Raw genomic sequence first — 144,179 nt, forward strand, 5'->3', positions numbered from 1 at the left:
CTTGCTGGGGCCCTTGCAGGGTGCAATTAAAGGTGAATAACAAAAAAGGTACAGTACTTTACTCCACAGGAGAAGTCTACAGGCAACAAGCTACAAAGTGAACAAAGTGGAGTCGTCTAAATTTACTGTTTCAGAAGATTTTCCAATATGGTGTCGTTCGTTCAAAATGGCTTCTATAATTGTTGAACTTCTTCATCCTAATCTCCTAGTTATTGATTCATGGTAGTTGTTGAACAGTGCCACCTACTGGAAAACTGAAATAGCATAGAAAGCACTGTGAAAGGCAAGAAATTGTAAATATCATAACTTTCTTATTTTTGGTCTCAGCTAGGCCATGTGCCATTGATCAGAACAAATAATAATCAGAAGGGGCAATGTCTGGTGAATACAGCGGATGGGGTAGGACTTCCCATTTAAGCGTTTCCAAGTAGGTTTTCACTGGATGTGCAACATATGGCCGAGCGTTGTCATGTTGCAAAATCACTTTGTCATGTCTCTGCACGTTTAGCAGCCGTTTTTCTTTCAATGCTTGGCTTAAACACATCAACTGTAGTCAAGAGCAATCTCCCATGATGGTTTCATTCGGTTTGAGCAGCTCATAATAAACTACACCTAGCTGATCTCACCAAATGCAGAGTAGAAGCTTCAAACCGTGAACATTCAGCTTTGCCAACGATGTTGATGCATGGCCGGACTTACCCCACGATTTTCTATGCTTAGGGTTATTGCAGTGTATCCACTTTTCATCACCAGTCATGATATGATGCAGAAAACTTTTCCTTTTCTGCTGTTGAAGCAGCTGTTCACACTTGAAAAGACACTGTTTGACGTCTCTCGGCTTAAACTTGTACAGCACCCAATGTCCTTGCTTTTGAATCATTCCTAATCCTTTCAAACATTTCGAAACTGTTGTGTGATCAACTCCTAATGATTCTGCAAGTTCAGCTAGCATCTGACATGAGTCTTCATGAAGTAATGTCTCCAATTCCTCGTCTTCAAACTTTTTCAGTGCACCAGAGCATTCTTTATCTTCAACATCAAAATCATTATTTTTAAAGCATCTAAACCAGTGGTCCCCAACCCTATGCCCGCGGGCACCATAGCGCCCGCCGATCGTTTCACGTGTGCCCGCCGCTGTGCGACCACGATAAAAATAAAAATATTTCGGTTTTCAATAAAATGCTATGTAAAAGTTTTTTCGTTTTTAATGATTAACCACTCAAAAGTAGAAATGGCGTCCAACACAGATAAAACCACAAAGCGAAATGCGACCGATCTCTTTTTCCCCTCCGCCAAATCTTCACCAACCAATTTCCCATACCTGAAATGAAATAAACCGGTCCGTTCTGAATATCATAAAATCAAAGTACAGATCACGACTTACAGATGAACACCTTGACAATTGTTTACGAGCAGGAATATCATCATACTCTCCTAACTACGAAGCAATGGCCAATGAAATTCAATGCCAAAAATCACATTTACTTTCAGATTTATATTTTTTATAAAGAATTTTTATACTCTGTAGATTTTGTATGCATTGTTTAGTAATTACTTGTTTTGTAAAAATTATTGTTAATAGTCTTGTGTACGTTTTATTACATTTTTGGAATTAAATGTTTTCTGTACATTATATGTATGTATTATTAACTATGTCCAAGTATAAATTCACCTTGAAAAAATAAATGGTGCCCGCCGTCCGGCCGGTATTCTAGAATGTGCTCTTAGGTCTGTACAAAAAGGTTGGGGACCCCTGATCTAAACCAATCTCTGCATGTTGTTTCTGACAGAGCATGGTCACTGTAAGTTTCAACAAGAATTCTGTGTGCTTCAGCTGCAGATTTTTTTTTTGAATAAAATAGTGCAATAAAATTCCCCATAAATACTTTTTTTCTGGCATGAAACTCAGCATGTTTAACACTATGAAAAAAAAGGTTGTTTACCCTTTGGCTAAATGACATATACTGAATTTCAAGGTTGCTTATCATACTTCCTTACAAATGCATCACCATCTAAAAATACACGCGCACAGTTCTGGTAACACCATCTGTTGGAAAACAGCGAGAACTTATTCAATGTCCCAATATTATTCTTCTGTTAAAGATTTGAACAATCAGCCCATAGTCTTCTATATTATTAAAAGCTGTTCAAATTGTTTTTTATATAAAATATTATGAAGTTTTTGTGGTTATCTTCAAAACAAATAAAATCAACAAATTTTTAAAGTTAAACACTATTTATATTAATTATAATTTAAACATTTCAAAATCTATTAAATCTAATAACAGATGGCTTTTTTATAACCAAAAATTTCAATATATGTTCATTGAATTTTGTTAAAGTAGTAATTTCTTCAGCTTGCTCTAAGCAAATGTCACATCAAAAACCCACTTTGCAACCAACAATTTCAATTTGGTACTTTTCTGTTAACTGAGCACCAGTCATTTTTACTACTATTTTTAGCAAAATTGATGTTTTATTTCATAATTCACACATGTTTAATATTACAATGAATATGTTTATTCACACGTTTGTACATCATTGTTTATACACATGTTTGTAAAATAAGGTTTATCTGTAAAAAGTGTGAAATTAAACTTTGTTTTTTCTAAAACTGGATTGAAAATTGAATGTCGCCCAGTTAACGGAAAAGTACAAAACATTTTTTAACTGAATACACACAATTGTTTAAAAATTATATAGTATACATTTGTAATAAAGAAAATAAAACAAGATAGAACAATGGTATTGTAACTTACATAATCCAAAGAATGTTATACACATATAATCCAAAGCAAAATATGTGCTTAGTAATAACTCTTTTTTCAAAAAACAAACACTTAAATTATGCTTTAGTTTCTGAATAAATGCAATTATTATTTATTTTCATTATTTTAAACATATACATGATTTATAAGCCATTCCTTTAACGTATTCTTATGCAACTGAATTATATAAGGTTATTTTACCTATAATTATTCTTATGACTTCACAGTTTGATTATCTGTTAAATAATTTCAGTTATATTTTAAATTAAGCAAACATTTCATATTTTTATAAATAAACTTAAAATTTTGTTTTAAAACATGAATATAGTGATATGTAAACAGTGTATTGCATCATGATGTTATATCAAAGCCAAAATCATTGGACAGCCATAATATATTATAATTTAATTTAACTATTGATTATATTAACCATTAAGGTTGATATATTAAATTAAAGTAATTTGAAAACTTCTTACGCAACTAATTTTTTATCAATAGAATTAACAAGGAAATGAAAATCTTGAAGTTAAACGAGTTTTTCATCATCTCAACTGGCTCTTTCTAATACAATATTAACATTAACAAAATATGAACTAAAATTTGATTCCTTGATTAAAAATAATGCACATCAAATATTGCAAATGACAAAGAAACTTCCCTCTCTTGTAATTTCAGATACTACTCGGTACAAAAATGATCGACAAATAATGACAACCAACGTATTATTGGTCGATATTGCAATGTTTACATTTCGTTTACCAATCAGTGATCATTTTACAAAAATACTTATTACTCTAGTACGTAAGTATTAAAACAAATAACGAAAAATTTTATAATTTAAAGTTTTATATTATAAAATATTTGGATTAATATAAAAAGTAATTTTTTGTTATAAAAAATTATTTTTTATTAAAGATGATAATAATATATATATAATTTTTCAGACCGATCTACGGAGACGCTCCAAATTAACCTAATACGGGAATACGTTTGTTATTACAGATATTTTTATTGGTTAGCAATAGTTATCCTTTCTCGAACGACCAATCGGATTTCAGTTTAGATAATGACATTAATTTTGGTTAACATTCGTCTGGCGTGAAAGTTACGAATCGAATATGATGTTTTTGAAGTCTGCCGTGTTAATAATTTCATTTGCTATTTCTGTTAGTGAGGTTTGTGATTTAACTATTTTTAATACGTGTTTACGTATTTAAACATTATTAATAATGATTTCGAAGTATTCATTTCGTTACTTAAGTGTTATGGTGATACAGGAAGTAAGTTGTAAATTTAAAGTACTGAGAGATAAAAGTCATGTAATTAAAATCGAATATGAATCCAATCTTATGTTTATTCTCATTAAATTATCATGTAAATGTCTCATTTACATTAATTTAATTTCCCTTTTTTAACTGTTAGTAATGATATAATCACTCGAATGTATTTTCTCTATAGCAACAACATATCTTTTTGTTGATCACATCAGACAAGAATCCAATGAACTGATACAAATCTATAAATCATTTTTTGCATATATCTTCTGTTGACTCTATTAAAATAACTATTTGTAAACATAATCTATAATAATTTGTAATTCTACAATTATTTTGTAATAATTTTGTTTAAATATATCATTTTTCTGTATGTGAGCTTCCATCTCTTAAATTTAAAATGTAATTTTGAATTCTAAAAAAAAAAAAAACTATTTATATTTAAAATTTTCTATTAAATATGGAAAAAATAACATTCAATTGTGTTACTAAATATAAATTTGCAACATGTTCTATTAAATTAATTTTGAATAATAGAAATAATTTAAATAATACAGATGTTGCTGTTATATTCAGTGAAATAATTTTTGTATTTTTGAAAAGAATATAAACAAATGAATGATTATTGAGAAGGTATTCCATCTATTTTACATCTACCATATGTTTTTATCCTTATGACTAATTGGTCATGCTCTTATTTTCACTGAAAGTATGGAAATATTTAGAAATTGTTTATTTTTAACTGAAAAAAATATATATGTATATATATATATATATCTATGTTGTTTTTATAATTTTTTTAATTTAACTGGAAATAATGTAAAAGTAACATTACATAATAGAATATTTATACCCTATTATTAAAATAGGATATTTAAATGCTTCATAAAGATTTAATACATTTAAAATAAAATTCTTAATGAAAAGAAAATGTAGCCTATATTAATAATAGTGCTATATAATCATTAGGCTGTGACTTAAAGTTTAAATTATGTAATGATTATTTTTAGCTAATTACCTTTCTTAAAATTTTCAGGAAAGATATTTCTTAATCACATTCATCTACTTTTTTATTTATGACTGATTATAATCTTTTTGGTTATGTGTTTGGTTACAGCAAGGGCAGTAAAAATTTTAATTAGATTAATATATATTAGATAATTTAGAATATTCTAGAAGAAAAGAATTAGCCTGGAGTGGAATTTGAACCCACAACTACTGCTTACAGTAAAAAGCAGTAAAAATTTAATGTTTTTTCTGTGGGAAAATTCTTTTCCAAAAATTCTCAAAAACAGAAGTAGCTAAAATCAGTTTTTTCTTGTGTTAGAATCCTATTTAATTTGATACTTTTCAGTTAATGGGATGCCAGCTGAATCATTGACCTATTACTACCCCAGAATTGTTGACCTTTCGCATGATATTTGTCTCCCAAGGTCAATTTTTGACATGTATCAGTCTACTGCCTATTCTACATGCTTTGCAGGTAGACGTGTGCCTTGGTGGGGTGAGCCCCCATCCCCTGTAAAACTGTATAACATCAAGTACTACATGAACAGTCAAGTGGGCTACTCCAAGCTAGCACAGTCATGTGGGCTAAATTGTTAAATGCGATAGTCTTCTGGCATCCCATTAATCAAGAAGTACCAATTCTTCTATTAACATGTGGTTCAGAATTTTGAAAATTGGATTTGTTAATTTTGTACAAATTTTCTATGACATTTAAAATTCGTGGAAAATTAACCAATTCAATTTTTTCAAAATTCTAAACCATACATTAATAAAAAAAAAAATTAAATAGGATTCTAATGCAATGAAACTGTTTGATTCTACCTATTTCCATTTTTAAAAATTTTTAGAAAAAAATTTTCCCATAGAAAAAGCATGAAATTTTTAATGCCATTTGCTGGAGATCAAATGCATAACCAAAGAAATTACAAACAGCCTTAAACATCAAAATTAAGATACCTAATTTTTTTTTTTTAATTTTAGAGATTATTGCAGATAAGCAAGTTTTGACATTATATCCTGTTTCTGACATTTAAATGTTAATTTAGCAATTTAAATTATTTTAATAATTATTTTGTATAATTTGTGTTGCTAATATATATTCAATTATTACTATGATTTAAAATAGAAATATTAATTGCTTTTTACTTTTTCCAAGATTGTAATACCATGTTTATGCAGTTTTGAATGAATATTTTATATTTGTATCTAAAATATTTTTAAAATATTTCTACAAAAACGGAAATTTAAACGAAGAATACTAAAATTTAATTATAGAAAGAAAAGTGACCAGAAATTTTTGAACCAAAGAGTACACAAAGATGGAGAGACAAGGCAATATTGACAGAGGTTAAGTTGGTCTGAAACATATGACTCAGTTGTAGACAATTGAATTTTATTTTATGAATAAATGGTGCAATCAATGAATCTTATAAAGGTTCCACAACAATAATAAATATAAGATAACTTAGGAAATCTTGATAACTGCTACTCTGGAAGTCTTTAATGTAGTGATAAAGATTTAAATTAGTTAGCTTTTTGTGTGGTATACCTATCTTGCAGGAATAATTGTTAATACCTCGCTATATTAGTACTTTTTCCATGATATTGCCTTAATTCTGAAGAAATAAATTGAAATACATAAATAACATACAATTCTAGCTAGCAACAATGAGAACAATTTGAGGTTATGCTGAGGGGGGAAAGATATTGATTATATAAATTGCTAAAAAAGTATAATATTCTTCTTAATGACATATCTGGTCACCCTTTAGAATATAATGCACTTTAACCAATAGGCTTATTATACATCAAAAAATTATTTTAAGATTAATGCATGCCTTATAAAATAATATATTAATTAAATGTTTACCTTTGATTATTAATTAAAATTTCCTTCCCTGTGGACTTTAATTAATGACCCGTTTTATTACAAAATTATTGTTTTCAGAGTTCTATGAGGATATATATATACACTGCACAAAAATGAAGGACATAATAACAGAATTGAACCATATTGTTACAAGAGTGAAGCATGTAAAGTTCCACAGAAACTTAGTGTGGCAATTAGCTTGTAATCATGAATTCCAGAGAAATACTGTAATCTCACCATCATAAATGACAATAATAGGCATAAGAGAGTTAACTGCATGAAGATAATTTATAATAGTAGTATGAATACAATATCTATATTCTATACAAGGATTGTCCAATCTTTTTTCTTAATGGGCCAAATTAGAAATTTGGGTATATTCAGCAGGCCACAATGGTACTTTATAAAAATATATACTTCTAAAAAGTTCAAAATGTGAATATCAAATTTTAATAACAAATTTATATCATTACAAAAAATACTGTATTATTGACAGTAAAAAAATAAATTATACTATAACAGTAATGTACTGTACACATGCATAACAGTTTTCTAGATAAATTGACAATTTCATCAAATTCATTGAAAGAATGAACTTCTTTATAAAATTTAAGAAGGGAATGTTCTCTATGATAAGTTTTCAAAGATTCCCTGCTTTGAAGTTCAATGAATTGTAGCTGGTATTTGGCTAGTGCTTCTACATAATTAAAAGAAAATGGATCACTAAACAATTTTAATTCAGTTTGTATTTTTCTGAAGTCAGAAAATCAGCTTGTTAAATCTTTTAACAAAACTTCACAAAATTTACTATATCTTTCAAAATTCACAAAAAATTCTTCTTTTCTTTTTAGTAAACTCTGAAAGTGCACAATTTCACCAGCTTTCAATTGTGTTGTCAAAAGTTTTAACTTCTTAGTAAAACCTATTATTCGCTCAAACATTGTGCAACATAACTGGTCTTTTCCTTGTAAATGTAAATTAAGTTTAGACAACATTTCAGTGATATCTACTAAAAAGGCAAGATCATTCAACCATTCTTTGTTTTTTAAAAATCTACATTTTGCTTCTTGCTTTGCATAAACTCTTATTTCAGGTAACAATAATTGAAATCTTTACAAAGTTGCTGCTTTACTGAGCCATATGACTTTTGAGAAATAAATAATGTCTTCATATTCACTGCAAACTTCTTCCAAGTCTATCGTGAGTTCAAGTATGCTTTGAACTCACGATAGTTTAAGCCCAGAGATCTGATAAAGTTCACAACTTTTACAAGATCTGCCATCAACTGATCCATATTTAACTTTTGAGCAGATAATTGCTGTTGATGAATCAAGCAATGGTAGTTGAGTATATCATGATCAGCTGATTCTTTGAATAAAGTAATAAATCCATTATTTTTACCAATTAATGCAGGAGCATCATCGGCTGTAATCGAATAAATTTTATTTCTATCAATATTGAACTTTTCAAAAAAATCAATCTTTTAAAAAAGACTTCTTAAGATTAAAAAACTTCATGGGTTAATACAGAAGACAACCATCGTTTTTTACCTATAACCGCATTTAATCGGAGACAAAAAATTACTAAGGATTACAACCGTTAGCCTTTATTACATTACAATGCATTTCGGGTGCAAAATTTGTTTTACTTGCACCCCTCTTCAGGTAATACATAACTACAATAGGGAAACATACAGATATTACAAAAATTATTAAAATTACAGCATTCAAATGATTTATATTATAATGAAATAACCTCTTTTGCTAAAACATAGTGCTACACTATATCGATGTCCTATCCTCAAGGCATTGTTCTAATAGCTTTTTGTCTGTTTATGTGCTATTTGGCCCTTACCACTTCCACCCACACTTCATCTATCTCCATCCCATTATTTAAGTTAATGGTGTTGTGTGTACTTACAATCGTGAAATGTTCCTTGAACCTTCGTAAAAACTTATCTTTTTCTTTGTTTATTATATTATATTATTATCGATCACACACCTCATAACAAAGCCTCATCTGTTGTCCACTGATGAGGCTTTGTTAGCGAAATGCATTTGGAAGCTATGAATCTAATGAACAACAAGATTTTGGTTGAAGTGCAGTATCTTTTCGTTAATCATTTGCTTGCTAGTATAAATCACTCGAAATCAGTTATAAAAAGAGTAGTTTTACTCGTATTTTAATCTGAGAATAATTTTTATTTTTAGAATTTACAAAAATTTTTTAAATGACTTAATGTTTACATTCAAAATATAGTAACTATGACCCCATTTTAATAATAAATAAATCTGTAGATATGTGAAATATAGCAACTATAATATAAGTGCCTATATCTTATTTTTAGAGTATTTTTTTAAAGAAAATGCAAGTTTATAAAAAATAGCTTAACAATCAGTTTTTCATCATTGAAGAATTGAGATTTTATCAAATAATGTATCTTAGATTTTAAAATAATTTTACTATATTAAAATTATATATCTTTTAACTCCAAAATAAATAAATTTTCTTAACTTAATTAAAGAATATAGTCAGATTGCACTAACTAATATTTTCTGACATTCTGATTGATTGATTACTGTAATAAGAAAACATGCAATACAATCAGATTGTTATAAATAAAGCAGATATGGTTTCCTGTTATGTGTTAAGTGAGGAAGTAACATTAAATCTATTATGTATTAAAATATCCATGAGAAAAACTATTGATAGGAAAATATTCAGTTATATTTAAAATAAAAGGATAAGTATTTGAAAAAATTGTGGCAAAAATTTGTAATATATAATTAAATCAGGATGTAAAATATATTTTTTTTACATAAAAGACAATTTTGTGTAAATATATAAGTTATAGTTATGTAAAAGTAATTGTAAAGCTGATGGGGAGTGTGTTTTAATTATGGTAATTATAATGAAATGGACTTCTGCCTTGGCTAATGACTACTCTAAAACCATGGAACACTGGTAGTTGGTCGTGGGTCTGTGCCTTTCCAATAAGACCAAGTGGAGATTTCTGCATTTTCTTTGTTAGTATACCTACATAGTAGCCAGTTTCCAATAGAAAGACCTCCAAGGAGGCATCCCTCTTAGCAGATCACCCAGTGCTATATTGCAAACAAAAGTCAATGACTATTCAAGTGAGGCAATGACATAACTTCAAAAAAAATTAAGTATTTCTAGAACTTTTTCATTCCAGAGCTTTCTAGAGTAAATTCTGTGCTTGCTTTTGTGTTGTGCATTAGATTAATTAGTAAAGTCTAATTAATTTTGTTTAATGAACAGTGTTTCGTTTTCTTGCATATCAACTTCATATTAAATAAAAATAAAGTTTGCATATGCTAAAAGAATTGAAGCAGTCAGTTTTATTTTGGAATAAAATGTTTTTTGGGATTACATCATCCTCTCTTCAGATTCTACAAGTTTGGAATGAAACCAGAGTATTGGAAGTGTTCAAAGGCTGTTTGAACTTTTAACAGAAATTCAAACAAATTCATTCAGATTTCTGGGATATGGAAAAATGGAATGATGTATTCCAAAATATATAGCTTTGACTCAAATTCTTTTAGCATATGTGATCTTGTTTTTTTTTTTCTTTTTTTCGAGTCGTGTATTAATTATATTGTAACAGTAGTATAAATTTCTAAAGTTAGTTATTGCTTTGGAGTTAAATTGAGAATTTGTTAATTAGAATTTAAGATGATATTATTATATATATATTATATGTACTGTACAGTACAGTACATGTATATTATACTATATGTAATATATATATTAGTTAAAGCCAATTACAGGTATACCTCGAGTTACATCGTTCTCAATTATACGTCATTTGTCAAAAAAGTATATGGAAAAATAAAAATCAAGTTTAAGTCATTTTATTCAACTTTACATTCGTCCGCCACAAATATTGAAGTTGTAATATCACTAGAAAAGCATTAAAAGCAAATAAAATCATATTAAAATATGTACATTTACAGTAAATGTTAATATAATCATCATAAATCCTAGAGAACGAAACATGAAAACATCTGTGTTTCTTTGTTGTCGTTTTATTTAGTGGTCTTTAAGTGCTCATTATTGGCGTTTTCCACCGTAGTTTCGACTTACGTCGCCTCTCCTGGGACCAATTACGACATAAGGCGAGGTATACCTGTATTATTTAATTTTTTAAATTAATTCCTTTTAATCATGCTTGTTATGTTTATAGTTAACAGTTTATTGAAATACTACATTACACTGCAAAACACCGGGATGTGTAAAATACTGCACTCTTAGAACCTATAACCAGTGTGATATAAAAAACAAAGGATGCAGATCACCACAAATGTTTTCAAACTGCTGTTAGTTCTTCCTCAGGTGTGAGACTGAATAACTGATGGGAAAGAACAAACCGTTAAAGGAAAATTTGAGAAACAATTATAAGGTGTTACATGAGACATGTGTGTTCGTCTAGTTGACCTACCATGACCTTAAAGTTCGGAGTTCATCAACGCCAGCCATGCTGTCAACAGAACCAACTCATCCTTAAAATTGAAGCAGTTCTCATTGAGGAATGATTTGTAGATTTGAATGGCCTCAAGCCACTTCAGGTGTTCGTTGTGTGACATAGTGTGTACGAGTTTCACCTGGTGGAAGGCTGCCATCAGGCATAATAATATAAGTGAGCATGAAAACTCAGTTTTAAATTTGAATCAGTTGTTATGAAAATATTTAGAAACAAAGTGAATGTGTCTTGATTTCATTGAAATAGATTGCCAAAGATGATGACATCTGTTTATTTTCAAATGAAAAATTTAATCACTAGCCATTAAAGAGAATAATAGCTTAAGAGAATAGGGAATGTTAAATGAATTAATTGGTTGGATTGAAAGGCCATCTAATTTGTAATGAAGAGTGGCTTGTGGTAGGAGGTGGCACATTCGTAAATGGCGGCCTGAGCGCAGTTGATGTTGCTGAAGGCCACATCAGTTTCTGTGTTTTGATTGGGGGTGCTGACTGTTGGTTCGAGGAGACTACAAAGGTCAAGGCCAGTCATGAGGTCAATTAGAGGGCCAACCTTATCGTCATTCTTCAAGTTGATGTTGAAGTCTCTGACTATAAGCAAGGAGGTTGGCATGGGAATCAGGATGCAATGGTTGAGAGCATTGAAGAGGGTGCGTTGACTTGCCCGAGGGGATGCATATCGCAAAATGATGGTGATGCCACCCAGCGTGGAAACACACATTTCTATTAGATCTGCATTGTGAATGTGACCAGCTTGAGATTTGCCAAGAAATGCCTCTTGCACCGCAACAAGACTTCCCATGCCATTATAGCCACAAGCACTAGGGATGTGGATGAGTTCGTGGAAGCCAACTGTTGGAAGTTATAAATGGTGTCAGTGTGACCACATGTTTCCGCTAAAAGATGTGCATCAGCTACTCTGTAGATCTGGTTTGAAAACATTCCTCGAATTTCTTGGTCAGGTGCTCCACATTGTGGAAGATGAACTTTCCGAACTTCTGTGGACTCTTCTGGCCAGACTGGTAGTTGGAATTCGAAAGGCACTCCTCGAGAGTGATGAGATCTTTAAGTTGGGAAGGGATGGTGGGTAGTCGGTAGGTGGCAAGGCAGAGACAGGACAAGCTGCTGCTGTTGACATTTTTGTGACAAGTGGTGCATAGTTTGACAATGTTCAGCAATTCAGTTTGATAATTTTGCCAGTTGAATAGCTCCAGCAATTTTTGTGATATAGTGTGGTCTTGGTTGGTGGTTGATTTGACAGAGGACTTAAAAAAGAGGTTCCTGCAGCAGTTGCACACATGGGTTGGTCCCTCTTTGATGGATTGCTCGTATGTGTCGGAGAACCACAGGCAATTCAGCACCTCTCGTTCTCTTGGTCTTGTTTGTAGTGCTAGTATTCAGGGTCCTGGTGTACATTATGACAGGCTTCGTTGCCATTGTGGTTATAACAGGTTGCGTTCTCGCGGGCCTGTTCTTGGGTACAGTAAGCGGGATCACTTTGATGCTCAAAGTGGGTCTCATCATTCTCCAATCTTCTTTGGTCTCACTGGTTTTGAGCATGATCATTCAAACTTTGCCAGCCTCAGCCACACCCAGGAGGCATTTTCAACGAAATTAATGGGTCAAAGGGATCCAAATGAGGTGTCAGCAACACACAAGAAAATTGAAACGATGGGAGCAAAAGAATACATGCATAACATGTGTCACACGTTTGCCAAAATTCAATTTCACAAGTTGCAAAATGTGACGTTTTTTATATGATTGGTGACAACTGGAAATGCAACATTTGCATTTCAAACTTCCCAATGCATGAGTTCAGGTGCATGCCAATTGACACCTGTTCGCAAGTTCCATCTGAGGGCAATAGATGGTGCTACTAGTTCTAAATTGTATTTGCATTTGTTTATTGATTCAGTTTGTGAGCAATGCATGTGCAAATCTTGCACTCGTGTCTGTTGTAGAAACAGTCTCAACATTTTGTATTTTATTTTGACCCGGTTCTTGGGCCCCTGACTGCCTACAAGTCTGGTTTATTTTATGTGCATATGATTTGGGCACCAAATACAGTAGAGCGTCGTTTATCCGAATCAATTGGTGACCGGGGTTGTTCGGATAACTGATTTTTTCAGATAACCGATTATGTACAAAAAAATATATTAACCTATCCGACGTTGAAATTTTTCTCCTTTGCTTGTCACTTCTTGTTGAATTTTTGTCGATTTTAAGCCTATCGAAAATTTTTATAATAATAATCGAGGGTATTGTATTGTTAAAAATTATTTCTTTATTTTGTACAAACAAAATAAATATATTGAAAAATATAAAAACAAAAAAATTATATTTTAGAAGAATAATATTGTTACACTTCACGCCAATGTATGGTAATGAATGATTGACACATTGGTGTTGCGGCGTTACAAACGGTGATTTGTAATATTTCACATGTACTCGCAAGCACTTTCAACAACTTACAGTTGTCATCTTCAGGCGAAAATCGAATACTGTAATTTTCGAACAAATTAGCTTTTTAACGGACTATTTAAATTACGTAAAGCACGTGGATGAAATTCCTTAAACATATTAAAATCGTGATAACTATTATAGACGTAGAAACAAGCTGTGATAACATAATACCCCAAAATATATAAAATATAGATAGTGGTGCCATATTTGGCTGTGGTGTACCTGATAAAGACAATTTATAATTTAGATTGTTTAAATAATGATATCCATAATTGCGGGATTTCTAATGTTGGTGCATTGCACGGTGTTAAAGTGGATATGTAAAGGCTCTCCCATATGAATACCTCTCTTCGATCATCGCAACGTTTTAGCAATTTTGTATGTCCCCAAAGTGAAAGATAATCTTGATTTAGCACTTTTAGCTAACTCTGTTGTTGGTCTGTTGTTTCTGATATCTTCTTGGTGTTCGAGAATGTGGGAGTGTAGCATTCTTGTGGTTGCTCCTATGTAAATAATTTCTTCCCCTGATAATGTGTGCTTTAATGGGATTTCGTGAACTTCCAATTTCTCATTCAACGTGAGAGAATCTCTATTGTTGCACAACATGCATTTTAAAGTTGGTTATGAGACTATGGGCAACAGAAAACCCAACAGACCAACAACAGAGTTAGCTAAAAAAGTGCTAAATCAGGATTATCTTCCACTTTGGGGACATACAAAATTGCTAAAATGTTGCGATGATCGAAGAGAGGTATTCATATGGAAGAGCCTTTACATATCCACTTTAACACCGTGCAATGCACCAACATTAGAAATCCCGCAATTATGGATATCATTATTTAAACAATCTAAATTATAAATTGTCTTTATCAGGTACACCACAGCCAAATATGGCACCACTATCTATATTTTATATATTTTGGGGTATTATGTTATCACAGCATGTTTCTACGTCTATAATAGTTATCACGATTTTAATATGTTTAAGGAATTCCATCCACGTGCTTTACGTAATTTAAATAGTCCGTTAAAAAGCTAATTTGTTCGAAAATTACAGTATTCGATTTTCGCCTGAAGATGACAACTGTAAGTTGTTGAAAGTGCTTGCGAGTACATGTGAAATATTACAAATCACCGTTTGTAACGCCGCAACACCAATGTGTCAATCATTCATTACTTTAGAAGTTAATCTAGTATCAAAAACGTTCGATTCAGCATGACACAGTTCGACTGGAAAGCTTTCGGATAACCGGTTTTCGGATAAACAATGCGCTGCTGTACTCTGTATCAAATTGCATCTCCTGACATGTACTCCTTCATAGCTCTAAGGTGTCCAGCTGTTGACAGCAGTGTGATTTTAGAGATGAGACATAATTTTTTCAAATAAAAGAATTGAATAAACAAATATCTAGTAAATGAAAAAATATGTTTTTGTAATATTTCTTCCTTAATATTTCTCGCCACTGGATAATCATGGAGATGCTGATCTAAAACATCAACACCTCCCATTTTGTTGTTGTAGACGACAACAACCTGTGGCTTTATTACTATTTTATCAGCATAAGTTTCTTTACTTATCATACTAGGATTGTGGACTGTAGAGAGTAAAGTGACAGCTCTTTTATCTTACCATTTCATAATCATCACTTTACCCTTCTGCATTGCCACTGTTTCTTCCTTTTTCATTTTTTTTTTCAATTTTTTTTTTTTTTTATGAATCTCAGCTGGGACCTTTTTCTGTTTGTCCATACAGTTCCATAAAAATCTGTATGGCACGATACAAGATAATCTGTGGGGAAGAATAAAAATTATCTGTTGTTAGACAGTAACCTTGTCTGATAATGATAATACAATTTTAGATGTAACTGGCATTTATGTATACTTATCATTTAGAACGGTACTCTTCCCAGTGTAAATTATAAAACAATATAAATATCTGGAGTACAGATAGTTTATTGTCTAAAAACATTCAAGTTAATTTTTTATTTTTTGAAGTTATCTCAAATGCATCTGAATGTTGCTTGAATTGTCCTGACTTATTAGTCAAAAGATTTTTGTTATTGTCATCTTATTGATCCAATAAAACTTTGAATGCTCAATAATTCATTAACTTTAAAGTGTTCTTTCGAAAGTAAAGCCTGGACTCCACATTACCTGAAAACAGAAACTCAGAAACAGAACTGAAACATAGAGAGTTTTTGTTTCAGTTATGTTTTCGTTTTAACTTGATTCCACTAGCACAAAATGAACATTATATGGAAATGCACCATCTATTGATTAGTTCTGTAATTGTCATAGAGTTAGACATGGATGATGCTACGGATTTTGCCATACTTTCTCTGCATTTATTAACAGTTTCATTGTTAATAATCTTTGAATTATTTACATTTTTTGTTGTATAGACATCTGTACTTTCTAACTTCTTTGATGAATAATTCCAAATTTATTTGTTGCCTCATCCTTTTTGCTACACTTTCTGCCATTACGATGATCAAACTACACATGACTAATGCAGGTGCATCACAAATCCTTGCGTTTTTATTGGTTGCAGTACGACAGAAGCACGGAATGAAAACGGAAAAGTTAAATAATTTTTAATTCTGCTTTCAGTCTCACTTCGGTCCAACTGAACGTTCTAAAACTGAAAGTTTCGTCAGTTTGGCTTTTAGTTTTATGATTACATAGCAGATTTCAGTAATGTGGAGTCTAGGCTTAAACAAGCAATAACATTCATTTATGACAGCAGTAAAATATAATTAGTTATTGTTTGTAGTTATATTTATTTTCTGTATTAAAATTTGCATTTCGTATATGAAAAGAAAGTGAGAGACTAAAATACAATTTTTTTATTTTGATTGAAATTTCAGACATTGTTGCAGGAAATTTGAATGAATTTATCATTTTATTAACTTCATCTGTTTTTGAATAGGATGTGTTTTTATTAAATTAAATTATCAAATGTGTTATAAAAGCCATTCATATTGTTGGATAGCTAAAGCCTTTATTGCCTTGGTCATCTGTCCATCCAGTAGTACTACTACATTCATGAAAAAATTGAATTTTAAATCTTTGAAAATATATATATTTTCTATTACAGTATATTCTATACAATCTATATTTTCATTGACTTTGATAATATTTCAGATATGAAAATAGATACCAGGTGATCAAATAAAAAAGAAAAGGATTCTTTAAGAATTAGAATAACTTTGAGTTTGGAAACATGTGAATTTTCTGTACTTGTTATTGGTTCACTGTGTGTCATGAGAAATATTTAAACTTTAACATTATTTCTTTAGTTCACAACAAATAATCATTTGAAGTTCTTTTTTTTTTTATTAAGTACTGACCTTGTGGACCACCATTTATTAAATAATTTATAAACAAAACTTTGTTGGCATAAATGATCAGGGATATTTTCATTTAAAGTGTGTTATTTTAATTTATTGATTATTTTTATTTTTTATGTAACTTTCCATAATGAAAATTCTCTATTTTATAGAGTAAAGCATTACCAGTTATTGCAACACTTAATTTAAATGACAATATGAGCTAACTCTACATTTGAAAGTCAATAATACAAATAATGAGCCATTCAGACTGCTGACTTACAGCATTGCTAAACTCCTCTTTAATCACCTGGTATAACTTTCTTTTAAACTAACTTCAACAAGTGTCTCCTAAATGTTTACATTGAATTATCTTAAGGAAATGTTTAGGATAATTTTATTACATGTCTCAAATTTGTTTCAAGAGGCAAAATAATTATCATAAAAAAAAGCATGAAACATGAAAAAAAAAAAGAAATAGTATCATCAAAGTCAAGCAGATCAAAGAAGCAGATGTTCAAGTGTCTTTGTACAGCATAAAATTTTTTGAAGATATTAAATTTTTGGAGATTACAGGATTAAGATGCAATAAAAGAGCAACAGTATTTATAATTTATATATTAATAATAAAATTGTGTGTCTAAGACAAGATACAAAGAATTTAGTCTGTGGAAAGTATTTAACTTGTAATAAATTTTGTGAAATGTAATGAAAAAGTGACAGTTTTAAGACCTGTGTATTTTAATTTCTCTCTGAATTTTTTTTTTATATCTGCATATTATGATGTTTTTTATGTACTTATTAGTATTGTACTTTTATTATTATAATAATTTTGATTGGAAATAAACAATTTTGAGATGCGATTGCTCCATATAAATAAGTTGATTAATTAAACATTCAAGTTGTGAAGAAACTAGAAAATGTATTTTTTATTGAATGAAAGGTTAATGTTTTTGAAATGTTTGTAATTCCAGCATAAGATTATTTTAATTTAATGACTGTTTTAAATCATTTATTCTGTTTGAGTGTACAAAACACATGGTGTGTCTAGTAGGTTCAGGAACTAAATTTACAAAAATAAATTGACATAAATGATACAATTTAGTGTCAGTCTTCAAAATACACTACTCCATGATTTATACAAATTTTTGCATGCCCTAGTAATTACTTATGCCCACATGAAAGGAGCTTTTTGAAAGGAAAATCCCAAAAAGAATGCTATTTGTTGGTTTTAGCATAAAAACAATCTTTAAGAACAATGAAATTAAAAATGTAAAAATTGATTTCATTTTTTCCCCTTATCTGCCTTTTATCAAAGAGAGAGAACTTAAACCAAGGATATTTGGAACATAAAAGCAATTGTTTATTTTAAAAAAAAAACAAACTATGCATTTTGGGTGAATTTCCGAACGTGCTACAATGCGCAGTCGCTTCACAATAAAATCACTTGCATTACTTTATGAACACACCTTGTAAATATCTGCTAATTTTGGTCCAATCACTGTGCCCATACTTATTCCATTTTTCTGTTTATATATCTTTTCTCCCATGTAAAAATAGTTATTATTAAAACAAAACTTAATTAAATTTAACAACCATGAATGTACCGTATATCTCTGCGGATAAGACGAGGTATAAATTTTCGTCAAAGTTTTATGGTTTTAACATATATCTGTCCTATAAGACGACCGACCCCCAAACTATCAACTGCCTACGATACACTAGTTTACATCAGCGATCATCATCTGGATAACAACACTGTATAGTGTATATGGAATTATGTCCTATTTATAAATTTTCAAATAAATTTTATTTTTTTGCATCTGGCAGCACTGCCTTGCGATTGTTGCAAACATTCACACTGATTCGGGCATTCCGGTAATGACTGACTATTCACAAAAACATTCTATGGGCTATTCTATTTTGGGTACATACCCTACTCTCTTCTAGTAAATAATTACGGTTTATCTGTCTTTTTTTAATGGTTTTAATTTATATAAATTTCAATCTAATTTTTTTTTTTTTTTATTTGTATCTGTCGTATATGACGACCCCGGATTTTAGGGGCTATTTTTTATGATTCAATTATCGTCTTATTCGCCGAGATATACAGTAGTTTTTAAATCAATTAAACTGTTTTTCTATATTATTTCATTTTACAGATGGATACATGGATAACCAAATTGAGGCTCCTGTTAATTTTAAAATTAACAGGAACCTGAACAAATCTGGCAAGCCACAATTGATCACTTTCTAAATTAAAATTTGTTTTGAAAGGGAGACAATTTTAGTCATTTCAGAAATCCAGGAGGTTATATGAAGGAAACTAAATAGCATTTCAAGAAGATTCCTTGTAAGTTCAGAAGTAAATTACTAAAGGGCAAAGATTTGTATAGATCATGGAGTGGTGTATTTTGAAGATGGACACTAAATTGATTCATTTCTGCCAAAAACATTTATAAATATATAAATTCAGGGGCCCACCAGTGGCAAATGGTTCCATTCTCTGAACACTGATAGTTTGGTGTTAGGTTTGCACTTGGTCAGGATGGGTTGGCCACATGGAGTTTTCCAGTTTTTCTCCACATCTTTAATGCTGAATAGGGACCATTTACCATTAAAAGACTTCCCAGAGAGCATCCTCCTAGGCAGATTGCCCAAATGTTGTGTTGCCATAACTAACATAACAAACATACATACATAAATTCAGTTCTCAAACTTAGTAAACACACCTTGTATGTTTTGTATACTCAAACAGAATAACTAATTTAAAAAATTGATTCAAACATTCCAAAAACATTAAACTTATCTTTTTATATATATATATTTTTTTTCTAGTTTCTTCAGAACTTGAGTGTTTTACTAATCAACAGTAATTTATAATTTTATTTGAGAATATTTTATACATCATTAGTTCATATGATTCTGTATTCAGTTAGTACAATTGTATTTATTTGTAAACTCTTTCATACTAGTCAAATTATATGAATAATTTATACATAAAGAAGTTTATTATTGCTGAAAATATATACTTGTATTAAAATTTAGATTATAAGTACAGGTATCCCTTGTACAACATGGTTTCTCTGTAACACTGAAAATTGGAATATCCCCTGTATAACATGACTTTCAGTTCAGTTTCACTCTAACACAGTTTTGGAAATTTTCTGTGCAGAATTTCACAATTTTTAAATGTAAACTTGGTTATTCAATATTGTTTTTTTTTTTTTGTTGTTGTTGTTGTTGTTGTTCAAGTAAGAATGCATGTTGTCTCAAATTTTCCCATGGATTTTAGAATATTGAAATTTTCAAATTATTTTGTGCATTTTGTCCAATTTACTTTAATGAAAACTGACAGTGCATTTTTTTTTCTTCCTTGTCCTAACTTTTCTATCAACCAGGTGTTGTTGTGGTTGCTTTTAGATTATAGCCTTTAAGACTGTCACTGTGTTTTGTTTTTATAGATTAATCTTCTATTTAGTAAAGTTTATTTAAACATTTTTAGGTTAGTGTTGTTAAACTTTTTTTAACCATAGGTATTACTTATCTAAATAACTGTAAATATTTCATTCAGAAAAATGACATATGAAATATGGCAGTATGTACTTAAACAATTTGGTATTTGAACAAATTCTGGAAAAAGTCTCAGTACTCAACTGAACAAATGTGACCTGCTACAATAACTTTTGATCAACATATTTTTATTTCATCATCCATAAAAATTTTTTATGATAAAAATAAAAAATATGAAACTTCTGATCAAGATCAACAAAAAAGTTGACATGATGATGATATTTTGTATTAAAAAAAAATGATTGGTTTGACTAAAATTAATATTAACACATAATACAGTATGTTTAATTGTGATTGTTAATTAATTATTGATTACAGATAAATTGTGATTGCTTTAATAAACATATTTTTCTTAGTAATGAGAAAGAATAGTATACTTTTGCTAACTTCTGGAATGTAACACTACGTTTTGCATTAGTCCTTTGTTTTGTATAGCATGGATTCGCATAACATGGCACTTTTTCGAAATGTAATTACCATGTTATACGAAGGATACCTGTATATTAACATTTTGTTAATGTTTTGTTTTGTAAATACATTTTTCATTTTTGAATATATTTTAAATTATATTTGTATTTATTTTAGGTTACTGCTTATTACTGTAACCATAATTTGTAAGTATATTTAAATCTAAATTCTTTTAAGAGATTTTTTTTTTCTTACAAAAATTAAATATACTTAATTCTTTTGGTTTATTATTAGATGTGGAGATGAGCAGTATTGCTGCGGAGATAATCTTTGTTGTGATTATGTGTATTCCCTTTGGTACTTTTGGTTAGTATGTTTATTTTATATTTAAAATTATTAATTAAAGTAATGAATTTAGGGAAAAAAATTAATTGAATTCTAATAGATCTATTGAAATTTTTATTTTAAAATATCTACAATATTTGTGCATTTCTTTATATTAAATTATTTTTATAATTGAACTTAGTGTTAAAATAAAATGCTCATTAATGTTAAAAATACCCCATTTTGTTAATGTAAGAACAAAGTTTACTTAATATTAACTGTAACTCTATCTTAATGATTTTATTAACTATAGTTATATATTATCAGTATAAATCTCTAAAATCTGAATTAATGAATAGCATTGCCCTATATCAATGCATTATCAATTTAAATTAAAATGAAATTGATTAAAAAGCAAAATTTTATAAAATATCTAAAACAGATCCACATTGCTATCATTCACGAGCCATAAAATAATTCATTCAGCTTTATTGCAGGTTAAAATTCTTGTTGGTTTCTCAATAAAGAATTTGATTACACACTCATAAATCCTGCTTCTGCATGGTTCTGTGAGATGGCTATCATAATTAAAATTCTCTCATTCCTTGAACCACTGAAGGAAGGGTTTCTGTTGATTATCATTGATCTACCCAGTTCAGAAAAATTACAAAATTACCAATAAGACAACTTATTTTTACAAAAATTAAACAAAACTGACTGTTTTTGTAATTGAAAGAAATTATAATGGTTAATCAGGATAAACATTATAATACCCATATGTAAAAATAAAACTTGAATATCAGGTTGATTCAAAAGTTCCTGGATACAGACAAAATATACAAAACTCTATTGATACTAAAACACAGAGACATGGTCATTCCTCAAAATAAATTCCTCAATATTGTTAGCTATGCTCTTGACCCATCTTCCTGCAAGTTGGCAAATTCCTCAGTTATACTACTTAGCTAGTTTCAATGCCAAAAACTCACAAATTCCATAGTCAACGATCATGCATTGTATTGAAGGAATGTTTTCATGGAAAATATGTCAACTACCAGAAGAGTGAAAATCTGATGGAGTGAGGTCAAGGATGTATGCTGGATGTGGCAAAATTTTGATTCTCTTCAGTTCCTCTAAGTTTTCTTGAACCAATCTGGAATGGTTTGCCGGAGCATTATCGCATTGCAGCAGTGCATGCATTTTGATTAAAAAATGCTGGATAGTGAGTTTTCAGGACTTCAAACACCCATTCCAGTTGCTCATCATAGAGGTTGCCATCCATGGCTGTCATTAGGAACCAATTCCCAATGCAATGGACCATCCAAATTTTACCAAATGTGCAGCATAACTTTTCATTCAAGTTGTCCTTGTTGAACCTGTTGTGCTAGCATGTCATCTGATCAGAGCCACTAGTTTCCTCTATTAGGATTTCTGAAAAAGATCCATTTTTTGTTGCCTGTTACAATCCTGCACCAGAATTTGTTGTCTTTTGGCTTTTGGAACATAGGATTGTAAACAAGTATCTCCCTTGTGCCTGCTGCTCCATTAGTTCATGGGGTTCATCTTGAGTTCTGCCACAAAAGACAAGATGTTTCAAATGCTAAACAACAGCTCTATACAATGATAGTATGTGCTTTGAGAATGATGCAGATACCAACTTGTTTGCATTCACAGAAGTGTTGACAGTACTAGAGATCTTTTTTCACAAAAATGTTGCCAGTGTCCAGGAACTTGTAAATCACCCTGAAACACACATATTGTGTAATGCCTAATCAGTGTTACTTTTTTACATTCACAAAGAAAACACAGAATTTCTTTGTGATTAAATCATTTGTCTAGTAGTGGATCCAGACATATCCAAAGGAAAGATCTAACTTCCTTTGGGTGTGTCTTCTGAGTACAAAACTACTTGTTAATTAAATTTTAATTAACAAGTAGTTTTGTTTAATCTGATTAATTTTATTTTTTTATCTTAACTGGCATGTTGGTCTCACCTGGTTAAATGCAGCATGCTAATCAATCTGAAAAAATATGGTAAGAAAATTGAGGAAGATCATAGAGGCATTTTATGTGATATTTTGAACATTAGCATAATGCATTTTCATGACAATATCCAGACATATATGGTAGAAACAATCTGAAATTGTCTGTGGCAGTTTAAATGGCACAAATATTAATTGTGAACAATGACAACCTGTTTCCAATATTAAAAGATTGTCCATTTTCATATAGCTTAATTATGCAGTAATCATGTGCTGAAGCAGGGACAAGTGCAATGGCAGATCCAGGGAGAGATCCACAGGAACTTAAGCCCCCTCACTGACACAAAAACAAATTTAAATTTATTTATTCAAACTTTAAAGTATTTTTATCCGAGTACAATAAAAAAATAACATTGTAATTTGACCAACTTAAAATCAGGAAGAGAGTTTTCTTTTACAGGACAATAAAACAATTAATGGCTTATTGACATTAGTAGTAGTTATAGTAATTAGTCAGTGTGGGCTATATTGACAATCTACCCTGACCTTAAAAATAATATCATCCTCTCAAATTTTGTTAATTGGTGTAAGCTGAGGTAATTTACAGTAGGTTCATGTAATAAAAATGGTATCCAAGAATTTGTCTTTAAAGGTACTTAAGTCAAATTAAATAACAAAAATTTATTATACAGTATATAATACAGTATTATATATACGAGGGATTGGCAACCTTTTTGCTAAGGGCGAAATAAAAATTTTAAAAACCATCTAGGGCACATTGTGATAGTTTAAATTTTGGAAGAAAAAAAAAAAATGTTGTAATGAATAAGCAATGTACTTGTTTTAAAATATATACAAGGTTCCTACGCACCTGGAAAGTCAGGGAAAATTAGGAATTTTCATTAGTGTTCAGAAAAAGTCATACAAAGTCAGGGAATTTGTCTCCTTAGCTGCCTTGTTGATTTCATTTGCTGAATATGGTTGACCAAGTGTAACCATCTGCAGGTGACAAGAAGTAATGCTGCAATCTTTAATAAGAAAATATACCAGAATCCGTTTTTAAATGGCTTTTTTTCACCGTTCTGAAGCCATATAATTTTACAGTTGTGGGATAACAGGATAAACTACTTTTATGTAATAGTGTTTAATTTTTAATTTTACTAATTCAGCAATTATAAAAAGATGAAATTGTTGAAAAAAGATGCATTTATAAAAAGATGAAATCATAACAACAAACGTAAAAAGCTCATGCCAACCACTATGTGGTTGGCATGAGCTTTTTACATTTGTTGTTATGATTTTCCTTGAAAGCACTGTACTGCAAGTGTATTTTCCCTCTCTCTTCCATTAATTTCCGCAACTTCGATACATAGTTTAATAATTAGTTTAACAGAAATGACGTTGGGTAACAAATATCACTGATTTTGGCAAATTTAGGGCTTAAAAACTGGCAACATTGATCATGCCTGTAATAGATATAGTTTTGAAAATCAGCAGGTAATCCAATAGTTTAACCAATGTTAACTTGCTTATAATTAAAATTTAAAAAGCTGGTAAATTTTAAAAAATTAATTAAATTACTAAATTATTAAAATAAATTTGATTATCTTTTGTGCGGAACAACAACAAAACAATTTTTATAGTTATATTGCAAAAGAAAGAGATTTGTAGTTACCATTCTATGCGTTAAACTTATATATTTTATTAACGTATAATTGTTATTTCGTTTGATGTTTATTTCTGTATTTATTTTATTTTATTTAAATTCTATAAGTTTTAAGAATTCCAATTTTCATAATACCATGACATCATAGGAATACAAGTGTGAGGTTCTGGAATTGTCCTGGAACTCACTAAAATAGAAAAACATAAAATAATTTAATTATTAGAGAAAAAAGGAATAAACAAAAGTTTTTTTATAAAAACTTGAGAATTTGTCAAGACAGTGCAGCTTCCAAGATTGGATTGGAGTCGGATTTTCCATTGTTTGAAAAGACAATGATGACTTCTCCTGCAAACTCCAATTCTTTGATTGACGTAAGTAAATCAGAGAATCCATTAGATTATAAGGCGTAGGAAGGTACCTGTCAAGTACAAATGTGGGAAGGCTTTGTATTTGTGTTTTACTGGAGGTTCTACGTGATACAAACAGGATTGATGAGAAATATGCTGTCAAAGCAAAAGAACAGTATGATATACTCTGCAATAAAGTGTCCATAAAACCCTATTTTACAAAGTTTAACCTGTCCTGCATTGTTCCCAAAAATTTTCATGTTGACCTCATTGACCTGTATGGGTGATTCCCAATATTTTCGTGTCTGTATCGGAACGTTTTTGATACTAGATGTCGCTGTGTCACAATTTTTATATTAAAACGAACTTTTAAAATATAATTTTTTTTGCTTTTATATTTTTTAATATATTTATTTTGTTTTTGCAACATAAAAAAATAATTTTTAACGACACAGTAAACATGATTATTATTTTTAAAAAAAAGAAAAATTTGTTAGACTTAACATCAATGAAAATTCAACATGGTGTCACAGGCAACAGAGAAAAATTTCAACATTGAATAGGTTAAGGACTTCATATCTGAAAGGAGTGATGATGATGGTCTGGACACATTTTATTGTGAAATTATGAAGGATGATAGATCTTGAAGTTGCTTATTATCAAAATTTCTCTTTCTTTCTCACTTGGGAATGCAAGTGTTAAGAGTGGTTTCTTGGTTAACAAATCACTGTTGATTGAAAATCTTAAGGAAGAAAGTTTAGTTGCTCAATGCTTAGTTTATGGTGGGATCCATTTTGCAGGTGGTGTATTGATCAAATAAATATAGACCAGAAAATGTTAAGTCAGAGGATCTGGACAGTAATATATTGCATCTTTGCAACAGAAAAATGATATTCAAAAGCAGCAGGCATTGAGGGCTGAAGAAAAAGAAAACTTACACAATAACTTAAGGATTTAAAACAACACAAGAAAATGTTAAGAAAAGATCACGAAAAGGAAGAAAAAAGATTGAAATGAAAATAAATACACTTGAGTAGAAAAAGCTAGAACTACATTAATATAATAGTTCTTGTGTTTTGTGAATTGTAATTAATTTTTTATTTTCTAATTATCTGTATTTTGAAAAAAAGAGAATTAATACTAAGAAGTTTCTCTGTATTTTGATTGTCCATTTTGTAAAAAAATAAAAAGATTTTATAATAAATTAGATGCATTTGTTAGAGAAGCTATAGTAAAAACTTACACCTATCCCTCTTTATATAAAATCTATTTTTACGCAATTTTGAAATAATGTGGGTTGACAAAAGGAAACTTATTCTTTTTTTTTTTTTTACATGATCGATTTTTTTACGAGGGAAAAAATGCTTTATTTGAAAATTTTTAAATTTAACTTTTTGTTAAAATTATGTTGCAGTTTAAAAAAAGTTACTCTTTTTCTTGAAAGATTGGTTTTAAAATTACGTGTTTCTAAGTCAAGAGTTCAGTTTAATTAAGCACAGTACAGTACTATTTGTACATCAAAGAATACTGTTTGTTGATTTCATGCTACCTTGTATTTACTAGATTTACATACAAATAATAATGATAAATGATGATAAAATAAAAAGCTCATGTTTCATTTGTAAATTGCTTATTTTTTCATTACATTTAAGTTGTGGATTCTATCAAGCATTTTTCTACTGTATTTTTTTAATGTGGCAGTCTTTGAAACATAGGCCCTATCAACTGTGCAAAAAGAGGGATAGATGTACTCAATGTTCACAGTAAATAAAATGCTGGTTTATTATGTCGATATTCCACACTGTAAGAAATGTGAGGGTCAGGAAATTTGGACAAAGTTGGTCAGGAAAAATCAGGGAATTTAAAACAAGAATTTGAGTAGAAACCCTGTGTATGTATGTATATATACAAAATAAAGATTATACATGCATGTAATAACTAAAACATAAAATTAAAAGTACATACATAAAATAACACAAAATTAAATTAAATAAAATTATAAGTATATATATTTGTATTTGCATGACGACAGTTCTAGAGGGCAAATCTGAAAGGTGCCCACAGACACTGCATTGCCAACCTGTTATATACAATATTACATTGCATTTGTAGGCATTTTTAGCATGAAATACAGCTAAAAGAAAAGTAAAAAAGCCTTTATTTTGGGGATTGGGAACAGAATAATCTATTTTATATTGTTTCTTATGAGAAAATTTGTTTCAGTTTTAGAACAACTTTTTGGAACGAATTATGTTCGAAAACCAAGGTTTGACTGTATTTTCTTAAATTAATATAAAAATAACTATTGTGAACTATAAAATTATAGAATAAATATTGGAATATATTAATAATTAAAAAAATAGTGTTATCTCTGAAAACAAGTCTTAATTTAATGTAATTAATTGTCTTTTTAGGGTAGGAGTTGTTTTTCTAATTCTGATGTTGTCAGCATGTGGAGGCTTTTTTCGATATTGTTATGATAACAACCATTATGTTGTATTGCAAAATTTTGCTGTATTTCCTTCAGAAGAGAAAACGGATGATAATAGAGCAGGTAGCATAAGTGTAAGTATCAATAGGTTTTCTGAAAAAAATCTACATTATTATGTAGAATATTGAAAATAGATTATTTTTGATCTTTTAAATTTATCTATTTTACAATAAAATAATAATCATTACTGCTTGACACCTTAATAGTAACAAAACTTCATTTGTTGATAATATTGACAGTCAAATATTATCATCAAATGAAATTGTCATGAACTATTGATAGAAAATTCATCTACTTTATTTTTAAATATACAATATACTTTTTCTAGTTTTAAGTCTATATTAACCAGATTTATTCGTTTTTTCTGTTGAATATTTCAGACAAACAAAAATAAATCATAATTAATTGTAATACATTGATTGCCAACTACTAGTTAACTTGTGATGATAGTTTCTGTTAAGACACCTACTAAGAGTTATCTAGTGAAATGTGATCTGGCCTACAGCATGTGATACGAACATACGCATAAAAATATATATACAGTCAAACCTGTTTTTATGCGGGGGATAGGGACCGCATTAAAAAAAACGCATTAAAAAAAATCTCACGAAACTTCACGAATGGCTGTAAATAATAGTTTTCGCAACACAATTAAAAAAATAATTTTTTTATGCGGTCAACAGGGACCGCATAAAAAAAGTCTCACATAGAAAATAACTCAAAATCGTACGAAATAGAATTTATTGACAACAGATGTCAGCACTTGACTGCATCGTCTGGTCTATCGTCTGTTTTACATATTTTTGTCCAGGTGGTGTTTTGTTGATTTAAAAAGTAAATTATTTCATTTTTCGCATATTCATGCAATAATGTTACTATAATAAGTGCATTTATGCTATAATAAGTTTATTTAGCTATAATAAGTCAACGTGAGACATGACGAATCGCACGAGACTAGTCGCCAACTATACCGCACAAATAAAAAATCGCACAAAAAAAACCGCACAAATTAAAAATTCGCATTAAAAAAATCGCACAAATAAAAATCGCACATAAAAAGAGCGCATAAAAACAGGTTTGACTGTATATATTTTTTATGCATATGTGTATGTTCGTATATATATTTATTAAATAGTGTGTGTGTATATATGGGAAGAATTAGAAATAATCCTGGCTTTACAGAAAAGGTTAAATCACTTTGAAACAGTGCTGAGAAGTCAGAGTCACGGAGTTTTGGTGTTTGAGTGGAGTCAGGGTAGTCAAAAATCCACCAACTCAACTCCTTTTTACTTTCCCAACTTGTTATGTATATAAAACGGAAAAGTATTGGAACCGTGTCACATTTGACCCTCCGAGTTTTTTGCAAATCTACACATTTGGAGACCACCTGAACCCAAAATATGTCAAATAAAGGGGAAAATTTGTGTGTGTTGACATAAAATTTGTTTAATTTCTTTATTCTATGAACACCATTAATGTCAAAAGCATTAGTTTCATAGTGTATTAAATGCTATGTATGTTACTGGAATTAAAGGTTAAGTAATAGTGTTCATTGGTACTGGTAATTAAACTAGAAAATATCATTATATTAAACAATATTTTAGAATGGATCAAGTTTAAGAAACGAAATATTGGTATATTGGTACAGTTATAATATACAGACTATCAAAGAAAAGAAAGATTGGACATCGTTTGTAAGTTGAACTGATTTTTACATATTGGGAACATTCCAATATGCATTTGGTATCAGTTACATCTCTATTTAAAACATTAAATCTTTTAATTAATAATATTAAACCTAAAGACACAATACTCACAATTTGGTAGTGCTTTGATAAGACCTCAGTCTTATCAAATCACTACCCAATACTAAAATCCAAATTGTCAGCAGCATCTGAAACTTTTCTTTGATTTAGGAATAACATTTAACTCCAAACTCATCTTCAATTTACATACTGATAAATTAGTCAAAAAAATTTATATTTGCTGACAAATGATATTGCACAGTTTTAAAACTAGCTTTGGTGGAAAAAAACATTTCATGCAATATTCTTCACTAAAATTTGGCCTTTAAGCAAGTATGCCATACCTGTGTGGGCATCTGCTTCCATTTCTCTTTTGAAAAAACTCAATGCTGAAATCTGTAAAATATATTTATTACTAAATAAGTTATTTTATTTTCCTTTTATCAACTTGACTGATGTTGCTCATAATGTCTTTGGCTACCTGACCTTTCTAAATGAATAACTTATTTTTGATCAATTATACACATGTAAATCATGTAAATATTTTGATGGTTTGCTCTCTTCACATTAAATTTGTATAAGAATTCTGTCAATATGCATTAGAAAGTCTTCATGCCTCCATTGGTCCTTTTTATTATATTAATGCCATTTTTGGTGACCTCTCATAATTGCTGCAAGAAGTAGTCATAATGTCATGGATGTTTGTTGGCTGTGTATGGCATAATGACATGGCAGTCTGCATGCCACTATGATCTTGAATGCTTATCTCTGAAAGATAGCCAGGATGCTATGACCTTTAATAATTTAAATGTTTTCATAGCTTGATTTCTGGCTTGAAAAATATTTTTAAGAAAAAGTTTTTTTTGATCTTCTGAAAAACACCTCAGCTCTCCTGTCATTTATTTCCGCTGAACTTATTTCACATTAGACCACACTATCACAAAGTTTCAAGGGCTCCCAAAGGGAGTCTTTGTTCTGTAAACAAAATATCATAATCATACATTGTTTAGTTTGAGATAAAACTTAAGATGTGTAGAGAAGAAACATTACAGGATTTTCCAGAATTGTCAAATTTGAGGAATATAATTACATACAGCAGTGATTCTCAATCCATGGTCCGCGGAACATGCCTGCTCCGTGAAGCCACCTCAATTGTTCTGTGAAAAAACAAATATACAATTAAAAATTGTTTCAAAAGAAAAATCAATACAATGTAAAATAATTTTTGTATGGGAATGTAATTAGCAAATGCCAATGTCGTCATCTACTAGCCGAGTGCACTTGATTTCAAAAACGTTTGCCATCTCTACTTTAAAGCTGATGTATTGTAACTGCTCCACAGAAAAAAGTGTAAAAGTTTAGTGTTCCCCAACTTCAAAAAGATTGAGAACCATTGACATACAGTATAATTACACATGAAAAATCAGCACAGAATCACTGCCTTATGCATGTAATCTTGTAAAAGGAAAAAAAAAAAAAACATGTGATTGCAGATTAATGTATGGTTCAGAATTATGAAAATTTAATTCATTTATTTTCTACATAATTTTCTATGATTTTATATTAATAGACTAATTAAATATGATTCTAACACAAAAAACTGTTTGGTTCTATTTACTTTCATTTTTGAGAATTTTTGGAAAAGGATTTTTATCTTTATTTGCTGGAGATTTCATGCATAACCAAATAGGTTACAATCAGCCTTAATCATATTCCTTGCATACACAATGCTTCCCTGGATACACATGTGCTTGTAGGCTGCACTGTTTCTGATAGCCATTTTCCATGTGATGTATTTGGCTTTTAACTCGTCTACTCTTTTCAATTCTTCTTAAATTCTAGTACAAATGTCATGAGGCTTGCATTTGTGACACAAAGCTAGGTCTAAGTTTCAAAATTTCTTTCACTTATGGGGAATCTCTATTGTCCTAGTTTACTGTATAAACAGCATAGATCTCCATAGATGTTTATAAACAGCATAGATAAACAATGTATGTTTATAAACCTTTGTGAGTTTAGCTCCTTGCTTACACAGAATTCACTGTAATTTATTAATGTATTTTCTTCTCATTCTGTGAGCTACATTGTCCACTAAAGTTATAATCTTGGAGTTAATAATCTTGGGCATACATAGATCTTTGTGATACATCTGGTTCTCCAGTTTCACTGGCTTAGCCACTGAGCAAAATTTTTTTAGCTTAGTTAATCTGATAGATTTGTTTGAACACAATTTCTGTACTTTCTGTACCACTGAATTACATGGATGTGGAGACTAATCCCATGAACAGCTGCTATTTATTCACACATCACATAGGCAAGAGAGTGAAAAGAGATAAGAACACACTAATATTTTTGATCTAGTCCAAAATTCATCAGGATTTGATTTTAAAAACAAAAATAATTTAAATGTTACAAAAAATAAAAATTAAAAACATTTCAAAATGTCAAATCTTAAATGGTTACATGTTATCAACATAAATATGAATTAAATGACGCACAAAAAATAAATGTACAATTAAAACAGTTTCAAGTGATTCTGGAGAAAGGTCAATTTCCAATTTTTTTGTTACAGAAAGATCTAAAAGTTTTTATCTGTTAACTTATATTCATATGGACGCTTGATCACTAATCCAGTGGGCTTAGTTGAAGAGCTTGATGATATATATAACTCTAACAAATGATGGAACAGTTAGTTACTGGATTACAAAACATGTATCCCTCCATACACTTGCAACAGTGTTAAGGCATTGTTGGACTTTCTCCAACCTAAATGTTCCCATTGCTGATAAGTTTAGTAAATGAACTCTGATCTGAAGTTTAGTATCTGAGCTCACTGACCTGATATGCCACACTTTGTTCTCCTTTGATGGATGCACTTACAGACACCACAAAGAGGTGTTACAATGGATAGCCCAATAGCAGAAGCCATTTGCAAACTAGTGATAAAGAAACTGGAAGCAGCAGTTGTGTGTATCTTTGAAGCTAATCAGATGTTACATTGGAAGTATATTGGTGATGTCCTGATTACATGGAGAATGAGCAGAAACCTTTATAACTCATTACAGTCATCAACATGAACTATGATAGCTATTTCACTTACTTTGCATGATGGGTGTATACTAGTGTATACGTCAATACTTCCTTTTTTCTGTTGTATATACCAGCAATCTCGCATAATCTGTTAGGGTATAAGTTGTCAGCTTTCTGAGCACTTGAAAGGACATACACCCATTGCACAATAACCAAATATAGGGAAGCAGAACTAGCAAGTACCTCCAAGATGGTGTAAGCCATCTCAGAGATTTTTGCTTCCCAGAAGTGGTCTGTTTATCAAGTGCTGTCCAGGAAGTTGGTTCTCCTAAGAGGCTAAATAACCATATTATTCAACCTGTAACATTCATGTATGTGGCTAGGATGAGAGCAGTACAGGAAGAGTTAACAGCATTGCATAACATGAGATTAAATGTAATCCCACAATTTATTGTTAGTTATGAAATGATAAGGATGGGATCCTAGAAGAACACAAAACTGGTGTTTATATGGTACTACTGAGAAAAAAACAACCTAGAAGTGGATATAGACAATGTGGGTTACACAAAAAGGAATTTTGCACAGAGACTGTACAAATATATATATGATGTACAAATGAATAAGAATAACATGGCGCTAGCCTGTTTCTCAAGTGAGATGGATGCAGAAGTCTTGTGGAAACAAGAAATTAGAAATATCAGATTGTCTAAATATGCAGTATCTGTGGAAAGGATATAAGTATTCAAACAAAAGTTCAGGAGATTGTTTGTTCCTAAATGCAAAAGATGCAGAAAATCTCCTCATAGCACAAACATTCTTAATATCTAACACTATTTAGACAATGTATTAGGTTGGCAACTAAGTGATTGTGGATTTTAAATAAGAAGGAAAATTCAAAATTTTTACTTAAAAATATAACTTTATTCAATTAGGTATTGTCTATTTTTGTCGATGACCTTTTGCCATCTTTCAGACAGTGTCATAATTTCATGTTCATAAAACTTCTGATTTTTGCCAGCAAAAAACTGAATTAAATGTGATTTTACATCATTAGCGTCATTAAAAATTTTACCATTTAAGGAGTTCTGCATGGAACGAAATAAATGCTAACCTGAAGGCGCAAGGTCAGGGCTATATGGTGGATCTGACAACACATCACAACCTAGTTCCAATAATTTTTGGCAAGTGACCAAAGAGTGGGCTTTGCATTATCATACTGGAAAACAACACCCTTACGATTTGCCAATTCTGGCCGCTTTTCTTGAACTGCATTGCTCAGTTTGGCGAGTTGTTGAACGTACACATTTGAATTAATCGTTTGGTTTCTTGGTAAAAGTTCAAAGTACAGAATTCCTTTATAATCCCACCAAACTGACAGCATAATCTTTTCTTGATGAATCTCAGTTTTTGGTGTCGTCTGGGCTGGTTCATCTTGCATCACCCACGATCTTTTCCGATTAACTTTGTTATAAACTAGCCACTTTTCGTCCCCAGTAATCGGTCGTTTCAGAAATGGATCAGTTTTGTTGCATTTCAGAAGAGAATCGCAGATTCTAATGCATTGCGTCAAATGAATTTCCTTAAGCTGATGAGGGACCCATAAATCCTGTTTCTTGACATAGCCAAGCTGTTTTAATTTTTTTTGAATGCATGTATACGATACATTGAGCTTCTCTGCAATCTCACGTGTTGTGCTATGACGATCTGAATCGATAATGGCCTTGATATGGGTCTCATCAACTTCAACTGGACGGCCAGATCGTTGAGCATTTTTCAGTGAAAAATCACCAGAATGAAATTTGGCAAACCAATTTTGACACTGCCTTTCTTTCAAGGCTTCATTCCCATATACGGCACATAACTTCTTGTGTGCTTGTGATGCGTTCTTGCCTTTTCGGAAATAATACAATAAAATATGTCTGAAATGCAAGTCTTGTTCTTCCATTTTTAAATTGGGATAAAAACAAAACTAAATAACTAATCGATACTATTTTTTACTAAATTAAAAGGTGGAAGTCCAAACAACAAGAAAACAATATAGGTTAGGCGCTTTGAACACGATGACAAAGCAAAAAAATGTGCTAAGGCCACCTATTGACAAAATCCGCAATCACTTAGTTGCCAACCCAATAGATAACTCAAGATTGGGAACATTGAGGGGGAAAAACACACTGCTCTCATATACATGATATGTGAATAAATAGTAGTTGGAAATAGAGTTGTAATCTCTTCAAAGCTTGTAATTTAAATGTAATTTTTAGAATTTTTTTTATGAGTTAAGAATTTGGACATTTTAATTAATAGCATGAAATTCAGTCTGGGCAATTTAAATATTAATCAGTTCATAGAACTGAATTTTGATGATGATGACAATGAAAATTTAATAAAATTTTTATTTATAGTTATGGATGGATGCTAATATTCCAGCCCCGTATCCTGAAAATAATTTTCATAACAGTGGAATGGGTTCAGTTGCTCAAGGTCCTCCTCCTCCTTACACAGAATCCACACAGAACAGTGGAAAAGCAAAAGAGATGTCACGACCACTCTATCACTGACCTTAGACCGACGGTATTTTTGAAAGTACGCCGTAAAAAGAAATTGGTCAGACAAACCAATCGAATTCCTCTGTGAATTCATTGACTAATCATTTGTTAATAGGGTAATTCCCGTTGAAGTTTCAGAAGGAACAAAACAAGACTTTTCAAAGAAGAAAAAAATCTTAAGTAATCAAATTTTAATGTTTTTTGTCAAAATAAACATAATATCAATAGATTAGTGAAAAAGTGCAATACTGTATCTCTTGTTTAGAAACAAAATATATAACTAGATGGTGAAAATATTCTCTTACAAGAGATATATAATGAATGTATGTGAAATTTATTTATTTTTCAAATTGATATATTAGGTATATTATTCTTGGTTACAGATTACATATATACATATATATATTCTATATAGTAATAGAAAATATAACAAATGTGAAACCTGTGTATATTGTATATAAAACATGTAAAAAAAATATACACAACTATTCCAAGTCCATCTTTTAAAATTATAGTGGATAATGATTTTATTCTTATTTTTTACTTCTCAACAACATCTTTTTATTCTGCATCGTTTTATATCAATTAATATATTATCATTGATGAAATTTATATATGTTATGTATGTATATAATTATGTTTCATTTGTGATTTGTTGCATAGATTTTGTTTTTAAACCTATTCTATCATAATTTTATTTTAGTTTATTGGGATTGTATATTATCCTTCTTAAGCGAAAAGTTGTATATACTTGTACAGATTGTAAAAAAGAAATTTTTGCTTGAAGAAATTGTTCCCTTACTAACAAAATATAAGGTTATTATTGTTAGAAATACTCAAAATATAACTGTATGCATTATATTATTTGATAATAAATCTACAAATAAGAGAATATTACTTTTGTTGCTTTTGAATCTGATCAAAAGATATTTAAATAAAAGCAATATCATTTATTTATACCAAAGTAATGTCTTTGTTAAACTGATTTTTGCAAATTGTTTTATTTAAATTAGTAAGCAACCTTTTCTGGATACTGGTTGCAAGGAAATTAATTAGACTTCCTGTTGACTGCATAAGTTTTTTGTGGAGGTGCAAGTTTTAATCCTGCCAAGCACCAGCACCAACAAACACTTCAATACATCTCTATGTATAAATGAGGGTGTTTGTTTGTTCGCTATGCGTGTCTAGGCTGTTTGAACGGAACTCAGCAGTTACATTCACATACTTCTAACTTGGATTTCTCACGTTTTAAGGACCTTTGATTTAAAAAAACCACAGACTCTCATGCAAAATTTCGTTCCATTTTTTTATTTTTTTCCGTATGTCTATATTTTGCTTTATATCTCAGGAACCCACGGCAGGGGCGGACTGGCCACGTGAAAAATGTGGAAAATTCCACACGGGCCGTATACAATTTGGTCCGATTTTTCTAAATATGTACATAATATACCGTTTTGTTCGGTTTTATTTTTTAAAAATTTCATTCATTTATTTATTTTTTCGTCGAGTAAGATAAATTTCAATTTTTAGGTGTAATATAGATGTGTGTGTAAGCCTTTATCGTTTCACCCGGCCCTACCCGAGTCCGGAGTTAAATTAGTTCGCCGACCCGAATCCAACACTACATTGGCCCAACTCGGCCCAAACACAAAGCGCATCCTAAGAGAAAAACAAGTAATATATAAAAAAAAATTTTAAAGTCAATTTCTACTTCGGTCAACAAAGAACAATTTTATTTTAGTTACTCTGTATTAAATAACTAGCAGGTAGGCCCGGCGTTGCTCGGGCAAAAGTAACGGTAGCAAAGATTAAGATTATTACGTTATAGTTAACCTTACCCGTTTTCACAGAATGCAAGAATTGGGTCCCCCTGTTTCTAGACTAATTAGAGAATTGTTAGATGGGTTTAAAAATATGTTCGATTTCGCGCAAAAACGAAAAAAACTGCATCTGCGTCTTGCACGTCGCTTAACACTTCCATTGTTGATGGAAGTGTTAAGAGAAAGCCTGTCCCTGTCCCCCGTGGGGAGGAATTTCGAAAAATACCTTTTTAGTGTGCCTTTTCGTGACGTACCCTGTGTACCAAATTTCAACTTTCAACTCCTTACCGTTTGGGCTTTGCACTGATTATCATCATTATTATTATTATCAACTCGTCTCGATTATATATATAGATTACAATTAATATAAATATGTATATGTTACATTCAAAACCCGTTTTTAGTTAGAACGCGTTTTAACTAGTTGAAACTAGTTTATACTGGATGTCTTTGTCAAAATCCGTTTTGTCTAGTTAAAACTAGTTTTAACTCAAATTCATTTTTGACTAGCAGTAAATTCTAGTTATAACAAAGACATCCAGTATAAACTAGTTTCAACTAGTTAAAACGCGTTCTAACTAAAAATTGGTTTTGACTGCAACATAGAGTGATTCGGGGTAAGATGGTAAGCGGGGAAGATGCCTACTTTTTGATATTTTCAAACGGTGACGTCAGATATTGTCGTGTTTGTATGATGAATCGTTGGGCCAATATTGAGCGTGGAAAGCTGTAGTTGGCTACCGTTACCTCATTTTCTACATCCGAGAAGAATAAAAGCAAGATAAGAACGAAGTTTGTGTTGCGAAATGTTTCTAGAATCATTTTAAAACAAAGTTAAAATAGAATTTATTAAAAATTGCGAAAAACAATTAATGTATGATGTAGTTTAAGGTTCTACAGTTTCCATTGTGAGCTACCGCCGATCCCGATCAGACATGCTAGAACACGAGACTTCGCTAGGCATCTTACCCCGACAAATGGGAAAGATGCCACATTTTTCTTGGGGTAACATGCCTATTTTTTTGTTAATTGAATTCCAATATGCCTATCTTTAATAAATTTTTGTTTTATCGTTTTATTGAAGGATATGCATAGAAATTATATAAGGACTTCTCAAAAGGGTTTTAGGACTGAAAAGAGCTTTCAGTTAGTTATAGAGCACGTTAGAACGGGCGGAAATTTAACAATACTTATACTGCGCTATTATACTTACTATGAAGTACTTTGTACTACATATGCAATAAATTAAATTTCGTTAATATATTCGAAAATTAATTTTATGCAATTATATTTGTTATCTTACCCTAATGGCATTTGGCATCTCACCCGGATACTTGGGGTGAGGTGCCTAAAATGCCAGACAGTAAAAAAGTCGTCATTGCAAACACAATATACAATTATTTTTCATATACTCTAAAGTTTTATTTGAAAAACATGCTCAAGAATATGATATTTTCGTTAGAGTCCTCCAAAACCCAAATTATCGTTATAATTTTTTTCATAAGCAAAATGTTAGGCATCTTCCCCGAATCACTATACATAACTTTATTTATTTCCCCCAAACATATTTATGTAGCTAAAATTATTTTAACTAATGTTAAAAATTAAAACTAGTTTTATCTAAACTCAAAACATGTACAGCAGTAAATTAACTAGACAAAACGGGTTTTGTCTAGTTAATTTACTGCTGTACATGTTTTGAGTTTATGCTGTACATGTATTGAATTTACTGCTGTACATGTCTAGTTTTAACTAAACAAAACCCGTTTTGTCTAGTTAAAACTAGAATTTACTGCTAGTCAAAAATGAATTTGAGTTAAAACTAGTTTTAACTAGACAAAACAGGTTTTAACAAAGACATCAGTATAAACTAGTTTCAACTAGTTAAAACGCGTTCTAACTAAAAACAGTTTTGGGTTTTGACTGTAACATATATACATAAATATCTTATATAAGAGAATTTTTTTTTTATATTACTTGTTACTTTTACTTTTTCCTGTGATTTATGCATCTCCTTCGTTTCTCAAGGAAAAAAAAAAAAAACAAAAATAATAATGGATCCGAAGTGTTGTAGTATTAAATCTTATGGAGTAGTTATGATTTGGGTGTTGGATCCCTCAGAGCTTTTAGGAATAAAATTAAACAAAAAAGTTTTATAAATAAATAAAGAGTTCTTCACAAGTATATACAGTAATATACACTACAATATGTTTACTACCCGACATCGATCGATTGTCGGAGGTTGCTTGTGCTCACCACTTGTTCTCACGTCCGGAAAAGTGAATGAGTAGTTCAAAGTTCGCTTTTTTTCTCCTCGCGCTCTCTATCGGTCGGAATCGGCATATTGCTGACGGGCGCCACAGTTTAAATTTAATTAATTAATGAATTACTATTTGAAAAAACTGTATTAACATCAAGTGTCATCCATTACAAGTTTAAAAAAATGTATTTGAACTTGAGTGGATGAATAAAAAGTATTTTATTAACGATTGAAAATTTGAACAAGATATATAAATATATATATATAGGGAGAGTGTGAACTAATACTAGGAATTGAAAAAGTAAACGTGATTTGGAGTTAGTAGCTGAACAGTGCTACAGTTTACAACAAATGTTTAACAAAACTTAAAATGCCAGTCTGAAATATGTCTAACAACGACGATGCGAATCAGTGGGGAAATATAAATAAAGATATTAGTATTCAAGAAAGTGAAAATAACATATCTGCGACTTCAACCGATGTAGCTAATGTCGATAATGCTCAAACTGATCAAAACAAATTTGAGAAAGAGAAAAATAAAGAAATTTTGCAAGCAATGCAAGTCAGTATTCCAATTCTAGAGGGCAACGAGTCTAATACATTTTTCATAAAGCCGCATTACAGTAATATAGATGATTTCTTCCAGTAAATTAATAATTGTATAAATTTTTTAGATGTAACCATTATTAGAACTGATAATATCTTAGAATATAAAAAATATGTAAAACCTATGCAAATACCAAAGGTACTGTACTTAATTATAAATCCGGGGTTCCACAAGCTATGAAATTTAATATTTTTAAAATGTACATAGATAAAATTAAAAATAGAACGAGTCAATTACCAAATCGAGAAATAGAAATAGAACAAGTGATTAAAATGTTTTTACTTAATAGTTATCCTTAAAAAAATATTAGAAAAATGGTTAAATTGGATTAATAGTAATATTAATAAAAATAGAAAGTTTGAAAAAGATAAAAAATGTGTAAATTTAATATATATATATATATATACTAAAATATTTGAAAGAGTTAAAAATATATTAAAAGGAAAATGAATCTAATACCCGAAAAAAATAATTTATTTAAAAGACATTAATATATTACACATTCACAAATACAAATATTTACTGTCTATGTCTTTAACACAAGTATCCTATGAACGGAGCTTTTCTACGTTAAAATTCATTAAGATCAAGTATCTCGCAAGAAAATCTAGAAGCCTTCGTGTTAATGTCAGTGGAGAAGGCTATTTTAAATGAAATATTAATGACATTATCAGAATCTATTATTGCTAAACAAAGCAAACTTCTAAATAAAATTTAATGTTCTAGACTTGTGCTTATTGCAATTTTTGTCAATGTTGTATTTTGAATATATTTAAATATAAATAGAAAAAAAGACATTTTTTTTATTTATGGGCTGGGTCGGTAATAATTTTTTCCACTCAAAAATTTTAAGGCCAGTCCGGCCCTGACCCACGGACCAAAACTTTGAAATTCATCAGGAATATATATATATAGTGAATTGAAGCTATTATCATAATTCAACAAAATTACTCCTTTTAAGTTGTTATATCCTAGTATAATGAAAATTATAAAATTCCAGGAATTTTAAATGGTTATATCGGGAAACGTAAGTTGTCTATTGCGACTTTTATTCCAGCTGATAGACTTTTCAATAAAGTAAGTTTGAACGACCATTTGTCAAACAAGAAACAGTTTGTTGTCAAGAAGAGTAGTCCAAATTTTATTTCCAGCAGACTAGTGAAAAAGAATTCGTGTTCTAAGGCTGAGACTCCACTAGCGTAAAAACTTTAAATCACATGACCATGGTATTTTACGCTGGAGCAGGTCGTAAAAGCAGCATAAAAGAGAGTTGAGCAGGAAAGCCGTATTCTGGTCACCGTCTCTGGTCTCTCACAAGCCGGTCGCTGATTGGCTAATCCGAATGATTATCCAATCAGCGACCGGCTTATGAGAGACCAGAATACGGCCCCAGTATTCAACTTTCGACGCGAATACGTCCGTAAAACGATACTATCCACCAATCAGAAGTCAGTGGAATTTAGGTCATTGTGACACAGAGCGAAAATGGTGGAAAACGAGGTTTTGTGTATGTTTTCTCGTGGCTACTTGGAAAAGACCTAGAATAGATCTGGAAGGATTTATCGAAAACATCCGAAAGTATCCATGTATCTACATCAATAGGTATCCCGATTAAAATAATGAATGCCTAAAACACGCGATATTGACGGCCAAAGGAAAATCCTTCAATTTAGAGGAGTATATTATAAAAAAAGCTAAGCTTATAAGTGCTGTATATTATCTTAATAATGCGATAATATATTAATATATGAAAGTAAAGATATTATTTTTACTACATTTGTAATTATAATACAGAAAAAACTCGTAGAATATAATCATTGTCTTTATATCGATATATCACGTATACAACCGTAACTTCGATAAGTATCGTCGTCGTAAAAGCTTCGCTAGCCGGACCTCCACCGCAATCCAAGAGCAAACGCAAATAGATCACGTGATTAAAAGTTTACGCTACTGGAGTCTCGGCCTAATGCCATGTTTTCTCTTTGGACTTTTCTGATCTCAAAAATTGGGAAACACATTAGAATCAAGCATAAAGTCGACTTAAGCAGTCGCGTTTTGAAAATCAGAAATCTCTTTCCCATTTGATGGTCAAATGTCATCTCTAGCTCCATCCCCGAAAAAACACGTGGAAATTTCTAGAATGTCATCGAAATAAAAATATGGTGGGGTTAACACCGCAACTAGGACCTGGAAAAGGGGGTGCAATCAACGAAGCGATTCTTAGTATTTCAATATAGCAGAGAATTTTCGAGGGCGCGAAATCGGATTCTTGCCTGAGTGCCAATAATCCTGCTTATGTCATTGGTGGGGGAATAAAATTTAGTAACAAGCTACAAATTAGTTCGTACGGACAGCTATTTGCTAGCGAATTTCGTGTCAGTTGTGACGTTGTTTCCAGCGAATGTGTGTTCAGCGAATCGCGCTTGGCAGCCCAATTTATCGAATTCTTTCGCTAGCGAAAGATATTCCCAGTAATCAGAACGGCGGAAATTAAAGTTAATTTTAAATTATTCTTAATTTTTTTGTTTGTTTTGCTAGAAAAAAAAGAAAATAAAAGTAAAAAGAAAGCTTGCAAATTTAATGAAAATTTGGCAAAAGAATTTCCATTTATTAAACAGAACATGTGTACAGTACGTTGGGAAAATGTAACACTGAGTTTTCAGTGATTTTGGCGGAAAATCAGACACAGTTGTAAGATTCGCCGACTTTAAAGGGGGATACAATTAATCCCGCGTCGCTGACACCAGTGTAAGATTTGGACTGGTGTAGACTGGGCTTAAATATCCCGCGTCAGGATGAGCTTAAGGGAACCCGTGTATGTGGGCGGTGGCGAAGGAGGCAAATGATGACAAGTGTTTATAGGCGGAAAACCGTTTATTTGGACGAATACATGCTTACATCGGTTAGGTTGATCCAAATCTCGGCGATCTTCAGATCGTAAGAGTTCGGCAGGTCACTCTAGTCCCGGGCGGACGAGAAGGGCTGTACGGCGATGTCGACGGGCGGTGGCACACTTTAAGTTCCGAGGGATGACACAGCACACACTGGTTTAATCCTCAAGTGGCACGTCGGTCATTCCGAAAAACTCTGTCTTGACCTTGAAGTCCCAGTTTTTATACGTTTTTCCGTGTCCTGTCCACCTTGCGGATTGGTCCCTCGTCCCTTTCCTCGCTTCTCCGATTGGCCTCCCCTTTGTTTCCAAGTGCAAAACGAGACCATGTCGGGTCGCGGGAAAGGTCCGATTCGAGGTGTCTATTTGACACCCTTTTTCGACTATGCTCCAAGATTGTTGATAGAACCACAACACCTGCACTCATAATTTAATCCGTTGTTTGCAATTGATGTCATTTTGGAATTCTAACGATCACGCGATATTTTTCTATCTCTTCAATTTTTCCCTTTTTCTGAAATTGTTTTCCTATGTTTAATTTTTTCTTTGAATACTTGTGTCAACCTTATATCTCTTTATGAGTGCGTGTGTCAGAGTTCTACCTTTGGATTAAACATTAACAGGTCGTTTAACACGCGTTGACGTCATCCCGAGACTCGTTGTTTACATTTTTCGTTACGTTGTTTTGATTAAGAGTTTTTTTTTTCCTCTCTCTCTCTCTTATATAATTTATCGTTAATTTTTTCACAACAGAATTCTGCATTTTTGCTATTTCGGACCTCGTCTGGGTCCTCACACAGTGGAACCTAATTAACTCGAATCGATCTGGAGAAAAAATTTCGGGTTTCGAGTTATGGAGGTTGGACTAAAAATCAAGATTTTGTGCATCGGTTTATCGGTGACCCATAACAGTATGTAGTTTTTTTCCAATCTTTTCTGCCCTGTGGGTCTCTTTTAGCACGCCCATTATAGGTTCGGCCAAGCCCCCAATGGGGTGGCCGGCGGTGAGAAACTGACACGACATATCCGGATGGACCACCACCAGAAAGATTTCCGGATATTTTTTCGACCCGGCCAGATTCGATTCCTGGTCCCCGGAGCGGTAGGCTGCCACCTTGGCCAACAGCATAGATTAAGAATAGATGGAATGGAGAGGGACAAGAAAATCAGGTATATTCACTATATTCTATATTCTAAGATTGTTATAGTTAATAAGAATAATTTCTTCAAAATGATGCATTTTTACTTTTTTTTTTGTAACTCTTTTCGCCCTGTGGGCACTAAGAGGGCCTCTTATAGCAAGCCCATTATGGGTTCGGCCAGGCCCACAATGGGGCGGCCGGGTGGTGAGGGACGGGGACCGACATATCCGGACGGACCACCCCCCGAAAAATTCCTGGGGATTTTTCGACCCGTCCGGATGCGATCCCGGGTCCCCCAGGGCGGCAGGCTGCTAACCTTGACCGCTCGGCCATCCGGCCGCTAATGTATTTTTACTACTAGTATTTACTTCCTGTTAATTTTGTTACATTTTTATTAGAAATAGAAGTACAGTAGTGAACCGAAAATCGGAATCAATTGGGGACTGGGGTTGTTCAGATTAGGGATTTGTTCCGATTACGGATTATGTACGAAAAAATATATTAATCTGTCCGATGTTCAAATTTTTCTCCGTTGCGTGTCGCTTCGCGTTGAATTTTTCTCGTTGCGTGTCGCTTCGTGTGAATTTTCGTCGATTTTAAGCCTAACGAAAATTTTTATAATAATAATCGAGGCTATCGTATCGTTAAAAATTATTTCTGCATTTTGTACAAACAAAATAAATATATTGAAGAATATAAAAACATGAAAATTATACTTTAGAAGTAAATTTAGTATCAAAAACGTTCGATTCAGCACGCACACAGTCCGACTGAAAATCGTGCTGATTACCGGCGATTCCGATTACCGGGGTTCCAATTTAGGAGTCTCTACTGTATTTCATTTTTCTCGAATTCGAATCAAATCTCGAATATTCGAACACTTAGTGAACTTAATCATCTTATCTACTCTATACATACTGTATATAATACTCAGCTTAAAATCGTCACGACATTTTCAGTCACGAAAAGAACAAAATAGAAAGGCGGCATCCGGAATCGCTGCGAAATGACCAAAGCGAGTGGGGTTTGGGCCGCAGATTTTTAAGAAGCATTCGAACATGTTCCGAATGTAATCTGCTGGAATTTTTTTTATCTCCAGTTCCGCCAGAATTACCGAAGAGGCACTCTGTACGCAAAGCGCGATATTGGAGTTATTCGTGGTATTCAAATTTGTTTTTATCAACGTTATATTCGATATCTCGAATCGCAAATACTTTCTAGTATTTGAGCCTTCGAATATTAGAAAGTATTTGAGATTCCAATTTTTGTTTATTTTAATTATTAAAGCAATAAATTTTTGTATTCGTTGTTTCTTTAATTACGTAACTTTGTTTTTATTGTTTACTCTTTGTTGGCACAGAGGGTCTTTCAACAAGCCTATCGTGAGTTTGGCAAAGTGGTGAGGGACGGTGCCTGACATATACAAGAAGGGTCACCATCCGAAAAATTCCTGAATTTTTACGATCCGTCCGGATTTGTTTCCCGGTCCTCCAGCGCGCCTTAAACGACGGGAGTATGGCCGAGCGGTTGTTTACATGAATTTTAAAAAAAACCGCCAAGTTTTGCTCCTGGATCTTCGAGCGGTAGTGGATATTTGTTACGCAAGATTTGCTAGATTTTTTTGTGTAACTTTCCCGACTGTTATTTTCAAAATAAAATTCATAACATTTTTATTATGAAACTAATCAAATAATTTAAAAAGCCATTTTTATTATGATTACTAATATCAGTCGTTAGATATACTGGTCTCTCAGCTACCAATAGCTGTAATGGAGTAATAGTTCTGCCACATCGAGCGCTGTAATCGCTGTGCGGCATAAGTGGCTCAGATTTGCTATCTGTACGATAAGTATCGTATTTGTACGATTATTTCAAGCGTCTTACGATGCACGATAATAGGATTTTGTACGATAATTTCAGAAATACGCCTTATTTCCGAAACAACCGTAAATTATTGAAAAAATTCAATTTGCAATTACCATTTTTATATGTATCCCCATTTTTCACGACCTACAGTGGGTGGCTAAATTATTATACTCAAAACTATTTTTTTGTATTTTGTCGGTTTAAGTTATGAAATTCAATAGTTCTATGGTTTTTAAAGTTATTATATATCGTTTTAATACTAGTAAGTGTATTTAGGAATAAAAATTAAACATGTGTAGATAGGTTGAATAGTGTATTAAAAGAGAAATACATATTATTCAGTATTTGGTTACTCTGCCCTTAGCTTCTATGATGGCTTGAATGGGGTGTGGTATGCTTTCAATGCATGATATGGCTACTTCTTGGAGTTTTGGAGTGTTGTGCCATACTCTAATGATATTCTCAATCAGTTCTCTTTTGTTTGTTATAATTTTATCCCTTGAAATTTCAGTTTTCAGGACTGCCCACACATTTTCTAAAGGATTCAAACCAAACGAGTTTCCTGGCCAGTCCAGGGTGTTAATCTAATTGTTTTTAGGTATTCTGTGATAGATTTGGCTTGATGACAGGGTGCAGAGTCATGCATGAATATAAAATTCCTATTAGGGAACGATTCTGCTGTCTGTGGGATCAGTTTTTCCTCCAGAACTTTCTTATACTGATCCTGACACAGTTCCTTAGACAATATACAGCCTTCCAGTCCCTTTGCTGCTGATGACAGACCATATCATTACTGAAGCAGAATGCTTTACTAGTTCCACAATGCAGTCTTCATTGAATTTTTCATGCAGAACAAACTCGGTTTTGTCTTGAAGAATCTGTATTGACGACTCGTCCGAGAAACAAACTTGCAAGAAATTGTTTTTGTATAAATTTATAAAGAAAAATACTCTAAACATGTGTATTCTTGTATTAGGGTTATGAAAACCTTGCTCCAGTCTTCCTGTGTCCAGTGTCGATGCTCCTTGGCCCAGGCCAGACGTTTGGCCTTCATGGCAGGAGTGAGTTTTGGATTTTTAGTGGTCAACAACATTTCAGTCCCATCTCTACAAATCTTCGCCTGAGAGTCCGCTTCGATATTTGTACTCTGTTTTAAATTAAGAATTTTTTTATAATGAGCCGAGGCTTTCGGCAGTTTTCAAGTGTAATGCGACGTATTTTTCGCTCAGTTCGAGGTGTTGTAATGCGTTTTCGACTGCATTTACTGACTCGATCCGCCTTGATCGGTATTTCGGCGTCCAGTTTTTGCTTGATATTACACACACTGGACTGTGATACATCACACAAATCAGCAATTTGACATTGGTTATATTGACAACGCCATAACATTGTTGAAATCCGTGCTTTTCTCCTTGGTGAGAGGCCAGCACACTTCCCCATATCTGTTAATAAACATTTTTAGGTTAGGTCAGTCGACAACCCCCCAAAAAATAAATAAACTAACTAAAACATGACCACAATGTATTGATCAAGTATTAGAATAATCTTAAATGTAAAAAATCCAATACTTACTGAATAATAAGTCGATAACACTGAAGCCAAGATTTTTTTCGAAGACTTCTCACAAGCCAGCACAGTAAAATTTTTGACATGCACTGACACTAGTGGCCGCCATTTTGAAAAAAAAACAGTTGTGTGTTACCACACTAATGAATAGGTTGCCAGATATAGTGGCTAATCAGTAAATTAAAAAACAATAACATTCTTCCAATAATAAATTAATTACAGCCACCACTTTCACAGATAGTGACGAATTTTTGTTTGAGTATAATAATTTGGCCACCCACTGTAGGTTTTGAAGCAGTGAAAAATGAATAAAAACCTCATCTTATATGCGAGTAAATACGGCAATTCAATTTAAAACCGTAAATTAAAAATATTAAAAATTATTGAGCTGATTTTTATTATATTAAAAAAAATTTATTTTAAATGTAATTTATTCAGTCTGAAAAGTGGGTGATGATAATACAGTAAAGAACCGAAAATCGGAATCAATTGGGGACTGGGGTTGTTCAGATTAGTGATTTGTTCTGATTACCGATTATGTACGAAAAAATACATTAACCTGTCCGATGTTCAAATTTTTCTTTGTTGCGTGTCGCTTCGTGTTGAATTTTCGTCGATTTTAAGCCTAACGAAAATTTTTATAATAATAATCGAGGCTATCGTATCGTTAAAAATTATTTCTTTATTTTGTACAAATAAAATAAATATATTGAAGAATATAAAAACATGAAAATTATACTTTAGAAGTAAATTTAGTATCAAAAACGTTCGATTCAGCACGATACAGTCCGACTGAAAATCGTTCCGATTACCGGGGTTCCGATTAACGAGTCTCTACTGTAGTTGATATGCTAGTATTCTGCAAACAATTTTAAATGTCCTGGAATTTTAACCAGGGATGGAGTCGGGAGTCGTGAAGTCGAATCTTATCATCTTTTTAGATTTTCAAAAATACCGCTTCGGGAGTCGTGTATTTTTCTGCCGACTCTCCATCCGACTTTAACTAACAAATATAACGGGAAATTGGAAAAATTCGAATAAGCATCCTGTTGGTTCCCATTTTCCATTGGGAATCTCAACTCTTATCCTTAATTATATGCACATAATTCTTAATCAGAAATCTTTCATCAAAATGCAAAATCACATAACTTCGGAACTTCAAAGACACAGCGCACAGTGTTAGATGATTTTCTTGTGAGTTGTAAATCATTTCGAGGTATTATGTTTCCACTTATCTAACTGGTTCGGAAGTGGTGTAAAAACTTTTCATCAGATTTGCTGTAGGTAGACTTACATCCAGTCACAAACACTTATTCGGTATGCTGTTGTTTTTTTTTTCTCGTAGAAAAAAAATTATAAAAATGGTTGAAATTGGCAAAACAACCTAAAAAAAATTAATGTTAGAAAAGGATTTTTCTGTAAAGAAACAAGCGAGTCCCGAGTGTGACTCAGACACGTATTAAATTACCGATCCGCGTCGAACCGGAGACTCAGAACTTTGACACCAGCGCTCGCGTGCTATAACGGAGTTAAATTAAATTAGACACAGATTAACAGAAAAATAATAATAGATTAAAGTTACAAGCGCAGGTTTCCTGGTTCTGACATCGATGTATATCTGGGAAAGATGATGGATAAGATCGTCTCGGGTAGACTTTTCCCCAGGACTTGAATCGATCTTGTTTCACCTAGAAACGGGAGAAAGACCAATCGAAAGATGACAAGTAAATCTCGGAACTAATGGAAAGAATTCGATAAAATCCCCAAACTTCAAAGACAGCGCACAGACACCCAGTGCCGACAACCGAACCTGTGTGGCGAGCGAAATTGATATCACCCGATTAATCTGACTCTACTTACCACCAGCCACCTCCCGTCGAACACCAGATCATCACTGTTCAGGGGCTATCTCCGAGTGTGTCTCTGAATCGGACGCTGAAGGCCGGAAAACAGGACTTTTTGATCATTGGTTAATTAAACTAGAAGCACACCATATACCCGTGTAAGCAGATCCTTAATTATAAATAAGCGGGTTTTTGTAACGGTGTTTTGTATCTGTGCCTCCACCTCCACCTCCACATGCGAAAAGGATCTTTGTTGTTGTGACAGGAAATTAATGATTCCCCCACCTTTCGGCTCCCTCACATAGTGCTGTTTCTTCCCAAACTTATCACGACGACTTCTGTAAAAAACACTCTTTTTTATTCTTTTTAAAAGGATCCTCATTTCTATTCTCTCCATCAAACTGTTCTCCTTTTTTGTTTCTATTCTATGTAACAAAAAAGGTTTCATTACAATTGTCTACTTTTAATTTCCTTGTTCTTCCATTACAAGTAATTCTTGATACTTCTCAAATTCCATTCTAACTTTATTTCTTCCTTTTGCTTCTGTTTAAATTCCCCAGTATACACTACAGTAATAGTAAGTGTTGTGGAATCGGACTCGGTAAAATTATTTCGACTCCGGCCTTGAATTTTACTATTGGTGAAATGTGAAGTACGAAAAATACATTTCAATTAGTATTTAAAGAAATTTAGAAACGGACACTGCGATAAATTCAGATATCAAATTGATATTCGGCTATAAAGGCCAATACACGACAAAATTTTTTGCTTATCCCATGGATGCATTTGTAAAAAGTATATTAACCATAAAGGTTAAGATATTTTTTACAAATGCAACTACCAAATTTTTTACGCTTTATTATTTTATCGAGTGGCTCATAAGCTACGCGAAAAATTTGAAACTAAGTAGCGTCTGAGCCATTCAAAAAGCAAATGATTTTTTTTCAATATGAGTGTATTGATAGATTGGTTTTAGATACTGGCACGCAACACGAAGGCGATCTGCCAAACAGGAAATGTGCCTTCCGGACGGTCTTTTAAGGGAAACTGGCCCCTTTGAGTGTTTTCGACGCGAAGAAAACTTCGAGCCAGACCAACTCGAGTGCGAACCCGAGCCGACCACCAGTGTTTAGGGATGAAATCCGCTTAGCCAGTGGCGCATTATGAGTGTAAGATGGAGAACGACACACCGGAGGATTCTACGTGGAAAACTGTTTGCAGCAATCTCGACCGAGATTCGATCCCGAATCCTTCGCGGCGGCAGTTTTCAACGCTATCTTTTAACTTAATGTGCGAGTGCAAAAAACAGAAACAAGTCTTTGAAATTGGCTCTCAAATACCTCGCCATGTTACTAAAGCAAGAACGCGAAGAGCAGATGATAAAAAAAAAAAACTTATGGTACCGGCTTAAGATAAGCTTAAGAACCAAGCTTATCTTACCAACGAGGAACTTAGAAATTTGAATTTCATATCCGGTGCTATAATTTTTACTTGTCGCATTTTTATTTGTTTACATCTCGGATGTTTTGCTTTGAATAGCAATTATTTTCTGAATAATTTAACTAATTTTTTACAGCATTCCTATTGGTTGAGTTACTGGGCTGCAATTTGAAAAAAATTGTAGACCTATAAATTTCCACTGTCGTCCGTTCGTCTTTCCTTAATCTCCAGAACAGAATTAGATAGATGAAAGACAAGACCAGATATGGAAACCTTATGGGTTGGACTTCCGATGCAACCAGAAGTCACGTTATTCCAATTCAAACATTTTCCCCTGTAAGAAGTTAGTTGACGGCATGACACTGTTGCTAATAGAAAAAGTATGATGTACAGGGGCTTGCTAACAGGAAAAGTATTGTGTACAAGGCAAGCCACTACTAATTTGAGGTTGATCGCATATATTTTAAATTAATTAAAAATTGTTGCTCGGCTTTGTGACGCTGTCACAATAATTGCTCGTTGTATTTAATTTTCTTCTTTATCAAAAATTGATTCGAATTTAATCATTTTAATTAACTAATAAAAGTGAAATTCTTCTGGGCGCTTATGATGTAGAATGTTTACCTTGGAAAAATTTTCGAGTACATAAATTGTTTATGTCCATTTTTATTTTTATCATTATAAAAATTCGTACTAAAATTTGACACAGAAATTTCAGCTAAAATATTCGGATACCCGGTAGTGTCTTTCTTATAAAAGCAATCTTCATGTGACATTTTAAAAATGGGAAAGGTCGGAATCATATTTCAGATTTACATGAGTCAGTCGTATTATTTGTTTACCGACTTCCACCAAAAACATGTTTCCTCCTTGAATTATTATTTCAATTTTTCTTAGTTTTTGCTATTTCTAAATTATTCTTTATAATTCTTCTGTAAAAATTGATGCTTAATTAATCTCCTAATCTTCTGGTACACTAATCTAATATATCTAAAACACAAATGGGCTAAGCATTACATTTAAAATTTACTCCAGAATGTATATACAAAATGATATACATTCTATAATCCATCCATGTATGATGGATTACTTTCTGTAGAAACTGACTAAATAAAATAGTAAATTTAAAATACAGTAATTAAAATTTACATTACTAAGTATTGATTGATAAATATTTTATTACTATTCCAATAAGTGTAACTTGAAGAACAAGTCATTCAGATTTTGTAAGGTAATAGTAGTACTTTATTGTCCTTATAGCATTTGTTGATTTATAGCAGTGATGCTGGCTGGCCATGAAGGATCTATATTCTCTTCTTGCAGACTGCATACATTTTTTCTTATGGAGTTGCAAGCTGAATACCAATTTACTTCATAAATACCAATACATGAGGTGCTGCTAATAATATGCAAACTAGTAATATATATATACAGTAGAACCTCTATTATCCGGACTAATTGGGGATGAAGGTAGTCCGGATAAGGAAAAATCCGGATAATCGAAAAATAATAATAATTGACAGTGCATATAGTATAAATAATTTTTATTTGTCTAGATTTACATATAGCTTCAATATTAAATAATTTTGATTAAGAAATTCAATTAACGATTTTTGTTTAAAGCTAGCTGTTCTTTTTGAAGCTGCTAAATCGCGAATACTTTTAAGACATATAAGTTGTCCTGAGTTACACTCTTCTTAGCTCTCGAACCACTTCATGGCGACATCTAAGCACTGAAAAGCTTCAGATTGTGTAGGACCAATATCTCTTACTTCGCAAATCTCTTCGTCTTCTCGATCTTGTTCATCTGAGGCAGATATTTCTTTAATTATTTCCTCATCATTCAAAATTTGGAATACAGGATCGATTGCATCGCAATTTAACCACTCAGTTACATCTTCTTCGTCACATTCGGCACATATTGAAATTTCTGCTATTGCTTCCGTAATGTCTCCTATACCACTTTCTACTGTTACTGGAATTTACTAATGGTCTTTTCAAAATTTTGTTCCATTCATTCCATCACGTACGATACATAAACAGTGTCGCAATTCACCAAGTGCAAATCAGAAAATTCGTACAATTTTTGCTTATTTTGAACAATCCGGATAATCGAAAATCCGGATAATAGAGGTTCGGATAATCAAGGTTCTATTGTATATATTTATTGTCATTGTTTTCACCAGTCAAGTATAGTTTGAATGTTCTTTTGACGAATATCAGCTTAATTAATATTGCATTAAGGCACAAGACAGAAAAAACAAGAAAATAAAATTATGTTGCCAAAGCTCAGAGGAGACTTTGTAAGCTGCAAGTTGCTCTTGGCTGATTTAATGTATTAAATAAAACTAAATTTTCATAGAAATTATTGTGACATGTCAAAAAATTATATTATAAATACTGATAAAACTTGATATGAAAACTAATAAAACTTCCAACAAGCATGACATGCTGCTAAAATCTAGTAGTGAAATGATTTTTCACTGTTGAGTCACAAAACTTCTAATAGGGGTGCCAAAAATTTTTAAAAAATGCTAATTTTTGTCTTCTACATTTTTACTACTTTTGTCCTATTTTGTCTTTTGTATATATTTTTTAAAAAATACAGATCTCAAACATTATTTAAATTTACTTTTCATTTATACAATTATTTATTGTTTTTATATAAGTAAAAACATCTTTGAGTGATACTATCTTGCAGGTGAGCCAACAAAATCCATCTTAAAAATGTTAAGAACCACTGTAATAGAGTATCATGCTTGTTGCAGGATATTTAATTAATGAATGAAAAAAAAGACAGAAAAAGTGTTAACTGAGTGAATTGAATTCTATTTTACTAAAAAATGGATTTAGTTGAATTTTTTTTTGCGTCTGCTTATAATGGTGCAGTTTCTTATCTGAAAATGTATTGGAGAAGTTATTTTATTCATTCTTCAAGAATAAATCACCAATCCCAATAATACTCAGTCTAAAATTTGCCACTATTTTCATACCATAATTTCAGACTTTCAAACAAATATATCTTGAGATCCTTCAGTACAATAATTTATTTATTTATAAGTTCTTATTTATTTTTTTAAGTAATTCCATTTCTTAATCATTACAGTTTAATGACTAAATTAATAAAATGTAAATAAATTTCAAACTGTACATTATCGTTTTGAAGGCCAAATTTCCTAAATATTTTTAAATAAATAACAACATTTATTTATAAATTAGAACTACCTGAATAAAGTTCATATTTTTATGGGTTTTTTTAAATTAAACACAATTTGCATTTGTTTGAGAAAACTTTTGTTTTATTTCTGCAATTACCACAATCATACAACTGCCAACTGTTGTACATATCTGGAATTGCTTTGCATAAATCTAACCAACATTTTTTACATACAGTATTCAAAGCATATAAAATATTTGTTAATATAGTCTTTGTTCAAAATTATAAATTAATAATAAACTTTTTTCAAAATAACAATCATTATTACGTTTTCAATCTGACTAATAATACGATATAAAAATTCAATATAACTTGATATCAAGACTCTTTTGATATTATGTTTCAAACATGATATACACATCATAATAGTATTAATATAGTCCAAACAGATATAAACTAAGCATGAATTCATGCATTGAATACTGTGTGAACTTTTAAAAATACCATTGTTAATGTATTGCAGTATTTTCTTCTCAATACTGACAGAATATACCAAAGAATGAATGATAATTAGAAATATATTAAACGATACCAGACGGACGATATTCATGTGCAGAAAGAAAACACAAAATTGTTCAATAAGCATACATGTTGGAAAATCGAATAGTCATAAATTTAATTATGTAAACATCAAAAATTGAAAATTGGCTTTTGTTGACACATACTCAAACAAGCAGTGGAATGTCGCTAGAAAAAATATGCAACACAAAAATGCTCAAAAACAACACACGGTCTACACAATATTACGAATTGAATTATTAAGCTTTTAAAATCTTAGGCTAAATCTTAAAATGATTTTTATAATTAATTACAAATGAATGAAATGTAAGTTTCGTGGATCGATACCATTTTGTTGCGTAGGAGCATCATCAATATTTGTTTATGTTGGACATCAAAAACAGTACATTTTTACAGCTATCACATTATTGGAATAAGAAATATGTTACTGAGATGAAATATAATGGGATGGTGTTTCCACCTTGATATCTACACGACAAAAATACTCTTCTCTATGCTACGAGCCTATTATTTCTACTATTATTATGAATTTACAGGAGAGCAATAATATACAAGGATGCTTGTGACATATACAGTTTTGTCTGTTTGAACATATTGCATTCATTTTTAAATTTTGCACCATCAACTTCAAAATTTATTTATATATTTTCGTTTGTATGAAAAAATGAGTGCGTTTCAAAACAAAATATATCATATATATCAAATTAACAAAAGATTAGTATAAAATAACAAAATAATAATAATAATTTTGCACTGAACTATAAATACTAAACAAAATACATTTGTTTAGGTCGTTCTTCCATATTATATTCTATCAATATATAAAAAAAAATCATAAGGTATTAAATATAACAATATAAATTCCTCAACCAAATAATTAAAAATAATGTAATACTGACAAATTACAAAAACGTATTGGATATAAAAACTGAACTAAAAACAATATCTTGAAAAGTACTTAAAATCAATTAGTTTGATTTGAAATTTGTCATGAAAGAAAACATTTTTACCTTTTCTTGTCAAAAATATTTGATATTGCAACCTTAGAAATCTGATTAGACAGAACTGCTATGGCACAAATATTTTCATTACTTTAATTTCTGTACATTCTTACTTATTCTATTAAACAATAATTGGTTTGATTGTACATTTAATGGTGGGAACTAATTCATTAACATATAGCTATTGTGAAAGACACTATTTAAATATTTTTAAGTGATAATTTTTAATAGGGAATAATAATTTGTGATCTGACAACAGCACCAAACTTATTTTATATTGTAGGCCAGAGAATCAGTAACATTTACATTTTGTACAGGTTAAAAAAAAAAAAAAAATACATTTGTTTTCTTTTATATACTGTATATGTATATATATGTATCTATATATATACAATAATAATGCAATAAATGCAATATTCAAATAAAAACAAATCTTAATTAATTTGCTAATTTTCCAGGATAGTTTTGCAATGGATGGAGATATGCTGGTAATTTACAACAATTAATATTTAATGTGCTTCATATCAATAAACAACATTCCAAATTTCACTTTATACAACAATTTTTTTTTAGTTTTTTTAAATTATAAAATTTGATCAATTTATAAACACAAAATAAATGATCAAGTGCATGTAACAACAATATTAACATCTAAAATGAGATAAAAATTCCAATAAATATATTGTAACTTGACCTGTTATTTATGAATAATTATTATTAACAATTTATAATCATGCATAGGCCATTTGTCATAGTAAAATCAGATTTTGCAAAATCATACATCAGAAATTTCTGCTAACAAATATCAATCTCATAATATTCTAGCAATAGCAAAATATAAAAACAAAAATATAATGTATATATATTTATATATAATAAACAAGTAAAAGAAGTAGCAAAACAATCATTCAAAGCTTTCCAAATTTAAAAATATCAGCATTAATAAATATTTCAGTTGAAAAAAAACTAATTTGTTATATATATATTTACACACCAATTTATTAATGCTCTTTTTTTTTTTTTACTCAAGAATATATAAATATATGTATATATCAAAAGATATGTTGTTGAATAATTTCTAAAAATGTAACATTTAAATGCCAAAATTTCTTTACTTAATTTTATAATGGAAGAAACAAATTGGAAGTATTATACTATAATACTTTTGAAAAAATAATTTGTATAATCTCAGGAAGACCACAGTTTGATAGAGCATACAAAAAATTTTCATATGCATTTTTTTGGATTTTTAATTTCAGGAAATATGTATATATATATCTATATCTGCAATATATATATCTTTTGTTAATTTAGTCAAATATTAAAACCAATTTAATATTTTCCTGTAATACTTTTTAAACATTAGTAAAATAAATTGATCTATAACAACACAGCAAAATCATTTAGATCCCCCATTCATTGTAATCTCCAACCAGACATCCAAACAATGCAAAATTATATACTAAACTGCTTTGCCCTAAAATTATGTTTAACGCAGCTCGTTAAAACTGCCACACTGTACCCACTCATAGGGCAGTTCAAATGTTGGCAGCAGAAAAGAGAATTGTGACAACTTGCAATTTCCCACAAGCACTATCTATTTAAATAAAAGCTTCACTCCATAAGAATAGAGATTTGGCTTTTAGATCTCTGATTCTCTGACAAAGAAAAAGATTTATTTAGTAGCCTGAGTCTGAATACCTGCTGTGCTTCCAACAGTTGAATTAACTGCTTTATCATTGGCCACGGGATGGTCATTGGCATTTTCTATAGATGTTCCAGTATTTGACATTGCTAGTTTTCTCATTTGACGAATGACAGCAGTTGCATTATAAGCTTGCTATAAAAATAATTAATATTTGATTTTAAAAAAACTATTATTTAACTACAAAAATTTAAATACTTAATTTTTAAAATAATTTAATATTAACATTTTATTTAAACAATGATTTTAAACTTTAGATATTAATTTTCAACTATAAAAGGCTTAAATCTGAAATTATATGCCATAATATAACACCAATCAAATCATACCTACATTATATATATGAAATTTTTCATTTTTGAATCTTTTCTCTTTAATGTAACAAAAAAACTGGACTAATTTCCAGTTATTATGAAACAAAATAATTAAATGTTAGTTATTTATTATTTTTAATTAGTAGTAATTACTATAATCATTCAATTTATTTTAAACATTTACTAAATAAAACTGATTGATATAATTTTACACAGCTTTTATATATTTTTATATTTTCAGGCCAATATGATATGTTACATTACAAATACTATACAAATTATTATTAATTTGTATAATATTTGTTAACATAAAATCAATACATCAAATAAATTATACTACTGTACAATTTAATGAACTAATAGTTGGCATAAATAATTCTAAGTGTTACTTCTTTTTTCATTATTAACATTATTAATTAGTAAGTTTTTTTTAAAACTTTTTTTAAAGAAATGTAATTGCTTACCCGCCATTTGGTTTTTGCAAAATTTTTTCTCAGCTGTTCACTGACAGATCCATGAATATTTTTATCACTTGCAGTATTGCCTGAGATCCTGAAATACATAAAATTCATCTTCTTACAAAAATATAACTCAAAATATGATAATTCATTTATAGTAATTATTTATTTCAGCCATATTTTTGATGCATGTGATAATTAAAATTCAATATTTTCTTTCATTCCTTACTTATAAATGATTACAGTAAAATTATTATGAAATATTAAAATCTAAACAAGTGAAAGGTAACTAATAATAATAAAATTATCTGATGTTTTGAATGTTTATCCTGTTCATATCATCTTACATTTCAATTAATAAATTAATAAATGTACATAAATCATTTTTACATTTCCATAAATTACTGAATAAATTGATTTTATTTTAATACTTTTTATTATAAATAATAATTTTTACTAGGATGATGATAAAGCTGGAAAGCTGAAATCTTAAGTTAGTAGTTCCAAAATTACTGAAATCAGCAGGTCAATTCAACAATCAAAAAATGTTTGCAGACTGTTATATATATGTCTATGTTATATATATATATATATATAAACTTGACTGTAATATGTACAAAAAAATCCAGCAATCCATGCAAATAAATTGTTAAAACAATGTAAGCAGAAAACAATGATTTAAAATATTACATATTATTTTGGACTGTTGTATAATTCTACATAATATTCTCCGAAAATGAATTATTGTATTAATTACATCATTATTAAGGACTGTAACAATAGAAATCCATAAAACTCAAAAGATGTTAATTATAAATAATAAACAGAAAAGTTCTGTTTGGTTACCATAGCAACAATTTCAAATAATTAGAATAAGAATTCCATTATAAGTTTTATTAAAATAATTGTGATATTGCTTTAAACAATGAATGAAATAGACTATCAAAAAGCAATTGTTGACAAATGGCTAAAAAATCCAAAAAACCAAGACAGTTCATAACACAAGAGCTACAGATTTCCCAAAGTACAGTGGATAAAGTGTTAAATCAGTATCGTAAGATATTGTCCATTTCTTGAAAGTCAGGTTTTGATGGAAAATATGGTACTGCAGACCAAAAAATAATCAAAGTCATTTCCAAAAATCAGAGTATGTCAGTGAGAGATGTTACAATAAAAATGTGAAACTAGTCAAACAATGGTTCAAAGGGCTAAGCAGCATGCAAGTATGAGAACAAAAGAAGGTAATTAAAACTAGAGCTCAAAAATTGTATTCTTTACTAGGCTAGAAAAATGCTGGTTTGGTTTTAGATGCCAAAACATACATGAAAGCTGAGTTCTCAACATTTCCAGGCTCATGCTATTATACAGTGTTTGAAGAAGTTCTTCCAGAATCTCAAACATCAATTAGTGTCAAAAAGTTACAATATAACACATCACTCAAATTATCTGATATAGCAAGCAATTTGCAAGTGTGGATTGAAAAATTGTCCATTTGTAACAAAATGAAATATTAGTGCTGAAATTTATATTAATGAATGTTTTAAAAAACTTTTTCTTCCTTTTTTAAGAAATCATGGTGGCCATACTTTGTTTTGGCTAATTTGCCAACAATACACTATGCAAAATCTATAGTAAGTTGGCTGGAACAGCACAGAGTCAATTTTGTACCTAGAGACATGAATCCACCAAATCTACCACAATGTGAAGCAATAGAGAAATTTTGATCTCTTGTAAAAAAATAAACTAATAAAAAACAGAACAAACAACAAAAGACATGAAAGATTTTTCTCTGAAGTGGAAAAGAGCAGTCACAATGGTTGAAGGAAATACTGTCAAAAATCTTATGAAAGCATTTGAAAGAAACTTCGAAAGAAATGGAGCAAAACTTGAATGTTATAATTATTTAAATCATAAATATATTTTAAAAAACAAACTTTTATTTAAAAGTAAAATCTTTCTGATTACATTACAAATAATAATATTACCATTTGAATTTTACAGATTTCTCTTGTTTGTCATCATTATAATTTTGAATTATTGTAATCCAATAAAAATAATTCTTAATAGTGATTCTATGCAATTTTTCAGCAATTTAACATTAATAATAAAATATAACATACCAAGGATGGGCTAGTGCTTGTTTACATGTATACCTTTTCTCCATGTCTACACAAATTAGATGTCGAATAAAATCTTTCGCTACATTTTGTCAGGAAAAATAAAAACTATGAATATATTTGTATTCGTGTATATATTTCATTAATTTTTTAATATTGAAAAAGTTTATATTTTTGCTATAACAAACATACCAGATTCTGATATATCATCCCAATATGGTGAATCAAATTCAAATTCTCCCTTTAAAATCTGCGCAAATAGATTGGCATCATTTTCATCATAAAATGGTGGATATCCACACAACCTGCCAAGATTTAAAAATTTGTTGTTTAGATAATAATGCAACAATTTTAAACATTTTAAGCTTGTTTTTTCACTAAATACAATGACTTTTCATGATATCAATAAAATGAAAATCTGAAAAATAAAATTATTTTGTTAAATCTTCATTCATTCTATATAAAAATCCTTTTATATCTATTTCTATAACATAAAATGATAAAATCTGTTCAGATTTCTAAGACGACACATTAGTCAAATTTATACTTTGATATTAAATTGTTATTACAGTATAACACATCACTCAATAAGTCTCCAGTCTAACTAAGAAAAAAAAATTTTTTTATATTAGAAATTCATCTTTATTCATCAACATACTCTCCTTCAAGAGTGATACATTCATTCCAATGCTCCTTTAACTTTTCAATGCCTTTTGCATAGAACAATTTGTCTTTGCTCTCAGTTTCGGCATTTCCCTGGAGCATGTTTTCGATGTCTGCAAAAAGCCAGTAGTCACTGGGGGCCAGATTTGAAGAGTACAGTGAGTGAGGAAGCAATTTGAAGTGTAATTCATTCAATTTAACCATCGTTTTCATCAACTTGTGACACGGGGCATTGTCTTGGTGGAACAGCACTTTTTTCTTTTGCATGTGAGGGCGTTTTTTCTTGATTTCTACACTCAATCGATCCAATAGTGCCATGTAATATTCGCTATTGATAATTTTTCCTTTCTCAAAATAGTCAATGAACAAAATACCATATATGGATGCCATAACCTTGCCAGCTGACTTTTGAGTTTTTAGTCGCTTTGGACGACTTTCACTGCTGTCCAATCAGCTGACAATCTTTTTGATTCAGGTGCGTAGTAATGGATCCATGTTTCATCCATTGTCACATACCGACACAAGAAATCCTTTTTATCTCGCTTGAACAGCTCCAAACAGCACTCTGAATCATCAACATGTTTTTTTTTTTTTTTTTTTTTTTTTTTGGGTCTGGTGTGAGCAAACTTGGCACCCACTTCAAAAGCAACTTACACATGCTCAAATTTTCGTGTAAAATTGTAAACACACTATCTTCTGATATCTTTAAGGTGTCAGCTATCTCACGCAATTTCACTTTACAGTCTTTCAGAACTATTTTGTGAACTTTTTTTGTTTTCCAGAACAACTGCCGATTTTGGGCGACCAGAGTGTTCATCATCATCAGTGGGTTTGTACGACCGTGTTTAAATTTGGCATACCAGTCAATAATAGTTGATTTCCCTGGTCAGAGTCTCCATAACACTTACCAAGCCACTGTTTGGCTTCAACAGTATTTTGGCTTCAAAGTTGTCCCATTTTATAGATGCAAATATACAAATATTCCAAAATCTGAAGAAATTCAAAATCCCAAGCATTTCAGATATAATATTCTCAACCTGTATTATAGACTATATACCATTTCAAATAGGTAATTTTTCCACATAATGTGGATGCTGTATAGTATAGGTGTGTAAAATCACTTTAATCCATAATAGTTGATTTTCTCACAGCAATTTCCAGTTGGATGACTTAAGACTTTATTATACAAACTTAACACAGATTATACAGATGCATTTCAGGCTGTTGTAAAATATACACAAAGGTAATTTTTGTTAATACTTTGATTTCAGCAAACAAATTTTCTCTAACAGCCATTATATAAATTTTAGAATAATTCATAATAATCAATCAACAAAATTTTTAAGGTGTATAATCTTTTGATATGGACATATTCTGACATGTATATATATATATATAATTTAATATTGTTGGTATTGTATTTATTAGATATGACCTAAAATTTAGATCTAAATTTATGTTTTCATCTTTAAAGAGTTAATAGATTTGAAATTATCTTGATGACGATAGATATTTTAATCATTTTGCATAAAATGATTAAAATGTAAGTCTTTTGAGGTCAATAAAAAATATATATGATAATTTGTCAACTCTTCTTGGTTAAATTCATCCTGTGGTACTTATATAAAGCTTGGATAAATATACAAAGTAATTTAACTTACAAAAAACAAACAAAGGAACTGGATGAATAAGTAAGAAATCCCCATAATAATAAAATCAGCATATAAAGGAAGGAACACTTTAATGTTTTCAACTGATTTTATTGGCCATTATCAGATTTATAATGAAAATACCATTGAACAGAATATATAAATTTTATTAAAAAGAATGATTATTTATTATAAATTGTCTATGTGGACTTAATGTATTAATGGCACTTTATATACCAGTGTATTGGTTATCAACACAAGGAGGAGTTCATAATCAGAAAGATCAAAAAATCTTTATTTTATTACCTGTAGTAGTTTTTCCTGTATCCTGGCAGAGCATAATCAATGATGTAAATCAAAAGTAAAAGGGTATAAATAGAAGAAAGCATTAAGTGACAGTTAATTTATTAGGTTCATGAGAACAACGTTTGATGTAAGTTTGTTAAATTTATAATATCTGTAATCTTTTAGAAATATAATTTTAAATTTCACTCTGTTTTTAATATAGCAATCTTGAATTTATGCAAACTTAATATAATACTATGTATGGTTAAAGCATATTTTGAAGTACTTGGATACAAAAATTCTGTACATCTTTTAATGTTTTATTGTAGAGAATTTATTGTAATATACAATTTTAGATTATTGTGGTAGTAATACTGCTGAAAAGTGGCAAGTTAGCCCGAAACACGTATGTTATGTGTACAGGAAAAACTACTACAGGTGATAAAATAAAGATTTTTTGATCTTTCTGATTATGAACTTCTTCTTGTGTTGATAACCAATACACTGGTATAAAGTCCTATTAATATACTAAGGGTTAATGTTACCTATGGTAGCAAAGTTGGCAACAGGGAAATTCTTTTTCCCTACATTCTACACGGCAACGGGGAAAATTTTTTCTACCCTACGTTCAACGTGGGCGCGTTCCCTGTAACCTCGAAACGGAGTAGCGAGATTATCGGAGGTGATTCAAACTCCTCCGATAATTTCGAACGCTTTCACGTCACTGATCAGTAATTATGCAAATTTTATTTTTCCAAAAGTGGAGTATGCATGTTGTATTGTGCGAAAAGATTATCTCGACATTTGGATACTTTTGGAATTTTTCTATTATAAGGTAATTAATAATAATAATAATTTTCGTTGTGAATTTAAGCAATTGGAATTTATTTATTGGAAAATTGGCTAAGTGATTTTTGCAATTTTTGGATAGATATTTCACAAGTTAATCATGTCGAATTGTGATTTAGAATCGGACAAATTTTGGAAGAGTGTACTGGGCGATGTTTTCATCAGTTAATCGAAGCCAAGTCTTTTAAACTAGGATTAGACGAAAGAATTGATGGCGGACTGAAATTTGCCGTAAAACTGGGCCTCCGACACACCGAGGAAGTTTGCCAGAAATGTTTGCAAATTGAGCTATCGCAGCAACTGGGAATCGTGCGTGATGCGTTGCCGAAAATGCTGGCGAAATAGTTCGGCTTTCGAAGGAACGTTCAAAGGGAATGTGGCAATATGTCATGGGCGAATCTTTAAACATTCGTATGGCACTATATCAGTTTAGAGTGCATGACGAGTAATTCGGCAATTTCCTCGGGTATTTCTAAAAAGGCAGGCATAGACTAGTCGAATACATCCTGGTCACGGAAAAATACCTAGTTGGAAAGAACCGGAGACTATTCCGGCTGCTCCCGCACCTAATGTCAGCATGAAAGACAAAAAAGCAAAAGAAAACACAAGACAAAGGTGAAAAAAAGAGAGAAAAGTGTTAAAACGAAAGGAAAAAAAAGAGCCTCGTCATGTACCAAAGAGTCAAATTCAGTCGACGGGAAACGTGGAAAAAGGGGAAAAACTCAGTAACAAAGTAAGTTATCCTATTTTTTTATTTGTATTTTTTAGCATTCTTATTATAGAACATAGGGTAGAAATAATCTCCCCGTTGCCGTCTAAATGTACGGTAGAAAGAAAAATTCCCTGTCGCCGTGTATAATTTAGGGTATAAAAAAATTCCCAGTTGCCGTCTAAATTGTAGGGTAGAAAAAATTTTCCCGTCGCCGACTTCGCTACCATAGGTAACATTAACCATACTAAGTCCACATAGACAATTTATAATAAGGTACAATTAAGAACTGTAAAGCAACTAGAATGATTATTTGTTTGAAAGTTGCCACTTCCATCATTACTTGCATATTAAAGAACTTGTGAAGTTTTTTCCCAGAAATAAATTTCCATGCACATAAAACAATGTCCATTTCTTTATAATTTATAGCTGATTCATTTTTACTTCAGCTATACTACCTTATAAACTTCAGCTCTCTCCAAGGTGTAAAGAGGTCCATTTAGACAGAGTACATCTACTACCAGGACAAAGACCAAATCAAACAGCAGGAAAGAATTTAAATTTATAAGACTAGTAGAAATGCATCAGCTATAAATTATAAAAAAAGCAGACACATGCAAGGAAATTTATTTTTGAAATAGCTTAAAGAGTTCTTTAATATGCAAGTGATGATGCAAATGGCAACTGCTAATCAAATAATCGTTCTTTTTAATCAAAATTTATATCTTCTATTTTATGTTTGATAGTATTTTTATTATCAACCTTAGAATGTCAATAAAGTCAGTTAAAAACATTAGTTCTATTACAGTATTCTTCTCTTTATTTGCTGGATTTTGGTATTGTGGTAATATTAACATTCTGATTAGTTCAATAAGTTCATCAAAATACCATTATGTAACAATAATTACGTAATAATATCCTAAACAAGCTTCACTAAATTCATTGAAATTATTATGTAAAAATATCAAGTTAACATAAAATAAAACAATTTACTTTTTTCATCATTTATTAATAAAAATAAACTTACAAGATGTATGCAATTACACCTATTGACCATACATCAACTGCTTTACCATATGGTTTCTGAGCTAAAACTTCAGGAGCTGAAATAAAATTTAATTTGAACTGTTAAATAATATAAATTAAAACTTAAATCTATCAACATTATTAATGTATAAAAATTTTAGTTAAACTTATTACATTATTATTAAAATATGTCATAAATTTTTATAATTATTACCAAATTTTTTGATTTTTAATTTTTTGATATCAGAACACTTTCAATGAAATATTAATTATTCCTGAATTATTTTCTTTGCAATTATATTTTTTGTATATTTTTGCCAAAAACAGTGAAGGCTATTAAAGAAAATTTGGCATAATCATAAGTTAATTCATAATATATATACAATATGATTTATTTCACTTAAATATGACTATGACATTGAAGAAGTAAATCTAAGTGTAAGAAACAAAAGGACACAAATGTGTGGTGATTTTCTGAGGAGTGTGTGAGGACGTGTCCTGCTGAATCGGAACGTTTTTGATACTACATTATCTTCTGAATTATAATTTTTTTTTGTTTTTATATTTTTCAATATATTTATTTTGTTTGTGCAAAATAAAGAAATAATTTTTGACTATACAATAACCACAATTATTATTTTTTTAAAATTTTTGTTAGGCTTAACATTGACAAAAATTCAACATGAAGCAACATGCAACAGAGAAAAATTTCAACATGGGATAGGTTAATATTCTTTCGTATATGATCAGTTATCCAAACAACCCCAGTCCCTAATTGTTTCAGATAATCGATGCTCTACTGTAGTTGTTAATTATGTTTAAATTTCATTTAAACTGCAGGTCATTTTAATTGTATATAGCAATTACTGGAACACAATATGCCAGATAGTCCAGAAATTGCTACTAGTAGCAATTACTAGATTTTTTTAACATTTATTAAAATGCCACTTTTATTATGATTGTCTAATTGGATAAAAAATATCACAAAAACAAGGCACTTAAGCAATTTTTCTTGCAAAGACAGAATTATGTTAGTGACCTTATATTCAAATAGATCTTGCAGCCACAAAATGTGTCATCATTTAAGCCCCTAAAAGTATAATGGAAGAAAAATTCCATTCCATAGACCAGGGATGGGCAACCTGCGGCCCTCGGGCCACATGCAGCCTGCATTCATATATTTTGCAGCCCGCGACACATAAAATGTGAATAAATATATCAATTTCCCAGATTAAAGAAGTATGCAGCAAAAATTGAAACATTATTTTTACAACTTATGTATGTGAATAGTTTTTCCCACAATGAATTTAGTAAAAATTAAAACAAGAAACTGGCTAACAGACACATCAAAACTAATTTAAAACTAGCAGTGATGAATATTTAACCAAATATTTCCGATATATTACATTTACATCAGTTCCAGAAGCTAAATTAAGTATACAATGCTAACTTATAATTATATATGAATAAATAATTCTGATTTACCAACATTTTTTTTTTCCCTCTTTCTCTTGTATGTGGCCCGCATCAGTTCAAAAGTCTTAAAATGCAGCCCTTACATAGAAAAAGGTTGCCCATCCCTGCCATAGACAATGAAATTATTTAAAAAATTAGATCATCCTATGGGATATCTGAATTCATATGTAACTCCAATGGACCATTTCCAGTTAAATGTATCAAATTAAAAAAAACACATAAAAATAATGCATAAATATTTTATGCTTATTTTTTTTTTTATTAACTTACATTTACAATCAAAATTGTGTTTTGTTTTCTTTAATGTTATAATAGCACTTGAAATAATAAAGCGGTTTCATACAAATGGCTATTATTGGTACATTTCTTGTCAGTTATTAAAACTTAGTATACTCTTAAGTATACAGGGTGCATAGGAAAGTCCCTTTAACTGGAAAATTCTTGCAAATGAAGAGAGCTACAGCTATGCAAGTGAGGTAACGGTATAGTAAAGCGACTATGCCCGACCTAATACAAATGACAGCAGCGCCCCTAGTGGCGAAATTTGAAAGGTAGGCAGTGCAAATCGAAAATGAAAACAGATAGAGCAAACTTTCCAATTAGAAAGTTTTAGAACATCAATTAATTAGTACAAAACAACATGTGGTTCACACGGATAAGATAAATTGTCACCTGTATAACCAAAAATGTCCGAAAGCAATGCATGCCATTTTGTGTAAACATTTGAAAGAAATAGTCATAAGTATGAAGAAATACACAATTTATTGCATAAAATACGTACTTATGTCAATACAGTTTGATAACATCACACAAAAAGAACGGAATGGCAAACTGTCACAGTGATAACAAGTTAATGTCGAGTATGTTCGAAAAGTTTGCCATTGCTCACGATACACACCATTGTGTTATCAAACTGTATTGACATAAGTACGTATTTTATGCAATAAATTGTGTATTTCTTCATACTTATGACTATTTCTTTCAAATGTTTACACAAAATGGCATGCATTGCTTTCGGACATTTTTGGTTATACAGGTGACAATTTATCTTATCCATGTGAACCACATGTTGTTTTGTACTAATTAATTGATGTTCTAAAACTTTCTAATTGGAAAGTTTGCTCTATCTGTTTTCATTTTCGATTTGCACTGCCTACCTTTCAAATTTCGCCACTAGGGGCGCTGCTGTCATTTGTATTAGGTCGGGCATAGTCGCTTTACTATACCGTTACCTCACTTGCATAGCTGTAGCTCTCTTCATTCGCAAGAATTTTCCAGTTAAAGGGACTTTCCTATGCACCCTGTATAATTTATAATAATTTAAATGTTTCACAAAAATAAATAAATAAATAAATTCAGAAAGATTAAGTATTTTACTGAATTTTATTATTTACATGATGGAATTTAAAAATAAAAATTTGTATTATGTAATTTGTTTCTTAATAATTGAAGATCCAATTAATAAGAAAAAATTGTAAAAATTTGGCAGATTAATTTCAATGTACAGTACTGTTATGTAAATGAATAAATTAAACATTTCAATTTACCAACATATCCAGGGGTACCACAGGCAGTTGCCATTATACCAGAATCTTCCATCTTGGAAAGACCGAAATCACTTATCATGATTTTTGAGTCTTCTTCAGGATTGAAGTACAGTAAATTTTCTGGCTACAATATTAAAAATAAATATAATTATTTTCAAATCTTTGAGTCATTTTAATTTAATAACAAAATTTAATTAAACAGAAGATGCCAAAATTATTCACCATACAAAAAATACTTTTCTATGGTGAATAATTTTGTTTTGTTAAATACAGTGTTTATTTTCATAATTCTGAATTTTTCTCAAAAAATGGGATCTTGTGAATTACATGAACATTTATTCAGTTGTGAACAGAGATTTGGAAAATCTCACTCTCTTCAAAAGGGAATCAATATAATAATAATAATTTGAACATATCAAATAACAAGTTGCATGGCAGATACATAATCACACTCTCATTGACAATGTCTCTACAGCAGTCACTCAAGAAAATGTACATAACGTAACATATACCAATGAAAACACTAATATGATAGATAACCAGATAAACAAAATTAATCAACACAAATTTATTTCAAGAAACACTAAATATATAAGTTTAGATCCCACAGAGAGCACAAATGTCCAAAATACACACATCAAAACAAGTGGTAAAACTTCATAATACTTAAATACATACATATTACCAAAACACATTTAACCAGAAGCAACTTTCACATATACATACATTAGTTTTCTGAAGAAATCACTATAGTTACATACCATGGCCATAAAGTGCAATCACAAACAGAGAGATTCAAAACACAGGCAATAATAAGCCTGCCTAAAAACAACATAACCTGAAACTTAATAAAAGAGGTTAAGAAAATAGAATAATTCACACACACACAAATAAATAAACGAAAACACACTATGCACATACAGAAATACATGGACACAACAACAAAAAACTTGCAGCTAAGATGCAAAGACTGAAATGTTACGAAGCCTGTATTACAAAAACAAAGGAACTTTATAATGAGGCACTTTTCTACAGACAACTACATTTTAACCCACCACATAATCAAAGCACAATGGCACATCAACAGAAAAAAAAACAAAGATCATTGGTCTCCAATCCAGTCACACACAAAAACAAAGCACAGTGGACCAAAACAGAAAACATGCATAATACTGTAATACCAGTCATGCCCTGAGTTTAAATAAACATACATGACATCCGTACAAAGAACATATGGTTGAAAGACACCTGGTGAAGACAATATTCACAATATCTGGTATAACAATTTACATCTCGCACCAGGAATTAGCCAAGCAATTTTACATACACAATCAACACAACCAGCAATCCATAAGATGTGTCAAAATTTCCTACTTAGGGCATTCATATATATGAAACCCAATTTTATACAATAAAGACCAATTGTATGCCTTCCTATATTCTACACTCATTTCATGCATCAGAAACAAAATGTACCATTGCATAGAACTATACAACAATATTCTCACAGAGCAACATAAAGGCTGTCCTAGAAACCACATGGGGTGCAAAGTTAATCATAGACTCAGTCATTTTTTAACAAGCACACAAACAAAACAGAAACCTAGACAATAGATTACAGAAAGGTATTTAACAGCATCATTCTTGGTTAGTACACACACTATATCTTTACTACATATATCAAACACCCATTACAATTCAAGAAAACACAATGTAACACTGGAGAACACCACCACACTTCAAGTTTCATGATACATATATCAAAACAAACCAGATACACATAAGGCAAGGAAATTTCCAGAAAATTTATTACATTCACTCTGGTTCTGTCTGACCTTGATATATTTTTATTAAGGTTTAATGTTTCTAGACTTTTGTGTAGTGTATGTAGTATAACACCAGTAGAAGAGAGGACAATAGGTACTGTACAATAAATACCTTATCCATCCTCCACACCTGTCTTATTTCTTGAGCGAGTAACTTTGTGACAGTGTGAGCAACTTTTATGTTACGAGTGTTTGTAACAAAGATGTCTATTATATTGTGATCTTATTGCATTTGTCAATGAGAGTGATGTCAGGTCTATTGTGATGAATTGTTTTTATCTGTGATTATGGCTCCATTGTACAGTGGAACCTCACTTAATGAGCTTAATTCATTCCAGAACCTTACTCGTAATGCGAAACACTCATTAAGCAAAACAATTTTTCCCATAGAAATTAATGTAAAATATGATAATGTGTTCCATGCTGAAATAATACTCAAATACTGTACAAGTATACCGCGAGTTATGTCGTTTTGAGTTACGTCATTCTCGATTATACATCGTTTGTCAAAAAAGTATATGGAAAAATAAAAATCAAGCTTAAGTCATTTTATTCAACTTTACATCCGTCCGCCACAATGACTGAAGTCGTAATATCACTAGAAAAGCATTAAAAGCACACAAAATCATATTAAAATATGTACATTTACAGTAAATGTTAATATAATCATCATAAATCCTAGAGAACAAAACATGAAAACATCTGTGTTTCTGTGTTGTCATCTTAGATTAGATTACTTTTTTCTATACTATATTAAAAACTAAAATTTATTTGTTTGTAAGCTTAAAATGGATTCTTATTAACCATATATTATTAAAAATATTTTTAAATAAAATACAGAACTGGGAATGATAATTTGTGGTTTAGCCTAGTGACAAGTAAATTCGACTTACATCGTTTTTCGACTTATGTCGCATCTCCTGGAACCAATCACCGACGTAAGGTGAGGTATACCTGTATTTACTTGCATATAAGACGAGGTTAAGATGAAGTTTTTATTCATTTTTCACTGCTTCAAAAACCTAAATTGTTCTATATGCACGAGTGAAGGATCCTTTGCATTTTCACTATTATTTTTGTGAACCATGTATAGTTCATGCTGCCATTATAGGAGTGCTATCAAGGTCAAGGTGAATGTCGCTTTTAAAGAGATGATCCAAAAATAGCTGGTCACTTAGCAATGATTATAAATGTACACACAAACCTGTTTTTGTGCGGTCATTTTTTGTGCGATTTTTTATACGTGCAATGTGTTTTGTGCAATTATTTTTGTGCAGTATACCAATTTGATTGAAATTTATATACCGCACACAAAAAATCACAGAAAACAAATCGCACAAATAAAAAATCGCACAAAAATAGACCGCACAAAAACAGGTTTGAGTGTAGTTATTTCATATTTGTTAAATTGATATTTTTAATGAATATTTGTACATTCTGAATCATTAAAAATAAACTTTTTCCTGTCACATGCATTATAATCTTTTGGTTTTTGCTACTTGGGTATCAGGTGCGTGGAAAAGCATTCTTCAAAAGCTGATAACAGTCATTCAAGAAATACTGCATTTTAAATTCACTCAACAGATCAGAGGATGATGCTTTGTGGAGTAAGAGTGAAAAGGAGGAGAATTGTTATGAAGCTTCGGGGGTTAGTCTGAGTAGACAAAAGGTGATAGTGTCAAGAAAATGCGGTTGTTTGTCTTAATACGTGCATTTGATGATAATTTATTTGTGATTAAATAAAATAAAATTAGAATTGTATTAATAAATCTAATTTTCTTTATTTTGATCTTTAAAGCCACACCTCGTCCTAAATGAAAGATCATCTTATGCACAAGTAAGTACAGTATTTTGTGTATAACGTTTATTCAAAAAATTACACAATATACATTGTTAAGAAGTGTGAATCATCATTATCTTTTCATCTAGAACTGAATGAACGAACCAACCTGGAATGTGAATTTGATTTGTAGAAAGCAAAAAAAAAAAAAAACACAGATAATAGCATGATGGAGCATGCACACAATCCAGGACTTCCCCTCTCCTCATCACTCATTATGCAAAATGTTTGCTTGTTAAGCGAGTCATTTAAAAAAAATTTGATTTGTTCTTTGCGAGGTGGTTGTTAAGCAAGGTTCCACTGTAGTATATTTTGGGGGTGTCGTTTTCTAACACAGCCTATGGAGTATATTTGTAGTATGGTACCTGGGTGTTTAATAATCTGTGTCCTTGTGCAAGCTCTTGATGTATTATATTTGCTATTTGATTATGCCTATGTAAATAGTCTGTTTGTACTAAGAGCTTGCAGCTGGAAGGTATATGTTGTATTGTTTCTGGCAGAATGTGGCATTTTCTGCAAGAGTCATTTGTTAATGATGTATCCTTCAGGATATGTTTTCTATAGTTTTTAGTGTTTATGACCTGATCTTGAATGGCAACCATAAATCCATCAGTCTCTACAAACAAACAGCCCCTAGTCAGACAGTAGTTTGATGCAGTTTTGTCAACATAGTCCTGGGCTAGATCATAGGCATTCCTGCCTTTTGGGCTCATGATCTCTTAATGGTGTCTATGTCATTTATGTGTTAAGCTATGTCCAGGTGCTCAGAGTGTAAGTTTAAAGGTGTATGGTCACTGTCTGCCAGAGTTATAGCTTTAAGCAATCTCGATGTTTATTATTATTAAACCACTTCTTGCCCATACTTATACATATATATATAAAACCACTCTAGATGGAATTTCCCCCAGGATACACCTTGGCGCATTACTAACCACCTACTAACCTATGCCAGGTGTTTGCCGACATCAGGAGTCCTGATATGGCACACACAGAGAGATGTCTTGTTTATAAAATTGCAGTGCTTGCTGGCTTACCAGCAGAGGTATGAAGAAGTACATGTCAGGAATTGCAATTTGGCACAGAGTATTAAGTGCCCAAATCATGTGCATATAAAAAAAAACCAGACTTGTAGGTACTCAGAGGACCAAGAACCAAGTCAAAATAAAATACAAAATGGCGATACTCTCTACAAACAGGCAGTAGTGCGAGATTTGCGCATGCGCTGCTTGTTGGAAAGTTGGAAATGCAAACATTGTGAAATTGAATTTTGACAAATGTGTGTGTTGGGAAGTTTGAAAAGTGAATGTTGCTAAATTGAATTTTGACAAACAAATCCCAAAATGCATGAGCAAAGATGGCCAAAATGCATTTTGGCCATCTTTGCTCAGCCCTCTTCAGTTGGATATAGGTATAAAATACAGAAAAATGTTTTGGGACAATACAGAACTATAATATCAACATACATACAAACACTTTTTAAATAATTGACAAAACCAGTTAAAATATGGCATTTACAACTATTAAAACAACCTTAGAATTTGGCACTAGTCACATGTAACCAAACTAAAACTTTCAATACAAATACAAGCCACATCATTTCATATGTTAGATATACAGTACATAATAAAATAAATGCCACCTAAAATGATCTTCACTTATATGTGTATTATAATTCACAATATCTCATAATCTTGAGTTGTAGAATATTCATGGATTTTATTCTGGTGTTCACCCATACACTATGATAAATGTATTCACAAGATGCCATTTGGGTGGTGTAGACCTTTGCCAAATATAAAGCAAATTTACAAAATATACACACAATATAACATAATATTTTACCTCATTAAACCATTGTATCCTCTTAATTGTTTGAACACCTTACTTCTATAATAATAATATAATCTATGTACAGTCCCGACCAAAATGATTGACTATCAGTCGATCGATTGCGCGGCTGTGGAAATTGATCACTTGTTACACCAGGACGTTCTATCTCTTAGCAAAGGCGTTTCAGGTGGACTGATCCGATTTGAGCCGTAATAGGGGTGAGGAAATCGAGCCGGAGGGACTTAAGCGTGCAGTCAAGCGCTCTGCAGGTTGACAAGACTAATCGCTCATCGCTTGCCTAAAACTGCGTGTGTAGCATAGGCCGTTTTTCTTTTAAAATTGTAAATTTGCCGCCACTGATCGTCAGAAATATGATTTTATCCGTTATCTTTATACTTTTCTTTCTGTATAATGTTTTATTTACGTTTATTTTCCTGTAATTTGAGACGATACAGCTTTAAAATAAACAGATCAGGTCTCAATTGCCAATAGATTATCTCAACTTTCACCGATTGTCGTCGGTTCCTTTGTAATCGGAGAGTAATAGGACCCTGTGTCAATTTTCACTGTTAAGTGTTAATTGTTTTTGCGGTAATCTGAGTAGAGGGGAGAAGTTACTTAATAAACCGCCAAGTGTTTTATTACTGTTTAAACAACTGCTCCCCAGTTGTTATTTTTAGTAATTGGAGAGGGGTAGATCGTGTTTCAAGGTCAGTGAAAGTTTATTACTTTCGCAACAGGGTGTCATCTGAGCTGCCACCCACTCCCCACTTAAATGACAACAACGTGCTAAGTGTTTTATTATTATATAAACAAAAACTCCTCTCCCTGTCAGAAGTGGGTCAAATGTCAAGGTTACTATTTAATAGTATTGAACAGAATGTTGTCCTTGATATTTAACTATCATTTTGTCAGAACTCTTTATTTTGAATACTTTTCTTATAATTTATTTCCGTTTCGGTTATAAAATTGTTTTTATCTCTTCTTTGTCATTATATATATATATATAATGACAAATATATTATAAGAAAATTATAAGAAAAGTATTCAAAATAAAGAGTTCTGACAAAATGATAGTTAAATATCAAGGACAACATTCTGTTCAATACTATTAAATAGTAACCTTGACATTTGACCCACTTCTGACAGGGAGAGGAGTTTTTGTTTATATAATAATAAAACACTTAGCACGTTGTTGTCATTTAAGTGGGGAGTGGGTGGCAGCTCAGATGACACCCTGTTGCGAAAGTAATAAACTTTCACTGACCTTGAAACACGATCTACCCCTCTCCAATTACTAAAAATAACAACTGGGGAGCAGTTGTTTAAACAGTAATAAAACACTTGGCGGTTTATTAAGTAACTTCTCCCCTCTACTCAGATTACCGCAAAAACAATTAACACTTAACAGTGAAAATTGACACAGGGTCCTATTACTCTCCGATTACAAAGGAACCGACGACAATCGGTGAAAGTTGAGATAATCTATTGGCAATTGAGACCTGATCTGTTTATTTTAAAGCTGTATCGTCTCAAATTACAGGAAAATAAACGTAAATAAAACATTATACAGAAAGAAAAGTATAAAGATAACGGATAAAATCATATTTCTGACGATCAGTGGCGGCAAATTTACAATTTTAAAAGAAAAACGGCCTATGCTACACACGCAGTTTTAGGCAAGCGATGAGCGATTAGTCTTGTCAACCTGCAGAGCGCTTGACTGCACGCTTAAGTCCCTCCGGCTCGATTTCCTCACCCCTATTACGGCTCAAATCGGATCAGTCCACCTGAAACGCCTTTGCTAAGAGATAGAACGTCCTGGTGTAACAAGTGATCAATTTCCACAGCTGCGCAATCGATCGACTGATAGTCAATCATTTTGGTCGGGACTGTACAACACAATACCATAATTTTATTATAGACAGATAACCTATAATTATTAAAAAATATAAATTATATGAATTATTATTATATCCACTTTTAATTTACACTTTTGATGTTTCTTGTTTTTTTGTGGTAAAACTCCCACAGTGTCTGAATTTGTTTGTCATTCAGGATAACTTTATTAGTAAGGCCACGGCCACCTTCTTTACAAGGAAGAGTTAGTCTTTCTATGGATGGTTTTGGGTAATATTGTTTATGCTTAGTAAGGGTTATTCTTGTTTTCCTTTGAAATTGCTCAAGATCTGTGTGTTTCCAGTGTACAACTCCAAAACAATAAGTGAGTACAGGGACAACATAATCTAGGTATTAATAACTTTAATAGTATGTTTTGCATTTAGGTGTGTTTTTAGTACTGCATGTATTCTGTAATCTGTTCTGGTATTTGTGTGTTAACCTTTGTTTTTATCTTGTTATAATGTTCCGTAAGTTTGACCTGTTGGAATCCTAAATATTTGTGAAACTTGCCCTCTTCCATGGACTCAATAATTTCTCCACTTCTGAATACAAAGTCTTTTTTCTTCAGAACACCTTTTTCAATGTGCAGTGTTTTGCATTTGTCTAGACCAAACTCCATTTGTATATTGTTTGAATATGCATGTGTAGTTTCTAAGAGATGATGGAGCTAATTATTATTATTATGTATCAATTAAAAACACAAAATGAGATCATTTATTGGTTCAAACCTATTTAATTAAAGTTTTAATGATTCCTAAATAAATATGTTTTTCAATAAAAAGTATAAATATCCTCTTCCACATACCTTTAAATCTCTGTGAACAACTCCCTGGGAATGCATAAAATCCACTGCCTCTAAAATCTGTCGTATTAGATTGCTTGCATCTTTTTCTGTGTAACTTCCTTTTTCCACTATGCGATCAAATAATTCTCCACCTGTAACTCTATAACAAAAAGAAAAAGTGTAAACAAAAAAATTAAAAATTTTATAAAAAAATTTACTTCTACTTTATTACAAACATTGCTTTTATTTAATTTTACTTCTACTTGTTATATTCTGTTTATATATTAAGAAAAATAAATTATTTTAAGATTATATAAATAAAATTTGAATATTTTATTTTTAAAATTGTCATTAATTATGCTCATGTTCATCAGAAAAAACTTCGCAATTAAATGATATTTCATTTTAGATTATACATTGTCTTCAAATTCATAAATAATTAAGTTTATAAAGCAAAATTTTTTTTACATTTAGTTACCATATTTTAACTGAAATGTATTATTTCATAATCAATATTTATGAAAATAACAGTTTCATATCGGATAGGGTGACCAGGCATCCCAATTTTTTCAAACTGTCCCCACTTTTGTTTGTTTTTAATATTTGGTTGTTCTGTTCAAAGATTAATTCTACAATCTCAGTAATATGCCAATATAATATCAACAATTTATAGATTAATAAATAAATAAATTTTTAAAAATAACCAAAGTTCAATCAGTTTTAGACGCTATATTGTGACTATGCGCAATAACAGAAAGAGTTGAGAATAAGAACAACACACACTATTGTTTGTTCAGAAATGGATACACAGTTCCAAAAATGGCAGGACAACAGTCCAACAACTCTCTGGTCTCCACTAACTCCTCTTTTTGCTGTTGAGGGGTGCTCTCGTCATTGCATCCCTCACACCCTATTTTCAATGATTCTGAAATGCGTCCCCAGTTGGAGTGTAAATGATGTGATCAGTCTATATCTATAATCGAGATGGGCTGATAATGATAATAATAATAATAATAAGCACAGAGCACAAATGGAGTTGGGAAGTTGAAAGTTAAAGTTTGGTACACAGTTAGGGTACATCATGAGAATGTACACTAAGAAGAAATTCCCACCAAATTTTCTAAACCCAAAAAATAGTTTGTCCTATGGAAATTCATAAACAAACCATGGGAATGTATGATAATCACATTATGAACAAAACAAATGTGAGAAAATAGTGTTCAATGTTTAATCAAAGAAGAAAATGCACAACCACACTCTACTGCAGCCACTCAAAGTGTGCTTCAGAAATTTGGCTGGGATGTTTTCAACAACCCATCATACAGTCCAAACCTGGCCTCAACTGACTTTCATCACTTTTTGGATGAAAGTGAATTCACCCAAAAATCTTTCAGCTTTTTGTGTGAATTTGGAACTTTTTGGAACAGATGATGAAGTAAAAAAGCTATCACTATCTGGTTGAAGAAACTGGCAGAAGTCTATGACATAGGAATCCAAAAACTAGCGTTGTGCTACAACAAGTGTTTTAATCATAATGATGACTATGTAGAAATGTAACTGGTCATGTACTAATTACTTAATAAAACTTTTTCCTGTTATTACTGTTTTTTCCTTATAAATCGCACTATAAACCTATTGTCTGGTGTCAGTAATATGTAATATGTACAATGCATGAACATTTTCAGGCTTCTCCTGAGTCCTGCTTCAGGTAAATCTTGTTGTTTCGTTGATAGAACATAATCACAGAAAAATAAAAATTCGAATGTCCATCAAAAATCGAACAAACTTAAAAAACAGAACACATTGGAGCACCTTCTTTAACAGTACGAAAAACAGAATAAAATGCCATGAGTCAGTATGGGTATGCACAGGAGGTCCTACAACAACTAACAAACTACAGCCCCAGTTTGTAAAGGACCTACCACGCTGCAGATAGAAAGAGTTCCTACTTGTGATTGATACAATACTGTTTTAAAAATTTCTAAGACTTCTAAATATCTAAGCTGGTCAGTGTGATGGGTTGTTATTAGGACACTAGTTTGTTGTAAATGCACCTCTATATCTGGGTCAGTTGTGTATATTGACAGGGCTGTAGAGAGCCTTGTGAGTCCTGATTGCCATATGTCAGCAATCAGGACTCACTCACAGCCCAGCCCCACTCCTTTTCACCCTTGTTTTTTCCTAATTTGTAAATGTATGTCCCTCTTCTGGTGTTTAAAATAGGGTACGAAAAATTATGTACTTGTAAACTGTTATTATTATTAATTTTTTCTGTTTCTTATAACATTATAGCATTATATAACATTAAGTAGCTTTAAAAGAAAGTTCTATGAACATAAAAAAATTATAATGTTAAAAGAAACAGAAAAAAAATTAATAATAATAATGGTTTACAAATATATAGTTCTTGGTACCCTATTTTAAACACCAGAGGGAAACATACACTTACGAGTAAGGAAAAGACAAGGGTGGAAGGAGTAGGGCCGTAAAGTGCTTTGGAACTGGAGATGATTAAAAGTGGAAAATATAATTCTAGTGGTATTAACATCTGTTGTTATATATTAAAAAAGTTGGCAGCTTTTTCAAAAATGGACAAAGTAGTCATCATCAAAAAGTGTAGGTGAAATTCTTATCTATGTATATTCATATATATACAAAGATGTACGATTGCTAACAATATATAACTTATATAAAAGCTGATGAGGAACAAGATGGTCCAAAATGCATTCCCCATATAATATGAATCAATAAATGTTGATGATTTCCTAATCAAGTGATAATTTCTATGCTGTGTATAATAAATCTTGTATTACAGAGGATGTTGATGCCATTAATGAAACTAGTAATTTAGTGACTCTTCAGATAAATCAACTGAATTGAACTCTAGTGAGTCACTAGCAACCAAGTTAAGTACCCTTGCTCCAAACTATTATAATAACTAAAATCATAAATATTAATTTAAATCAAATGAAAAATCAAGATTTAACAAGTATAAAATTAGTTCTAGTACTTAATAATTTGTGATGATCAGTTATAAATTAATGTTATCATTAACGAGGAAATTATTACACCTATTTAAAAATATTCCAAACTGAAAAAATATATTTCTAAAATAATTCATTTATTGAATTTTCATTCATTTTTATATTAAAATATTATATTTTGAAAGCACTATTATCAAGAAATCAAATTGTATGCAGGTATTCCTCACTTTATGACAGTTCCGTTCCGACGACTACGTCGTTAAGAGAATTGGTTGATAAGCGAGAAGCTTGCGCCAAGAATATAGGATTTTTGTAAAATTATACAAATTATGCAATAAACTTCAAATTTATTCATAAAAAGACTATTATAGTATGCTATTAGCCTATTATAGTAGTATAAGACAATTATAGTATGCGCAAGCCTATTACACTCAAACCTCTTTTTGTGCGGTCTATTTTTGTGCGATTTTTTATTTGTGTGATTTGTTTTGTGTGATTTTTTGTGTGCGGTATATGAATTTCAATCAAATTGGTATACTGCACAAACACACATTGCACGTATAAAAAATCACACAAAAAAAGACCGCACAAAAACAGGTTTGAGTGTATAGTACGTTAGTGCGCATGTCACCATTCGCCACTGATCGACACTCAGCTGAGAAAGGGGATTCCCCGAATTGCAGGTCGAAACTCGATTGGTCGTAAGTGCGAGTGGTTGTTAAGCAGATAGGTCGTAAAGTGAGAAGTACCTGTATTTTGTTTTAATATAAGCATTTTCAATGAAAAAATTCACTTATAGCAGATGAATATAATTCAAATTTTAATCATAACAAAAATATTTGCATAAATAATTTTATTCTAACAAGCAATATAAAATAAATCAAAACTAATTTACATACAGTATGTAATAATTAAATTTTGAAAATTTTTCAATTCAATATTAATATATTGTCTTTTATTCTAAATATATTTAGACACATTCATAATAAGAATTTAAAATTTTAAAAATGTTCTCTGTTTCGTTTTCAAATTTTGTACAAAAACTTTAATTATTTAATTAAAAAAAAATGAAATTTGTTTCTAACAATTCATCTAGTGACAAAATTAATACTGTTTCACTATTTGTACCTAATACAATAAATGCAAGATTATACTAAAGTAATAAAAACACCATTAACTATTGACATAGTTGCAAAATAAATTTTATTTTGCAAATATATTTCAATTAGATTATTAAAAAACAGATATACTTACAATTCCATAACTAAATAAACTTTATTCTTATCTTCATATGTTTCCATTAATTGAACAATGTTAGGATGTTTGAGTCTGAAAATATTAAATGATTTATGTTAAATGAACGAAAATGCACACATTTAAAATCCTCATTTTATCCAATGCAATTAAAAATACATGAGCTAAGCTATGTCATATTAGTCTTATAAATTAATTTTAAACAGATTAAAAGCAAATTATAATAATTACTGTACATTTTAAAGCAATTTTATTAATTCAACATTAACCTGGCGTGAGTGAGGTCGGGTATGTCATACCCGAGAAGTTTTTAAACGTAGATTATTTAATGTTATTGTTTCCATGCAAATCTTGTTGTCACAGTAGCTGGAGGTAAGGGAGAGGGGTGAGGTGCAGTGTTGAGTTTAGTGTTGCACCAGTGTCAGTGGGAGATACACATGTGCAAAGGTGGCTGGAGCACGTCATACCCGACCTTGTAATCTGTGTTACATTTTTGAGTTGACAGTAAGTTTATGAGTTATAGTTATTTATAGTATTTTTAGATTTATTTCTAGATTTTTCAAATGATAGTCTTCACATTAGACAACAAAACGTATATCTCCCAAGGGAAACTCGAAAGATGATTTCTGATCAACTGGGAGAACCTTCACCACCAGTTCCCAGATAAATGGCTGGTAAATATGTCAGGTGTGGTGACTGTACTAAAAAAAAAATAGGAAAACAAAACATTGCTGTACAATATGTGAGAAACCAATATATATAAAGCATGCAATTTTTGTGTGTGGAGATTGTGCTGATTTGTAGGTGAAATGTTAATGTTGTGCTAATTGATATAAGACCTTTTAGTTTTTCTTTTTTTTTTCATTTTTGCAATTAGAAGATACTACAGTTATGTTGATTAACCAAAGATGTTGCAATTTTGTTAGGATTTTATACAAAAAAATGTTAAACTACCATTGTACTTTTTCAAAGAAAAATATAGACACTTTATTTCAATAAAAAAATGCTTTTCAATCTTAAACATAGTATTTTACTTACTCATCCTGTTGAATGTATACTATTAGTATTATCTCAAGTAAAAAAAATACTTAATACACAATTATAGTATCAAAAATTTACCATCAAAATTTCAGGTATATTCTACCCACCTCATAGCTAGTGTAACAATTTCTCACCTCATTCACGCCAGGTTAAATTAATATCATACATCAAAATAAGCTGTCTTCTGAAATTTAAAATCAATGTACAAGATAATCAAAAATCATTCCCATTTTAAATTTTTTCTTCTTCACTCTTATCCAATTAATTGACATAAAACAAATGTCGCAATCAGGACTGGATTTACATAAGGGCATTTGGGGCCTGTGCCCAGGGCCCCCACAAAATAGGGGCCTCCACAAAACTAAAAAAAAACTTATGTTTAAACATAATTTTTTTTCTATTACAGCGACAGCCTAGTGTGGCCTAATCATGAGGGCAACAGGCAGAGAAAACCAAACCTGGGAAAAAACCTATGAAACATCGGAAAATTTCGGGAAAAAATTTCACATAGGTATTTTTCAGTTAAATTAAAATAATTAGTTTTACACAATAAAATATATGTATGTTTACAATAACCTTATTTTTAAATAAAATTTACAACTTCCTAGTTCAAATCTAATTGAAAGTACAGTATTTTGTATAAATTTTCTAAATCATCAAATTTGCCTACTCTTAAAGAGGAGACCCCTACCGAATATGTGCCCAGGGCCCCTGGATTGGTAAATCCGGCCCTGGTCGCAATAAGGAATAATAATTGTCATTTGACTAAAGTTTTTTTTTTTTTTTTTCATTTCCAGAAATATGATAAAATAAACATAGCCAATCTGAAGCACTGATTAACAGTGAGAATGGACAAAGGAAAACATTCATAAGACAAAACTTCTAAAGTTTTACACCATTGATAGGTATTCCTCAAGGTTTAATCCTCAGAAATTTATTATTTAATGTCTACATAACAAGACTTTCTAGTATTTCTTCATTTATTAATACTTATGATCATGATATTAAGTTGCCAATAGTAGTTATCATACATTAAAATGTGATATTAATAAATTTAACATTTTATTTAAAATGCTAAGCTTACAACCTTGAAACCTTGAAAAATCAAAGATAAAGATTTATAATCTTGTGAGAACCTCCAATTATTGAAAGTCTTTTCATTAAACAGATATGTGCTCAGCAAATAATTAATTTAATTCACCACACTACACCTTTTGTGTTGCAGAGATAGTTTTTCAATAAAACTATCTCAGCAACAAAAACTTTTCATTAATGATAACAAGCAATTATTTATTGTGACATCATCACAATGCCAAACTGCAATTTTTAATCATATTTTAAATTTTTCATTTAAAATATATGCTCTCCACCTCAAATTACTACTATAGTGTCTTGCCCTTGTATATCATACTTTTCCTGTCATCTATTAACTGCTTTCAGGGAAAAGGTTTTGAATTGAAATAACATGACTTCCAGTTTGCATCTGAAGTTTATATATAGTTAATCAGAGCCTCCTGTCCCTAATCTTTCCATATCTGGTCTTGAATTTCATTTACCTAACACCATTCTTGAGATTAAGGAAAGACAGATGGATGGACAGACAGATGACTGGGCATTTACAGTTCTACAATTTTTTCAAATTGCAGCCTAATGAAATTATTCTATAATGCTGAATTTCTGTTATTTACTATCAGAAATTAGTTAAATTAAGCTTTAAAACAATTTATTTCTTACATAAAAAAATTTTTTAAATAAATTACAACACATCACACCAGGAAATACTTAATAATGTGCACAAAACCAATATCCAGTGTGAACAAAAGATTAAACTGAAGATTAAATGAGCTTTATTTATTGTGACATCATCACAATGCCAGGCTGCAATTTTTAATCATATTTTTAAAATTAATTTAATCCGGTTTTTCCCCCATTTTTTGTTCACTCTGGATATTGGTTTTGAATTCGAGAATCGGATGTCATGCCAATCCTTTATTTAAGCGAGAAAGGCCATTAGTTTTAATTTGAAATGTTTGTTCAAAAGATTTATTTGTGTTTGTGTTCTGCCTGAGGATAATGCCTTATAATGCATCAAAAACACCTGAAAATATAGCGATATTTATACGTAATTAATGCCTTTTGATAATTCCTTCCTTTATTGGTTTTGTACACGTTTTTAAAATAAATTTTAACATACAGAATAGTTGAAGAATAAAAGCTATTAAATATATATTGAAAAATAATTTGGAGAAAGAAAGACTAATAATAAACTTGTCATTTTGACACTAGTCAAGATAAGCAAATATCAAAAGGAGAAATTCTTAAAAATAAAAGATTCAAAAGTAATTTCAACATAGCAGCCTTTCACCACTTTAAAAATGATTCTATCTTCACATTTATTAATAAAAAATGTTGATAATTTAAAAACAACCTGGCTTGTAATCAGTATTATTCATTCTTTGCAAACTCAGTTAATGTCAATAAATTATATTATGATTTAATATGTAAAATTTTCGCAAACTACAACTTGTCAGTTCAAGATACAGTGGGTGATTGGCTAATGAACAAATCAGATAACAAATACTTTCGTAAAAGATTTTTATGTTTGGACAATGAACACCTCACAGAACAAACACAAGAAGAAACGATGTAAAATAATGAATACTGATTGGTCTTTCCTTGTCTTCAGGCAACAATTTGAAACTTTTCAGAGTGCAGGAGACATTGACATCGATGCTCAACCCGGTATATACTGATCAGATAGTATTCCTCTGAACTTTGAAACTCTCCCTTGTAATTCCAGCCTTCATTTTTCTGACAGAAACAATTCTTTTATAGTATTTGCGAGACTGTTAGGCGGGCAAGCATTAAGTATTGCGTGGGTTTTTATTTCCAAAAGGTGAGAGTATAATAGCAAAGGTATAGTGTGCAGAAGATGTCTGATGTTGCTGGGAAGTATGGCTTGAACGGGTTTACAGCAGGTCACAGTTCAATCTTATCTAAGAAAGATACTGTATAATCATGAAAACTTGAGCAGCTAAAGGAGTAACAAAAATCACATCTGAGAAATAATGCTTTTTACTACTTTTCATAATATTCAATTCTGAAGAGATTAAATAAACTATTTTGATTGACTACATACATTGTAAATTTTCAAACATATGCACACATTATTTTTTATTTTCAAATGCAAGGAACGTACACACACAATATATACATGGTGAACCATTAGAGAGGTTGCGGAGGCGTTTTAAATGCGAAAACATGAACGTCGAACGTCAGCGCTGCCTTCCTGTAAGCCTAGAAGTTTGACAATGATGTTTGGAATGTCAGTGGAATCATACTCGATGTTCCAAACACCATTGGCAAACTTCTAGGCTTACAGGAAGGCAGCGTTGAATGTCTGACATTCACGTTTTTGTGTTTAAAACGTTGGCCGTAATCTTGCAATTAAAGTTTGGACACTGGAGCAAACATTTGAGACAAAAATGTAAACAATGGTTGTTTGGTTATGAAAAGGAAGGAAACCGTATTACTTATTTTGAATTAGCTAGACTTCATCTAGGTCAGTTGAAGGTCACCTTGATTTTGTAAATTACAACCGTAATTGTTTTTAATGTCATCTTACTTTATGTAAGAAAACAAACTACTTTCGTCAGAAACACATTTCTATTTTATTTCCATTTTAACAATTTTTGTAAATTATAAGTTCATAATTGAAGTTTAGACTATTTACAAAAAATATATAATATTTTTGAGTCTATCTTTTAATCCTTTTACATCACCACAGAAGTAACAGTTAACATTGCTTTTTTGAAGACAAAGGAATATTGCAAAGGATTAAAAGATATATAATATTTTTGAGTCTATTTTTTGTAAATAGTCTAAACTTCAATTATGAAGAAAATATATCCTGAGTATTCACGAAAACTTGAAATTATAAGTTTTTGGGCCAATTGTTATACAAACCAACATATATCTAAACAAAAACAAAAGAAAATTTATAGATCAAACTTCAAAAATAAACTTGCAACTGTTAAATATATGAACAAGTGAATGAAGCTGCCTATTGTATATGTATAATGCTAATTTATTTATAATCTATTACATACAGTATCATAATGTCTAATTTAGCCTAATGGCTTTACGTTACAAACATTAAAAAAATCATTAATTGTGCTATAATAATTTTACGAAGCCATTTCCATTCTGTTTGTTATGGACTTTTCACACTGCTAAGAATTTTTATTAGGTCATTCAGATGTATTTTTATAATTCTCATTGTGACTAGAATCCAATAACTCTGAGAAGAATGTAAGTTACTCAAAATAAAATATGTTTTATTTTTTGAAAGAATTTCATTTATGACCTTTCAATCCTTAAATATCATGATAATTTATTTATAGAATGATTATGCATTGAAGTAATCAATTTGTTAACACTGATGTGCTGTATTTGTATTTGATAATATGCGTGAGTAGTTGGGCAAATACAACTCACTTTTCGAATTTAAAACTTCTATTATTATATTTGATCCCAATGCAGCTGAAGGTTGATTTGCACAAATGAAAAGAGATTTCTTTTCATTTATATTTTGCAATTTCTATATCAGGCGCTGTTTATTTCTAGTACTTATTATTAAAAATAACATTTGATTTAAAACTACTTGTTATAATTATAATTTTAAGAACACTTACTCCAACTTAAAATATCAGTGATTATCAATTGAAGTCTTTAAGAGAGATAGGCCTAGTAGTCAGTCATTAGTTTCAAATGTAACAGTTTGAAACCAAAAGTAATCAGTTGTTGGTTTCAAACTGTTGCGTTCGAAACTAACGACTAACTACTTTTCCTTTTCTATGGTTTGAGTATGTCTTCCGGTAAATATAATAGGAAAACATATTTGATTTATTATATATTTTATAAAATCATTGAATATTTTTTTCATATTTTTGACATGCTGTCGTGCATAACCAATTTCAATTCATTAAGTGCCTTTTACAGAACCAATATGCTAAAATTCTGGCAATAGGCAATCATATCCTTGAGGTTTTATTACCAGCACTTAATTATTTCTTTAATACAATGTTTACATTTCAATATTTTTATCATAACCCTTCTATTTTGATATATTTCTATATTGAATATTAGTTTATTATAGTTTAAGTAACTTTATTAAAGCAATAAAATTTTGTATATCAATATTGTTTATTTCATTATATAAATTAAAAATAGGCTTTTATAGGATTTGCTCCTGTTATTGCTCAACATCAGCATTAGTAGTTTCTACAGTTTTTGAAAATAACAATTTTTTAAAATAAAGAAATTGAGGTATGGATGACATTCCATAATCATACTTCTCATATTAATTGCTATTTCTCCAAAGTTACACAAATTGCTTTATCACACCATTCTCCTACTTCCTTAAAAAAATTACTGCAATCAGTAATTTGTCCACTTTTCATTTTTAGCACAGCTTTTCATAAATTAGAATTTTCTACAAATAAATTTTCACCTCCTTGGATATGGGAATGTTCTATATCTTGAAAAGATCAAATTGTATTACAAGCTATTTCTTCAAAATTTATAATAATATTTGACTAAAATATTTCTGCAAAAAGTTAAAAAAAAAAAGTTTTAAAATATCTAAAATTTTATGATCAATTAGCACCAGACTATTAATATAACTGATCATAAAGTTAGATATTCAAAATATATTGCAAATTTTAAAATCAAATATTCAAGTTTGATTATCTCAAAATTTTGCAGATAGGATCTATGCAAAATTGTATAAGAAACTTTTATTAATTAAGTCAAATCTATTTACTGTATCATTGCTGAATACAAAAACTTTCAGACTTTTTAGCATAAACATTTAACATATCATTTGACTCAAATTTCAAAATGAAGATACTTAGAACTTTTCTATATAAATTCAGATATTTCTAAAAATGTGTACTGATAAAAACACATATATACAAATTACTTTCAATTTGATATACTCATTCTCATAAGTTTAAAATTTTCTACATCATAATACCAATGAAATTTATTCTTGTAATATATTGCACTGCCTATATTATTCAAGCAAAACAGTTTTTTTATACAATTAGATTAAATATTTTAATGTCCAAAAAAATGGAGGCAAAACAAAGCATGTTGTGTTTATATGCTGATAACAAAGTAGGTAGTCATATAATTTCAGATTTAAAAAAAATTTATCTACACATAAATGATACCAATGAAATGGAAGTAGAAAGAAAGATGGTCAAAAAATTGATTAAAGTACAAGAATAATTATTTCATTATTATATGATAACATATATAACCTCATACATTAGTAACACCAAACAATCTGCCAGATTTTTATCAGATTATATTAAGGATTATATTGCATTAGTTTGGATTAATAATTAACCATAATACCCCAAATAATCTGCAGTTTAGTTAGTGTTATAACTACAGTAATATGAATAAGTTTTTTGTTTTGTTTTATTTTTGTTGCAATATACTCAGATTTTTGTTTTTATTTTTTAGGAATTTTTTTATCTTTGAAAATTAAAGATTTTATAGATTTATTAATATAATATAACCAATTTGTAGATCAATAAATACATACTTTAAAATGTAATCTGAGTATAATAATTCTTAGACTGCTTTTTACTCTGAGAAGTTTCTCGGTTTGAACAATAAATAATATTTTTACCCTAATTATAATAAATTAAAAATGATTTAATTTCAAATATTTTAAATACAATCCTTAAATTTACTTTATATATTATACGTTTGAATTTATTTGTTGCTTTCATTCATTTCAATATTCTTGAAGATTTTTACATTAATTTATCACTTTTCTCAGTAAATTATACAGTATTTACTTGTATGATTTAACTTGAATTTTCCAAACTACATAGTATGAGTAATAATTATTAATTCATAAATTTTGTCTTATTTTGTGTGCTAATGTACAATAATTTTGGGAAAAATTTTGGTCCTGAAAATATTCTGCATCACTACAGTATTGTATATCACTCATGGGTGCCTGATATTGTGGACATGGTGTTAGTGGACTGCTACACCTATCCACTGCCGATTTTGTGCTATCATCTTGTGTGTTACTCTACCCTTCTTTCTTCTTAGACTAGTATAGTTCAGCAATGGCTCTCTCCTCAACAGACATCAGCTAGTTGTCTAGAAGGTAACATGCAATCCATAAGTTAAACATATGTGAAATCTAACCTCATAAGTAGCATGTGAAGAAACTAGATTGGATCTTTATAGATACAGATGTAACTTTAAATACTGTCACCAAATGACAATTTGGTCCTTTGTTTGACATGTTCCTTCCATTCTTGTGACTTCTGGTGACTATCTCCAATGTATCCTCACTTACAGCTGAGCATTATCAGCATGTGCCCTTAGTTTCCATTAAACTTTTATACTGTGCTACTCACCAAGGACAAGTAGAGTTTATACTGTATTGGTAGTTGGTAGCTTTCTAGCCCAGCCAATGAACTGGCTGTGTAGACAACTTTCTAGAGAAATTACCAGTACTAACCACCTCTAAGCCTTTGGATTTCTGGTACAGTTCAAATGTAGTAAATGAACAAACGTTTTCGATCCTTTATCCAGAATCTGCTTCAGGTTCTTGTCGTTCCAATTGTGGAATGCCAAGAATTTCGAACATTTTCAAATACAAATTGCTTAAAGCTGTTAAATACATTGATAGTATAGATTTGAATGATCGTACCCCCATAACTGTATTTTAATCCTGTGGCTGATTCTTGAAGAAATAATAGGTAATTATTGATTAAAAAGTATTAAAGAACACAAATATGACATTGCCAAAAAAAGATAAACCACCACCCTGGCACATACGCCACTAGCCCCAATGAACTGATAGAGGCCAACTTGGACAACACCAGCACTATAAAGAAATCCTTCCAGACAGACCAAATCAGGTCCTTGGAAACACTTGAAATTTACAAGGCAAGCAAATTAGAGAATTGTGTAAACTTCAAGGGAAGCTACGTGATATCTCAAGCATGGCAATATGCCTGTGAAGACCATGACACTACATGAGCCCACTACAAAACTAGTACAACAAATTAACAACAAAACCTTGGCCTCAGTGCTCTCAGAGTAAAAAGAGATCAGTGATCCACATTGAAACTGTACTTTTATAAAAGACATATTGTACATCATACATAAGATCAAATTACTCTCATTTAATAACACTGTTCCTTGTTGAAGTTTAGAAACATTTTAGGAATGTACTCTAAATGTTTCTGAGCAACTTGCAGGCATGTGGCTGTAAGGAGTCAAAGTCCAACCATTATTTTATGTTTTGGATGTTATTTTTAGTTATAGTTATTTTCTTTTCGGGGTATTTTTTTTAGGACAAACTCCTAATAAACCCTCAACGTACTAAAATTCAAAACAAAAAACTACAAATTTGCATCAGTAACTGATCCTGTGATGTGCATGCATATAAATAGGGCAGTGCAAAGTTATACTGAGAACCAGATAAAAGACAACACATCCATCCAGCAGTGTAGTGTAGCGACTGTTGTAGAAGAACTTGTCTGGCGTTCTTAATAAGCGATCAGTGTAAGAAATGTATACTTTGTATGAGTATTTTTTTGGGTGGAGATTTGATTTGATTTTGATTTGATCTGATTTAATTGATGTATATAATCAAAGAATTTCTTTAATTGTTTTTTTTTGGTATTTGACTTTTTTTTGAATATTTGAAATATATACTCTTACTAACTCTTGTTATAATTAATCATTGTTGTTATTTATATAATACTGGTCAATTTAATAAATATTTATTGTGGATTTGTACTTATAAGTGTTGTTTTGGATTATATATTTTGTTCCCATAAAGTCCAGGCCTGGTACTGTACTTAAATTGAACCCTAATTTGTGTAACCCCTGTCTTTTGCATTGCACATATGTTACATAACCTGCATGTTAAAAAAACAGCACTATTTTACAAACGTTTCAAGATTTTTCCCAGATTTCAGGCCTGTGAGACACAGAAATGAATCCAGATGGATCAAAAACCCTGGAAGTTTTAGTGGTCTGTCCCAAATATGTTCCATCTATCCCTTTTCACCTAGCTCCATTGTGGGCCTAGAAAAACCCATGATGGGCTATTTTAAGAGGCCCTCTTAGTGCCCACAGGACAAAAAGAGTCAAAGAAAAAATGACTGAAAATGACCATGCTTTCTTTGTAGACAGTGAAATAGTTAAATGAACTTTGCAAAAGTATTTCATATATTCTGTTATATATGATGGGAAAGGAAAACACATCCTCATATATATATATTGATATAGATATGATGTTTATTTGAATAATTCAAGGTTTAAATAAACATCATATCTATCAAAAACAATGCTTTGCTTAACTTACCGTCGAAGAACTTTAATTTCATTTTCTAGAGAATCTTCCTTTCCTTTCAATGCTTTCTTGTCAATGCATTTGATGGCACACATTCTTCCAGGTTCATCTCTGCTTTCTGCTAGCACCACTTGAGAAAAAGCACCCCTGTAAAATGTGTAAATATGTTAAGTGTTGAAAGTTTTATTTTAATATTAATTTAATTTGAAAAAGTCAATAAAATTAAAGAAATTTGTTAATATAAATTCGATTATTAAAACCAATGGGATCGGTGGTAATATTAACACACTAAAAATAAAAAATTTTTAGTTAAAAAACAAGTAAAAATTATACTCTTTCCATTTCCGACTTCGAGGATTCTATGAGCCAAAACAAGACAAACAAGTGGCAAGGAACAATCATTACTTTATTAATTTATCCATATGCATTTCGCCATCTAGGCCTCCTCAGTGGATACATCAGGATGTTATTCGTTGATTACGTTTTATACCCAACAACCGTTCCCAGCATGCATCAACAACCACTCCAGCATTCAAATTAAGTAAATTTACATGTTCGGCGATACAGAAATGTTCTACAATTTTTCTTTCTAAGTTATTTTCTATTCTATACAAAATTTTAGTATTTTTTATATTTATATTACAATTAAATTTATTGCAATGTAAAAACCATGCTGATTCCGTTCTTCTCAGTCTAATGGCTGCCTCATGTTCCTTTACTCTCAACTCCAATCTTCTTCCGGTTTCTCCAATGTAATAATTTGGGCTTCCACATGTGCATGACATCCTATATACGACGCCGGCGATTTTAAATTGGTCTCCGGGCGAATTTTCACTGTTCATTATACTGATAATGTTAGACATCTTATTCTTTTGGTTCGCAACTATGCATACAGAAAATCTTTTAAAAATTGGTTTATATTTTTCAAAAACTTTAGCAACATAAGGAAACTTTGCATTATGCAAAGTTTCCTTATGTTGCTAACGGGCATGCTGGGAACGGTTGTTGGGTATAAAACGTAATCAACGAATAACATCCTGATGTATCCACTGAGGAGGCCTAGATGGCGAAATGCATATGGATAAATTAATAAAGTAATGATTGTTCCTTGCCATTTGTTTGTCTTGTTTTGGCTCATAGAATCCTCGAAGTCGGAAATGGAAAGAGTATAATTTTTACTTGTTTTTTAACTAAAAATTTTTTATTTTTAGTGTGTTAAATTTGTTAATATCAAAACAATCAATCAATCCTACAATAAAATAATCATAAAAATAGATACTGTACATAATATATAATACATAATTGTTTGACATATATATTACAAACAATTTTATGAGCAAGAATGCCTGTTTGTCTAATCCATACAATTGTGAAATTCATGATTTTAAGGATATTAAAATCCAGTTTTAAAGCAAATTTGTATATGATATCCATTGCAATAGTTAGGAAAAACATGGTACCAGATACCAATCAAATGACATTTTAACTCTCAGTTGCCAAATGATAACATCTGATTGTGAAAGGAGAGGAAAGTAAGCAACACCATTGCATTGCTTTGGTAACCCTTCACCTTGCACCTGCAGATTTGTCATTCCAACTGCTGATCACATGATCACTTTCCCAGGCTAAATGCATAAAAGGACAAGACATTGACAGTTCCAGGCATTTGTCATAAAGTTCCAATGAATTAACATTTGGTCATAAGTGCTCCCATAGAAGTGGACCTCTGCCTAAACAGGAAATAAGAAGCCCCCGGAGAAGACACTCGCCATTCCCTCGATGATGAATCCTCATTAAGACAATGAAACAAACATCACATCAACTACTGACAAATAGTAAATGTATCCGTAGATATTTGTAAACTCTCTCTTGAGAAATTAGGCTTGCTTCACGCAGCATAGGGAATAGAATAGTCACGCTGCAATTGTATGATCTAATATCTGTATATAATCACTATACACTTAGCCATATCCTTTGTAACTTTATGTATCCTAGCTTTAAATCTGCATTAAACTTATATTTTTGTTACTCATTAACCTGTCTACCTGTCTTGATCGAAAATTGGACATTTTGTTGACTTATCCACCATGCTCCCCACTTGAAATTTAACCCTCCTATTTTAAAGCCATCCAACAACACAGCGATCAGGTTCCAACAACCCATGCCGAGTAAGTGGTCATTAGGGATTGCTCCCTTGGCCCCCTGGCTTATCTCACACAATTATATTAAAATAAAATATTAAATACACTACATTAAATGTCAAAGCTGCTCTGAATATTGTATTCTAGTTCCAGAACAGTTACGTAATATTGGAAGTCAGCCATAGTCAAAGAACAACTACATTTGCAAAATAGCATATCCCATTTTCAAACTCCTCAGATCAAGCTTATTGCTCCACACCTTCAGCAGTTTCTTAATAATGCACATTATTGTGTGAAAAAAATGTATTTGCTTATATAAGTTGATATAATTTTAAAGTTTAAGAAAATCATTTATAAAAAAAAAATTTCTTCAGAACATTAAAGTTAATAATAACAAAAATTTGACAATATATACTATGGAAATCTTTCATTGAAAAATCAATAAAATATTATAGTATCATCAAATCCATGCAATTATTATTAGTTTCATTACTTATTAAATCAACAAGAGAAATATATACAGTATATGTATATGTTACAGCTAAAGTCTATGAATCAGATAAAGTTACAATTAACCATCTAATGCTAGTTTCATCCAAGTCTTTTAATTAAAGCAAGTAACAATCTATTAATTTTGAACATTATCCATATAAAGCATGCTTTATACAGATAATATGATTTATTAATTTTGAACTTTAAGATTGTTAAATTACACTAATTTGAAAAAATGATTTTAAAAACAATGAAAAAATCAGTATACATTGTAACTATTCCATGTGCATAATTTTGAACACTCTTTGGTCATTAATAATAATGTTTATACATGACACATCCTTTTGGGCAATATCAACAGACCGAAAATTTATAGTAAAGAAAACCTTTAAGAATAGGTAAATTCTTCACTTATTCTTCTTTGAAGATTATTATTATTACATATTAATGGTTTATTATTACAAACAATTGAAGAATTTTTGTATACAAAATTGTTTGTAATAATAAACCACTGACAAGTCAATACAAAATTTCCTTAACTAGTTTTGAATATTCACAACAAGATTTATATTTACAAATTAAAACTTTTAAACAGAATTACTGACTACAGCTGCAAGTATTGCTCTGGAAAATTTTTAAAAAAAATGTCAACTATTTCACCAGTTTTAAATTTTTTTTTTTGCCACTTCAAATTATTTATTGCCACCAGTTTTACTTACTAATTAATGCAGATGTAGGTAGCCTGATCAGTTTGAAGTCTGAAAAGCAAAAGTAACATGTTAAGCTATCACTTACTTGTTAGAAATAAGAATCATTTTTTAATTATTTTTTAATAAATAATTTTAAACAACACATTTGATCACAATATTTAAACAGTATTTCAAATGTTCTGTCACGTCAAAATTTTTTAGTCTACTAAAAAAAAAAATCAAAGCGAAAAAAATGTCACCCAAAAAAAATTCCTCAAATTTTCTGTCAGTCAATAAAAAATCCCCAATCTGGAAATGCTGGGTGACATAGCACAAAAACTGCCTTTGATTCTCAATGCCACTTCATACTTTCCTGCTCAAACTTGCAGTATGACATCATGAAATTGCTAGGTTAATGCATGAGATTCCCACCACACAAGAACTCAACATTCTGATTTTCCTGAAGCATGCTTTGTGATTCAATTTCATGCTGAATGTCAAAATAAGCAGACTAAGATTTTTATTGCCAGTATTTTATTTTTATCACCACTTTAATAAAAAATATTGCAAAGAAACAATTTTGGTGCTATACAGCACAACCCCTGAAGCCAAATTAAGCCTAATGATTCTCTTTCCATCTGTTTGAATTTTATTTCCATTTACTTACTCTCTTCCCAATTTACATCTTACTTTCATCATCTCATTTTTTCAAGAACTTTTCAAAAAGTAATCCCTCTTTGGTTATTTGTTCATAATTTTAGTTTATCCATATTAAATGTTATGCAATGAAACTTACAGTATTTTATGGCATATAAGACATCCTTGATTCAGGGCCAGCTACAAGGTGGAGTAGGGGATGTAAGACACCCAGACCCTGAGCTGTACATAGGGCCCTAAAAAAATAAAGAAAGAAGAAGGAAAAAAAAAAGTTTAAAAAAAAAGATGAAAAATTTTAAGGAAGTTAATTGGTGAAATTTAATTTAATTTTATAAACTTGGCCTGAATTGTCAAGCATTAAAGTTGAACAGATCATTTCTAACACACAGTGAACTTATCTTGATCATAAACATTAATTCAAATAATATTAATGACAAGTTCACATGCAATAACAGTGGTGTAGGAAAGGAGAAAAAGATTCAAGCTCAAAAATAGAGAACTAGTATCATGATACAGCCATGTTCTCCTAGTTTCTTTATATGATTTCACTTTCAATACTTGCCTAGTTATTTCAAATTTTGTAATTTCTAAATCTCCCTTGATAGAGATACGTTGTCAGGGAGGAGAAAAGCAATTCCTTAGGGATAACCCTTTCTTACCTTTCTCAATACAGACCAAACATGCATTTCAGTGTGATTGCTAGAATGAATACAAGGATGGACATTAAGTGAGAATTCTTGTCATCCATATTTTTCACTATGTTCTAAGTATTAAGATTGGATTTTTCTCATTTTGTTTAAACTGATAATAAATTAATATTTTATAAATTAATATTCTGTCAGCTAAATCTTTATTTGGTTTGATGGAAATCTCTCTTTTAATAGTAGTATAAATCCAGTTTTTCTTGTTTTGGAATATTTAAGATTTTGCATTTTAACTGATTTAAAAATACAGTGATGCCTCATACTTCAAACTTAATTCATTCCAGAAAGTTGTTCAAACTGAATTAATTATTTAAAGTCCAAAGCAATATTTCCTAGAAGAAATAATGGAAAGTGAATTACTTCATTCCCAGATCCTAAACACTATCCATTTCAAAAAACTTAAAACAGCAAATACACATAACTTAAGATAAAAATAAGACAATTAAATGCCCTAATAATAAATTAAAACATGAAACAATAAAAAATATGTAAATACTGTATAATATTAATAAAATAAAAATTGCATTTACCAGTTACACACTGTCATCTATGATATCTTAAACATGACTGCCATATCCACCACAAATAAATTGCTTCCATGCTTAGCAATAAGTTTCTTTTTCATTTCAATTGTCAATACTACAGCTTTCCTTTTAGACTTTGTTGCTTTCACATTCTTTTTGAATTCCATAGTTAATAAGTGAAACCTATATTGAGTTGAACCTATTTTCAACAACTGTAGTTACTTACCATAGTTGTGTGATTTAATTGCAACAGTCATGAAATTTAACACATTATTGCTATTGAGAGATTGTAGTCTTTGTTTAGAAGCTTGTTTTAAACTTTATATTTCATATTTTGTTTGAATAAAATTGTGTTATAATGTCTTCAGATAAAAAGCATATCCAACATACTACTCTGAATTTTGGAAAGGATATAATGGCATACAAATAGCAGAAAAGGTTTATAATGTGTATGGTAAAGATGTTCCTAAGCTTTGAATATTGCAAATGCAGTTTAAAAAGTTCCATTCAGGAAATTTTGAATTAATGGATAAACAATGGGGCATTCAAAAGCTGTTGACAAAGAAAAATTGCAGAAAAAAATTGTTAAAAATCAATGGAAAAAAACACACCATATATATAACCAAACATACCAAAAACAAAGCAAAAAAGCACTGAAAACATACAAGCATAACACAAGAGTGAGAGATGACTTGCATTTACAGTTTAAGTGCATTTTTTCAACACATGCACAGTTCAAACTTTGAAGCATTGTTCAAAATCTGAGGCAAATTGTTGACATTTAGAGACTGAAGTGTTCAAAGTTAGAGTCATTTGAAGTATGAGACACCACTGTATTGTTAAATGCAAAAATATTTATTTTTATTAATTAATTAATAATTTGGTGTTTTGTTTACATGACTCAAATAATTATAAATTTTTTGAAATAAGCCAAACTTCAATTTGATTCTTCTCTTGACAAAGCTAAATCACTGGCTAAAACTACATACCTTTTAATTTGTCTGTTGCATGATGCTTTGCCATATTTTAAATCAAGCTGATCTGCAAGTAAAGTTATGCAAACTGCAACTACAGATATTTTTGAAGAAAAATCTATTTTAGACAAAATGCTATATTTTAAACATTATTGCTCAAAAGAGGATTTGACAATTTTATTAGAGAAACAGCAATAACAACAGAAAATTTAGATATTTGGTCAGTTTTTTAAAATGCAAAAAATCATTTATATTTGGATGCCGAAAAAACCTTTCTTCTATAAAAGAGATTTTTCAGTTAATAGACAACAATAAAGTTGAACATTTATGTGATATTGCAAATATTAAATATATATTTTATAAAACAATGAGTCTCCTAGAATACAATTTATTTGCTTATTTTTTATCTTATTTTCTTTGTTACTTTTTTTAATAAAAATATGTTAAGCTTTTTTATTTCAGGCCTCTTTTGTAGAAAAAGGCAGCCTTGCCCCATTTGAGCTCAGAATATTTAGGGAAAGTTTTGACAATCACTGTCGAATATGAACAACTGGTTTTAACACCAGAAAGAGATGACTGGAAGTACCTGTGGACAAGAATCCTGTATAGACCCTGAGTCAGTCACTTTGTCCTACAATGATGGTAAGTCTTCTTTCACTCCACATCATAAGAACCTCATTTGGTATATCATAACAGTAACTACTTGGTATACGTTCATTGAATTACACCATTTTAAGAAAGATGACAATAAGCTTTTATATCTCAAACCATCATACCATGTTTGTGGATTGTATTTGAACACTCATTTGGCTACTGTTTACTGTTTGAACATCAATGGCTATCCTTTCAAATTATTTAGTATATTTAAGCCATCCTACTCTTTAGGCATTTGGCTTCAAAATTTTTTTTTGCTGTGTTCTGGTTAAAAAATTTTAAAAATTAAAATTAGAATGCACAGTTTTATTTTTCAAGGAAAAAGAAAAGTTTAAAAAAGTCATTTACAATTAAAATGAATTGTTCTATATGAATTCATGCAAAAGCTGCTTCGCTATAGCAAATAATAATAATAATAATAATATGTTTAGTTAAACATTTTTATTTAAGAGTTGGGCTAGTTAGGGATTATCTGTAGTCTAGTGAAGGCAGTTTGGGGAATTCATTGGCATATAGAAGATAGCAACTTCATATATAAGAAACAGATCAATTTTTGAGTCTTTTTTGGAGAAAGTTATCTTATATACTGTATTTATTAGTGAGTGTGTTCCATCATTCATATCTATAGCATGTTAATAGGGATTAAATTCACGTGTACAGAATGCAACTATGTTATTTATCATTAGTTTAAATTGAAAAATTTTATTCAAATTATCCAAAATTTAAAATACATATAATTTATAATGCAATACTTGCATAATTCAACAACCCCCATATTTCATAGTTAAACTAAACTTTCTCTCAGTTGGTCATTTTAATGTTTCATTACTTTAAATTTATCCATCTATTAGATTAAACCTTGCCATTAATCTAAAGATTTAATATATCTATGTAAATAAAAGTAATATGACTGTACTAAAGTAATGTATTACATGTAACAAATAAATTAAAAATTAAAAAAATATATTATTTGTTGACATTGTACAATATTAAAATAGAACAGATATTGATATTATGAAATACTGACCCATAAACAATAATTACCTATACTATACAAGGAAAACAAATCAAAAGTACAATTATTGTTTTTTATGCAATCCTAATACATACAATTGTGACATAATACTAAAACATGTTTTCTTTTATCTTTCTGTAATATATTATGAGAGTGTTAAGATAAAATAGAATTTTTTGTCTTAAGACAAACAGCTATTTTGTTTTGATTCCTTGAACTATTACAAAATTGCACATGCTAAATAAAAAAAAAAATATTTCCAAAATATTTTGTATATAAATCTAACAGTTCTCTATTATTATTTATTTTATTATTACAAATAGTATTGAAAACTTGTTTCTGTAATGGTATACATTTAGTTTATATGAGAGTCTTAGAGAAATCTATTCATTATGATGGTTCCTATTGATAAAAAGTAAAGATAAATTACTGAGATACAATCAAGCTATCAGCAAAGTTTAGAAACAGTAAGTGCGTAATAGTTATCAATAAATTATTGATATAGATAATGAACAGATTATTGACATATTTTTTAAAATGTGTTGACAAGAAACTTTCTTTTTAATTGAATGTTTCCTGAAAAGGCAGAAAGCACTCAGAAATGGTAAGACAAACTATTTAAAAAAAATTTTGTCAGAAACTCTTATTCTTTATTATATTATTATTATTCAACAATCATGCCACAATACAGTGATGCCTTATCACTTTAATAATCTTAAAGATTTTTATTAAACATGATTTATTAACTTTTATTTTCAACTATATTTTAAGACTTAATTATGCATATATTGTAAATTTTCTGTTATATTTTAATTTACACTACATAACATTTTTTGATTCTTACTTTCATTTGTTTAACTCTTTAGATCAGCTAGATTCTTTAAAACATTTGATTGTTTAGTAAACATAAAAGAAAACTAGAAAAAAAGCTGTAAAACTTTTCATTTCAAAATAATTTTATTAATTATTTATGCGATACTTTATTAATAGAATATAACGGAAATAATTGTTAAAGCTAAAGCTACATGAATACAGAGCTGGAACAAGCTAACTTATAAAAACTATACCTTTCACTTACTTCCAGCATAGAAAGTTTATCATCACAAACATTTCTGGCCTCTTTCAAGGGCCTGCCTCAGATTACAATAGCTATTTTTTTGAATGCTGGCCAAGACTTTTAAGTTTGGAACATTCTATTCATTTCCCATTCTATAGACAACATATCAATTTTGAATGATTTATGTTTGTCTTAAGCTGACACAGTTGCCAAATGATATAAATAGCAAAATATTCAAGTAATGATAAATACAAATAAACATTTAACAAAAAAAATCACAAAACACAGCCAAGATATCTCCAAAGATTCTAAGGTCCTGAGTTTTTGTACATTAAAAATACCCATCTTAACAGTCTTTAATAAAACTTTTTACTGAATGTATATTATTTCATGATCTTTTTGCTACACATTTGTATTTATTTCTGCTACACATTTGTATTATTTATTATTATTTATTAAATTATTACTTGAATATTTATTCAAGTAATAATTTTGTTATTTATATCATTTGGTAACTGTGTCAGCTTATGACAAACATCATAAATCATTCAAAATTGATATCACACCTGTAGAAGAGAAATGAATAGAATATTCCAAAATTAAAATTCTCGAGCAGTATTCAAAATAACAACTATTATAACCTGAGGCAAACCCCTGAAAGAAGCTGAAAACATTTTGTGATGAAAAATTTTTGTGCTGGAAGTGTATGAAAGCTGTAGTTTGAGTAATTTGTTAAACCTGCTGCTTTTACATAGATATAAGTTATTCTCTTATATTAAAAGGCATCTGATATTTTAACCCATATACCATGATCACAGATAAAAAGAAAACAGAATATTTAAATATTTACAGTAAATAGCATAAGCATATTCTGTTTTTTCATAAATTGCAACAGGCAATTTGACAGCATAATCACACTTTAAATTCATAAAACAAAATCACATTATTAATCTGGCATAGAATATACAAATTATAACACATGCAAAATTAAATTAAATACTTAACTATGAATTAAACTACATAATATAAATAAATGAAAGATAAATAAATAAATAAATAGAAAAAAAATAAAATAAAATACAATTAAAATCAAATAAACAAAACCTAGAAATTTAGTGAATACTCAAGAACACACAAATATAATTAGACGAATTTCGATATTAACCTCTTGCAGAAAGAAGAGAAATTAATAAAACTAAATAATCATATCCAAACATTGTCAATTTTATACACATGCTGTATTTTAATAATGTTACAAAGGCATCCCAATACAAAAATATAAAATTGTTCTAAAACAATTATTGGTGCAAAATGATCATATTCCTTAACTAATACAGCTTTATCCCATAATATATTTGTGTCTATGTCTAAAGCCCATACAGACAAGGTAGTAGCATTGGTTATATTGCTTTTTGAAGCATTCATATAATGTTCCTTTATCCTCTTAGAAACTGACTTAATAGTGAAATAAATATTAATAGGCAAGAATATTTACATTATAAGTTGAATGATGTAAATGACAGTTTTATCTAATTTATGTATTTTTTAACATAAAATTTGCGTAACAGTAGGATTTCTCTTAACTATTACATCTATCGGTAAGTCTTTGGTTAAAGACCTCAGAATAACAGCTACTCTTTTAACATTAAATATCAATAAATACTAAAATTCACACCTTCCTCTCACTTTCCAGCATTTCACTGATTAAAAATGAATGTTTTCAGCTACTTTCGGTGGCCTGTGTCAGGTTAAGAAGAATTCTATCAAATGTCTATAGCAGGTTCCTTGCTATAGATGTTCACTATAGAATTCTGCTTAACCTGACACAGGCCACTGAAAGTAGCTGAAAATGTTCATTTTTAATCAGTGAAATGCTGGAAAGTGAGAGGAAGGTGTGAATTTTAGTAATTAGAAGAGTGTTCTTAATTATAAAGTTGGAATTATCAATTAATTTTGTTTATTAATTTTTGCTACATTACTGCTATTAGTATAATCTCTATTAATATAAGCATAACTAGAGATTATACTAATAGCAGCAATGTAGCAAATGTAGAAAGGTCATCAACATACTGTATCTAACAATCAATTTTATGTTTGCTGTATTTCTTAATTATCTGTTCCTCCATCTGTAATAACTATTTCAGATATAACTATTTAATAGCATTTGCTTTTTTGTCCATATTTCTCTCTATTCCAATATTCAGGCAAGAGTAATAAAAGATAGGAGATGCTTCATTTCAGATTGCATATACTCTTCTACATACCTATTTTAGCCCACTTCTATGAAATGTTTATTATTATAAACTTCTCTACTTACCTGTGGACTGTTACAGAATCCCTATGTTCCCTTTTTGTAAAGTCATATGCTAAATCAGTATGTAAAAAAAACTAAGAAATTACAAGGCTATTACGATATTGCTCTTGCATACTCAGTTGATGGACTAATAGCATACTAGCTAGCATCAGGGCAGCTTTCCTACTTGTGCAATAAAAATATAAAAAATTGTGAATAAAATTCTTCAGGAGATTATCAAATGAATATAGGACTATGTACGGCAGTCTAATACCTACCATACCAAGGGTCAAGCTGTCAACTGTAGTAAAGAGAAGATTAAAGTGCCAGAGGAAACCCAAAATACCTGAAAACCAGGAACCTGGTCATGGGCTAATAGAATCTTTGAAATCAGTAGGAATTTTCTTGAGAATTTACAACTTTGTAAGTTATAATCCTAAATCTTGGTTTTATAAGACAAACTATTTAAAAATGCATGAATTATACTTTTATCCACATACAAGCAAATCACATTATGTTCTTGATACACTTCCTTGCTTGCATAGATGGCCTATAAGGTACCACCCTTTTTTTTTTCCTTTTCTTTTCATGAAAATACTTAAGTCTTTCTACTAATTGCCACTTAATGTAATTTAATCCTTATTGGAAACATTAAAATATTTACAAAAATTTTTCAACTGTGGACTAGATTGTTCCATTTTATTTAAGTGAAGTTTTTACATAAGAAGACAATGTGATACCTTGTTCAACAAAATAATTTCTTAAAGTTCTACCTTATTCAAACTTCTTCAAAGTCCAAGTTGTTTACTGAAAATCCATTTTTGTTTGCTAACATATTTAGTGCTCAGTTTTTCTGGAGAATATTCGAGATATCAAATGTTATTCTCCAAAGATTCAAAAATTTCCAATTCTGCTATTGCATAAAGTCTAACATTATTTATTCTGTATATACCTTACTTCTAATATGGAAGATATCTTTCTTCTTCTTAAGAGGCTATATTCTAATAACTGTTTTAGAGCAATTTTATACTTACATTTTGAGATGGCATTGTAAAATTAGTATTAAAATACAGCATACGTATAAAATTGGAATGCTTGGATATGGTTGATTAATTTCTCTTATTTCTGCAAGAGGTTAATATCAAAATTCACCTAATTATATTTATGTCCTTAAATATTTACTAAATTTCCAGGTTTTATTTATTTTATTTTAATCTATTTATTTGTGTATTATTTATTTATTTACTGGACTGCAATTGTAAAAAAATTATACCTATAAATTCCCACTGTTGTTTATCCATCTGTGTTTCCTTAATCTCAAGAACAGTTAGATAAAATCTGAGACTAAATATGGAAAGCTTAGGGGCAGGAGGCCACAATTAACTATATATGAACTTCTAATGCAAACCAAAGTCACATTATTTCAATTCAAAACTTTTCCACTGAAAGCAGTTAATAGATGATTGGCACAACTATTGTTAAAGGAAAAGTATGATGTACAGGGGCAAGCCACTACTAATTTGAGGTGGAGAACATATATTTTACATTAAATTAATTAAAAATTGCAGCCTGTATTGTGGCTATGTCACAATAAATAATTGCTCCTATTATATACTTTCATTCATAGCTAATTATTTTATTTTACATATTTATTTTATTTAACAATAAAACAAATAAATATTGTTTTAAATTAAAAAATTGTAAGTGTTCAGAATATAAATTTTGAATGTGTCTAATTTGTATATTTATGTCTCATCATTCTAAACTGTTAAATGTAAGATTATGGATTAGCTTTAGAGAAACTGGAATACTCCGAGAAAAAAATCCAGATATTCAAAATATAACTCGTGAATCCCTTCAGCCTAAAACCAGGGATTTTAGTGAAAATATGCTCCTCTTACAACTGTTGAGGTTGAGATAGTTTTTTCAGTTTAAAGATTTACTTTCTTCTTGCCATCTACAGCTGACCATGGAAATTGAAGAAAGATTGTATTTGCAAGTACAGTACATTGCTTTTCTGTTCAACAATGAAACTGGTAATTGGAGAATTACCAAATCTTGAGCAAAAACATTTTTTTTAACTGATAAAAGTTAGCTTTCTGAAATTAGCTGTCCTAGTAGTTAATTTATTATCAATTAAATATTTTTATTTTAAATCAATAATTTTCAATAAATATACTATATATAATTTGAAATCACTAAATAGTTCATTAAATATAGCTGTGCCTTGCTATTTGCAACTGTTTGAAATCAGGTAAAAACTTAAAAATCATTAATTAATTAATCTATGGTAATAAGAATTATCAGTAAAGGGAATTTAGTTTTTTGGGGTATGAAACAATTGGAAAAGAAAAGCAATCCAAAAACATACATAATAAACAAATTACATACATTTCTTTGAATAATCAAACTCTTTACTGATAACTCTAATGTGGTAGAATCATTTGTACATTACATGCAGTGTATATTATTATTTATGTTATATATGTACACCATTTTATAAATTTAGTAGGAAATTTGATTATTGAAAGTTATTTATTACATACATATATTTTTAATAAATAAAATAACATTCATCCAAAATCAATTAATTAAAAACATAAAAAGTTATTGAATAAACTGACTTAATAAGCTATTGTTAATATAATAATTAGGTGTGGTCCTACCACACCCTTATCTTCTATCCATAAATTTCCTTTAAATCATCAGTTTTTGTTACTTGTACTTGCTTTTCTGGTTAATTGCCTCACTAACAGCCTTTTTATAAAACTGAACGTAAAATTTTGGCATTCATCCCCAAATGATCCAGTTTCATCCAAATTAAAAATCTAATCTGAATACAACATTCCTTTCTACTTTTATCACAAGGAATTCTGTAATAACTTCATACTCAATTATGAAATCTGCTAAACTGGAAATTTTCAAATCATCTTTCATGATTTGAAAATTTCCATCTAATAAAAATAAGTATATCACTAAATTAAATCTTACATTGAATTTTCTTATAAAATAATGAATGTTTAGAGCTATAAAATTCTTTTCAAAAAATTTCTTTTCTATTTTCAGATTACAAACTTTACATTTTTCTGAATCTGAGTCAAAATTTTAAAGCATATTCTATAATGAAAATTTTTAAAATATTTTACTAAATATATGAGGGACTAAATCTTAAATTTTTATTTCATTATTATTGTTGTTGTTATGTTTAATTGGGAAATTTAGGATCATAAATTTAATACTCCATTTCAAAACTTTCACTTGATCTGTTACATTATGGACAATATGTTTGTTCATTGAAATATCTAAAATAATTTCAAACTAAAACAAAGTTGTCTTAACCAAATTATTATATAATAAAAAAAAAAATTGCTGAACCTGATAACAATGAATAATTTTATAAAATATTGCCATCAGTATTTCTTTTGAAGAAATAAATTATTTGATAAGGTCTTAAAATTTGAATTTACAGATTGGGAACGAATAAACATTTTCATTTTTTCAACATGTAAATAAACAAAAGTTTAAATCAAGAAGACCAAGATATATATTTGGGAATAACTTCATTTTTAATTAAGAAATGGCTGGAAATTGAAATAGTCTATAAAAGTTATATGTAAGACTTACAATTAAATTTCAACTCGTTAATTTTCCTATAATCTCTAAAAAAAATTATTATTTATAATAATTCTTTTTAGAATTAATTTAATTTCATGATGTTTTTATACATAAAATAATTTAGTCAATTATTTTAAAAGTGATAAAATATAGAAACTTACAGTAATTAATTGTTACTGTTTAAAATCTAAATTAATCACCTCTGTTAATGGTTAAATGGTTTTGTATCTATAAAAGTATGATATAAACATGGAACTTAAAGCCATTCTTATTCAGAATAAAGTCAAATATAGAAGAGACTAAAGTTATATAACTTTTAATATAAATTATTTCTTATATCAAATGGACAAAACAACCAGTCAGATAATGAATCAAGAATTGATGAACACTGATAAATGATCTTATCTTGCTCCATCACATTTTAATAAAACTATCAGATAGGTATAGACTTATATTGTATATATATATATATATATGTAATGATATCTTTCTGGAAATCATAGCTATTTTAACTGGTATGAAAGTGTTATGTCATCTCATTGACTATGTTAAATATTATCATCATCATTACTTCACTGGCTACCATATATTGAGATAATTCAATCAATTAAATAGCTAAAATTATAGAAATGCTTTTAATTTATATTAAGAGTATTTTTTAGTTTTCAAATATAAAATATGCCTGTCTCTTTTAAAAATCTATCTATCAAATCAACTAAATAATCAAACAGTATTCCCTAATATAATTATTAACTTTCTACTGTTAGCTGATATAAGTGTGTCAACATTTCAGTTTATACAATTTTAATGAACTGAGAAGACAAATAGTGTGTATTCACTCATAGGAAAAATTTTTTTTCTAAGAAAGACATTTCTATTCTAATTAGTTTTATTTGTAAAATTTGTTAAAATCTTTGTTGTTTTTGTTGTTTGATTAGAGATGTCCAACTAAAACACAAATTAATTGTAAATAAATAAACCATAGAAAATGTAAATATATTTTCTAAAAACTCCACTGATATACTAAAAAATGAATAGAAATAGCTTATATTTTTTATATACTGTTAAAATTTATTGATCTCTACTTAATATAAGACTTTTAAAATAATGCATAATCTTATCACATAATCATCATAATATTTTGGCATAAAATAGAAAAATCACATATTTGAGATATATGAATGTATTATATTTCTTTTATATTTAACTTTAAAGCATTTTCATGTATATTAAAAGGTATTTGAAATTACTTAATGTATAATCAATATATATGGAAATACCCTTGATTAGTTAATTATTATTTATTCAAGAATCAGTTATTATATTAAATCTGTATGTTACATTTTAAAATTATTTGCAAATCCCTCTCTTTCATAGTTTTTCAAAATAATTTTATTAAACAGTGCTATCATTGTTTAGACGAAATATAGTCATCAATATTTTGATGACTATATTTTGTCTAAACAATCAGATATTTCTTCAATCAGTTACAAATGACAATAGGTATTCCCAGAATTCTGTATGCAAATTCTTTCATAAAAATAAAAGCAGAAGAGAATTAAAAACTTCCCTTTACTCTATTTCTCTTTATCATATTATTTCAGACATGCATTCCCAGTTTTTCTTAAAATGCAACAAAATTAATCTATAAAAGTTTCTCTCAAAAACATGCAATGCAGTTTTATTAAAAATTTTGTTTCATATACTCATATTCATACATTGTTAAAGGAATTCAAAAAAATTTAATCCAAATTATATATAAATTTTGGAATAAAATTCTTATTATCTTTCACTATTTTTGTGTCTTGAAAAATATTTAAGAAATCAACAGTTTATTCAGATTAAACTGTTTACCATCTATGACTTTTGCAATTTTAAAATGATAATTTTAAATTTATAAAAATGAACTAGAAGGAATAGAATTTTCAATTTCATGAAAATTAAGACATTCCTAAATTTATTTAATTTTAGACTACTAAAAATATCTTGTTTTGTGTTTTATTCTAATTATTATTTAATTTATTTTAAAATAATTGTAACACATTTCTTTGAAGTTATTTATTTACATGACAAGTGTTGTGACAAATAATGCAATTCCTTTGAAATGTAACAGGAAAAGGAAGATGGAATGTATAGATTTACAAACAAGACTTTTTTTACCTATGAAACTAAGTTTGCAACATTTTTATACATTTTTTTCTCCTATACTTTTAACTTGAACTATCAAAAGTCCAAAGGTGATGTTTTCTACATGGATGAAAAACATTTATCCAATAAAAGCAGAAAAAATAGTGTTTTAAAATCAATTAAATCATAAAAGAATGACAATAAACAGAACTATTATTGAATTATTTATAATAAACTATTTTGTACATAAAACTTTTTACTATGCTTTTACATGCAATCAAAGATTTTTAATAATATTATTATTAATATTTAACTTTATGAATAAAATATACTTTGACTTTAATAACCAATTATTAATATTGCTGTTTTTATATTCAACATAGATCATCTATCAAAGTAGGTACCAATATAAAATCCTGTCACATATATCATACAAACAGATACAAAACTAAATTAATACTCAAAATATTTTATTATAATTATATTCTTCGCAAAATATGAAATGAGTTCAGATATATCAGGGATCGAACTGATAATTGTTAATCAGATTAAAACACTTTGATTTCTTATAATCAATAACAATTATGATATGAGTCACTAATTATATAAACTTTGGTTTAGTTCCACAAACATGTCACTCTGAAATATAAAAAATATACTGATTTGACTGAATTTTGGCAGAATAAAATTGATATAATCTTTGCTCAAAAACAAAGGTTTTATGCATTTAAGTGTTAATGAAAAATTACGAAATATTCAAAAACATGTTGAAACACATCTAAGTAATGAAGAATTCAGTAAATGTAAGTATTTTTGTTTACATCAATATATCTTCGTCCAATGTGCTTCTTATGATTCAACTGACCACTTTCTTACCAACAAGAAAGCCTCTAATTTCAAATCAACAAAACACACATATATAGACTTAAGTACTTATAAACATTGAGTTCAGTAGTTTATTTTTACAAAGTTAGGCTATATAAAATGATGATTTTCATTTTATATTTCTATTTTGTAAATGTCACATATACTTCCCAAACATCTAACAGAATTTTAAAGAAATTAAAAATTAACACAAATATATAAAGTACTATCACGTTATACCAGGTACAGTGTTATTTACATCTCGTTATGGCTCAACCTAACATTACAAGTATTACATGTAACTTGCAAGCTCTTCTAAATTGCCAAAATAATTATTTACCAAAATTTCAAACTGTAAAGAGAATTAGTATTTAGGAAATGATGAAATGTGTTTTTATTTTATATTTAAATACTTTGGAAGATAATAAACATATTAAATAGTTATTCTCATTTATCTTTTATGCTTTTATCATAAAAATATATTATTATATATTGCCATGCAATCAATAAAGTTATTATAATTGCAAATATATTTAATAATGGTGACGTTTACATTTATATTGATTTAAATAATTTTCGATTGATTCCCTCAAATGACAAAGATGTTTTATTTTATAATACATAAACCATTTATCATTGTTTCTTTTTATAAATATAGAAATTAATTGAACTTACGTTCCAAGTAGATCTTTAAATTCATATTTATCTTCAACATTCGTTGTTTCTTTCTCCTTTTTACGCTGAGAATCCTTTTTACCGAACAAGGGCATAGCTTACAATTAAAATACTTAATATAATATTTCAATTAATTCCTACAAATCATCTAAAATTATTTTTTGACGGATTTACAACTCCAAATTCCCTAGTAATAAGTCGCCATCTTGAATACTACGTAAGTTTGACGTCATCCCGTATTTTAATATGTGAAAAAAATAAAATAAAATAAAATAAAAATAATTTTATTGTTTTAAAAGTTATTAATAATGATGACGATGATAAATTACTTCGATAAATTAATTTTTATGTTTAAAATTTGTAATTAATTAATTACAAAATTTTTTAAATATACTAATTATAATAATAATTAAAGTCACGATATAACTGACGTTGGTGAAAATATTTCAATAAGAAATCAAAAATTTGAATTAATTAATTTAATATCAGATGAAAAAGTAATAAAAAAATATATCAAAATTTATATTATTAATTTCCACGTGCCATATTATAATCACTTAATCTTACGTGTTTAATTCAAAATATATAATTTTTTGATTAATTTTTTTATTTATTTTGAGATTTTTAAAAAATTTATTTGTGATTTAATTAATTTTTAAAATATTATTTAATTTTTTTTAAAGATATAATTGTAAAAAGACAAAAAAAATGAATGAAATGTGACTATAGCGCCATCAGTGAGATTTTTGAGAATTAAATACTATTTAATATATATTTTGAGGAGAAAGGTGGAGTCGTTACGGAATATAATTGGATCGACGGCCGGATGGCCGAGCGGCCAAGGTGGCAGCCTACCGCTCTGGGGGACCCGGGATCGAATCCGAACGGGTCGAATAATCCCCAGGAATTTTTCGGGGGGTGGTCCGTTCGGATATGTCGGGCCCCGTCCCTCACCACCCGGTCTGCCCCATTGTGGGCCTGGCCGAACCCATAATGGACCTACTAAAAGAGGCCCTCTTAGTGCCCACAGGGTGGAAAGAGTTGAAAAAAAAAAATATATATATATATATATAATTGGATCTGACCTAGATTCTATAATTGTAATTGAAGAATCACGAGTTTTTATTTTGTCAACAGAATAAATCAAAATACAATAGAATAATATCAACATATCGCCATTCAGCCTCTTCCACTGACTTGCAAAACTCATAATGTACAGTACTGTACATTTTTCGTATATGGTACAGTATGAAGTCCGTTACTTGTATGGCCGTATTACAGAAATAGTTAAAAATTAAATACATATATTTAAATTATAGATATTTATTTATTTATCGAAATATCAACATAAACGATGTCTTAAAAAATAATTTTACAATAAAACAGAAATATTTTAATTAAAAATCGAATTAAAAATATACCAAATTTACACACTAAATCGGGGCCCGACATATCCGAACGGACCACCCCCCGAAAAATTCCTGGGGATTATTCGACCCGTGCTGGATTCGATCCCAGGTCCCCCAGAGCGGTAATTGCCACATTTACAGCTCGGCCATCCGGCCGGGAAAATGATATAGCCTACAAGTCCAAGCAATCACCATAAATATTAGTAACTTCTTTGTGTATTTACATTTACCTAGTATGCTAATAAGTTCTGGTAGAAATATAAATGTCTATAATTCAGATTTATTGAAAGGTAATATTAAACAAACAATTTTTATAGCAAGTGGTCAACAAGGTAGATAAAATGTATTTATAATGTTTAGAATTTCCATTATGTGCTTTGTTACAGTCTTTCATTTTTGATTTTCATTTTTCTATGGAGGCATAGATGTTTTTCCTAGGAAAGGTCATTCTCACAGAAGAAATTTCTTGAAACTTTCAACACTTGTATAGATTTCACTCCGATCTTCAACTCAACTTTGACTAAATAGAGTAATCCAATAGTTTCAGATCAGACGATGCGTCAGGCCATTCGTCCTTGTAAATGAAATCTGGAACTTTTTCTTTCAAACAATCGTGTATTGGTTTTAGCGCTGTGAATCGGAGATTAGGCCAAGTTTTATTTTTGAATAAAGTTCTTGAAGAATATCTATTTTGTAGTTTTTGACACTCACTTTAACCCTATTGATGTTTTTTCCCCAACTGATTCCTTCCCAGACCATCACACTTCTGAGATGGTTAGTTATTTGAGACTTGGACATGCAGGGAAATATCTTTCATTGATTTTTCATAGACAAAGTCATTTTACTTGTTAACTTTTTCATGGTAGGCCTAAAAAATTGTAAAGAGAATATTTTTCACATCATTTCCGTACTTCTGCGAAAGACGGCGACGAATTAGAGTTTTCTTTTTTAAGCCTGCGTCAATATGTGATGAGTTCCACGCTTTGGTTTTAAGGTTGAGGCCTTTTCAATGCCAAAGGAATGGTTTGCCTTCAGAGATTCATCATGCAGATGAATCTCTCAAGACAAACCATTCCTCTGGCCAGAGAAAGCTGGCCTGTATGGCCAGCTTTCTCTGGCATCTGCAAGAACTTTTTCTTATTCTTCAAGGCATAAATATTTTCCCTAGGAAAGGCCATTCTCACAGAAGAGATTCCTTGAAACCTTCAATACTTGTATGGATTTTAGCTTTCTGAAATTTTTTTTTCTCTCAAATGACCACTTCTTGGTCGATCCTTAACACTGTTTCCTCGTACCTTCTACACCAAGTTTCTTGTAGGATTCACAGGTTTCAGCAGATGCTAAATTTCAAATTGCTTCATTCTTTGAAGAAAGCTAAAAATTGTCTCAGGTTTTTATACTTCCTTCATAGTTAACAGAACAAAGACTAACTTACCTTACATATAGAAATCGAAAAACATTTGAACAGCCAATAGAATGTGCATGAAATTTAAATGATGCGCTTTTTACAAGCGTGAATAACTAAAGTTAATCTTATATCAGAATTTATCAGCACACTGGATAACATTTTTTATATTTTGTGATTATTTCAAATTTTACCATATTAAAAGAGTTTGGCTGAATACTTCAATAAAATGCTATTTAGTCGATTTATTCTTTGAATTTCGTCATAAATTGTTTCTAGTTTCATTAACCATTTCAAAAATTTTATTCAATTTTTCTATAATTAATTCAATAATTTTTACATCAAATAATATTTAATTTAATTTCCGAAAATACTTTTGATGACATTGTGGTTTGATTGTAACGCCCTCAAAAATATTTTTGAAAATTAAATTAAGTTTTATTTGATATAAGAATTATTTAAAATTGAAAATTTTAAACTATAATGTGCAAAAATTAAATAAATTTCCACTACATAATAAATAGGTTTATTGACCAAATTTTTTTAATATACGGTGAATGACTATGAAAAGAAAAATTAAAGTTATAATATATATTGATAATGATAACTAAATTCAAGTAAATATTAATTAATCTAGAAGAAACCATTAAAATAATAATGATTATAAAATTTAATTTTTATTCATCACAAATTTAGTTTTGAATTTGGAGCTACTTGAAACTGGAACTGGATGAACAGAAATGGAAATAGTTGCAAGCTAACATCTATTGATATTTAAATCACAAATGAAAAAATGAAATAAAATGTAAAATTAAAAATATTGCTACATATAGATATTAAAAATGTTGAATATCTGATTACAATGCAAAGGATATAAGTTAGTAGAGACCAACTGCGTCACTAATTAAACCATTTAAAGAAATGATACGTAATCTGTTCCACTTAAAATAAACCTTGAATATTAATACAAGTAATTGAAAAAGTTACAGGAAAAATAAAAGAAAATTCAATTAATTCAAAAGAGAAGAATTTAAAAGGTTTCTATCTCAAAGTTACCAAACAAACGGACAAAGTGTAATCAATGAGGAATTCTAAATAGCTTGACACAGAAAAAATGTCTGGTTTCAAAAATTAGAGTGTGATATAAATAAAATTATTCACTAAATATTGAAAATAAAATGTTTAAAAATTTAAAAATATGAAGAGTAGATTCTCTCCCAATTCAGCAATTTTTTTTCCTTTATTCTTTTCGCCCTGAGAGCACTAAGGAGGTCTTTTCATACTCAATGGGGAGGCCGGACGATGAAGGACAGCATCCGAGATATCTGTCCATAGAAATTTTCTGGAGTTTTCTGAACGCCCGGATTCGATCCTCGGTTCCCAGAGCGGCAGATTGCACGTTAATTTATTTCTTTTCCATCCGTAGACTTAATGTATTAAATATTAATGCTAAAAATAGGAAATGTTCCCAAAATAAGAGAACAGAATGAAGAAACATTGAAAATAGAGCATTGATATTGTTTGAAATTATTTATTTTCGATATTATGAGAAAGTTTCTACGTTAGTATCTTATATGTCTAGCTATATGAAGCCATTCAACTGATCCTTTCAATGCAATTTTACACTTCCTGACAAATTATGACAATGGCTAATTTTAAAATATTTGAAAAAAAAAAATTGAAATTCATTTTACATTTACATAACAATATTAATGTCGATGAACGAAAGAATCAAATATGATCCTTGAATACTATAAGAAAACTTTTGCATTTGCAAGTGACTATTTAAAGTATATTAACAGATTTTGTTCTTTCCTTTACAGTACATTACATTTGCACAGGCATGAGCAAGACGGCGAGGCAAATTTTGCGGTGATAACCTGTAAGATTTCAAATTTTGGTCTTTTGTTATTTGTCGTTCTTAAGATTATGCATAAATTTGCACGATTTCACATTAAAATCAAATTTTATAATGAATGCTTTTGCAGTCGTTATAAAATGTGTATAAATATTATTTTATAATGCAAAACGTCAAACGTTATATTTTATAATGTCTGCATGTTGACTGATTTGAAATCTTACAAAAGTCCACCTACTCCTTGCTTTTGCAGATAATTTTATATATATTGTTAATACTGAATATTTTTAAAAGTTAATCCGCTGCTTCAGTTCCTCGTTAGCATTATATTGATTATGGAATGTGTTTTTCTTCTTATGTAATCCTTTTGTTTTATTTTGGGATTATAAGAACACTTTAATACTGTTTACTGTATTAAACAAGAATTGTTAATGTGACAGTAACAATTCTTTAATGAATCTAAATTTTATAATTTGCCGCCTAACGGCAACCCAGATCAATATGATATTATTCGATATAGATCATAATGTTATCTTCATCCATATGTTTACTTTACTTTCCAAATCCATTTATGAAGTTTGTAATTGATAATTTTAATAAATAATCTGATAATTTACTCAAATATTACAATTAAATAGGAACTCGTTTTAAATTGGATAGAAGGTAGAAGCGATTCCGGTACTAGCCAGTGGCACGTTATAGCATCATGGGGCCCAGGCGAATTTGTTTTACGGGGCTTCATATAGTGTTGCCTTTAGAGATTTTGCTTCGGAAAAATTTTTTGGGGAAACATTTTCTTATAAAAGATTGGTTTGGGCCACTTATCGGTGGGGACCCCAGGCGATTTACCTTTTTGCCCGTAGGATAATGCGCCACTGATGCTAGTAAACCAAGAATCGAGATCTCTGTTGGTTACTGTAAATCAAATATTTTGTAATATATCTAGATTTATATTAAACTTCTTTGTTTTCGAAATGGTGTGTTATAATTATTACTTTATTAAAAACTTAATTAATTCATACTGTAGAAAATGCAAATAACAATAAATATTTTAAAATGAATTTTATTATATATATATAACTTTCATTTTTGAGTTTAGTTACGTCCATTACTGGTGAGTCTGGTCCTCAATGAGATCAGATTTACCTGTAATATACGTACAGTACCAGTATGGGTGAGGAATAGAAATGAATATAGTGATAGGATAAGGCAATGTAACAAACCTACGATCTGCCAAGGGATTCCTCCCGAGAAGACATTCTATGAAAAGCTGGTTCCTATGTAGAAGTTAGAATCGTAAAGAAAACCTAGAAAAGCACATAGTCAGCCCGTTTGTCAGGAGCAAACCCGCGACCAGTATTCAGTGATTTTAATCACGCAGTTACTGATGGTCGTAACAATGTGTATTACTTATCAATCAATTAAAGCTAGCAGTTTGGACCCTTTCAAACCCAGATTCCCATATGACTACAGTCTACGTTAGAAATTTATTACGCGATCATTTGGCTAACATTTTTATAGGTCTGTTTCTCTTGTAAGTAATTCTGTAAAAATTAGTTTCATTGCGGATGATGAATGATTATAATTATTAAATGAATAACATTTCAAAACATAATTAACAAAATTACTTAATGTTGTAATTCTTGGAACAAAATTGAAATGATACTGCATCATTTTAAACCGCTTTAAACCACTTTATCACATTTATAACCGGATAACAAAAAATAAATATACTATTTTCTGAATTGTGACGAACAGAATAATATTTAAAAATTTTATTAAAAAATTAAATTTTTCAGTTATATTAATTAACCACGGCAGTTAGGAATTAAAATATTAATGCATCAAGTAAACATTGCAAATTCATTTCATATGCAAAAACCAAAAAATTTATGTGCATTTTTATCTGACGCAGAAGTAATTAATAGGTAAATATACTTTGGAGAACAGATGTTTGTATCACTTTATCTATTTAATTTTCTTGAACAAACTTCTCGAATGTACATTTTAAGATAAAATCAAACTTTAATTTAGTGCCACTATTGGTTTGTCTTCGAAATTTGCACTAAATCGGGCATAGCATTAAATCGAAGTATCTCAAATGATAAGAATTATATTGTATATAACAATGAGGTCTAGGCACAAGTTTGAGTTTGGAAGTTTAAAAGTCGCGTGATTTGATGATAGCAACATCGTTTACAATGAAAAAAAAATCTTAAAATTAATTATTTATAGATATTAAAGGGTTCTCCATTTAATATTCGTAGGTAAGATATATTTAAGAATTTTCATGGCTTTTAGGAAGATGTCGTTATTTAGCGGCTATACCACGTATATTGAGTTTTGACTGTATGTCCTTGTTCGTGGCCGGTGCATACATCCGGTTAAATGTACAGTACGGTACCGTTGCGGCATCGTAGGGATCTGTGGAACAAATTGCATGCAAGACGGGCATGCGATGACGTAACGTCGCTGGAGATGTGTGCAGAATTCCATCTGACTTATACTGTAGTAATTCCGGCACCGTACATTTAAAAACCGGGTGTGTGTGCACAAATCTAAGGGTAACAATTTTCAAGCGAATGTTCTTTAATATCTGGAAACTTTAATTTTCTCTTCATAATCCTATAACAAAAAGTGAAACAAAAGAAACGGTTCCTGTAATTATTTATTCTAATGTTTTAGCAAACAATTTCATACAATTTACCTCCAAAATTAGCAAATTGCATTAATAATTAGTGAAGATACATGAAATGTATTGAATAGACGATAGTTATTCATAGTATGATAAATCAATCAGAAACCGTAGTACAATATGCAAACGAAATTTTAATGCTGTATTACTTGATTTAGAACAGAATCCTGATTAATAACATCATCCTGAAATTAATTTAAGATAAAATTATTTTAATAGCTTTTTTACGTAATTTAAATAAAAATAATATTAAAAATATAGTCGAGTCTTTCAAAAATGTTGATCCAAATATAGAAAGATATACACTGATGACAATAAATAAATTGTATTATTAGTATAATGAATTTCATTACTGCAATTCTGCGATTAATCTTATTTCACAAAATTCTTTCACGTTATTGAAATGATCCGTAAAGATGTTCGATGATAATTTGCTTATTATAGTATATAACACAGTAACATAAAATACAGCAGACTATAGTAACTGTTACAAAGAATATTTCAAATAATAAATTATAAAATAAATTTGTGCTTTTAAATGAATTTTAATATATAAATTAGTTTCATATTATCAAATCTATTGTCGTGCATAGTAGTATGTAAGAGGAGATAAATGGAAATGGATAAATTAATATTAGGCCCTACCACAGTAAGGTCAACTGGCTCAGATTTAAATTTACGGAACCTCAAAATAACGTTTGTTTATAAATCATTCATCTAATTATATATAGCTCTTGTGTATTAAGAAAGAAAAATCTTAATTTTTTATTAAATTTTATATTTAAAATATATAATACAATTTTAGACTGAATTTTAAAATATTGGGCCTCAAAAAAGGTAAGTGGATCAAGTATTTCTCGACCTTTGAGAACCCTGTCCATGGGTTATTTCTTTTCAAAAGTTGTGCACAGAATTTTTTCTGAAATTCCATTTAACTATATTTTATAATAAATTTAATCAAATTTGCATTTTTAACAAATTATATGAATATTTTTAACTCACACGCCATAACTCAATTAATTACAGTTCATTATTTGGTTGACAACATTGTACTGTACAGTACATTCATGAAAAGAATATAAAACAGTAGTTAAGTCGTATCATGGATATAAAAAATATATTTTAGATAATTAACATAAATTACTAAAAAATACATAAAAGATTATTTATTAAAATTAGTAATAAAAATATATAGTATATTACACCTTTACGACCTAATTGGATCTTGAAAAATTCTCGTAATGTGAGTCCTTCTATTTCTTTAAATTCACTGTCGTAAATTGAGATTACATTCCAGGAAATGTTTTAATTGTAAAATACCACAGACATAGCTTTATTAAATTAAAAGAAGCTAAATACTTTTAAATTTATTTATATATAAAATGTCTCATAGTCTGGAACCATACGAGTTATGTTAATTTTTGTTTATTCTTTTGTTTACACTTTTGGATCCCTGTTCTTCCAGACAATAACTGCTAGAAATGTTTAATTGCATCCAAATTCGTATCTAAACTTTCTCAAAGCTATTTTCAGCAAGATGAAAGATGGATCAATTCTGGTACTCCTTTTCCAAAATAATTTATTAAATACACTAATGAAATCAAACAAATCTATTATATTCTTATGTTAATTTTATTTTAATGTGTTACTTAACAGTTTTGTGTTAACTTAATCATAATCACCTTAAGAACTCTTCCCAAATAAGGGGAATTTTCTTAATTCAATAAAAGAATTGAATTAAATTTTTATTCGATAAAAAAATCAAAACGTTTGAGCTGAGCAAAAATAATTACTGAAAAAATGTAAATTATAATTTTTATTGTTAAATTGCTGTCTTTTTAAAAGCTGAGAAGTGTATTGGAGTATAAGTACTTGATTTAACATTAAATAGTTTTAAAATGTTTATTTAAGATTATATTAGAGTCATTAAGCATTATATATACATACATGTGTGTGTGTGTTTATATGAAGGAGAATGTAATTTGAAAAAGGATAAGGAGAAGACAATTTCCAATTCACTTGAAAAGGAAGTAATTTTGTCTTCATTAAGAAATTTTATTGGAAAAATTAAAAAAAATAATGACGAAAAGATAATTGTAATACTAACGATCATCCTCTGCATATGAGTTACATTTTTTGTCAAAATAATTCGCAATTTCTCTTAAATTTCAATAGAATATTTATTAAGTAAGAAAAAAATTCCATAAAAATTAATTAATTTTAATTTTAAAAAGCCACAAAATGTATCTAAAACAACGTTTCTCAATATGTAATTTCCGGATCTAGAATTTCGGAGTTTCAAGGTTAAAAAAAAAAATACTTTTTTTAATGTTTATATGGAATTATAAGTAATAACTATTATTTTTCATACTAGAAATCTATAAATTGATTTTTATATCGATATTCCGTTCATATTCTTTACACGTATAATGAAATATTAGTGCGATGTAGGTATATTTATTTAGCATGTAGTCGCGTAACGATTGATACTATGATTATTAATAGCAATAAATAAATGTTAGCTTTAATCAGATTCTTAAAATATAGATTCATAATAGAGCTACAGCACAGAAAAAGGGTCATTCTTCTGGAACAACGTAAATGTTGCAACAATACCACACATCAGCCCACGCGATACAATGAACTTCGACGTGTTGTAAAAAGATAAAAATCGGCACCAGATATTTCGCATGTTTTAAAGTAAGAAAATTAAAAAAAAATTTAAATATTTATCAGTCGTTCAGTAGTTTATTTCCATGAAAATTTCAATTATCATTTGAAAAAAAATGATAAATAAAGATGTAAATTTAAATCCGGGTAGGCAGTTGTCAAGACTACTAAAAAGTTGTCATGGTGATAGTTTATTCCTTATTTTAATTTGAATAGATATAATATGTCTCTATAGAAATTGATTTTTTTTTTGGTTAAATAAATTTATAAAAAAATTAATTTAAAATTTTCGTTAAAAGTTTTAGTACATAAACCAATTTTATTATAAATTTAGCTATCAAAATACCTTAAAATAATAGTAAAATGTCGAAAATAAATTAAAGAATAGGATTTTATATATACAGTTTTTAAATTTTAATAGTAAATTTTATAATCGAAAATTATGAATAATATAGATGAAAGAATCAGATTAATGTAAATATTTAACCAGGATTCTAGAATGTTAGAATTAGATGCAAAGGAAAATGTATTATTGTGGATTGTTATATTTTAATGAAAATCGATTTGTCTCTTTGTTAATATAAAATTCTTGTAAATTATGTAATACACAGATATATAATTTTCTGAGTTTTGTAAGTATTTACAAACAGATTTACATCATATTTTTCATTAAATTATTAAATACGTAAACAAGCAAACACAAATTTATAGTCTAATATGCCAGGCAAAATACTAGTGTGACGTCTACGAGATAGAGCACAGAATAGCATACATGGGCAGAGGAACATCTGTCTCTCCTTAATCAAAATTTAATACTTGATAATTATATATTTTCATTTGATTTTCTGATAGTTAAATAAAGATAAATAAATCTTCACAGTATTATTAAATTTATCTAAGAAAATAATTTTATGCACACATCATGCCCCTTAACGATGATACCTGACTATGCCAACGAACAAAATAAATGCTACTTGCTTGTAAACGTCATACAGAATACTCGTAAGTGACGTCAAAACTACTGTATATCAGTTCTTACGTATAATATGACGTATAATGCATTGGTATATATTACAAAATATGTGTAACGTGCACGATTTGTGTATTCGTCTGTTGTTTATCATAAAAATTAATTTAATAAAATATGTTTGCTTATAATATTAATATTTATTAATAATTTTATTTGATTTTTAATAGAGAATAAATTACTTACTAAAAAATAATGTAAAATAAATATTCGAACTGAAGAAAATGAACTATATTTAGTATCAGATATGGTGAATGTAAGAATAAAGTGCTTATCCTTAATAGCATTATGTTTATTTAATTAAATACCTTTTAAGCTACGAGAAAATTTGATGCAGTAATTTAATTTATTATCGGATGATGTGTTATTTTCTCATCTCGATTTTGGATTAAAAAAAATTAAAAATAAGCGTCAAATTTGTAATTATTTTAAAAACTCATCTTAAAAAGCTTATATTAGTATCATTTTTTCAATATTTTCAAACAAAATATTTATATTTTTGCGCTTTTTTAAAGTTATTTATACTCAAAATCGAGATTTAAACCCTCAAAAACAGTATTTAAACCTAATTTAATATTTTAAATTACTTTTTTATAGATTATTTTCAAGTAAAAATAATAAAATTTGAATGTAATTTTTATTATTTAGTGTTGAAATATTAATTTATTACCATAATACAGTCAATAAGTGTGTTTCTTTTATTAAGTAGATATATATTTTACTGTTTGATTAAATTAAATTGCTTAATTAAATCGTAAAATTTAACGAAGCCACTAATGGTGTCTTTCCTTCCACGTTATCGTTAGAATTCAATTATTTTATCTATTATTTTTATTACTATTATCTTTGAGCCAATTAATTAAAATTTATTTCTAAAAAATGAAAATATCAATTCTGTAAACAGTAATATTTTCTTGTTTTCTTTTTAAAATATATATATAATTATGTCTATTAGTTCATTTTAACTTTTACACATCATGTTTAGAGAGAGAGAGAGAGAGTCCTTCGTCAGAATAATTAATATTGTTGTCAAAAGATGTCGCGACAGTTCAAAAAATGCGTTTTTGATTTTTTTTTAAATCTTAAAATATTTTTACAAATATAAAATTTAAATACAAATTTATTCATAAATAAATATCAGAAAATTTATTAATGTAATGATTTTAACAATTAAGATAAATTATTTAATAAATAAAACAAAATGTTTACACTTGAGAAACTGAAGTATTTCTTAGTAATACGCTAAATTTCCAAGTGGTAGATCGCGAGCTCAAAAGAAAGAATTTTTAAAGTCATTTTACTGTTTTTCAGTATATAAAAGAATGAATTTGAGAATTAAAACAAGAAAAAAACTATTAGATATAATTTTAAATTATTTCTATATAAAAACGTATATCTTTTAATTAAATAAGATTTTTCTTGATTACTTTAACAGCTCATTATAATGTTTAAATTATAGTAATAAATTTATAATTAAAAATATTTTGCAATAAAAATAATATTTTATTACTATTTTAATTAAATAAAATTATAGAAAAAATATTTAATAAAATTTTCCAAATGATTTTATTTGAATTATCTAAAAACAAATTTAAATACTTACAAGAAATTACATATTAACATAGAATTTTATAAAGATAGTTACCAATTATTATTAATTATATATATATATATAAATTAAAACGATTTTTAAAATATATTTTCGAGAATTGAAATTTTGGAAAATATAAAAATCTTAAAGTTTTTTGAAAAGAATAGAAAAATATTGAGACAATTCTTAACCATGTGTTGACTTTAAAAAACATCAAACTTGTAATAGTATAATAGTAATTGATATTCTATTCATGTATATAATATTGATTACAATTCTAAAATAAAGAAAAATATAAATTTAATCTATAGATTTATTTCTCTACAGGGAAACACTAAAGCATTTACTAAAAGAGGCATTTATTAAGTAGAATATGTATTAAATTTATTTATTTATTTATTTGACATTCTAACTAACAAAAAATAAAATAAATATTTTATTTCATTTTTGACTATCCAAAAATACACTTTAAGTTTCACTTAAGAGCTTATTTTAGTCATTCTTATAAGGGTATATTATTGCTTTTCATAAGATTGAAGATTAAAGTATTATTATGAAATTCATTTATAAACTTTGACTTTTCTTTTAAAAGATAGAAATGTATCATACTAACGATACCAGATACTCTTTAAGCTATTAATTTGTGTAGAAGGAAGGTTAAAAACTTTAAATACATTTCATAAGCCACAAATTTTGGCATATATCCTGAAGAGCTAAAATTAAATTATTATAATTATTTACGAATGCATATAGTTGTAAACAACTTTAAGATTAAATTTTAATAATATTTTAATTCCTAAAACTTATTGAAATGTGATTATTTAGTTCAAAGCATATTTTTATAGATTTTACAGGTAATAACCTAGTTTACACCCATCAGATTCGAGTTTATAGGCCATAATAAACATCATTTTTAACCAAAACTGAAGCTCAGATAATTAATTTTTTTGGAATCATTATTATATTTATTTTTATTCAAAGAATATTTTAAAGAAACTTAAACTTTAAATTTCATAACATAAATTACCTTCTTATACTAATTTAATTTTAAAGTGTAAGGTTAATTATTAAAACATTTTACTTTCATAGAGGTTTTAGTTTAAGAATCATCTTTAAAAAATGTCTTTTTAAAGTTACAGAAAGTAATTTATCTAATTACTTGATCCTGATATTATGAATGCATCCAAGAATCACCAAATTTGTATAAGAGCTGGAACCATGCCTTAGAGTAACTAATATCCTAAAGTATGTCAACACTTAATTTACATAAATTTTATTAACTTTCACCAATTTTTATAAAAATATATTCTAAAAATCTAATCACATATTTTAAGTATTTACCATTTTAAATCCTGTATAAACTAAATAAAATTAAGACATATTTAAGTTAATTTTTATCTATTTAAATAATATATTAATGTTATAAATATGTTGTTTTAATAACCATACTAAAATGTATTTTAAAGTTTGTGTGTTAGATAAAAAAGTCACCCTAAAAATTATATAAAAAATTAATTTAAAGTATATATAAGCTATTTACTTAATTTTTATACAATTTAATTTAAAAAATCCTTTAAATCTGTAAACAAATAAATGTAAAACAAAATCACTGATCAATAAATAATTTTCTTTAATTTTTTTATTAAAAAAATCGAAATTTATTTTAAATTTTAATAAAATATAATTTGAAAAATTGCATTTTTATACAAAAATAATAATGCACTTCTTGCTGCACAATAAGTAAATAAATTTATACTTTTTTAAAAAATTAAAAAACATTATGAGAGTTTTAAAAATTATATTAAATTTTTAGAATATTTTAAACACTTTTTTGAGATAATTTTTACTTTTTCTGACTCTCATTTTAAAAATAAATTATAAATTTATTTATATATATTTATTTTTAAAAATTTATAACATAAAATTTATTAATTTTGTTCAAATTCTATTAATTTCTTTAGAATAATTTTTACAATTTTTAAAAAATAATTTCTATCATTTTGGTTCTCATTTAAACTTTTAAACAAGTAGAAATAAATACGTAAACACTTAAAATAAAATTTTAAATTGTTAAAGAAAATTAATTTTTAAAATTAAAATATATTAAACTCTATGGTTTATATATATAATATGTGTGTGTGTCATAGAGTTTAATATACAAATTTGCGACACGCTAACAAGCAATTGCTTAATATCCAGCGTTTTATTTTTGTTCAAATTGTCGTCTCTTATTCATTTTAAAGTATGTGACTAGACATAGAAAACACACGTCAGACTATAGATTTATAAATATATTTCTCTTGTTTTTTTTATAACATATTATAATGAATAACACGTCTTTTCTCCATTTCTTATCTCTTATAATTAAAAATAATAAAAAAGCAAATTATTTTTATATGCATCAAATTAATTCAATTTTATTAAAGTAAATATTTTTTACATTAAATTAATTATATTAAAAACATAAAAAATCATGACTAAAATTCAAAAATTGTAAAAAATTTACATATAATTTTAATTTTATTATGGAATAAATTATAAAATACTTTTTAGTATTTATTTTATTAGTTTAAGATTTTTTGTAACTTTTTAGGATAAAATTCAAATTTTTTTATATGTTTACAATTATTATCGATTCTCTTATAGACTAAATGGTGGCTCCATCTGATATTAATGCAATAAAATAATTTTGTAAAAATATTTTAATTTTTTTTAAATTTTAATTTTATCAAATAATTAATAAATATTATAATTATTTCTAATGTTAAATTTTAAAAATAATTACAGTAATATATTCTAAGATTTATATTTAAAGACTTATTTATTTTTTCTAAATAAGAATGAAAACATAATTTAATAAATCCAGAGTGTAAAAATATTATTTTTTATTAAATGTAATTGTTATGTTAATACAAAAAATTTATAGAAAGTTATTTTTATTTTTTCTCTTTGCTTTTATATCATAAAAAGCTTTTATCTATTATTATATTTACAGAATATTGTTTTTTACTCCTGGAAATGGTTCTTTCCTGCATTGTTAACGAATCACGTTGTGAAGACAATTTCCTGTTTTTATAACACGAAACTTTTTAGATTTGTCATGTAATATTTAGAAATTCTTCTTGAAAAATATGTTTAAAAGAATGTAAACAGTAATAAAATATAAACATATTTAACATATAATTCTGCTCTGATTAACAAAACTTCACGTAACATTTATATAAGTATATGAAATGATGCGGAGTCAAAATTTCAAAAGTATATATATAATAAATGATTAAATATTGAAAAAATATTTTTTATATAGTAAACAATCTTCCACGTCACCTGTGGACTCGTGGAGTGGAGAAGACCTCATGCAATGCCTTATATGAGGCCTGGAGACAGCTGGTCTGTCACAGACACTTGCTGTTGACGTTAGTGTACAGGTAGAGGTTAGGATAATGCGATTCTTGTTTTTTACCGGTACAAAATGTCATCTTTTACGTCACAAGGCTTTCTTTAGTAGAACAATTTCTCTGTTGGAAAGTGTTCTTTTCTGTGGAGACAAACTGAATTTAATAGAAGACTGAGTGTTCTTGCTCTTTGTTTACTTTAGCCAAGACATTCAAAGAAAAAAAGCATTCTGTGTAATAACAAAAATTTGTTTTAAATTACTCTCTATTACTATTAAATAAACTATCAAAGTTTTTAGATTTGAATTTTTCTAATTATATATTATATGTATTAATTTGTATGTAAATATAATTATATCCACTCGGAAATATTATTATCTACCACTATGATACATGTAAATATATTCTTGTACTGTACATATAAACTATGTTTAAATACATAAAACTAAGAGAAAACAACTATTTATAATATATTGCTTATGCTATTTTTATGTATAAGAGTATAACTCAAGATTCTATAAACAAGCAATATAGTAGATATTTCAGTAAATTTATGCATTTAATTCTTTAAAAAATCATGCTAGAAACATTTTCTATAAACTGAAAAATGCAAAATTTTTATCTTTATTTTATTCTTCATAAAATAATAATAATAAAGTTATTGCATTCATTCAATTGTATTCTAAAGTAAGTAGTATCACAGTCTACAATATAACAGTGCTCTTTACTGTTATAAGAACAGTGCAACATTCTATCAGTAGTGTGCCATATCACTTTATAACATTTTTAAGTATAGAATTTTATATATATTATAAAATTAAAACAATTTTCCAGTTTTGTAAACTAGCACATCTGTTAATGTAGCAATCTTTTCTGGAATGATATAGAAGATAAGATATTTATAAATATTTACTATTAAAAAATAAGCTTATTTATTAATTTATTAAAACTAAAAGAGTTATTTTAAATTGTTATCTGAAGCTGCATATATCTAATCATTTATATACTTTAAAAAGACCTTGATATTAAACAATAATTGTTATATTTACTTCCTCTTTAAAACAGTTTTATTTTTTTTAAATAAATTAACTTAATTAAAAATTTATTTAACCTGTTTTAATAGCTCTATTTATTTATTTAATACATCAAATAAAATAAATAAATATTTCCATTAACATACATCAAACCTTAAATTAAAAAGCCACTTCATTTCAAATTGTCAAAACGTTTTCAAGAAGATTTAACTTCTCATTATTAGCAACCACAAGAAACATTCTAATTAGAACAACTTATTTTCAAGTATAAGTTTGAATTAAGCTGCTGTTTTTAGAAAAAATATTTTGACAATATGAAATCAAGTGGCTCCTTGATTTAATGTTTGATGTATGTTAATGGGTACAGGACATGGAGTCATTTTTTCCTATGTAGAAAATTAAATAAATGAATTATCGTTAATATTTTATTTTGATTTTTTAAAATCATTTTCACATACAACTTTTAAAACTAAATAAATAAAATGGATAAAATAATTATATAAATATTTTAAGATGTTATCTGATTAAATATTAATTTTAAAATAAACAAATATTTCTAATTGTTAAATAAAAAAGTTATTTGTTTTTAACATTGTTTAATTAAGAATTTTTTTATTAATAAATCAGTTTATATATTTTTAAAATTTAAACATAAAAAATAATTAATTTTTATTTTAATAAGTAATATATTGAATCTATACACATCAACATAGATTCAATACAATACATGATTTATGAAGTTTTATTATTTTTATAAATTAATAAAATATTTACATATTTTAATATATTAATTTATTTAAATTATGAAATATTTTATTAAATAGAAATCTTTTAAATAATTTTTTTAATGTTTTAAATTACATTTTTACAAAATGAATAAATTGTCTGTTTAACTTTAGACAAAATGTAAATTAAATAAAATTATTTTTTATTTTTTTATTTTTTTTTAATTTATATAAAAACATCTTTCATATGTATACAATAACAATAATTATAATAACATATATCAAATTATACAATAATTTTGTATAATATAAAATTACTAAAAATTTTATATTATACAAAATTATATAATTATAATTTTGAAAATTTTTTCTTTACAATTTTTTAATAAGAAGAATTTAAATATATATTTCAAGTCAAAAAAATATGAAAAAATTAAAAATATATTGCCAGTGCATAAAGTAATTTATATTGAAACAATACCAGTCAATTTATTTATGTTACTGATATTGAAAATTTATCATATGCATTTGGTACAATAGAGAATTTTAACTGGTGAGTCATAAACCCATATAAAGTTCTGATTTATAATTATGTATATTATTTAATTAATTTAATAATGTTATAAATTTTATTCAATAAAATGAAGAAATTACTCACAAAATTCAAAATTTTAACTTTTGATTATGGCTTAGAATTGCTTGATACAGTCCATAGTGAGGAGATCCAGGTTCGGATCATGTCTAGTTTAGGCTTTTTTACAGGCAATTTCATATTTAAACAAGCAAACTATTAAATTATTCTAATTCACCATCTCTAAATTGATGATAAAAGATATCCTCCATTTAATTTGAAATCATCCTCATCATCTTCAGCTTTTCTAATATGTTTACACGCCTGTTTATACAATCTTTAATGTAATTAACATATGGTTTAATTAAGAGAGAAATTTACTGAAAACATAAATTAATTTTATTTAAAAATAATCTAACAAATAAAATTTAATATTGTTTTTTTAGAATAATTTTCTAATTTATTATAATTTCAAAAAAATATATATGTAAAAGCAATTGGAAAATGGCATCAATATTGTCAATTTTTGAATTGTTTTTCTTTTTAAATGTAATAAAAAAATTCTCATTTATTTTAAAATGCATTTTTTATATTAAATTTATATTTTTTAATAATTTATTGAAAAAATAATCAAAAAAAATCACATTAACAAAACTTTGCATTGGTGTTGTATTGTCAATAATTTCAAAAAATTGCTTTTGATAAATGAAAAAAAAAATGCATAAAATTTATAAAATTTTAAAAAATATTAAAATATTTAAAAGAAAGGAAAAAACCACAGTTATTTAGTATTTTATTTAATTTTTCAATTTAAAAAATTTTTAGATATACTCCTATTGAAATAAATGTCTAATTGAATTAAATTTTAAAAATCAAAAATATTACGTATCTTTTAATTACAGTTAAGTTACTTTATTAATTTTATTCAATATTTTCAACCGGTGGTTTGCGATCTTTCCGGAGAAATACAAATTGTGTTCAAAACAGTGGCGCAACTTTCTTCTATCAAAAGGTTGGGAAGTGTTGTATTTATGCTGAAAAATACCAATTTTTAGAGGAAATGTTAATTGTAAAAATATTAGAAGATGCTTAAAATTTAGATAAAGTTTAAAAGTGTGATTTTTTAAAATTTTTATGTGGATATTCCTTAAAATTTATCTGGAAAAAGCCAATTAGTGTAAGTTAAAGATATGGCAGATAATGTTTACATTCTTGGATGACATGTCACATTAATGAACTTTTGTTTTTGATTAACTCAAAAATAATGAAATCGTTGTAGAGAAAAATTACAGTCATTACTTCTTATTCAAATATACCATTAAATTTATGTAATATTTTCTTATAAATGATTTATTTTACGCAAAAATCTTATACTTTACAAATTTAGAATGTTAAAATTTCTAATAATAATAATAATAAAATATATTTTGCAAGTTTTAAAAAATATATTTTTGAAATTATACAAAAACACATTTAATTATTTCTTAAAATAACTTGCTGTGCATATATTTGCTTTTATTTGTCCATCTGTTCGTTTGTCTTTTCTTAATGTTTCTCGAAAGCTAAGATAGATATATTGAAATATTACATTAATTTCTTCAGTTGGTCTGTCTGTCCATTCTCAAAATTTCTTAGAATTAAGGTAGAATTGTCGAGTTGCCGTATACAATAGATATACTCACCTATTTATTAATAACAATATTAAATTTTCACTTAAGTATCTTTAATTATTTATACCAATTTATTTTAAAAATTAATAATTGTAAAAGCATATTCAGTATTTTATTATTTTTGAACGTTATTATTACTTTTTTATCATTTAAAATTATTTTTAAGCATCTTATACATGATGCATAAAATAACTTTTTACGTCATTCAGTAATAATTCAAGTAATTATGATGGAAAAATATATCTAAAAATATTACGTGATGTTTTGGAATATTTTATATAAATAACTGTAAATTAAATAAATAAAAACAATGTCTAAAACTTTATTTTCTGTATATTATAAAATCATTTTTTCCTGGAGAATCTTAGAACAGAAGTTCAAGGTCTTCAGATATCCAGGCCGATTCTGAAGTTCTCATCTATATCCCTAGATACTTAAATATATTTTCAAGATTTCAAGTAGGTTCCTCAAATAGAGTCTGTAATTCTTAAGTAGATCTTCAGATAGTCAGCAAGATTCCGAAGTTCTCAACCAGATCTTCAGGCACTCAAATAAATCCTGAGATTCTCAAACGATCCTTGAGTATGCAGATGGATCAAACGCTCAAATAGGTTCTCCAAAATTCAGATTCCCAGTTCTCAAATAAATTGTTTAGATACTTTTAAGTTCTCAAGCAGATCTTCAAACACTTCGATTCAGAAATTATTTAGTAGTAAAACCTTGCTTTGTGGCCACCCTACTTATGCGGCCACTCCCGAAATTCCCCCGTAAAACTGCTTGAGTTTTAATACAAATCAAATTCCGTCTTGCCGGCCACTTAAGTGGCCATTTCGCTTAAGTGACTAAGATAGAGCGTCCTAAAATGACATTTATCCCTATTTACGTGGCCAGTGGAACAAGAAAAGCTCGTGTTCCTAAACTCGATGTACCGTTTAAAACGCTTTAAACGGGAATTGAACTTTGTTCTAAAGTTTTGGAACAGATTGCGAGATCACCTCGACAGATAACGTTCAAATTAAATAAATCTTTGTTTACACTCTTCAAATTAAATTTGTCTGTAGAACTTAGTAAGAAGAAAGACAATTATGTATTTGTTCAATAATTTTACACAAAATCTGATTGTATTTTGTAAAAATATAAATTTGTAAATCAGTGATGATGGGTTTACTTCACTGATACATTCAACAAAGAGAAACATCGACGAGTCTTATTTAATTATTAACACTTTTTCTTTATACTTGGACACTTCTGCATATTTTTACCCCTAAATTCTCCTTGTTAAAATACACTACTTAAATAAAACCCATTCATAAACATCATTCTGTCTGAGTAATAAACAATTTCGTATAATAGGGTACAGTACTCGAATGAATCTACTGAAACAGCCCTTCACTTTACATGCATTATGTGTTTAATAATCTATTATTCAGTGTTAATGCATTACCCTGTATAAAAGTTTGAACTACTGTATATTGAAAATGTACAGTATTACGTGAATTACTTATTTATTTTTGTTTACTTTTATAATCTGTATTGAATCTTTAGCAGGATTCAGTAGAGTACTTTACAGTTTTGTATGCCAATTCTTTCATAACTCCACATCTTAGGTGACCACTCACTTATGAGGAAAGAAGTTATATAGAGCCTTAGAGCTTCAGATTCTCATATTTTTAACTTCAGACGTCCAGGTAGATTCTCAGACACATCCTGAAGTTTTCGATCAGGTTCTCAGATAGCTAGAAAAATCCTCAAATACTGAATTAGATTCACGGATACTCAAGTATATTTTCAAGTTCTCAAGCAGATATTTAGTTGGTTAATCTTTAAGTAGATCCTTAATATGACTTTAGAATAGCTGTAAATTATCCTACGGGTTTTTTAAACATGTGGTTTGTATCTAAAAACGACTTTAGTGCTGAATATTATAGATTAGATCTTGAAACGTTCAAGATCTAATCTAATTCTAAGCAATTAAATTTGGATTCAATTAAGATATAATTGAGATTTTATTTTGATTTTTGTAAAAATATTCTTTACAAAAGTACAGTACATCTAATAAAATATATTTATTTATAATAAATAATATATGTTAAATTCTTAGGAATTTATAAAATATTTTAGTGCAATGAAATTAATTAAAGCGGACGTACAGACACACGCACAGACATCGTGTATTAAAAAAAAAGTAAAGTGTTAAAGAGTATTTTACATGTTATTAAGGTAAAAAAAGAAGCGAAAAGAAAGCAAAATTGAATTTTTTAGAAGGGAAAAAATCAATTTAAATTGTAATAATTTAAGAGTTCCATTTTGTAAGAATTTTATACGTTAATCGTATTTGTTTTTAAGGTATTTTAAGTGAATTTCTTTGGCGTTTTAGGTGAATTTTTAGAATATTTTAAGTAAATTTTTAAGGTATTTCAGATGAACTTTTAGGGCATTAAAAGCAAATTTTAAAATATTTTAGATTGACTAAGGTATTTAACGTAGATTTTTTTTATCTATTTAAAGCAAATTTAAGGCATTTTAAACGGTTTTTTAATTATTTTAAGTTAAATATTTACGTTTTTGAAACGTTAACCATATAAAACATCCAAATATTTTTATTAAATAATTTAACATTACATTTCCATAAATATCTATATAAGCCACGCATCTTAAACCTTATTTATTTTATTTAATCACTTATTTTTGTTCTAAAGTAAACGTTTTAATGCTTTTTATCAAAATATCTTGTCTTAGTTAATGATATAAAATAAATAAATATAGGATTTTTCCGATATAATTAAAAATTGCCAAAATAATTCGAAAATTACGCATCTATATGCTTAATTATAATGAATAAAAGCAATATTTTTAGATTTTAAACATAGGAATATAATAAAACAAATAATTTTTACTGTCTGTAAATATATTTTCTTTAAAAAAAATAATTAAAAAAATAGATTTTAATTTGAAGAATATTAAATTATAAAGTATATTTAACTATAAACAACGTAATTAAATAAGTGCATAGATTATTTATAGATACTTTAAATTAACTAAAAATACGATAAAATTATTGATAAATACGAGTTTTTTCTTCAAATTTCTGTACTTTTTATTTAAAATAAGTAAATTTAAGATTAAAAAAAAAATTTTCCACTCGAAGGTTGGAAACGTTAAATACGATCAGTAGATAAGTCTAACTTTATGAATTCTACCCTTTTATGTTAAGTGCTTTTTTCTTAAAAGCATTTTTCTTCAAGATTTAAATTTAATCAAATTGTTAGATTTCTTTCAGTTTATATATAAGAAAATCTTAGACTTCTCATGCAATGGTACGAATATCAATGCTCTAGATTTAATAATGTTCACTGGAAAACTAAAAATACTCCTACACCTTTTTTACTTCATTTTCTAGCTCATCTTCAAATAGTATCATAAATTTCATAATTTTATAATTACATATTGAAAATTTACTTTAAAATCACAAGTGAATAAAAAATATAATAAATTATTTTTTATTTTAAAAAAAAATCTTCGAGTATAAATATTTTAGATTTCAGTTTTCCAACCAATAGATCGCGATCCCTTATAAGTGCTGAAAGTGAACCGACATTGGATGGAGGTTTGGTAACTCTTCCAGATTATCCACGCTGTCTTTTCATATAGTATAAAGGAAATAAAAATTTCTAAACGGAAAGTTTTGCCTGGAGGTTCGAAAATGGAGATTTGATATTTAATTAAGAGTTTAATTTGATGCTTAATTGATCCGAATTTTCAAGAGATAATTCTTATTTAGAAAAGTAAGGCTGGAAGGTGAGAGAATCCTCTAACTTTCTAATCACTCTAAGAGTTTTAGGCTTGGATAAAGATTATTTATAAAATCTTCTTTAAGAAATAATCTATCCAGTTGTTAATTACCATTATTAAGCTAGGATAAATTGTATTTTTATCTTCGAATTTTGTGAAAGTTGCAATTTAGTCTCATTTTAATTGACGCTCTTTAAAATTTAAGATTATTCACAATAAAAAAAAAAACAATCATTCTTATTAATGCAAAGATTTAAATTTAAAAAGTCGCTACTTTTATAAATATTCACTTCGCAACGTGAAAAAAAAAATATTTTTTTTCCAATATATAGACATCTAGCAACGTTTTTAGATACAAAAAGTGATTTTTTTGTGTGTGTTTTTAAATAAAAACAAGCTCTGAATTTGCTTTAAATTACTAGTTATTTTATGTATTTAACATAAAAAGTGATACGTTACGAATAATTTTTTATGTATTTTTGTAGCGTAACGATAACCGTAACTCGTTTTCTTAGAAACATTTTACAAGGTAACGCCAAATTTAAACATTTTAAAGTAACAATAAAATAATTTTAAGTAAATTTTTGTTAAATTTATTCAAAATATATTTACTTACTTAATTTAATGTTATGCTTTCTCTACAAGTTATGATTTATTTAATAATGCATTACCATATTTAAAAATAGGCAAAATGATTTAGTTTATTTGAGAAACAGATAGTTAGATTTATCCTTTTCAATCAGTAGGTCGCGATCCCTTTAAAAACATTAAAAACGAATCAACAATAGGGAAATATTGGAGAATGTAATCATACAGTTTAAAGCAATTAAAACATCTTAAACAGGATTTTTTTAACGATTATTAATATTAATTTATTCTTTAAATATATCATTTTATTTATTTTGAATGATGTTTGAGATTTAGACAGGAATTTTAAACAGAAATTTAGGAATTTTTCACATATTTTTCAGTGTTAATAACAACTTGAATTATCAGGAATTTTTAATAATTTAACATAAAATTTGCGCTGATTTAGATGCTTTTTGATTATTATTACTTTATTTATTTATTTAATTTTGTTATTTAATTTATTTGAACTTACTTTTTCGTCATTTTATATAAAAATCTCGACTTATTTTAGTAAAACTTTACGGAAAAAAAAATCACGTAAAACATAAGGCCTAATTCAATTTTCTTATTTAGAAAATTCTTATTCAGAGACAATTTAATTAAATAGAATTTTTAATGATTAATAAATATTTCAAGTTAAAATGCTAAAAAAAATAAAATAAAATAAAATTTAACTTCATTCGTTATAACATTTTTCCACGTCCAAAAATAATTAGTTTATAATAATTTGATTCAAGAAATGAATGTTTAATAATTGGAAAGTTAATTTGTTGTATTTTATATTAAAAAATCACCAAAAATTAATAATAATTTTAGAAATTTATCCTTTTTCTGAAGCAACTTCCATCATCATTTGTAAGGAAACTTATTTAAAAATTTTTTTTAATATATTCCCATTTTTTATTACAATTATTTAATTATTAAAATTAAATATTTAAATGCATGTTATAAAAAATTAAATAAAAAAACAAAGAATTCTTCATTTAAATAATGTAAGTTATAAGTTGTATCATCTTTGACAGAGATACGGCACATAAATTATTGCTAAAAATTTATTCCCACATCAAAAATAAACCGAAAAAATGCCTTTAAAATATAATTTAATTTGAATTTAAGATATAATTATATCAGTTTAGCAAATATTTTTAATTTAGAAACAAATATATAAAGATTTTTATAACCAATCTTCATGGTCTCCTATAGGAGTTAGCGTTAGCACTTAGCATCGGAAACACTCTTAAATTTAATTTTGTACGCATCTTAAATATGATTCTGTTAATATTTTACATCTATATTTATGTATTTTTACATATTTATTCGTAATCAATCCTCTACATTAGAGAATAAGTGTAAGGAGGAATAGTGGAGTAGTGTTGTATCATAGTTGCATTCTATGTTTATTTACTCTCAGAGACTATCGATTATTTTGTAAAATCCATCAAGACCTTTTCAATTGTGATAATGTTAGTGTCTAGTCGCGTTCCTGTTCAAACTAATTGATCACAACGACGTCACATCCCTTCATTCGTTAATGTGTCTTTCCTCTAAACTAAAACCAAGTTGTAATTGCTTACCACCATGATACAATTGAATGAAAATTAAACACTTTCTTATAAAATTCTTGGACAAAATTAAAGTTAAATTGAGCGAGAATTGTACAAGAAGTTTAATTTAAATAATTTTATTTTAAAATTTTTATTTTTTAAACAATAAGAACTAAAATTTTTATCATAATTTTACGAAAATCGTGTACAATTTTGAAAGACTTTCAACGCTTTAATTTAATTATTTATCAATTTATGTACCAATGACGGCGAATGATGGTGTATTATATAGATGGTGACTGTTTAAGGCTCCATCTAGTGACGAAAATTTAAGTTGGGGTGGGCAACTTCTTACTTTAATTTGAAATTTCTTAAGTTGCCGACTTCCATAATAGAGAATCGCGTGTTTCGATGAATTTTTTTTAATTTAATGTAAATATTAATAAATTTTTTGATTTAAGATTTTTATATAATATTTCTAACGCTTTATACGCTATTTTTATTTATAAATTTAATAATAATCATTAGTAAATCGGTTATGATGATGCATTACGTAAAGTAGAATAGTATGTCGAGGAAAGAAGCAAAAACCATTTTTATTTTTTTTTTATTAAAAATTTTTTTATAATAATATTTGAAGAAAGAGAAATAAATTAAAAACTAATTATTTTTTTATTAAAAATATTCTAAATTATATAAATTAATAAATATAATGTAATTTTTAAAATTTTACATTTACCAAATCGGTACTTTTAGATGCGATTTTAATTTTTTAGATGAAGTTTTTTAATAACAGATTTTAATAAATTAAGAATTTAATTGTTTATAAAATAATTTAAAAGCGTCATAATATATATTTATTAATAAATTCCTAGTAAAATCAACAGGATGTCGTGTGTTGTAAACCGGTCAAAAGGGGTGAAGTTTGATGACGTTTTAAAGCAATTTCTAAACAATAATCGCGATGAAATTTCTTTTTAATTATAAATTTCCATCTAAAACATCATTTGTTAACGTTTGGAATCAACAAAAATCAAATCGTTCGTCATCAAAGTGAAGTGACAAAAGGTAAGTCGCGTCATCTACTGGCTTCGTTGGTGCATAAATGGAAGGCGATTAACAGCAACGGGCGTGTTGCCTAGCAACATATGAGCCTGTGTGTGCCCTACTTAAATCTAATAACCCTTAGATTCGTCCAAGCGTTCTTCATACGTTCCTGCAGGTGTTTCGAGGGGATGGAACGTGCACGCGCGCACATATACACACGCGGCGCGCACACACACACACATACACACACTTAGCTATATATTTATTAGTCGTTAAGAGGAGGTTGGATGAGAAATTAAACAGTTTGGTGATTGAATTCGCTTCCAATTTTGACAAATATTCGATTTGGAGAAACACCTAATCACAACGTTAAATAATATTTTGCTCAAATGAATCGTACAAATCACTGGTGATAATCACTCCACGTACTCTCAGTGATTCATTCGAGATTCGCTCGATAACCACCCACCTAAACGTTGTATAAGGTAATATATAATACATATAAAAGCTTATACAACCTTCCTAAAAACCTGGTTACTTAACTTAGATTTTATTATCGTTTTCTATAGATAAATCCGTCTAAAAAATCTGAAACTGCTACGTAACGTTTTTGTGTCAAAACCGAAATTTTTCGGCGCCAGATCAAAAAACAATCAATATCTCTTGGATCTTTTTGAGGATCTTAATTGAATTTTTTGATTTTTTTTTTTTTTTGATGCTGTGACTTTAAATTTCCTCAAATTTTATAAGTTTAGTCAGTTATTTTTGTATAGAAGCTGAAGCGAATGAGCTTTCAGAAAAGAAAAATTGAGTTCTATGGCATAAAAATTTCATTTATAATTGAAAGATACGAAAGAATTATGTCTACATTTGTTAAAAACGACCCAAAATATCTAAGGAAATTCTTTAAAAATTTGTAAGAATGAACACTTAGAGAAATTTATAAAAATAAAATGGCGTATGAAATGACCTCTTTTTAAAAGTGTTTTCTTTTGATAAATTCGATTTATTTATTTTTTAAATGCGAATAAATGATTATTTTTTATATTTATAAAAACTTATAATAATATATTTAAATTTAAATTATATTTTTTACTTTGCAATAATTTCTATAATATGACATAACTACAGTTTAACATTTAATGAACTTTATTATTTGACAAGATAGCTTTTTATCAAATAAATTAACAATATTTTGTAATAATTACTAATTTAATTACATATATATCATCATTATCTAAGTACTAATAGTGTAATTTAATTACAATGCTGTTTCTCAACTTGTTTTAGTCGGCTCTGTTATAGAACACTAAAGCAACTTTCTGGAGACCGCGATCTACCGGTTGACAACTTAGAAAGTGTTCCTAATGCTGTAACTAAAAATAAAAAAATCACTAAAATTTAAATAGTATTATTTCTTATTAAAAAGTGATTATCTTTATGTGTTGATAGTGAATAAAGTTATATAAACTAAAATAACATCTGAAATTTTAACTTTAATGTAAATTATTCTTATCAACCTTTATTCTGGATAAAACTTGATTTAGAAGAGAAAATATGCAATTGACTTTAAGTGGGGTTGAACCCATGCTTTCTCGCAACAGTTCGAATATTCATACTTACAAATTTAGGTATTTAAAAGAATATTTAGCGTTCTCTCAAAGATGCGGGTTTGATCTTATTAGGAACATGTCTAGATCTTAAAATACATGTATTTCAAAGTTATTTGTTTAACATATTAACAAAATTAGTTATTAAATAAATATTATAACATAATTAAATTAGCTGAAATGAAGATAAAAGTCAAGAATCCTTTCGAAGAAAGAGGAAAAGTACTCGTATATTCAAGTAAGTTGAATTAATTCGAAAGTCGTAAGTTTGGATCAAATTAAATTTTAAAAGCTTTTGTCTAAATTCTTCTTACAATAAACACGTGATTAACACATTAATTCATAAATTTTAGTCGAAATTCGTGTCATTTGTAACTCGATTTGTCAGTAAATCGTGAACTACCGATTGAAAATTCTATGTACAGTACATAAATTTAAATTATGAAACAAATAAAAAGATTTTTTAAAAATTAAATAAATCTCATATTTTATTTCTAAATTAATAAATGATATAAAGTTTATTTATATCTTTTAAGCGTAGATAAGCTTTTATGTTGAAATTTTAAGAAGAGAAATGCATTAATTAGTGTTTATCTCAGTTTAAAATCTGTGTTAATTAATGTATTATTTTATAACAAACAACACTATTCTTTAAACCAAGAACATTAGTTAAAGGAAATTGTAATTTAAATACCAAGATCAAATATCTTATCTCATAGAAAATCAACGTTAACCAACGAAGCAAACTCATCTCTAGGATACGCCAAATCACTTCTAAATATAGCATTTTTTCGTGTTTCGAAACTTTATTAATGGAAATTTATGATGTAAAATTATAATATAAATTCTAAAAAATATGGGTTTTTTTTATAATTTTAATCTTGAATCAATTTAAATTAACGAAGCAAACTCATTTATATGATATGCGACATCATATCTAAAACTGAATTGTTCGTGTTTTAAAATCTTTACTGCGGAAATTTATGATATGAAATTATAATATAGATTCTAAAAAAATATAAATTATATGTTTAGATGTTTAAAAAATGATATTATATACATTAAATCACTGAAATTTAACGAAGAGAACCCATCTCTAGGATACGCCACATCGCTTCTAAAAAATGAATTTATCACGTTTTAAAACTTATAATAATTGAAATTTGCGACGTAGAATAATAATATAGATTCTAAAAAAATACAAGTTGTACTTTTAGACATTTTAAAATTAATATTTTACAATTTAATCTTTCCCCAATCTTACAATTTATTTTTTCCCCCATTTAAAAATTGGGGTTTTGATTCATCGGTTATTAACCTAAATTTTATCTATTGATGTGAAATACAAAGAAATTTGTGGAATTTTCTTCTTAAAATGAGTAATAAATTGTAATAAGATACATCAAAAAATGCAAAAGATAAAGGAAACGTGTGCACTTCTCTGGTTTCTACCCGTTTCAACTTTCCTTTTTGTTTTTTTTTTTTTTGTTTTTTTTTTAATAAAAAGAGTTTTGCTAGGTTTCAATACTGTAATTATTTGATTTTAGTTAACTAAAACTTAAATTAATAATAATTTTTTAAGATTTCTTTGCTTATATTTAAAACAAGTTTTTATGAAACTGACTGTAAAATAATTGTATAAGTATTGGAACAGCTTTTAAGTTTAATAACTTAAAAATTGTTCCAATACTTTTATAAATCTCTATTTAATAAATGTACTACCCCCTTGTAATAGGGAAACCTCCCTTTTTGTTAATAAAGATTGATAATTAATAATAACTTTTTAAGATCAGACACTTAAAATCTAATAAATATAGTTAATAAATAGTTTATCTTGTTAATAAAATAGCATTCAAAGAGTGAATCCTAATCTTTAAATCACAACGCTGGCAATGTTGTTGACGGACTTTCCCGGCATTCTTTTTGTTTTCATTTATAATAATTGCTTATCATTACCTTTAAGTCTTCACATTTACATAAAATTACTAAAACAAATGATTACTCATAAAATGGAGGTCATTTAAATTCTGAAATTTTGTAGGCCTCCCTGAAAAATTTCATAAATTTTCGACAAAAGGTACAAGAGTTATTAAGCTTCAAAGTGGGTTTAAAAAATCTTGCCCCCCACACACATATCCATAAATACGAAAATTTCCTCAACTTTTTTTGCATTTCTCGACGTTTCAAGATTTCTCGAGTCCAAAAATGTAAAAATCTTGAGGGGTTCGTTTTTGACCGGTTGCCTTATTTTACCTCTGTTATGTAACAGCCAGGAAAATAAAAATAAACTAAGATCTAACTAGAATGAACATACTTGGCTTCAAGTAGGATCCAAGTATGTCGTTCAATGAAACACACAATGCCCTAAATATAAACAAATTGGTATCCTGTTTAAGATAGTTACAGGACATATAACATTAATTCTGCCTTCTAATGAGACTCGATTTCGCCTTCTTTAGTGTCTCTAGGAAGCTTTAACCTTATCCTGTCCTTTATTAGCAATCAATTTTATCCTGTCTCTCTGAAAATCAGCCTTATTTTGATTTCTATTGATATTCAATTTGACTTCTTCTAATGAATTTTAACCTAGCTTATTTTGTCTTCTATTAATACTTAACCTTATCCTGTCTTCTACTAACATTTTATTCTGTCTTCTATTGATATTCAACTATCTTGATCAATAGACACCCAATCTTATCATGACTTCTATTAACTTTTATCTTTATTTTGTCTTCTACTAACAGTCTACTTTATCCTGTTCTATTAATACCCAGCCTTATTTTGTCTTTTAGTAATACTCAACCTTATTCTCTCTTCCATTAACATTCAGCCTTATCCTGTATTCTTTTAACACTCAGCCTTATCTTGTATTCTATTAATACTCAGATTTATCCTGTATTTTATTAATATTCAGCCTTATTCTCTTTTCTATTAACACTCAACCTTATCCTATTTTCTAATGACCTTTTCCTGGCTTCTAATGATATTCACAACCTTAACTTTTCTCTACTAACAGCTTAAATCGACAGGTAGTTCATATTCATATAAAATTAATCTTATATTCATATTGTTTCCATCAAGATTAAGTATACAAAGGAACTCTTGTATTTGATTTTATATCCAAAAAAACATTTATTTTCCTGATTTTCTATACAAAAATTTTCTACATAAAAACGTTTAATTTACCTATTTTTGTTTACAAATATTGTTTTTATATACTTTTTCAATACAAAAAATGATCATTTACATAATTTTTTAATATCATTTTATATACAAATATTAATTAACATTATAATTTTTATATAAAAATTCAATATTTTTCTCTTGATATTTATATAACAAAAATGTCTTGAGGCACAATTTTTCTATATAAATCATTTTTAAATATGCATAAATATATCATTAAAAACATTCCAAAAACAAAAAAATAATAATAATTTTAAAAACTTAAATAAAAAAAATTAAGGAAACTTTTAGAAATTTAATATAAATAATAAAGTTTTCATTACTTTAACTTTATAACAAGTTATTGATGAATAAATGATACTATTTGAAATTAAAATTTATTTTTTTTAATTTTAATTATTTAAAATCTAAATTTTTTACTTAAATAAAGCAAATAATAATAATATTTTTAAAATTTTAACTTTTATAAAAACTTTTTATATAGTTTATATTTATTATATTTTATTAATTTTATTTATTTATTTTTTTATCGTTGTGGGTCTCGAAAAACTTTAACGTTTTTATTTATAATTTATGTTTTAAGTTGTAAAAAATGGTTGAATTTAATTTTTGTATTTAATGTTTAAATGGTACAACTTTTTAAAACGCAAATAAAATAAAATTGAACGTTTATCATCTAAAATATTTCGTTTGTTCTGGGTAAAACGTTTTTTGTTCGTGTCATGTAACTGAAGAAGCCTAAAATACAGTAGGCAAAGGTAATTTTTAATATAAAAAGTTCATAACGTTGCTTATGTTTGATTATTATTATATTTAGGCATTAGGCATATTCACAACCTAATTTTTATAGCTTTATATATTTATCATAGCAACATTTTTAAAAGTTTTTGCTTATTTGCTGATAAATTTATCCGTAGTTAGCCTATCCGTTCATAAATTTACCTGTTAGTTAGCTTATCTATTAGTTAATTTATCCATAAGTTAGCTCATCCGTTTATAAATTTATCCGTTAGTTAGCTCATCTAATAGTAAATTTATTCATTGGTTAACTAGTTTACTAGTGTATTTACTAACTTGTGAGTTAGTTAATTAAAAAATGAACAAACATAAGGTATTGTACTTACAATAAGACAATTTATTAATTAATTATTTACTGATACTTGAATGACAATTATACAGGGTGGGCCAACGAAAACGAAACGGCAGAGTTAACAAATAAGACATTATCAGCCTTAATTTTATGATCAGTTTTTTTTTCCTTGCATGATTTCTGAGATGTCCCCCCGAGAATAAAATCGACCTGTCCGAGCGATTTGCTTAAATACAAATCCAACTATCCAAAATCTCTGCCGTTTCGTTTTTGTTGGCCCACCCTGTATATTACATTCAAGCGTATTGTTTATCAATAATAATAAAAAACACGTAACACGTGTTAGCTTATATATATATTAATATATATATATTTTCGAAATAATTCGTGTTATAAAATTGCGTCATTAAGGTGCAGGTAAACGGATTTCTTCATAGCAAATTTGCAATATGGCATCTTTTGGAAAATCGCCATCAGCCACGCATTAAATTGAACAAAAATCCGATTTCCGCTTTCATTAAAATAGTTTTAACGCTTAGTAAAAGGTAACCACTTTCCCGGTAATATAAACGTAAAGAACCAATCGAGTTAGAGAAATATGCTCGACAAAATGGTAATTACTTTCTGGTAATCAGTGCGAGGTGTTTGTCGAGATGATTATAAAATTTTCCCATCCCTCGACGTACAGACATTCAAATATTTGATGAAGGACAATAATGTCGTCCACTCGCAATACTGACGTACGATTGGGGAGGGTACTTCATTGTCTCATTTGCCACAATGGTTCCTCAAACAAGTTGCGGGATTTTGTGTAAAATTGATGACGAAACCGTTTTCCACCCCGTAAGAAATCATTCAAAATCCATCATTTCTAATATATGTTACTATTGGTTTTCATGTACGTCACAAAATATACAATAAAGTGTAGTGTGACGTGTGATCGCTCTGTCGAGGTATTAATCAATAAATTATCTGTAATTTAATTTCCTGACGTTATTTGAAAAAAGAGCGCCTTTCGATACTCGATTATCCCAACAATTATTAGAATAAATCTCGAAAATTTAATTTAATTTTTTTTTTTTTTTTTGTTATTTTTTCAGAGTAGTTTGTAATAGATTTAAAATATTTCTGAAGGTTATTCAAGAAATTTTAACGAATTTAAGAAAATAATTACCTAGTTACGTTTGGCAGATGTCTGTCTATAAGGTTTCTCGTAAACTAGAATCGAAACACAGCTGAAAGTTTGTATATACAGTACTTTGTCTGTATATATCAGTATTGTCAGTATATTTATCATAAGATTTCTCGAGAAAAGTATACTGCGTAATCCTCAGATACCAACTGAAACTAAAAATTCGGATAAACAATAAGATTTTCAGAAGTATGTTTAGCTGTTTCATTTAGATTTTGGTTAATTCAGAGATAAAACAACAAAAAATGAAACTTTGGAATAGCAGTTTGGCCTTTATTTTTGAAAAATTTTGGAATAATCCTTTAATATTCTTGAAATAATTTAAAAATTCAATCTGATGATCAAATTTTTAAAATCTTTTGATCATCAGCTTTATAATTGTATGAAGCAATC

At 28.7% G+C, this 144,179-nt stretch overlaps 2 protein-coding genes across 3 annotated transcripts; one reads left to right on the top strand and one right to left on the bottom strand.

Annotated features, from left to right (window-relative positions):
- Positions 1-3,759: 3,759 nt before the first annotated feature.
- Positions 3,760-36,219, top strand: LOC136985680 (uncharacterized). 2 transcript variants are annotated; one of them, XM_067283008.1, is made up of 5 exons: positions 3,760-3,934; positions 21,374-21,402; positions 21,491-21,562; positions 27,930-28,080; positions 35,184-36,219. In XM_067283008.1, exons 1-5 carry the CDS (start codon positions 3,887-3,889, stop codon positions 35,337-35,339), a joined length of 456 nt encoding a protein of 151 aa, XP_067139109.1. In that variant the 5' UTR covers positions 3,760-3,886; the 3' UTR covers positions 35,340-36,219. The 2 variants fall into 2 exon arrangements, with proteins under 2 accessions (XP_067139109.1, XP_067139108.1); XM_067283007.1 differs by having other exon boundaries at positions 3,763-3,943.
- Positions 36,220-54,042: 17,823 nt separating this feature from the next.
- Positions 54,043-109,867, bottom strand: CaMKI (Calcium/calmodulin-dependent protein kinase I). The gene is made up of 10 exons (XM_067283006.1): positions 109,646-109,867; positions 91,177-91,311; positions 80,721-80,795; positions 76,504-76,642; positions 68,301-68,424; positions 65,279-65,354; positions 60,289-60,401; positions 60,100-60,178; positions 57,986-58,073; positions 54,043-57,342 (listed from the first exon to the last, which is right to left on the bottom strand). The coding sequence occupies exons 1-10, from the start codon at positions 109,738-109,740 to the stop codon at positions 57,178-57,180; spliced, it is 1,089 nt and encodes a 362-aa protein (XP_067139107.1). The 5' UTR covers positions 109,741-109,867; the 3' UTR covers positions 54,043-57,177.
- Between the last annotated feature and the right edge of the window lie 34,312 nt (positions 109,868-144,179).

Source organism: Centruroides vittatus, unplaced genomic scaffold, assembly GCF_030686945.1.
Source record: "Centruroides vittatus isolate TY-2023 unplaced genomic scaffold, ASM3068694v2 contig_975, whole genome shotgun sequence".
Lineage (NCBI taxonomy): Eukaryota > Metazoa > Arthropoda > Arachnida > Scorpiones > Buthidae > Centruroides > Centruroides vittatus.

Excerpts from the sequence above, each read along its gene's own strand:
- LOC136985680 (XM_067283007.1), top strand. The coding sequence starts at position 3,887 with ATGATGTTTTTGAAGTCTGCCGTGTTAATAATTTCATTTGCTATTTCT. Across the intron at positions 21,403-21,490 it reads TATTACTGTAACCATAATTT|ATGTGGAGATGAGCAGTATT; the intron begins GTAAGTATATTT and ends GTTTATTATTAG. Across the intron at positions 28,081-35,183 it reads ATAGAGCAGGTAGCATAAGT|TTATGGATGGATGCTAATAT; the intron begins GTAAGTATCAAT and ends TTTTATTTATAG.
- CaMKI (XM_067283006.1), bottom strand. The coding sequence starts at position 109,740 with ATGCCCTTGTTCGGTAAAAAGGATTCTCAGCGTAAAAAGGAGAAAGAA. Across the intron at positions 80,796-91,176 it reads GAAATTAAAGTTCTTCGACG|ACTCAAACATCCTAACATTG; the intron begins GTAAGTTAAGCA and ends TAATATTTTCAG. Across the intron at positions 60,402-65,278 it reads GGTGTAATTGCATACATCTT|GTTGTGTGGATATCCACCAT; the intron begins GTAAGTTTATTT and ends AAATCTTGGCAG.